The sequence below is a fragment of the Dreissena polymorpha genome, chromosome 5, assembly GCF_020536995.1.
Source record: "Dreissena polymorpha isolate Duluth1 chromosome 5, UMN_Dpol_1.0, whole genome shotgun sequence".
Lineage (NCBI taxonomy): Eukaryota > Metazoa > Mollusca > Bivalvia > Myida > Dreissenidae > Dreissena > Dreissena polymorpha.
This window is the reverse complement of record NC_068359.1, coordinates 75,547,733-75,691,911: the sequence shown is the minus strand read 5'-3', so window position 1 is coordinate 75,691,911 and position 144,179 is coordinate 75,547,733. Positions and strand designations below refer to the sequence as shown.

At 34.7% G+C, this 144,179-nt stretch overlaps 4 protein-coding genes across 6 annotated transcripts in view; 1 reads left to right on the top strand and 3 right to left on the bottom strand.

Annotated features, from left to right (window-relative positions):
* Nucleotides 1–44,446: 44,446 nt before the first annotated feature.
* Nucleotides 44,447–92,323, top strand: LOC127881850 (uncharacterized). 2 transcript variants are annotated; one of them, XM_052430001.1, is made up of 17 exons: nt 44,447–44,566; nt 78,077–78,161; nt 80,811–80,947; nt 82,110–82,204; nt 83,039–83,137; nt 84,140–84,388; nt 85,496–85,615; nt 86,030–86,083; nt 86,530–86,595; nt 86,784–86,858; nt 87,128–87,199; nt 88,159–88,221; nt 88,715–88,777; nt 89,000–89,071; nt 89,210–89,276; nt 90,514–90,607; nt 90,888–92,323. In XM_052430001.1, exons 3-11 carry the CDS (start codon nt 80,914–80,916, stop codon nt 87,140–87,142), a joined length of 807 nt encoding a protein of 268 aa, XP_052285961.1. In that variant the 5' UTR covers nt 44,447–44,566; nt 78,077–78,161; nt 80,811–80,913; the 3' UTR covers nt 87,143–87,199; nt 88,159–88,221; nt 88,715–88,777; nt 89,000–89,071; nt 89,210–89,276; nt 90,514–90,607; nt 90,888–92,323. The 2 variants fall into 2 exon arrangements, with proteins under 2 accessions (XP_052285961.1, XP_052285962.1); XM_052430002.1 differs by lacking the exon at nt 90,514–90,607.
* On the bottom strand, nt 56,180–71,731 carry LOC127881848 (uncharacterized). 2 transcript variants are annotated; one of them, XM_052429999.1, is made up of 16 exons: nt 71,053–71,731; nt 70,534–70,666; nt 68,990–69,206; nt 67,906–68,118; nt 67,223–67,291; nt 66,970–67,029; nt 66,558–66,586; nt 64,960–65,059; nt 64,768–64,848; nt 64,145–64,282; nt 63,161–63,245; nt 61,975–62,156; nt 58,989–59,159; nt 58,554–58,655; nt 57,799–57,884; nt 56,180–56,436 (listed from the first exon to the last, which is right to left on the bottom strand). In XM_052429999.1, the coding sequence occupies exons 1-16, from the start codon at nt 71,201–71,203 to the stop codon at nt 56,358–56,360; spliced, it is 1,896 nt and encodes a 631-aa protein (XP_052285959.1). In that variant the 5' UTR covers nt 71,204–71,731; the 3' UTR covers nt 56,180–56,357. The 2 variants fall into 2 exon arrangements, with proteins under 2 accessions (XP_052285959.1, XP_052285960.1); XM_052430000.1 differs by lacking the exons at nt 57,799–57,884; nt 58,554–58,655; nt 58,989–59,159.
* A 5,013-nt stretch (nt 92,324–97,336) lies between the features above and the next one.
* LOC127882437 (uncharacterized) lies at nt 97,337–141,503 on the bottom strand. The gene is made up of 28 exons (XM_052431074.1): nt 141,380–141,503; nt 140,430–140,604; nt 138,826–139,304; nt 135,735–135,980; nt 134,962–135,314; nt 134,461–134,664; nt 134,030–134,227; nt 133,661–133,797; nt 131,097–131,256; nt 129,827–129,897; nt 128,887–129,044; nt 127,351–128,556; nt 126,830–126,924; nt 125,549–126,082; nt 124,759–124,936; nt 124,280–124,464; nt 123,386–124,077; nt 121,649–123,102; nt 117,749–121,110; nt 113,787–114,101; nt 113,383–113,511; nt 111,856–112,000; nt 110,735–110,877; nt 110,037–110,119; nt 108,606–109,512; nt 107,693–107,915; nt 100,317–100,543; nt 97,337–98,619 (listed from the first exon to the last, which is right to left on the bottom strand). The coding sequence occupies exons 1-28, from the start codon at nt 141,493–141,495 to the stop codon at nt 98,324–98,326; spliced, it is 12,471 nt and encodes a 4,156-aa protein (XP_052287034.1). The 5' UTR covers nt 141,496–141,503; the 3' UTR covers nt 97,337–98,323.
* Nucleotides 141,504–143,607: 2,104 nt separating this feature from the next.
* The window catches only part of LOC127831353 (uncharacterized), a 25,417-nt gene continuing 24,845 nt past the window's right edge, over nt 143,608–144,179 (bottom strand). The window contains exon 23 of the mRNA XM_052356321.1: nt 143,608–143,754. Coding sequence (XP_052212281.1) covers nt 143,608–143,754 — 147 coding nt within the window. The remainder of the gene's footprint in view (nt 143,755–144,179) is intronic.

Sequence of the window (144,179 nt, the reverse complement as noted above, 5' to 3'; positions counted from 1 at the left end):
TACTTCCTAGACGACTGCGCTTATTTTTGTGTAAGACTAAGAGTCTCTGCACACCCGTTGAGAATACAAACTGGCTGATACACTCAAAATAACATTTTACAAATGAAGGTTATTGTTTATGTTGTAATGATTTTGATTTAGAAGATGAATACCATTTTATATGTATACGCTGCTGTTACACTGAGTAAAGAAAACAATATATAAGCCGTACGTTTTATATCAAACCATCTGTATATATATTTCACAATTACTAATTTAATGAGACAAATCAATAATTAATAACGTGCGTAAATTTATCAAAGAAGATATTGTTATAAGAAATACAATTCGTGATAATAAAAATGTTCAATTAACTTCAGTTCCGCTTTGATAAACCCTACGTGTTCTTACCATCGATTGCATTTATTTGTATTTGTATTTTAATGACTATAATTTATTATTTAATGTTATGTTGTAACGCCTAGTTACCTGACAGAGATTAATTTGTGAATCTAAGCATGAAGACAATGTACATTTGTATAAGTCTGAATAAATAAAACTGTCCGTCTGTCTGCCTGAATTACGCTCAGGACGATGTTACGAACTTTGACCATAAATTGAAGTCATTTACATAGACAGTTTTTTATGACGCTGCGGAAAAATGCAGTTTATGCATCTTGGGTTGTAATGCGTGCACAGTAGAAATAAAATTAAAGGCGACTATTTACAGTATTTACGTAATTACGAAGACTCAGATATAATGATTCGTTTTTCCTTGTTTAAAGTCTTATGAAGGTACTACACGATATGCGCCAAATGTTGAAAATATATATATCTCAAAAAGCAGGAAGTTAGCAACATGGTCCTGACATAATGCTGCCTCGTCGCGGAAGGAACTAATACACTTCGAAATACACACGGAAGTTACCAACGCGCATGGCAGGTTGCACTATTATATTAATATATTAAGACACAACATACAGTGTATAGTGCTTTCGAGCATAATTAGAGTATTAATGTATTATTCATGTAAGGGCCTCTTTCAATATTATACTTGTTAGTTTTCAACACATATTTTTTCTGATCTATAATGCTTATAAATATCCATCAGTCAATGCACTTTAATACATTGTCTATTTTAAGTTTATATTTAAAATTCAAATAATCTATCGTAACATATTGTGACCGTAATAGTGTAATTTCTAATTTTATTTTAATAACACTGGAACACAATTTCAGCAAATGTATCTATCGATTTAATAATAAATCGAAATTATGATCGTTACAATATTATTTCAATTATATACCAGTAAACACAATTAAAATGTTCATACTGTTTTATGAAAACTGTATGGGTACTCTGTGAAAAGGGGGTTTAAAGCATGTGCGTAATATGTCGTCCCAGATTAGCCTGTTAAGTCCGCACAGGCTAATTAGTGACGACACTTTCCACTAAAATTGGATTGTGGCTGAGAAGATGCTTTCTTTAAACATAAAATATAATAAAGCGAAGTGTCGTCTCTGATTAGCCTGCGCGGACTTCACAGGCTAATCTGGGACGACATTTTACGCACATGCATTAAATCTCTTTTTCACAGAGCACACTATATATATACAATAATACAGAATTCAGAAGATTGCTCAGATTTGTATTCATATCAGAAACAATGACAGCAGAAAATCAATCCAGAATAAGAAGGGTTTTGCTCGCTTTACCACAGCGGTTGTACCGCGGCGAGAACATAGTTTACCTGCTTGCCACGGATACCTCCCTTACAGGTTTCCGGTAATCACTGAAACCGTTTGTAAAACTATTTAAATTATATATTGTGTGGAAAATTAAAATAAAACGTTGCATCATTTTAACAAAAACAACGCACTTAAATCGATGGTCTTGGGCTTTTATCCCGTAAATGTACCTGAACATATATTATTTTTAACTTCGATCGATTATTTATACTCACATAATTTTAAATGACGGAGTTGATCAAAAGTCCAAGTCGTATTAAGTATAAACAAAGCAGAGAAATACATTGTATCTGTCTTAGTGACTTCTTACGCTCTAGGGGAACATATTAATTATCAGAGTTCAAATCCGAACACAAAATAAAATACACGTGTTTTATAGAAAATAATCATGAAATGACCACTAGTGAATAAATCTATACCTTTACTGGATTAATTTCGATTACTCAGTATCTCAGAGGCACACTAGAGCCTGTTTTATGTAAAAAATCGATTGTTGTGTGTGCAAAGATAACGAAAAAGGTCACTTATAAGAGACAAACGCTTGGACGCAGCATCCATAAAACTGTCGCTGACTCTTCTTAAAGTTTTTGCTATGAATTAATTTCATTCATTTTCATTTCAAATAAGAAATATATAAGTTATAAAGATTGCGAGATGACAAAAAAACAACACAAAATTAACGAAGAAATAAAAGTTAGGTCCATATTTTGCATCGTGATTAGATTGAGAAATGCAAACTTGAAACAATTAAATATCGTGATATTTCATTTGTAAAGTGCTCTGTAACAACCTGTTGTGCAATAAACCCGTTTTGCAATAAATTTATTTCAAAACAGTCGTAATGTCTTATTGCAATTTGATATTTTACAACAACCCGTTTTGCAATAAACCCGTTTTGCAATAAAATCTTCGCAAATTTATTTGCAATAAATTTATTGCAGAACTGTGGAGTGTCTTATTGCAATGTGAACTTTTTTTAACAACCCGTTTTGCAATTAACCCGTTTTGCAATCAAATCATCATTCTTGTATTAATTAATTCAGATGGATTGGAAGAGTTAAAAGGGACTTTCAAGTGCTGTATTTAAATAAAATTGTTTTAAAAATAGACAAAACTGTGAGTTTAGACTTAAAATTTAAACGCATGGAAGGTGGTGAATTTCGAGATTTAATACGAAAACACAACACAGAATGTGTATTGAAAATGATTTCAATCAATTAAGTACTAAAGTTAAGATAACGCAAAATGCAATAATGTATGGAAAAACGTGTTGAAATGTCTTATTGCAGTGTGAATTTTGTGTAACAGCCCGTTTCGCAATAAAATCATCACATATATACTAATTGTTTCATATTGATTGAAACTTTATAAAGGAAGTTTCACATGTCGTCTCTAACGTAAATATGATATGGCAAGGCTGAAAGTATATATGAAGTGATTTTCACCAATTTTGGAATTAAGTGAAGAATACCCAGAAGTGCATAATTTTATAGCAAAACGGGTTGCAGTGTTTTATTGCAATGTGCATTTTTATAACAACCCGTTTTACACTAAACTCGTTTTGCAATAAACTCATTACACATGAACTTCAAATTGATTTGTATATACAAATACATATGTACATATCTATACACATATACACACCTACAAGCGTACACATATACGTACACATAAACGTATTCACGCATACATATTCACATATACTTATATACTAGTAGTAATCATGCCATATAGTCGACCACCTATGCGAAAAATTAATTATAGATGATCTATGGGGATAAATTTGCTCGTTATTTTATACAAATCGTACTATTTAGACAAGAAATGTGACATAGTTATTGGAGCAAACAAAAAAGCCTTCAATATTTTGTACACAACATATACATACATAGGACCATAGTATTTCAACAAGACTATCATACAGACAACAAATGCGACTTAATTACTAAAGCAACAATAAAAACAATGCCATTAGTATAACGAGGACCATAACCATTCAACAAGACTAGGATATGTGGAAAAAAATGAGTAATATGTAAGTAACCAACTTTATAATTTAAACTATGGACATTAATGTGTCTCCTAATTCAAAGGCTTTATGGCAGTATGTTGCCAGCTTTTTTATAGTTGTTATATTTTTGCTTAGCATTAAACGAACATATATAATCATACTCGTGTGGATATAGAAATATTTTGCAATAAATTCTTTATAAATATGAATACATATATATAGGGCACTTCAGAACAAAATGAAATTCGTCTTCAATATCATTTTGATCGCAGAGGGTACATTTTCTCTCCTGTCTGGGCACATTATAGTGCCGACCGATTTCAATATTTTATTTGTGGGACGATAAATGTAATTTGGCAAATGTATTTCTGAATTTTGGATTATCCAACTGCCGATTTTTCATAAATTAATTTTATTTCTTTATAGACATCAAGCGACGTTGAGTCTTCTACCCCTGATCGCCATTTTCTTATATAGATATCGCGTAGTCTAGTTCTTAGCTTTGGGATAAATGTTTCTATCTTAACAGAATCCGGATACAACCATATTTCATATAAACCAGATGATTGAAGTATAGAGCGTATCTGTGAGGCCCAGTTTGTACGGGGATTGCTATCATTTATGTTATTGAACTGATCTTTTAAAATAGTATTTAAAATACAATTTTCTTGTTTAACCGAGTGAATCGTTAACAATATTTAATCATTCTGATATATCTTTTGATAAACAATAGGTATCTACCCATTTCACTATATAATGCGAGAGTATTCGTAGATGTTTTTACATTGAGAACCCATTTACAAAACGTTTCGTGTACTTTTTCTACGGTATCTGCTTGATCATAACCCCAACTTCTGAACAGTAATTTAAGACTGATAGTACATGTGCGTCAAAAAGGTTAAACATAATATTAAGCGGTACTGTGTTATTCTTAATTAAAGACATTAGCGTATATAAGGATCGCAATCATTTTCCCGCAAGTGTTTTCATAGCCAGAGCGAGCGAATGACCCACCGCAGGTAAATACAACCCCTAGGTAGTTGAACGAGTTGACGACTTCAACTTCTTTGTTATTATAAAACCATTTGCAGTTTACACCTACCCTTCCCCACTTCGATATATCATGACTTAAGTGTTTTTCGATATTTACTGTACGATTCCATTTTTGACAATATGAATGTAAATTGTTAAGAGAATTTTGTAGGCCGTCTTTAAATTCCGATAACGAGCACTGCGAACAATAATAAGAAAATAGCGATGTGGTCAATATTAATACCCGCATCTATATTTTCATGTAAATGCATCTCAATGTTATTAAGAAAGAGAGAGAAGCAGATAAGAGAGGTTATCTCCCCCTGGAATAATCCGAGGTTGCTATTAAAAAAATTGACAGTGTTCCTAAATGTTTTACACAAAGTTTTACTTCACTATACATTGACCGTAAATCGGATAGTAATTTTCAGTCAATTCCTAACTTAATCAGCTTGTACCAAAGTCTGTTTCTATCTATACAATCATATGCTTTCCGATAATCAACACAACAGCAATATATTTTGTTCTTATAAGTTATTTGTCTCTGTACTAAAGAGTGTAAAATAAACACTGGTTCTATACAACCTTAATTATGTTTGAATCCGATTTGGGCATCCGTTAAAACTGAATTTTCATTTGCCCATGACTTCAGTCGCTATAATAAGACAGAAGTGTAAGATTCGACCAAAAATTAACATACATTGAAAGTGTAATTTCATGAGTAAATGTGATAAACATACACAGAATGTATATAAACAGTGATCTTTACACTGTCATGATTAAGAGAATTTAACCCAGATATACAATAAAGTTATTGCAAAACGGGTTGCAGTGTCTTATTGTCATGTAAAAAACACAATTGAGTTGTTTGTATTCCTGTAATTAAACAAATATGTTTGAAGTGCGTGGTTTTTGTTTTTTGAGATATACAATAAAGTTATTGCAAAACGGGTTGCAGTGTCTTATTGTCATGTAAAAAACACAATTGAGTTGTTTGTATTCCTGTAATTAAACAAATATGTTTGAAGTGCGTGGTTTTTGTTTTTTGAATACAATTGCAATTATTTATTAAGTACAATCTATATTGTTTGTTGTTGTTTTCTTCTTTTAAGGTTAATTTTCATTATTTCGCTCAGCCTTGAGTTCACCGCCCACGATTCAAACGCCACAAACCTATTATGTAAAACTTACAATTGTTTTTTAAAGACCGAATTTTGTCATGTAAAAATGTAAAAATATTAAATTGGAACAATTCCAACCGTAACAATTAATGTTAATAGTTAATGACTAGTTGATGATAAGTGATGACAAAGTCGAATTATATGACAACATGAACCTAAATGCTTGCAAAAAAGGATGCATTTAAGCTAACTGATATCTATATTATTCAAGTTTATGTATAATATACATACACTAATGTACAGAACCCATCACCTTACTAATTATATGTAAATGTCTGACAATGGAGATAAGTTGATTCTGAATAGTGCCTAGGTAGTTATCACAAAACCTGGTGAGCTTAACTAAGCGTTGAGGAACCACGGATACATATATAATTATAAAATTTGAGTGCGCACAGAAACATTCAATAACAAAGTATTACATAAGAGAAAATGAAACATGTTTTGATTGGTCATTAAAATGCTATCTGAAAAAGCTGTGTGCATATTACAATCAACCTACGCAGGTCTTGCCACCAACAATTAACGAACGTGGTTTCGTCATGTTTTCAGGGGGAATACCTACTTTATTGTCGCTTGAACTGCAAAAAATTTTTCGGAACGGAACGATATCTGCATTATATGCACCGCTTGACATGATTTTTAGCTCGGCTGCTTTCGAAGAAAACCCGAGGTATTGTCATAGCAAGCTCGTCGTCCGCCGTCCGCGTCGTAAAGTACTTTTGGGAACTTATTCACTAAGGTCATTAACAAAGGACTTACCATTGGGCTGAACACTATCATGTCTATATAGAGGCACAGAGACAGGATTCAGGTTAAATATGGGAACGGTTGATTACGTTTGTGTATTACACGGTATCATTAACTTATATTAAGTGAAAAAAGATTGTATGCCATATGTGTTGATTAAACCAAAGCGTTCGGTTATTTGGTGAGGGATATCTGGTATAAACTTTTTAAGCTAGGCGTTCAATGAAAAATCCTTGATATAAATCTATGTATATACATGTGAAATCAAGAATAAAACTAGGTAACACAATAAGTAATGAAGATTTTTCCTGTTTTTTAGGATTAAGACGACGCATATCATTATCACCATTCTTATTTTTTATTTATTTGAATGACTTAGAAGAACATTATATGTTAAAATGGCTTAAAAGGAATATACATTTGTATGCTAACATTATTTTTGTTGTTATATTCAGATGACATTGTAATTATGGCAGAAACTGAGGAAGAACTAATTAAAGTTTTGTCTTTATAAGAGGAATATAATTATAGGTGAAAATTATGTGTTAACACAAATTGAACAAAAGTTATGGTTTTCAAAAAAGGTGGACAACTGAATCATTGCCAATTTAAAGAGTACACTTAAATTTTGGAAAAAAAAAACTAGGCGTGAAAATTCAAACACAGACTAATTTTGTATATGGGGAACTTGGAAAACAACCTTGATAACTAAAAGAACATTAAAGTAATACGGTCTTGCTTGAAAATTATTCAGTTAGAAGATCATAAGTATTTACGTGTATTTATAGACTCGTGTGTGAGAATTTAATAATAAACCAAATAAACATTCCTGGGCAAAATCTGTTTATAATCTGTTGCAGACCTTAGGCTTTCAGTATGCATGGCTAAACGAAGTTGTAGGGCATAAAACGTGTTTATTTCGTTGGTAAAGTCTACCTTAAATGATACATTTATCCAACATTGGATGTCAGAGCTTAATGATTCATCAAGAGCAATAAGTTACAGGAAGTTTTGCACATTCGAATTACAAACTTACTTAAAAAAATGTTAGTATAAATAAGCTTAGATCTGATCTCTATAGATTAAGGTTTTCATCCCATGGATAAGAAATCGAATCAGGCATGTTTTATTTGAACGTTCCTTATACGATGATATTAGAAAATTGTATATAAATAAATATACTGGGAGGACCATACTTGATAAAATTTATTGAGTTAATGCAATCGGACAATGCAGTGAACAACAGAAACTAAGCTATGTATGAACATAAAGCATCTAGTCAAAGAAACATGTAAAAATATTATTATGATTAATTGTATATAATTCATTACTCAAACTTGACGTCTCCATTTTTGTAGATTCGTCTTTGTTGTGTTTGATGTTATCGTTACAGCATTTTAACAACCCGTTGTGCAATAAACCCGTTTTGCAATAAATTTATTGCAAAACGGGTTGGAGTGTCTTATTGCAATTTGATATTTTACAACAACCCGTTTTGCACTAAGCTCATTTTGCAATAAGCTTGTTACACATGAACTTATTGATTCGAATTGATTTGAATCGCCGAAAAAGAAAGATTCAAAAGTCGTATTTAGGGCGTTTGAATACATATAATAAGACAGAGGTGTAAGATTCGACAAAAAATGAACAGACATTGAAAGTGATCAACTTCATGAGTAAATGTGATAAACAAACACAGAAACTATTCGTAAAGTGATCTTTACAATTTCATATTTAAGCGAATTAAACCCAGATATGAAATAATTTTATTGCAAAACGGGATGCAGTGTCTTATTGCAGTGTAAACAAATGACAACCCGTTTTGCAATAACGCATCACACATGTACTAAATAATTCCAATTGATGGGAATGTGAAATAAATACTCAAATGAGTATAATGAGTTTTTTCAAGCTAAGGCAGAGGTGTAAGATTCGACGAACAAATTAAAGGCTTTGAATGGGATATATTTTATGCGTAAATGTTACACAACATCACATAATTGGTATAGAAAGTGATTTTAACCAATTTAATACTTAATTGAAAAAAACACTGAAATGCAATAATTTCATTGCAAAACGGGTTGGAGTTTCTTATTGCAATTTGAAATTTGTATAACAACCTGTTTTTCATTAAACCCGTTTTCCAATAAAATCATCACAAATGTATTATTTAATTCAAATGGATTGGATACATAAAAGGGGCCTTTTCACGTTTTTGTAAATTGACAAAATTGGAAAAAAATGCATCAGATTCGCGAATTTTCGTTGTAATTATGATAGTTGTGAGGAAATAGTAATACTGAACATAAACCATGCTAAAACTATCAATTTTATGCATAATTCAGATTGCAATAAGATATTTCAACACGTTTTTCCAAAAATTATTGCATTTTTGCGATATCATAACTTTATTACTAAATTGTTTGAAATCACTTTCGATACACATTCTGTGATTTGTTATTTGAATACAACACTTGAAACTCCCTTTTAACACTTCCGATCCTTTTGATTTAATTAATACAAGAGTGATAATTTTATTGCAAAATGGGTTTATTGCAAAATGGGTTGTTAAAAATATTCACATTGTAATAAGACACTCCAACCCGTTTAGCAATAAATTTACTGCAAATAAATGTGCGATGATTTGATTGCAAAACGGGTTTATTGCAAAATGGGTTGTTGTAAGATATATAATTGCAATAAGACACTACAACCCGTTTTGCAATAAATATATTGCAAAACGGATTAATTGCACAACGGATTGTTACACAGCATCAATTGTTAACTAGATTCTAAATTCTGCAATCCAAAAAAGTTATTTTTTGACTAAGACCTTTTCATGTGAAGTACCCAACCAAAACACGTATTTCGTGATGCTATATTTCATATTGAAGGGGAAATCTTTGTGTCTCACCTTTATTCTAAACCAACGGATAGCCATCAATACCTGTTTCTATCCAGCTGCCACCAACGACATTGCTGCAGAAAGATTCCTTTCAGTTAAGGAATCTGTATTAGAGACATATGCACCCAGAAAATTCACAAGAACGAGCTCCATACCTTTGTAGTCTAGAATAAAAAAATGATATTGTATCTCATGCTACGTAACAAAACTGCCAGTGGTGGATGACACCACCAGCAAACAGACGTAGTCTAGCATGTTGGTGACAACATGTGGATGCATTATTGTCCTGAGTATTAAGAAGTCTGTATAATTTTGGTCTATTATTTTTATGCTTGTTAAGCTAGTGTGATCTGTAAATAAATGTATACAAACATTCATGAACATTTGAGATAAAATATCAAACATATGTTGTACATTAACATCAACATTAAATGGAAATTAAAAAAAATGACTACGTAAGTTATTGTTTAAACAACCCTTTTATATTCAAAAGCAAAGTGAAATGGCTATTAGCAACCAGTTTTAAACCAGAAAAGTCTTTCATTAACGTGCAGTCAGTTCAGCTTTTATTCGTATTACTGCTCATCAGTATCTAAGAGTTGAACATGAAGCCTTTAAAACTTGAATCTAGTAGAAAAAGGGTCTTTGATTAAAATAGATTTGTTTAGGAACTACAAGCGCGTCAAAGATTGCATCTGAACGAGAAAGCCCAGCAAGCACAAAAACGTTCATAGAACGTTATCCTAACGTCAGCCCAAACAATCTAGAAACGTAGCACTGCAACGTTCTCCTAACGTTAAAATGTATGGTTCGCTTAACGTTCCCGAAACGTTACGGAATAACGTTATCATTTAACCTAAAACGAACCTAAATCTAACTTTCATATTGAGGTTGAAAACCAACACTTTTTTATTCTTCACAAATTTATTGCATGGATGTAATTTATACAAATATATATATATATATATATATATATATATATATATATATATATATATATATATATATATATATATATATATATATATATATATAATCGCATTGTTGTTCTTGTTTGTCTTGAATCCGGATTTGTTCGGGTGTCTTCCCTGTTGTCCTGGAAGTACAAAAAATATCAGATTGACCAACTGATATTTATTTTTTAATAAAACGGCGAAAAAAGGCAAGACATACATGTACCGCATGAATAACACCAAGAAAACACACATAGGGCCCTATATGCGTCATCTTGAACATACACATATATGATACCGAATTTTCTATCATACATGGTAAGATAATCAAGCGTTACAACATCTTTAAATTTAATAATGTAATTTTTGACTGTATCAATTCATAACTAAATTTGAAATTTTTTAATCAAGTAATGACCAATCAACAACATTTTACATAATTATATATTTCAATTTTAGAATTTAATAAGATTAATTATTGAGGTTAAGATAAAATTTTGAATTTTATTTCTTTTTCAATTAACGATTAATTCGGATTATCGGTGTTCGAAATAAAGGCGTTGAAGTGTACATATTTATTTTTCACGTAAATACATGTGTTTTCAAGAGACTTTTCAACAACAAATTGCTACCAAAAAATGACCATTGAGTGAACGTTTGTATATTCAAAAGTGGTACTAAGTCTCCATGGTACGAGTTTCCCCATAATTCCGAATTTAAATATTAAGCAAGTGCATAACGATATCAATTTTAATATTACAAATTGAAATAACAATAAAAACCTACCTCAAAAACTGCTGTTTGGCGTCGATTGTATGTTTCAACTTCTCTTATTTTAAAACACAAAGGTTTACATTCAAAAACAACAAAGTTTGAAAAGCCAGTAGGTCAATGAACAAAGGAATCGAGTTGCCCGCACGCGGGAGATATGCTGTGTAATACGATAGGCCTTAAATTGAATGCATGAGTCATACCCAGTGTCACTCTGTTAGTATATACATACATGCCTCCGCAGTTTACTCAGTCTATTGCTAGCGCTCACCAAATGCACGCGCACTATCAAGTTGCCTGATAATATCTTTATAAAGGATGTATAATAAACAAATAACCATACGTGTAGTTTAATAAGTACACCATAAACAACAAGATAACAAATAAATCGCGCTTGCAAACATTGGAAGATACACAAACGAGTCAAAATGCAGATCTACTTATAAGGGTATTTTGTAAAAAAAAAACAGCAACACAAAACTCAAATTATTAATGAAAAGATATTTAATGTACATATTTATATTGTTTTTTTTATACGTTCTTAAAACGTTCTGCGAACGTTAGGAATGTAACGTTGACATTTAGTTTCCCGATAACGTTCCGACAAAAACGGGGGAAGAACGTTACAGGAACGTTACACTTTTAAAGTTCACCAATGCATCCTAGGATCGTAAAAATATACCGTTCAAATGTGACTTTCATAACATATATTTCATATAACTCAAATAAGTTGCAAAAACTGATAGTTTAATTTTTGCTAAAACGTTCTGAAAACGTTCTGGTAACGTTCGGTGTGATCATAACCTAAATAGAACTTAAGCGTAACGTTATTTTAACGTTACGTGCTAGCTGGGAGGTTAAAGAAACGTCATAATTATATAGCCGCACACGAATTTTGAGAGTGAATATTTTTGAGTCAATCTGCAAGTCGTTTCGACAGTAGGTCCAAACGCATGTTTAAGGTTTGTGGTGGTAACAACTTCGATTTTCATAAAAACGTTAAACAATTATTTGGGACATCGTGGACTATAGGTTGGGAAAAAAATATTTTGTTTCAATTTAGACCATGACTTAATAACAGCTACATTTAAGCCACAAAAGCCCTATTATATAATATGTTGAACATCCTGTACATCAATTGTCTATAAAAATTAACTCAAAGAAATTATTTTGCCAGTAATTATTATAACAGACTTGAACATTTATCTGAAACTGGTGCTCTGATGCTAATTCCCATTCTTCTTCTTCCCTCATCTGCCGGGGTTCACATGCTCTACCAAGAGGAGGAAGCCTACTCAAAGCAGGAATCTCTCACGCGGTACATCAAGTTCGTGTGTAAGATGCTGCTGGCAGGCTTCCTGAACACACAGTTTCACGCGCGATACATACTGTGTTCTCGACGTCTTGGAACTGGATGTCTTTCTATTAGCGTAAAGAATTACCAGTCAATTGCAGTGTGTTCCTTTTTTTGGAAGAAGTGGGCAATCAAAAAGCACAAATGGTTTCCAAATCATGAAACATTTTCCACTGAAAGAGATCTTTTAAATTAACATGACATAATTCACTATTAAATTATGGGAAACGCTTAAGGTTTTATATTACATCAATCTTTTTCCTTATAATTCGTAATTATTTAGGTTAATATTTAGATACGATTGGGTTTATTTTGAACACAAGGCTGGTATTTTTAGTATTTAGCATTTTTAGTAAGTGTGGTCTTGTTGAAACAAAAATTCTTCTAAGAGAGGTTGATAATAAGTAGGAATGCCAATATCGTGACCAGGCTTTGTGAGGTCATTTGCAGGTAAGTTATTAAACACTGCCAGGGAACTACATGTACTTAAGGAAGTTCCTATATCAAGTCTGAATAAACAAATATCGTAAACGTGTGAATTCTCCATTAGCACCATTGATTTTCTTGAATTCCAGACTAAGTAATTAACACGTTCCAAAGGATAATCGATATTTGCAAAACCTCCTTTTTAGAAACCACTAGCTGGAAATTCAGCCACTATTTACTTGGCAAATTTATATTACAACTTCATTACACAATCAAAAAGTTCATATTACAATTACTTTCTGCTTTAATGTTATCCTTGAGTTAAGGCCTCTTTCAAGTTTATATGCCTTTAACGTCATAAAGCAGTCTGATTGTCCGTCTAAGTATCCGAATAGCCTTTATGTCTCAGCCATGACTTTGCCAAATATTGATGGATTTTAAGATAATTTTGCACAAATACCATCATAACACAACGGTGTGCCCTTAACATCAGTCTCCCTACCTATAGAGTTATGGTCTGAGTGTGAGGTCAAATGTGTATTTGGTGTTGCCCGTCAGTCTGTCAGTCCGTCCGTCCGTCTGTCACAAACGTATTGATGCTATATCTCAGAAATTATATACGATTTTAACATAAAACGTCAAAGGTGTATACATATGTATGAATAAGGAGAAGGCGGGGGAAATCAATTCAAAGAATTTGCTTTTTACATATTTTTTTCTAAAATGTAAATCATCGTAAGAAAAATTGCAGCATATAACTCCCGTCTCTTTACTTCAAAGATCATTTGTTATTAGGAGATCCAAGGTCGAAGGTCACATATGGTTATAAACAGTAACTTTGTCAAGCATAATGGAAATTTACCAATAATGACCACTATTCGGGGACGGCGTGTTGCTTGTATAATCCAGCTCATAGCCTTAAAGTTCAAGGTCAAGCATATTGGTCAAAAGTCAAATTTGGCATTTAACAGCTTGGTATTGACATACTGACATCCTGGGCTTTATGGACAAAATGACTTGTTCAAAACATTTACTGTTTTTTGATGATTGTAAACTTAACGATTTTCTTAGGCTTCAGTGATGTATATAAATAAACTATCGTTATTGTATTGCACTTTTTATCTTGTCAACAGTGGTGAAGCTCCGTCGATAAAGTCATCAATGTGTTTAGGCCTTCAATACTTTTCGCGTATAGCATGCTCCATTGCTTTCGAACTGACATATGTACCGGTAGGACAGGCGGGCGGACCGGGGATAATAATATATCGTTTCCTCGGGTGAAACCAGTTGGGACTAATACAAGTAACATATACACACATTAATCCGAATAGGAACAATGCACGTGTGATAGATGAACGTTGTCAAGAAACACTGCACCGAATATGATTTTGTTTATTGCCAAACGGACGGACGAACTGACAGACGCCCATGGTAAATCAGGATAATTCATCTCTACTTATGGTGGGGGCTTAAAATAAGGTAGTCAACAGTAGTTATACATGTGTATGATGCATATGCCTAACTTGTCAATTGCATGCGTGTGGCCGTGTTATATTTAGATGTTAAAATTATAAGATATGTGTTTACCTATTTATATTTTTTTTTAAATATGTAAGTACATAATAAACAGTCGAATCAACATGTTAATTATCGCATATGTTCGTCCATGACACAAACAATTAAGTCCTCATACAATCCAATGATATAACCGACCGCAACTGCAAGAAAACTCAGCAGAGGCAAAATGACGCTCCTTTGCTGTCGCCTCTGGCAGCAGTTTGCACAGAGAAGATTGAGCATGAAAAACTACAACATCTCCGATTATTGGCTACCGAATAAAAATATCACGTTTTACACTGATTTAATTGAGTAAACACAATTGATTTGTTTGTATTCTTGTTATTAAACAAATATGTTTGAAGTGGGGGTTTTGTTTTTTGAATACAATTGCAATCATTTATTAAGTAACACTATATTGTTTGTTGTTGTTTTTTTTTCTTTTAAGATAAATTTTAATTATTTCGCTCAGCCTTGAGTTCACCGCCCAGGATTCAAACGCCACAAGCCTATTATGTAAAACTTAAAGAAAAAAATTAAAGACCGAATTTTGTCGTGTAAAAATGTAAAAATAACAAGTTGGAACAATTCCAACCGTAACAATTAATGTTAATTGTTAATGACTAGTTGATAATAAGTGATGAAAATGTCGAATTATATGTCAACATAAACCTAAATTCTTGCAAAAAGGATGCATTTAAGCTAACTGATATCTATATTATTCAAGTTTATGTATAATTTCATTGTCAAATAAAAGTGACTTCAGTATATCATTGACATCATACGGTATAATTTTAGTCTCTAGCGACTGAGCAACAGGTGCATAAGTGTGATCCGGTTTACCAAAGGTATAAATAGCAGTAATTGATTGCTTTTGGATGAATTTATTTAGAATGTTTGCCTTTTCAGTTATGGTGGATAAGTCGACTTGATTTAAAAGTGGATTGTTTATATTATTAGTAGATTTGTATAGAAAAGACTTTCGAATTGTCCACCAGTCCTGAGATGTTTCGTCGAATTATGTTTAGTTGTATTTGGATTTTGCACATCGGTGAGCCAATATACGTTTTCTCATTAGTTGACGTAAATGTGAATTTATGACTGAAGCAGCAAGCGGTTTGATTTTTATTTATATGTTTGGGAATTAACTGTTTGGCATTACGAGTGATAGTGTTATTAATACGATAGGTGTCAACATTAATACTTATACATGTATGCAAATTAAATATAGCCAAGTGTTCACGTAACACAGCGTAGATACTGTCCTCATATTTCCATATATTACATTTGCATACTTTCGTATTTGCCGTATTATATTTTGATAAACCACATATAGGACAGCGGTTTCACTGTTGTTGATCAAGCAAGGGGTCACCAAAACCTAATTATATCAAATTAATTTAGATACTTATATTTGGTCAAGAAAAAAACGAAGATTTTTCCGTAAAATGCGTTGGTTCATTACAAGCTTGTACTTTAGTCACCAAGAATCAAGCTTTATTACTAGTATAAATTGAAAATTATTCATATTAAAGTCACCGGTTATTTCGATATCACACTTCCGGTTGCGATTGCTTAGAGCAAGTTTCAAAGTTTTTTTTATTGGAACATCGGCAAAATGCCTTTGACCATTTACATATTCAAGTTAACAAATTATGGTCGAAGTGCATCAGTACAATACAAAGAATATACATAATTGTACACATAGATAACTATGTAAAGTGTTCAAACATCATTTACAAAAGTAAATGTATTGACAATTATGTAAGAAGAAACAAGTAGTAAATAAACAATATATTAACGATTCCATACACCATTAATATAAGAAGCAGCAAATACTTCAAATTTTTCATCACGAAGTTTCATTGCCTCAGTAATGAGTCTTGCAACATTGTTAATTACTGTAGTATTTTGACAAGATAGTATATCTTTAAATTTGACTAAGTTTGGCCAGTTAGAACGAATACAATATTTTGTTCGTAGATCTTTATAGATGGAGCAAGTAAGAAAGAAGTGATATTCCGATTCAACAGTGTTTGCGTTACATAGTTTACATTTACGTTCAACTCTGGGTATGTTATTATATCTACCAGTCTCTATTTCTAATTAATGGGCGCTAAGTCTAAATCTGGATAACTGTTGTTTATTATTTCTATTATTAATGAAATCTAAATATTTTTCATAAGCGAATTCAGTCTTAAACATTTTGTAGTATTCTAATTTCGGTTGGCTATTAATTGTATCATGCCAATTTTGTATAAACTGATCTTTTATTCTTTGATTAATTTCATAAGAATAATTACAGTTGTCATTTAAGTTATTGTAAAATATACCATGTCCTAGTTGATCTGATTGTTGTTTGTACAAATGTACAAATGTACATCACATATTTGTGTTATTATTATTATTCTCATTGTAAATATTACATTGTTCGTTATAAACCGTGTGCATCAAAGAGTTCGGGTTTTGCGTAATTTTAACCCAATAACTGAGTGCACGTTGTTTACATATTATAGAAAGAGGAAATCTGCCTAATTCACCCAAAACAGCAGCATTAGAAGTCTGTGAGCGTACACCAAGAATAGTTTTACAAAATTTGAAATTAAGTTTATCTACTTCTTTAATGTTGTAAATTCCCCATATTTCAGATCCATATAGAATAATTGGAACAACTAGGGAGTCAAATAGAGAGAGTTTTGTTTTAGTGCTAAGCTTCACTTTACTAAAAATTGACAATAAATGATTGTAAGCTTTTAAGGCTTGTTCATTATTTGCCTTAATAGCTTTAGATATATTACCAGTGTAGTGAAGTTTAAGGCCCAAGTAGCAGAATTCATCAACAATTTCGAGAGCCTGTTGATTAATAGTCCAACTGTACAAACATGTACTTTTCCTTTTTTCAAATATGCAAATTTTAGTTTTGTTTACATTTATTTTTAATCCCCATTTACAGGAGTATTGATAAATAGAATTTAATTGTAATTGTAGACTTTTTTGATTTGTAGTAAATAATGCAATATCATCAGCAAATAATAACATATAAATAGATAATAAACGAATATCTTTTTCGGTTAAATTATTAATATTAATACAATCATTTATATCATTAATGAATAAAATAAATAATAAAGGTGATAATGGTTCACCCTGTTTTACTCCTAACGTAACATCAAATAGCTCAGAATAAGACATATATTTGTGGTTTTTAACACATGATTTTACATTCTGATATATAGACTTGATCATTTTTAACATTTTACAGCTTATTCCTGCTTGTACTAATTTGACCCACAAAGCTTCATGTATAACAGTATCAAATGCTTTTTCATAATCAATAAAAACGCAATAGAGTTTTGATTTACTATTAATTATGTTCTGGATTATAGTGTGCAAGATAAAAATACAATCAATCGTGCCACGATTATCTCTAAACCCGAATTGAGATGTGTTAAACATATTGTTATTGTCGCACCAAGAATTAATTCGATTGCGCAATGTAAGTGAAAACGTCTTAGCTATAATATTTACTAATGTAATACCACGATAATTAGATGCAACATTTTTTTCTCCCTTTTTGAAAATAGGGACAATGGCGCCCTTACACCAAGATTCAGGATAAACACCTTTCTCAAATATGTAATTGAAAATTTTTACTAAATAAGGAGAAATAAACTCATTACAGTCGATAAAAAAGTCTGCAACATTGTTAGACATGTCAGCGGATTTATGTCGTTTGAGCTTTGATATTGTTTTTTGTATTTCTATAACGGTAAATGGGCGATCTAATTCCTCAATATGAAGTGTATCGTGTCTTGGTGAATTGTCATCACCACTGAACGAGTTGTCATTCGGTGTATTAGATAAGTTTTTAAAGTGATGAATTAAATCTTCAATATTTACGTCATTAGTTCCAGAAGATTTTTTAAGCTTATATTTATTTATGTATTTCCAGAATTTCTTTGGGTTAGATTTACTTAAAATTGACAATGTTTTACTTTCTTTGCTGTAAAATTTATTTTTAGCAATACGTTTAGTTTGACAATATGTCGATCTGGCTTGTAAAAACGACATTTTGTTCGCAATTGATGGATCTTGTTTGTACATGCGCTTACAGTCGTAGAACGCTGCTTTGTGCATTTTGCAATTTTGGTCGAACCATAGAGATTTGCGAATACTTCGTGATTTTGTACTATCTAAATTAAAAATACGTCCATGAATCTGAAATGAGATATCATATATAAGTTCAGATAGCTGATTTATACACGTGTTTAAATTTTCATTTTCAAGTATTATGTTATTAGTAATATTTGCAAAAATATGTGCTTTACTATTCAACAGGGTATTTAAATCTGCGGATTTACCATCCTCCCAAGATAACTTATAAATTACCACATTAGTAGCAATCGGTTCTATGTACCTACATGTAAAATTAAAATCAATTGGGCAGTGGTCTGAAAATTCAGTGAGGTCATTCACTTTAAAATTAGAGATATATGACAAAAGATTAAAATTAACTATTACATAATCTACAACACTGGCTCCTGATGAACTTCTGGCACAGTTGAAGCATGTAAAATGACCCGGTTCTAACCTACCATTTACAGGAGTCATTATTTTAGCTAGTATATGACGTATCTGCGTTTGGTAGCCGTAAGTGACCGCTTCGAACTGCAAGTGAATTTCAATCAAAATGCTTTCTGATGTGTTGGTTCAAGGCCATGTCTGCGTTGATATTGGATAAAATCGTCAGCATATAGCATTACCCCGCAGTGGGGGATCAATTTTTTCGATCTTAATGTTCGGTGCAGTGGTTTGAAAGGAAAATAAATTCACCAGTTTCAAAAGAGTCGTTAAGACACGCCTCAGAAAATGATAATGCAATAACATTGGTGAGTTCTGCAGATATACTAAAATAACGTTTAGTATGAACATTGCTAGTATACAGTTCGGTGCGGCGGACTTCATTAAATTGGACTCAATAGATCTAATCAATACAGGACCTAGGTTCAATTCGATAACTGATAATTTGTCCGCTGATGGCATTCACTTCATGCGCTTAAACCTGTACACTCATGTACCTAATAGTGTGTGCCTCGTTTGAATAACTCAACATGACGAATGTGTGAAGAACTATCTAAATATATTAGTGTAACATAACGGCAATGTTGATTATTAAAATTATAATATGAATTATAATGCCCCTATGTATGCTAATGTTAGGAGTTCTTAAAGTCCAAAGTTTTATAAATCCGTCCGAAAATATTCAAGTTTAGCCAACTACTTATTTTTTTACTCTAATATAACCGTGGCATTAAAACAAACAGTGTTGATTTTAAATTGCTGTAAACAACGTTACAATACTTTGTATTTGTAGTCTAAGATAATTATATATTTCCTTTTACGAAATAAGGCAGAGAATTAGGGTTAACGTGTTTAACGTGGTTATTATATATTTACCAATCACCTAATCCATGCAACATTTCCACGAACATGTTTGTTTCTTTAATGTATATTCATCTTTCTTCGAGATAACGTATGTTTGTATCAACTGCAAACACATGCTGTGATTTTATACATGTGTTATTCGCAGTGAGCTGTTTATGCTTGATTCAAACATGACATGTTCTGTCTTCATATATTGCGACATTACATGTAAGCGTTGTTTCCGATAGTGTGATACCTACGACGTCAAGTGCGACATTACATGTAAGCGTTGATTCCGTTAGTGTGATACCTACGACGTCAATGCGACATTACATGTAAGCGTTGTTTCCGATAGTGTGATACCTACGACGTCAAGTGCGACATTACATGTACGCGTTGTTTCCGATAGTGTGATACCTACGACGTCAAGTGCGATATTACATGTACGCGTTTTTTTCCGATAGTGTGATACCTTCGACGTAAAGTGCGACATTACATGTACGCGTTGTTTCCGATAGTGTGATACCTAGGACGTCAAGTGCGACATTACATGTACGCGTTGTTTCCGATAGTGTGATACCTACGACGTCAAGTGCGACATTACATGTACGCGTTGTTTCCGATAGTGCGATACCTACGACGTCATGTACACGTTGTTTCCGATAGTGTGATACCTACGACGTCATGTAAGCGTTGTTTCCGATAGTGTGATACCTACGTTGTTTCCGATAGTGTGATACCTACGTTGTTTCCGATAGAGTGATACCTACGTTGTTTCCGATAGTGTGATACCTACGTTGTTTCCGATAGTGTGATATCTACGTTGTTTTCGATAGTGTGATACCTACGTTTTTTCCGATAGTGTGATTCCTACGACGTCATGCAAGCGTTGTTACCGATAGTGTGATACCTAAGTTGTTTCCGATAGTGTGATACCTACGTTGTTTCCGATAGTGTGATACCTACGTTGTTTCCGATAGTGTGATACCTACGTTGTTTCCGATAGTGTGATACCTACGTTGTTTCCGATAGTGTGATACCTACGTTGTTTCCGATAGTGTGGTACCTACGTTGTTTCCGATAGTGTGATACATACGTTGTTTCGGATAGTATGATACCTACGTTGTTTTCGATAGTGTGATATCTACGTTGTTTCCGATTGTGTGATACCTACGTTGTTTTCGATAGTGTGTTACCTACGTTGTTTCCGATAGTGTGATACCTACGTTGTTTCCGCTGGTGTGATAACAACGTTGTTTCCGATAGTGTGATACTTACGTTGTTTCCGATAGTGTGATACCTACGTTGTTTCCGATAGTGTGATACCTACGTTGTTTCCGATATCGTGATACCTACGTTGTTTCCGATGTCGTGATACCTACGTTGTTTCTGATAGTGTGGTACCTACGCGTTGTTTCCGATGGTGTAATACCTACGTTGTTTCCGATAGTGTGATACCTACGTTGATTCCGATAGTGTGGTACCTATGCGTTGTTTCCGATGGTGTGATACCTACGTTGTTTCCGATAGTGTGATACCTACGTTGTTTCCGATAGTGTGATACCTACGTTGTTTCCGATAGTGTGATACCTAAGTTGTTTCCGATAGTGTGATACCTACGTTGTTCAATAGTGTGATACCTACGTTGTTTCCGATAGTGTGATACCTACGTTGTTTCCGATAGTGTGATACCTACGTTGTTTCCGATAGTGTGATACCTACGTTGTTTCCGATAGTGTGGTACCTACGTTGTTTCCGATAATGTGATACCTACGTTGTTTCCGATAGTGTGCTACCTACGTTGTTTCCGATAGTGTGATACCTACGTTGTTTTTGATAGTGTGCTACCTACGTTGTTTCCGATAGTGTGATACCTACGTTGTTTCCGATAGTGTGATACCTACGTTGTTTCCGTTAGTGTGATAATATACGTTGTTTCCGATAGTGTGATACCTACGTTGTTTCCGATAGTGTGATACCTACGTTGTTTCCGATAGTGTGATACCTACGTTGTTTCAGATAGTGTGATACCTACGTTGTTTCCGATAGTGTGGTACCTACGTTGTTTCCGGTAGTGTGATACCTACGTTGTTTCCGATAGTGTGATACCTACGTTGTTTCCGATAGTGTGATACCTACGCGTTGTTTCCGATAGTGTGATACCTACGTTGTTTCCGATAATGTGATACCTACGTTGTTTCCGATAGTGTGATACCTACGTTGTTTCCGATAGTGTGATACTTACGTTGTTTCCGATAGTGTGATACCTACGTTGTTTCCGATAGTGTGATACCTACGTTGTTTCCGCAAGTGTGATACCTACATTGTTTCCGATAGTGTGATACCTACGTTGTTTCCGATAGTGTGAAACCTACGACGTCAAGTGCGACATGCAGTATAAGAGCGACATTTAAAGTTACTGCCACTGATAATTACGTGATTGTTTTGCCAGCAAAATAAACACAAACAAATATATGTTGTAAGTTAAACGTTGTAATCTCAATGCAGTTATAAAAATATATGAATAGTTCAGATCGGGATATAAAAGACATATCCATTACGTGGATTGCTTTTGATTTAACATTATCAATTATTCGAATTACAGGAAATGCAATTGTATATAACTTATACTTATAATTACACCTGTTATGGCCACAAACACTTTAATACAGTTAGTAAATGTCAACATAAAACCGTTAGGTTACCTAAATAAAAGACAACACACCTTTATTACCAACGTTCCAGGTAAACACAAGTTCAAAAGGTAATTGAACGAGTTAACTTATACATTACAACTTATATAACTTAACATTATCATAACAACATCGAACCAGGAATTTTTTTTGGAGAAAATCGAATGAAAATTAACGACCTAAGAAATCTGTGAACATTAACTTATTGACATTGCACCTGTTGAAGAATTAAAGCCACTTGATATACATAGGATAGTGTATTATTTAATACATATGTATTTCATAACAATAGTGTGTATATCAATCTCTTTTTTTCTGTTGTATACAAAATTTGTTTGCTGAAAGTTGTTTCCTTTTTATATTAGTTATTCTTTTCAAATAAATCTTGACGTTCGAATCTTATACCCCCGTTACACCGACTTCGTTCGAAGTATGTTCTGAAAAATGTGACTAAACGGGCTCGAACTGAGAAAGAGATATAGAAAGAAAGGAGAGCAAGAACAAATGTACGTCTGGTCGGCTCAAAGCGTGAAACATAAAGAGAACTGGAAGGAACGTAGTCGATTTTATAATCGCCGTGCAGAACGTGGCTGCAACTACGTCCTAAACGTACTAAGAACGTAGTAGGAAAACGGGAAAGGACATTTTCCTGTAAAAATAAGGTTTTGAACTAAGTTACAATTTACAATTCAATCAACTACAAATGATATCAGCATTTTTTATTGCATTTGATTGTATGAGATGTGTAGTTACAATTTAAGTGACTGTCCAACCGAATTATGCAAGCTTTCAATGTATTTTCATGGTAGCCAGATCGATTCTAGCTAATGAAAGGGGCATGGCCAGCAGTTTCCTTCATGAGCCTGTCTTTCAGCTAGTTCACCTAGCTAGAGTAAGATTATACACGGTTAAATGGCTCTTCCCTGAGTTGAATGACTGCAAAGTAGCATATTTAAAGAACGTTGACGTAATCGTTTGGTCAAAATTAAGCAGCTATCGAAGAGACACACCGCATAGAACAAATATGTTGCTAAGATATTGTTAATATTTTTGTCAGTTTATTTGAAAAGGAAACTCTTGTGCATTTCGTAATAGGACAATTAAATTGCTGAAAAAGAAATTGACGTGTTGCCACCAGATGTATTATAGGGGGACATATTTGGAACCAGACGTCCCAAGCACTGGGTATGTAATCAATTGATATATACAAAATGCAATATGCAAACGATATGCACAATGTATTGAATACGTTCTTTCATTTCATTATTTATGTTTTATTTTTATTTATTTTTTTATTTTTTATTTATTTTATATTTTATTTCGTTTAAAGTTACGGTGGTTAACATGGTTACATAAACGTATGCAAAATTAAGGACACACGATAATTGAAAGCTAGTTACATAAATATGTGTATGTGTTTTTTATTGTTAATGAAGATCATGAAAGGTATAGCAACATTTCATGACATGAACGTTTCCGAAAATGATTTTTTGCAGCTTATATATAGATTAAGAACTTGTCAATATTGAATGATTTATCATGTAAACAGCAGTATAATTCAAGTGGGCATTCATGCACGATAACATGTTTGCTCAAACTTGAAAATTAAGATGTAAACGATCAACTAAAAACCACAAAATCACAAGTGTAATACAGCATGTCTGTTTCATAATGTTCCATGAAATTGATCGCATAACATATTTTCTAGCGGCTCTATGAAACAAACTTGTATGTGGCTTTAAGTTTCAATTCTTTAAAACCACATACCTAAAACAGAAATATTCGTTAGTCATATCTGTCAAGAGGAAGACAAATATGATATCCAATATCAGTTATTAAATATAACAAAATGTACTTTGTGTTTTTATAAAATGTTAAGACATACCTTTAGTTATTGTATTTCTAAATATAAATATAAAAAAGTAGTGCGTGTTGCTCGAAGTGTTTCATTTTTTCGTCGAACGATTAAATGATACAATCTCGTCAAACGCTCGTGATTTTTGTAAACGTTGTGCAAAATGACGTTAAAATAATTTGACCATCGTTTATTATCTTACTTTATCGCATGGTGCTGATGGGGAGATATTAATATAGCTCAATTTATGTTGTGCATAACGCGATGCGTTACTAAATTGCGTGCATAAACTTCTAATGATGTCTCCTGAACCATTGAACAGATTTAAACGTTACTTCACAGGAATAAGAGTTGATTAATCCCTCTTTTTAATTTGTTGAAAGGGTGTGTAACATCATCTAGAGGTCATTTAATAACTTTTGTCCAAATCATGCCCCTGAGGCAATACCCAAACGGAAAAAAATATAAGATAGGCTTTTATAGCAAAACAACGGTAAAATGCTGCTTCTCTAATCGAAAAGATTCTGATACGTAATATTAAGTGTTTCACATGCGAAAAATAAGAATAAAAAATCTCATCTTAATCGGCGAATCCCGATGTTTGGTATTTGTAATGTGATTCGTAGTTTTTACTAAATACGTACACTGCTCGTATGCTGTTCATTGGAACTTATTTCATTATTTAACAAGACATTTTCCAAGTCAACAAAATAACCTAATCAACAAGACGCCTATGGTCGCTTTCAAGTTCATAAAATATTCTAGTCAGTTAATGAATACCAATGGGACCTCTGTACGGGATGTCCCTTTACTTAAAAAATAACAATTTCTATCACTAACGCTGCCTCAAATTACTCTTAATGCCAAACATAGCATTCCGCCTGGTTTACATAGTGAAAATGCCATTCAGTGTAGTTTAATTTCTTAACAACACATTCGTGTTGATCAGGTTCATTAACATTTTGACTGATAATCTTTGAAAAATATCAAATACTGCTGTACACACACATAAACCACTAATTAATATTTATAGGTTATTAGACGTTTCACTGTACAATACGGAAATATATTTGGACGAGCACACAGTTTGACGTCATATTGGACGAGCCGTTAGGCGAGTCCAATATGACTTCAAACTGTGTGCGAGTCCAAATATATCACGTATTGTACAGTTTAAACATCTAATAAGCTTTTTATTCTATATCCCTTTCTTCAGGTCTTTGTTTCATTCTAATTTTGATTTTAAAATGCTTTAATTCCATCTATGCTATTTTCAAAACAAGCGCCCGTGTGAGTCGATTATAGTACATTCGGATGCTTTTTCTCGGTAACGGCTTTTATCCAATCTGAACGCATCGGACAGTGGGCTACACCACACCGTCTCTCTGATGTACGAAGGCGGCCGTCATATTGGATTTGGAACTACTTTTGAAAACAAGATGGCGGCCCCTCGGTTCAAACCCGACGTAAAGATGAAAAATTAAAATGTGTTTTTTGTAGCTCGTCTGTTGCAAGATTACATTCTTTAAATAATAATAAGTGTAGATCTGTGAATTCTCACAACTTAAAAAATTGTTAAAATTTAAAGATGCCATTATTGACATTGAATTAATTTTAAAGCGACTGTGTTCGTTATAGTTTGTGACTCTACGAGGATTGCTTACATAAAGTATAAAAAACATCACTCATAATCATTGTATGAGCATGGATGGCCGAGTGGTCTAAGCGGTAGACGGGTCATGGTTCGAGCCCAGTTGAGGGTTACTTTTTAAATTGTATTCTTGTTTTTTATTGGAGCTTTTAAGATCCAATGTTTACAATTACATGTTCATTTATGAATATAGCATTGAATGACAAAAATAATTTGGGGAGTTCTTTTGTTATAGTTTGATTTTGTGACATTACAAGGATTGCTAATATAGTATAACATAAACCACTGACTATGTGAGACCCGATGGCCCATTGGTTTAAGCACTTGATTTTTACTCCAAGGGTCAGTGGATCAAGTCCAGTTAAGGGAAATGTGTCAACAAAAGATCTTTCAGACCTGTGCAAATGAGCGCTAAGCATTGTGGGGAACATACTATTTTCTAGCATGGCGCTGGTCATCAAAAACACATGGAAGTGAAAATGGTAATTAATTATATAAAAAAAGACAGGCTACATCAAACCCGGTCAGCTATAATATATTCTTGGGTGCAGTTTGTGCTTCAAAAAGAGCCACTTTTCATGCCAGTCTATTGTTGGAATATTCACTGAACACGTTGCAATGACTGTTATCTTTGAAATCATAAATTTAAAACCTGCTGAATTTTTTGGACTTAAATGATTCAAAATAAAACACTGTGAACATTGCAAGGAAACTTACATGGAATGTGTGAGAGGACTATTCAGGGATGAAATGGAGTCGGAAGGATTCAACTTTTGGAGGAGGACGTCATGGTATCTTGGACATTTGGCATTTTCATATATTTATTTATCAGTAGATACTGAAAATGCTGAATGTGCTTATCGCAACATCAAAGTAAAACTGGTGAGATTTTTACAGCTTAATTATTTCTCTTGACATAATATTGTACGTTTTCCATTTAATTTATTTGCTCATTTTTTATATAATTAAAAACAATTTATTCATAACCAGAATAGTTGATGCATGTATAAATAAAAAGATACATGAACAGTGTGTTTTACTTTTTTATGTGACCACTTATAGTGGAGGAAATATTGTTTTTGCCCTATCTGTTGGTTGGTTGGTTGGTTTGTGTGTTTGTTTGCTCCAGCTTTAACATTTGCCATAACTTTTGAAATATTGAAGATAGCAACTTGATATTTGGCATGCATGTGTATCTTATAAAGCTGCATATTTTGAGTGGTGAAAGGTCAAGGTCATCCTTCAAGGTCAAAGGTAAAAAAAATAAAATCAAAGCGGCGCAGAAGGGGACATAGTGTTTCTGACAAACACGTTTCTTGTTTTTACATATGATAATTCATAAATCTCTTATTACATTGTAATTACTTTAATCCTTATTGTAGACATTATATTTGATTGGTTTAATGATAATGGGAATAATATATTCTAACAATTATTTATAACATATAAATTAACATGCAACAGGAAGCATTCCAGAAATGCCAGCGCGCTCGAAAGTGCCCTTTTCACAAAACACTTATAATCATCATCACAGTCAGCAGCAGCATTATCATATTAATCATCATCATCATTAGCAGCTGCATAATTATGTTGTATGACCAGAATTCAATACAAATACAAATACAAACACAACCACTACAACTACTACAACTGCTACTACTACTAATTAATTAACTTCTACTACAACACGAACAACAACAACAACTACTACTACTTCTTCTATTTAACTTCTACTACTATTACAGTGCTCCAGCTGGGATTTGAAAAGGGCAGGGGGTCTTTTTTGTCAAAAGGGCACTTTCGACACGAAGTATTTTGTGAAAAGGGCACTTTCGAGCGCGCGGGCATTTCTGGAATGCTTCTACTATTGGGGTTATTTACCCTCGGGACTTCGGTTAAAACCATTGCCCGAGCACACTGCTTAACATAGAACTCTGCATAAAAAGCCGAAAACGGCCATAAAATGGACAGCCCGATTTTACTGGGCTGTACCATTGGTATAAATATAAAACTTTGCAGTGTTGGTGCGGTGCCTTAATAAAAATCTATTGGTTTAAAAATATATAGCCTTTATATGAAGCGTTAAAAAGACGCAGTGCTATACAGTGAATAGGCCTAACGCGGTTAAAAAAGCGGCGTTTTAATTGGTTGATGCGTTTATACAACGATGGCGCTGATTGGCCGAAATTTCTTATTAAGGATTGCCAGTAGGTCAATCCGTTTTTAAAATAGATTTTCCCACGGCTGACTTTGTACTTTTAAGAAAAAGTAAACAATAATGGTTTATATGCAAAAATATAAATGAAAGAAAAAGAATGAGTTAATCCAAAAGAACATGGAGTTGTTTTTTAGTATACTGTACTTATTATTAATTTATATCATTCATATGATGTTGTTATTGTATGTTATTCTTTGTATTGTTTTTTAAGGAGGAGAGAGAGAAAGAATAGCCCAATTTTTATAAGTAAAGATGGTGAAAACACACATACTGTTGTATGTGGCAGCATCATTACCAGACCCACTGTTCAGTATATACTGCAATGGGTTTGTTGGAGTCTTTAGACTTTGTGATCTGTGGTTTAAAAATTGAATCCAAATAGGACTATTTTAATATATTAATTATAGAAAAAGGAATACACAGATGTGTAATATGTTTGTGTAACAAAATAATAATATTTGAGGGTTTTCCAGATCACAAAGTGGTTGAACATTGCCACAATATGTTTACATGCATAGTCAAGTACCATTTTTATGTGTATGTTTAAAGTCTAAGCTAAGCGCCAAAGAACAAGATCTAATCATAAAAGAGATATATTTATATCTAAGAACATCTATTAATAGAGATGACAGAGCCTGATTTAACAGCTCTCAAATGTAGAGTGAAGTTGCATGTGCAAATGCAACTATATGAGAAGGAAAGGAAAAAAAGAAAAAAAGACAATATATGATATCACATAGAGTGTGTAACTCTCAATTATATATTAATATTGCAATTGAGTATTGAGTTGATAAAAAAATTAATGAGTACAAGTTTATGTATGTGGCTCAATGTTGAACACTTGCAGACAGGGAATATAGCCGTAATGCTCCAACATAAGACCCTGTCTGTATGGAACTTAAAGAGGATTGGGCTATGGGAAAGAGAGATCCCCCCAGAGTGGCATTAAAACAATATTTAAAAGTGGGTTTAGTAATAAACCCTTATATGTTAAGGGCAATAACTTACGTGTCTCCAAACGGTCACCTTCATAGGGCCACATAAAAATTAAGGGTAAGACAATGTACTTTACAGTTAAAAATAAGACAGACAGCTAAATTTGTACAAGATGTACATTATTTACAATATGTACAGGACTATATGCATATATATATTTAAAATACATGTTGCCACCCTGGAGGGTTGAAAGAAGGAGAGATTTTATGGAAGTGTAGGCCGATGTGGGTGGGGGAAAAGAAGAGCCAGCAGGGGTGGTGTCACTCAGTTGTACTAAGGTAATTGTGATGATGAAGTCTACAATGGTTGTTTCCCCTGGACCAGAGGGAGTGCACGGTAAATGAAAAATAGTTTGTATACTATTGAAGGAAAATTGATAATGGTAAGATGTAAAATGGTAAAAAGACCAAATATTACCTAGATACGTTAAGATAAACCCTAAAAGCTCTAATCTATCCAATATTATTAGTATACTGATGATAACATTGGAGGAAATAATACTAAAGTACCTTATATGGTATCCAAAATGACAATTAGACAGTAAAACCGAGGCAATTTGCTATATAAAATAGCAATTTAATATAAAAATTAGGATATTTGCTATTAAAGTAGCAATTTTAACATGAGTTAATGCAATAATAATAAAATTAAGGCAATTTGCTATATAAAATAGCAGTTTTCACAAAAATAAGGAAATTGCTACACAAGATAGCAGTTATAATAATCCTTAATCTGGAATGCTTCCAGTCAGGGTTGGCATAAAACCCGGGTTTTATGGTATTGACTGGCCCGGGCTGGTAATACTGGGAAAATCCTGGTTTAACTGGGTTTTACTGGGCAATACTGGCTAATAAAGATATTGCAATATTGTATAACTTATACGATAATAATGAGTTTGTACATATTAAAAGAACATATCTATTAAAAAAAAATTAACTTTTAGTTACATTGTCAACTTCTAATTCATGTGAAAAAACATATTCATAATTCCTTCTCATTTTCAAAAAAAATGGAAATTCTTTTTCATTGTCTGTTTTGATGGGCATTTCTTGGGTATCAAAGACATTACAAAATTATACAACAGCACAACTTGCATAATGATAATAATGATTTAGTACATAACAGAAAATAACTATTAATTTTAGCAATTCTATTCTATAATTAACACATTAACTTCTACTTCATGTGGATGCATGTTAATAATTACTTTTTTTCTGCAAAAAAAAGTGCAATTCATTTTGTGTTTGTTTTGGATCGTTGGGATGGGCTTTACTGGGTAATAAAGATATTACACAATTATATAACTTATATAATTATTAGTCTCTATAAAACATATCCATTAATTATTAATAATTAGAAACTATTTGTTACATTTTAACCAACTAAATCATGCGCTTGATCCCTCATTATCAATTCTGACTTTAAGTTTAATTTCTGTTATAGTAATTCTTTTGTAATCTGCACAAACATGAAACCTAGAGATCCTATTTGGGGATTTTATGATAAAATCACAGAAGGAAATAAGGCTAAAACCAAGTGTAAAGCATGTTCTTGTGAAGTGAGTGCCAAAATTGAAAGACTAAAAACTCATCTTCAAAAATGTTCTAAGGCAGTGCAAGTGAGCAAAGCTACAGATAGTGCTACATCATAGGCTGGCAGAAAAGTAAGGATGATAAAAAACAATTACAACTGCATGTTAAATGAAGAAAAAATAGTATTGCCCATTATTGCCCACTTTCAGAGTATTGCCTGGGGCGGTAAAAACTGGGTTTTCCCAGCGGGTTTTACCGGGGCGGGTTTTTCGTTCCAACCCTGCTTCCTGTTGCATGTTAATTTATATGTAATAAATAATTGTTAGAACATAATATTATCCCATTATTATTAAACCAATCAAATATAATATATATCTCTATCTATCTATCTATACTGTCTAACTCCCCTACCATAAGGATTAAAGTAATTACAATGTAATAAGAGATTTATGAATTATCATATGTAAAAACAACAAATTTATATGATGGGACTTAAGTATAAGAAAATTTGTGAGGTTCAAACAAGAAACCTGCTGGATAATGAAACATCTCAGTCCATACACAGTTCGTGACTGCCCGGCTGGTCACTATAATGCCATTGGGACCAAAGTGGAGTTTACTATTTCTTATATTACACCGAAGAGTTTTCCCTGTACCACTGTACAGTGTTGTAGGATTGTTTATGGGTTAGAACCTAAACATATGGATTAAATCTCAAAGTTTGTCGCCCTGCAGAACATCAGCAATGTTGTAATTAATGTAATTTAAGAAATACTGGTTCTTTTCAGTTTTAATAATGTTTGTTATTTTCACTTCAGGAAACAACTAATTGGCTTTCTAAACATTTAATTAACATTTGAATATTTTTTGTATGTAATGACAACTATTGTTAAACAATAACAGACATAAATATTATATATTTTACTCCTCAGAGATATTGGTCCTTCTATATCTATATTATCGGTCAATTTAGTGCAAATTTATTGGTGTGTAACCCGAACTATATCTTCGGTGTAATATCTTCCGCCTAGAGGCGTTAGACATATCCTTCCACCAAATACACCCGAGTGACGATCGCCGATATGGCGGAATTGTCCGAGGAGTCCCGATTGGGCTTTTATCGTTATAAAACAATTGCTTAGTGCACTTGTACTCAACTGTTCAATATGGAAAAAATACAGACATTTTGGATCCAATACCGGAATATATTGGACGGTCACGTGGTACATATGAAGAATGCCGATTGGATGAATTTATTGGATATAGAATAAATATATATATATTGAACATAACTTGGTGGCCATGCATTACAAGCAAAACACGTAAGCGAGACATGGCCATCTAAACAATATCAGAAGAAAAACAACCTTTTTAGCTACGAGATAGCTACATATGTAATATGTTGCTGGAATATTTAAAATATTTTTCAGTTCTAGTAACGATATGTTACTGTGTCAAGGTCGAAACGTAAACAAGAATTGAGTCTGCCTTGATTTGTTTTATTTTTTTCACAGATGTTAACCTATTACGCCACATAAGTGACATCACACGGTGGCTCTCTTTTAAGTTAATTCAAGTTATGTCCTTGGGAAAAACATTGCCGTGCACGGGCGTTTATAGTTTCACTTTTGTGTATGTATTGAAAGATATTTTCCCCTAAAACACGTAATACCATTATTTAAGGTATATACCGACGGATTAATCTTTAATTGTTTCTTAACGTAAATAAACATACTTTTGTGTGCAAGTTTTGACACTTGGTCAAAAATCTTTTGAAATATACTTCCAGGTGTGTGATACCAAAAGGATTGAATAATACTATATGAACTTTTTACAGGATGCAAGAAAGAAGCTCGAGAGGTTACGGCCCGACATCTCGTCTTATCACGGCTATGAATGCAAGCCGCTCCTTGAAAACGACACCTCACGGCGCAGCGGCGTTGTCTCATGCAGAAAAATCTTTTTCCTCTTCATATCCCAATGGATATCATTCAAAATATAATGGAAGACAGTTCGAGAGCCACATGTTCGCGACCAATATTTCTTACGGCGACGACTACGAGCCCTCAAAACCAATAAAGTCTGGTACAACAAACGGCGACATCCTCAAGGCGAACGTCTCGGACTCCGATTACCTCATTTACGATGCTACAGGAGTCCACGGCCCCAGCGGCTTTATTCCGAGCAGGAGGAAGCGGGTATTCATACCAGAAAACCAGAAAGACGATGCCTACTGGAAAAAAAACGTCGGGATAACAACGAGGCATCGCGTCGGTCACGACAGAAGAGACACAGTCACGACATTGCGTTGAAAAGCAACTATATTGCGTTAGCGAAAAAAATCAAAGAACTCGAGTTTTCGTTGACTATTCCTCCGCTATATTCACCCAACATTTCCCCTAATCGAATTTTACCTTGCGGCCCCTCGCCTTCTGTCGCCATCTCAAAAGCCCACATAATCCCGACTACGGATCTGACATCGTCTGACTTAAATAACGAGTCTAACTATTTTGAGGGCAACCAGGGGCAACCGCTGTCTCTAGTACAGACACTCTCAAGCAACGAGTACGAGTTCAGCGCAGATTTATCAAGCGCGCCTGCACATGCTTCTAAAAATCGGAATTCATCAATAACTTTACCGTTAAAGCTCCGTCACAAATGGCACCATGACGGCTCTCATTTCCGACCCACTAACAGTGCAGCGACAAATCCATGTTCATATTCGACAGGTCTGGCACAACATCCGGAGGTCGCGCTCTCTCAGACCGAATTTTTCTTAGGTTACTACGACGACAGCAAATCGCAAGAGGCGATGGGCTCTTTATTGAGGATTTGATAAAGAGAGAAATGGTGGGGAGCGAGCGAGATGAAAAAGGAGAAGGCGATATATTAAGTTGTTCGGCAACTACAAGAGGATAGTTCACAATCATTCGTTGTTTCATGTTTAACGAATGCGGGTTTCGGAGGTTGAAAATAAATGAGACGTTACATAATGCGAACTAGGCTCGCAATACGTGTTTGAAAGGACTCTGGTTCACCGATAGTGTTACTGAGAAGGCTCGATAAGTATGCCCGACTTTCTAGGAACATGTTTGAGTGTACATAAATGAAAATGATAAATTGTAACTTGATATTCCTCATGCAAAGTTAAAATGTATTTGCAGACATACTATTTTGCAGGTTGACGTACTGTACAGATGGCGAAGAAAATTGCACAAAGATTGTTCAAGAATTAAAAAAAACATTTGATATCATTAAATTGTGTGCACTAGATTTGTAAGTGACTCTATTAACGGCTTGACATGCGATTAAAGGTCTGTACATTATATTAAGCAAAGCATTGTATTTGTGACAGTGCCTGTGTCGGCTTTTATAAAGGTTTCCCGGTTGCTACATCAACGTGTGAACACCAGCGCGTTTAAAGGATTGCCACATTGTTTATAACTGTTATTTGTATCAAAGTCCTGCTTTTGTATTTTTGAATAATGCAATTATCTCAAGTTATTAAAATACAATCTTATAATCTATGGATTATATTGAACAATCCTTAACAATGTCAGAACATTTAAATTATTGATCATTCGACTTAAACAAAATATTTTAGGAAAAACGAGTATAAACAAAATATACATTCGTATGAATGTGCTAATAAACATGTTTGATTTGCTTGATTGTATGTGTGTTGATAATCATTTATTATAGTGATTGGTCTCAAGTGGGGCTTTGATTTATGCATTTCGATGTATTTTATTTATCTCCTCATTTTAACATTTATACATATCTTCATTGCTACACGAAATACACGATTTGTTCTTACTCATATTAAGTAAAAAATCGATTAAGTCTCTTAGTGTCAGATTTCATATAAAAAGCACGTTATAATTAAATATACAAGCAAGTAAAATCAAACATTACATATAATTGCCATATCTTTCACAATGGGATTGACACGATGCAAATTCTGTCATATATTTTATTTGCTTCTTTTTTTGTTTTGTTTTTTTCAATGATAACAAATGATATTGTCATTTGCTGTTGTAATATAAACTCAGTGTAGTTTTGTCTCGACTGTGTTTGCAAATATATGTAAATTGTTGTTTTGACTCTCAAGTGTTTGCAAATGTCTTGACATTCTTTGTTGTTTTTGTTAGCAAAACTGTCTTAAAGTGAAATCTGTTTATGGAAAACGTGCGCATATTTATGTAGAAAGAAATGTACAATACATGATTATTCCGAGTTGTTATTTGTATGGCCATTTACGGATCGACATGCGGTGACATTGCTGCATCTATGATTGCGCTTTATGTAAAATGATGTCCTTCAAAGATGGAACATAAATGCATCCTTATAAAAAGTATTTTGATCTCGCTAGCATTAGTTACACCATTCATGCGGACCGATATCAATTACACCGCGTCGAAACTAAATCAAGAACTCTAAAAATGTCATCAATTCATGTTATCAGCAAAATCACCAGGGAGTGCATGTAAATATATGTTCAACCCGGCTCCTTGTTTCATAGTTTAGATGAGTCTATTTTAAACAAGCAAATCATGGCAAACATCTTATACAATACTAAAAAGGAATACACTAAGTTTTAAAGATATACATTCGATATATGACAGGCAGCAGGGAGCCTGTCTAGGGTAATGCTACCAATACATTAACAACGCTTCCTTCGAAAATACCGCAATAAGACGGTTACAAGAACGGTTCGCCTAAGGCATCGCATGAACATGTGTCAGATGGTGGTGCCAATGACTCACATTGAATCAGCAAATTTTTTCTGGACATATGAGAACAAGTAACAATAAATTAGTCAAGGAATGTACACAGTGATTTTCTCCTCCTGGACTGCGAGAATACAAATGAGCCTCACTCTGGGTAAATCAGTTTGTGTTAAGTATCGACACTTTCAGCTTTGTAACAACCCGTTGTGCAATAAACTAGTTTTGCAATAAATTTATTGCAAAACGTGTTTGGAGTGTCTTATTGCAATTTGATATTTGACAACAACCCGTTTTGCAATAAACCCGTTTTACAATAAAATCATCGCACATTTATTGGCAATATTTTTTTGCAAAACGGGTTAAAGTGTCTTATTGCAATGTGAAAACAATTTACCAACCCGTTTTGCAATAACATCATCACTCTTGTATTAATTAAATCAAATGGATTGCAAGTGTTAAAAGAGAGTTTGAAGTGTTGTATTTAAATAAAATTGTTTTAAAAATAGACAAAACTGTGAGTTTAGATTTAAATTAAAATGCATGGAAGGTGGTGAATTTCGAGATTTAATACGATAAAACAACACAGAATGTGTATCGAAAGTGATTTCAATCAATTTAGTACTAAAGTTAAGGTAACGCAAAAATGCAATAATTTATGGAAAAACGTATTGAAATGTCTTATTGCAATGTGAATTTTGTGTAACAACCCGTTTCGCCATAAAATCAATACATATATACTAATTGTTTCATATTGATTTTACACATGAACTTATTGATTCAAATTGATTTGAAACGCTCAAAAGAAATATTCAAATTTCGTATTTATTGAGTATGAATATAATAAGACAGAGGTGTAAGATTCGACAAAAAATTAACAGACATTGAAAGTGACCAATTTCATTAGTAAATGTGATAAACAAACACAGATTGTATATAAACATTGATCTTTACACTGTCATTTTTAAGCAAATTTAACCCAGAAATCCAATAATGTTATTGCAAAACGGGTTGCAGTGTCTTATTGTCATGTAAAAAAAGAAAAATAACAGCCCGTTTAGCAATAAACTCGTTTGGCACTAATTCATTACACGTGTACTTAATTGATTCCAATTGATTGGAAACTTTTCGAAGAAAGTCTCGAATGTGGTTTAAAAGGATTTTTTTTCTCAAAATAAGACAGAGGTGTAAGATTCGACCAACAAATAAAAGGCAGTTAAAGTGATCAATTTCATGAGTAAATGTGATACAACACAGAATTGGTATCGAAAGTGATTTCAACCAATGTAATACTTAATTGATGAAAACCCAGAAATGCAATAATTTTATTGCAAAACGGGATGTAGTGTCTTATTGCAGTGTAAAAAAAATAACAACCCGCTTTGCAATAAAATCATCACAAATGTATTATTTAATTAAAATGGATTGGATACATCAAATGGGCATTTTCACGTTTTGGTAAATTGACAAAATTGAAAACGAATTGATCCAGATTCGCAAATTTTCGCTGCAGTTATGATATTTGTTAGGAAATAGTAAAACTGAACATAAACCATGCTCAAAAATATCAATTATATGCATTATTCACATTGCAATAAGACATGGCAACACGTTTTTTCCATAACTTATTGCATTTTTGCGTTATCTATAACTTTAGTATTAAATTGTTTGAAATCACTTTCGATACACATTCTGTGTTGTTTTTTTATGATTAAATACAACACTTGAAACTCCCTTTGAACTCTGCCAATCCATTTGAATGAATAAATACAAAAGTGATGATTTTATTGCAAAACGGGTTTATTACAAAACGGGTTGTTATAAAATTTTCACATTGGAATAAGGAACTCCAACTCGTTTTGCAATACAATTATTGCAAATCAATGTGCGATGATTTTATTGCAAAACGGGTTTATTGCAAAACGGGTTGTTGTAAAAAATCAAATTGCAATAAGACACTCCAACCCGTTTTGCAATAAATTTATTGCAAAACGGGTTCTATTGCAAAACGGGTTATTACAGTGTTCAATACTCAGACAACATTATACTTCGATAAATTAATAAATAAATAAATAACAAAAGGTACACGATTGCAAACAAAAAAAGGAACAACACATCATAAGCACGAAAAAATGTAACAACACGTGGGTCGATGTTTTGAATCGTTAGAATGACACATGGAAACAATTCACTTTCGTGATATAACACATTAAATGTTAACATTTTACACTTTATGTCGAATTTATGAAATAGATATGCTTAAACAAATTAATTTCGAATGTTCGATTTGTAATCTTTATGTAATTTACTTCTAGATTTAAAGGTAAGACATGACCCAGAGAGCGCCCCGACGTATCATATACTGCAACGTCTAAATATCCTCATCTGCAAGATAAGCCTTTTGATTCGTTTATCTATTTAGCTCTCGAAAACGCATGAGACCAGCAGCGATATGACTTGTATGGGACCCGGCTTAGGGACATTCTCCATAGAGCTGACGTCAATTATTCGCACGCACGTCTACATATTGGGACGTGTCAATCCAGTGACCGTCTTTGGTTGAAACCTCGGGTATGAAACGCCCGGATGCCAGCGCAGCCTCGGTATGTCGCCTCGTTGGCGAAGTGTACGAAGTGTGAACGAAGGGTTGTCGATGATATGGTCCCAACTGACTGTCCGCCCTTAAATACTTCATGGGATAATGATTATGTGAAGTCATTGATAACTATATAATCCAATGAGGACAATAAAAAGTTTGCGTTTTCTACTATGAATTCATGGAAAAACGGCTACCGGAAAAACTTTGCGAAACCGAAATTTCGCAAACTTAAGTACCCTTTTTCTTGAAGATTTGCTAATTTGTGATAAAGTATAAGATAACAGTCTTACTTGTGATTAATAATTGGTTATTTTTGCTTGAAAAATGCGTTTTCTTCACTATGAACTTTATTTGCAAAGTTGGGGTCCCATGGGATTTTTGTATTTACCCATGGGATTTTTCATTATCCCATGGGATTTTTGTATTTACCCATGGGATTTTTCTCCAGCTTTTTTATGGGAGAAAAAATCCCATGGGATTTTCAAAAACACAAAACACGCTCGTTTGTGCTTAGTTATCGATTTTAAGCTTTGTTAAAGCATTTGTGCTTATTTTCGTTCAATTTTGTTTGATAGAAAAAAAATCCCATTTTTTTATGGGAAAAAAAATCCCATGGGATTTTTTTCTGATTTTTAGAGATTTATTCATGTAACCTTCAGAAACACTACATTTTAACAATTGATGAGCAATTCTCGCGATTTCAACGCGTTAAATCGTGTTTAAAAAAAAAAGAAAAAATCCCATGGAATTTTGTTTTCCCATGGGATTTTTTTTCCAATGGGATTTTTTTTAGGGTATAAGTTTCTAAAAGCTATATAATAATAATAATAATAATAATAATAATAATAATAATAATAATAATCATGCTCAAAATGATGAATTTGTACTTTTAAGCGACTAACATTTTTATTCGAGCCGATCGTCGAGTCCGAATGGTGAGTATAAGAGCAATTTACCAGTACAAATAAATCTCACTTGTGTAGAGAACGCTACCGTACTATAAAATAATCTTGATAATAAGTCATATCATTTCTCGACAGAAAATGAAAACAGTATCGATATTGATGTCAGCAATGTCCCCTGCTATGATAAATATTGACAAAATGAAAAACCTTGACAATAATTCCGTGTCGAATACGCATTAGATTTTAGCAATCAAATTCATATAACCATTGATAAGATAATATGCGAAAATGGGTCTTATGTCATATACGGCCAGCGTAGCTCCATTCCATAATGTCCGGTATTAAGTCCCGTCAAGTTTCGTGGTCGAATTATAGCATAATAATCATTTTCACATTACGCGAATCATATGAGTTTCCCTACATATATTGTGTTAAAATTTATGTTACACTAATGTGCGATGATAAATTGTTTGGATTTTTCGAAACACGCTTTCCTGTGTGAATATAAGCTAGGCATTACCGAATGCGGTTGACGGTTAACACTGATCAAATAGAATGAGATAACCGTTATGACGGAACACACAATAAATATATATATTGGGCGCTCTTGGATTTTGTGTGTTCCGTCATAAGGGTTACATCATTCTTGCATTTTCTGTGTTCCGTCATAACGGTTATGTCATTCTATTTGATATATACACACATCGGCCATCTTCATAAAGTTTCACAGTTTTTTAAAAAGACGTCATCATATTCAATGTTGCGTCAACTTCACGAACTAAGAGAATGTTTAGGTCTTTTTTAGTTTTTTATTCAACACGTAATACACAGTTGCAGTATTTCATTGTCTGGTGAATACAATTGCTCCTCTCAATATTTATATCACATATGCTGTCGATTTGATTTCATCAGAATAAGTCAGCGAACACTCAGAAAAACTCTGAAACAATGAAAATTATCGACCAAACTAGATTCATTAAAATCATGCGCGAAATCTAACAATAGGAAATCTATGTAGAGCTGTTTTATATAAAATTATGTACACTCCTAAAGAAATCAAACTAAGAAAGATAATTATAAAATCATGACATTTTACGCATACGCTTCTGACAACGATTTTTGCTTAGTACGACTATAAATCGTTTTCTATAACAGCGACTGCTTATTAAGAATGCACTGAAGATGGCACGTGGTGGGTCAACCCAGTGACAAACTCAGATTATATTGTAGTATTGTATTTGTTAATAAAATATTTCAAGTATAGGCAAGCATTGCAATTTGAAATGACCGTCGTGAAGGATATAACGACATACATGTTTTAAATCACAACGCAATTTATCATTTGGATAACATATTATATATAAACGGAGCCGAAATCCCGTTGTATTTTCGACTTTATCAAAATGTGTCCATTTTTAACTTAACTAGTAGCCTTTTAAATACCTTCGTCTGACCGTTTACATCTGAAACAGCCACCTTAACAACTTTTCGAAACCATAATTTATGAAAAATTAATAACCCTTTTTATATGTTGCTTCTTTTGTGATAAAGTATGCGATAATAATCGTTAAATAAAGACCGCTTGGCCAACAATTCACTTTTCGGTCATAAAAGTTTTTGTTTTAATATTGGGATAAAATAAAAAACAATCAGTGATTTAATTCTGATTATTGTGAAGTGAGAAATAATTATTATTTCAGCCGAAACAGTACACTCCATCTACATAACATAATTGCTGTGGTAAACAATAGTTCGAGAACATAATAAATGTCATGCGAAAAGTTAAAAAAATAATGCAACATTTGGCATTGCATATCGTTTATATCTATGTATTTCTAATAAGTGTGTACAGTGAATGTTGTAAGATTTTTGCTACAAAAAAGTGTATTACTTTAAAGATTTACAGTAATCTTTAAAAGATTAAATTCGAAAAAATTCAATAAACGATGCCAAATTCAATTGTAATACGTCTGTGTAGTATTATTCTGTCAAAGAGATTTCTGCAAAACTGCTCAAATATGTTCATCTACGTATTGTCATCATAAAACACAAATAAAAAAGGGGGGTCACCGCACTTTTACAGAGATTTTTTGTTATAACAATCCCTCTCGTCTACTTCAAATTTAATAAAATACAGCAATTAGGCAAAACCCAAGTACCGGTACATAGATTGTTAGAAATATGTATAAAAATAGACATTGTTTACAATCTAACTGGGATCACAACAGCTTACCAAAAGACATTCATAAAAGAAATATTTGTATTAGATATTTATAAACATAAGGCTATACAGTATTAAACTCGACCTTAATCTTAATAACTTGCAAGTACTTGTACTTGTACACAGATTGCGGAATGTTTTGAAGTTCGTGATTAAATGCTTTAAATTGATGAATGTCAACGACAGGACTAAAGAGTTACAGTTTAAAACAATAATGAAATTAAAGAAAGAAAAAAAGTTAAAAAAAGTTAACCCCACATGGGATCGAACCACTGACAATTGTATTATGAACCAACTCGGTCATTTCTGATGATACTGATAACATAAAGTTTGAGTTGTGATAATAGCATAATCGGTGTTGCTATAAATATATCATCGGTTAAATAAACACCCCTTAAGAGACTACAAACATTAATTAAAAAAAATACTATCCAAATAAACGTTTTTGTATAACACGTGATTTCCCAATATTTCCAAACATGTACGGATTATAACGACATCTCTTCAACTGCATATTTTGCCTTTAGAAAGACGTCATATATAATATATAGATACAAAATGATGATGGCTATCTTAATACTATGTTCAGTATATTTATATTATATTGGTGTTTTGCCTTTACAAATTATTTAGGTTTTTCGTTATTTGGAAGCAATGGCAAAGCTGTCCATATATCCTTTTAACACATGATTCAAATGTATTTGTTACAAAACAAAATAAGTTAATGAACATGCGTTTAACGGCACTGATATTGAGACACATCAGGTCTCATTCGCAGCTTTACCGTTAGTGATTTTTTTTAAACATTTCAACTTAGCATCCAGTCCTGAAGTTCTGAAAGCCTGTCTCTTTGGACTCCATAGTCAAACAGGATTTCTTCGCTAATTGCGATATCCTGTTTCGCGAAGAATAAAATGTGCGGCAACTGATTAAGCAGCACTATTCTCGGAACAACGTTTGCAGTTTTCATTGAGTGGTTTAAAAGACGACCTTTTATTCTCGTTTTCGGGTGACATCTGCACTGTCTTACGGCATCAATCCAGTAGTTTCTGCCCTGGTAATTGAACGAAAACATATAGACGTTTTCATTGTTGTCACCATACTGTTCGTACCGCAGCAACCCTTCATCATATGTGAGCAATTCTCCGTGGTAGTCACATACAACTGTGTTTCTGGGTATGTTACATTTTGCAAACACTGTGCGGCCTTTACGACTGTGCTTACTTCCTGCAATAACAACTAAGGGCCACTTCTGATCTTGAACCGATGAGAGCATTTGCTGTTCTTGTTGTCGTTGTGCGTTTCTACGAGATGCTCGGAAGTCGTTTCTTTCTTTTGTTGCCACTTTTAACTTGGAAACGCACTGTTTTTTTTAGTTTTGTATTTGACCATTGGCGTTCATAGAGAAAAGCAGTCACCGCGTTTTCCAATTCGTCTTCATTCGTAAACGTACTCTTTTGCAAATGCTCAATGCAATCATTCAGTCGAGCTTTTCTCTGCATGTTATGCATAATATCGTTGAACGATTTTAACGTTTTCTTGTCTACAGACAATTGATAATCTGGAACTCCATTGAGAGTGTCTTTCACTTGAACCGATGTTGGTAAATTACCATAGGCAGAAATTGGTTCCATATAGGTATTGATAATCTCACGAATTGTCGCATGTGTTGCTTTATTCCCGGATGTTTCATTTCCACGTGTCATTGACTTATTCACTTCACCTCGGATGGGTTCGTGTACTACATAATCCGAGGCTTCAGACACTGTTGCACATGCGACGGGTTCATTAATCTCCGAGTTAAGTTGTTCATTTAGATTCACTATAGTACTTTCGCTGTTCTTTGCGTATACAATTATATTCAGTTTCGTTAAAAAGTTGGCAACTTCGGAATATCCATTCGGAAATCTGTCTTGAAGCTCTTTAATGTCTACCAAACTTGAGCGTATCAATGCTAAATGTCTTTCGTGCTCATTTTGCACTGTCACCCGAACGTCACGTGCCTCTAGTTTGTGTTTCTTTCGCAGATGAGATGCCAAGCATACCACGCAAATTGCACACAGCGGACAAGGTCTGAAAGTACAATTTATAATTCAATCAACAGTATTTAGCATGAAGAAACTGTTATTCTCGATTATCTTTCTGTGAAGAATAAAAACATATTTGCTGAATTCTTGGGCATTTAATCGTTAAATTATTGTTGCTATAAACCGTCTGAAATAAAACAATGTTAGAAAAAGAAGTATTGTTTTAAGTTAATTCTGAATTTTAATTATGTGAGATACAGTACAGCTCACGCAAAACCAACAAATTCCGCGTCTACGCCGCGGACAGATTCTTCTCTTAACGTATTTTCGCCGCGTATTAACTCGGCATGATGCCGAGGTACTCGGCGAAATTACGCGGAGTGACGCCGCGTCGGTTTCTGCCTCGGCATCGATTCGCGGAGTCACGCCGCGTACATGCGAGTGCCTCGGCATCATGCCGAAAATACGCTGGTATGTTTACTTCTGTGCGATTGTTAACATTTCTCAATATCTGCATACATTTAATTAAATTCCCATCGGATGTTATCTGTCAAAACAATGATGTCAGTAACTGGATCTATATCAGGTTTAAGTTAACACAGTTAAATCCCGTAGATAATTTCGGAAACGAGACTTGCTTTAAACGTCGAAACGTTATTTATTTTCATAAGATTTGCTATAATGCATATGAGAACCAAACCAGCATACACAGACGACACAAAATTTAAATAATGTTGACTATTTGATGAAAATGATGGTTTATTTAAAATGATAGTATGGGCATCTAACAGTTTATAGGTGTCTATCGCAACCGTTGTTTATTTTTGGTGTTTTCACTTCATATACACTTATATTTGTTAATGCAGCATCAACATACTAAAACAAAATCCTGGAAAGAGAAAAAAATGCATTTGAATATCAACCGTTTTTTCGTTTGACAACTGATCACGCATGTAAAATGTGAACCTAAATTTAGTTCTAGTGCAGATACGTTCATACGACACAAAGACACAATTTTGTTTTACGGATCATTTCGGCTTACAGGACTGGGTGAGTCACGTAAAATATCGAATATAGAATATATTTTTATAAACAACTTGTAGCAAGATGAGTTGCCGATAATTGGTCAGTAATCACATTTAACTTACTCTTTTGACCTGTTAATTTTGTTCAGCTCTGTAGGTGGATGGTCCACGGCCGTCCACAAACTCAAATGACCATATATGGAGAAAAAGGCGGGACCAAACCAAATAGGCTTGCAATGCGCATGCCCGAGCATAAGCGCTTGTTAGCCATTTTGAATTGTTTGCGTGAAAAGAATGTGCTACATTTATTGGATATTTTAATATGATGAATATTCTAGGTAGAGACTTTGGATAGTATTATCATTATTACGTCAAAAAACTCAACAATTGTATTGACTTGTTGACACAAAGAAAAAGCTATTTCGAGGTTGTTATGACCATTGAATCGCTTAGTTTGAGTAAGTAGGTCAAAGTTTATTGATCATGACTTTCATATTGATAATGTATATCTAGACTTGAGTAAAGGAATCTTTGAGTAATATTAAAAAATCTTTCGCAATCTATAGCTTAATCATGTCTTGTTGTTATATTATAAACGTTTGTGCGTGAGCCATTTGAATATGCCCATGCCGTTTGCATTACTTTTTTAGTTGTTTCCCCTGGAAAATACTCTTCTTGCCTTCACCAATCGATAACATATTGCCGATTGTTGACTTGTTGTTGTTTTTGGGTAAAGCTGCATGCTTTTGTTAGATAATGTTTAATGTATCATTCACATTTTACATTTGATTCTGTTTAAACCATAGTTAATCGATGTTTTGGCGAATTTCGTACATGCTTAACTTTCCTTATTTCGGACGTAATTTACTTTCGGATACATGCTCCTCTTGTGTTTTTTTTGCAATGTTTTCTTATGTATGCAACTTAAAAATAGCCCATGCTAAAATGTGTTATTGAGCAAGTGACTACATATTAACAAAAAGTAAATATGATCTCATGCATCAGTAAGAATTTTACAGCCCTTCATTATTTTAAATACACCGGTCTAGGCAATAAATTCATATATTTGCTGGTTTTAATTTAAATTGATGTTATTTTTAATAGAATGGAAATAAACCTGTAATTTTGTCTTTCATTATGGTGTGTAAAATCACATTTAATGGAATCCAACCTACTCGATTTCAAATACAGTAGGCGCCGTGACCTGGACGCAGATTCTAAGCAAGATGGGCCAAAAATGGGGGTAGCTTAAGAGACTTGCCCATAACAGACACGCCTGGAGGAATCTGGTTGGCAGCCTATGTCCCAGATGGGACAACAGGTGAAGAAAAGATGAACCTACTTGATTTGATAAACATTTTTGTAAGTCATTAAAGAATCAAGCAAACATTTTGTTTCCAATAAGCAATCATGTATATATCTGAAATACAAATAAAATGTTTCAGGTTCCTTGATCCTCATCTTGGTATTTAAGGGACCTTTTAACAGATTTTGGCTTTTATTGAAGTTTGTCATTAAATGTGTTATATTTATAAATGTAAACATTAAATCTAAAAAGCTCAAGTAAAAAAGAAGAAAAAAAAGTAATCCTCATCTGGGCTCGAACCACTGACCTCTTGAGTAAAAGTATAACGCTCAGACCACTCAGCCATCCGTGCTCATACAATATTTAATACTTTCTATAATCTCGTAGTGTCACAAAATAAACTACAACAACAGTACTCCAAATTATTCAATTGTTTCGCTTTGCAACGCTTTATCATTTTCAGGTTGTTAATGTTAAGTATTACTGTTTTCTCACAAATATCAACTGCAACAAACATGTGCGAGTCTGAAACATTTTTTTTATTTTGTCAATTTACCAAAACATGCAAAGGCCCCTTAAAATACATGAAGTTATGTTTACAGTTGTCCATAACCACATATTGAAAAAGAATGTTCAAGCTCTATGTATTGGCATACAAACAAGTTAACAACGCCAATTGGACAGCCATCTTTGATAGTTACGTTAACAAAAAACAATGTGCTGAATCTGTTGGATTATTACTCTGGGCGAATGGTTCACGGCAAGCAATATAATGTTAGGTATACCTTCTATAATAAGGTGTGCGTACTTTAATCACATTAACATTTGCAATACTATGGAAGTACAAAAATGTCACAGGGCTCCCTCTGGCTCATAATTTTCTGTAGCCAAATTTACCTTTTTATGTCTTAATTCTTATTATTTTGGATATTTTATGGGTGATGCAGAAAACCTTGCAGCCAAATGATTTTTTTGTAGCCAAATTTCCTTATTAGTAGCCATTGGCTAATTTGGCGAATGGCAGAGTAAGCCCTGCATCAGAATGATAACAAACAGGTTTGTAATGGACATCATCTTGCAATTGCTATTTGTGTGAGTTGGATGGTAAAAAAATTCTGAATTTGTTATATGCAGGACATTAAGTAACTTAGCAACCCATGCATGTTGCAAGGGTGTCAATTGTCCGGATTATTTGGAAATCCCAATTTGAGTTCAGGATTGATTTTTAGATCAGTGTAAATCCAATGGTTTATTTTAAGGGGGTGAGAACAAATATTGTAATAGCTTCCTGGACATGCCGGAAAAGTGCGCTTGGTATTGATTTTTCCAGGTCTTTTTATTATGCCCCCCTTTGAAGAAGAGGGGGTATATTGCTTTGCACATGTCGGTGGGTCGGTCTGTCGGTCGGTCCGTCCACCAGGTGGTTTCTGGAGGATAACTCAAGAACGCATGGGCCTAGGATCATGAAACTTCATAGGTACATTGATCATGACTCGCAGATAACCCCTATTGATTTTGAGGTCACTAGGTCAAAGGTCAAGGTCACGGTGACCCAAAATAGTAAAATGGTTTCCGGATGATAACTCAAGAACGCTTAGGCCTAGGATCATGAAACTTGATAGGTAGATTGATCATGACTCGCAGATGCACCCTATCGATTTCAAGGTCACTAGGTCAAAGGTCAAGGTCACAGTGACCCGAAATAGTAAAATGGTTTCCGGATGATAACTCAAGAACGCTTATGCCTAGGATCATGAAACTTCATAGGTACATTGATCATGACTCACAGATGACCCCTATTAATTTTCAGGTCACTAGTTATTGTCTGATTGGTAAGCCGCTGACACAGACATGAAACGTAACTGACCAAACCTCTTGGCTACTTTCCGAAAATCTTACATACTACGAAATGTTGCATATGTCCCCCATCTTTAAATTTCCATTTTCTGCTGACAAACTAAATGCATATATTATTTCATTTTGCAAAAGACGTATCTGGATATATTTTTGGACAGTTGTTTTCGGATATGGTATGGTTAGTTGATTAACATTTATTATCAATGTTTTTTATAACATTTATATAAAATGGCAATTACACATTGAGTGTTACTGGTGGTCTGGCTAATAATATTTTGCATTTTACTCACCAGAAATAGAAACTAAAAGACTATAAAAAGAACAATAAACTATGGCTCGGGGGCTCTACCTGTAAGGGACCAACGGCCTCAGACTCCCGACTTTATTATTCGGATTTCAAATTTGGGACATTTGACACCCATGATGTTGTGTCATGTATCAAACCGTCTATATATAAATATTTATTTTATTTATAGGATATGTAGAAGATTTGGTGATGCAATCATTGGATTTCATTTTGTTGTTTGTCGACCTACTTTTAGTTTTTAGTGCTCAGCATAACTATGGCTGTCAAAACACAATCGTATTAAGATGTAAAAAATTAATAGTGCTTTAAATTATACAAGACTTTCTTTTTGTTTCAGATGTTTTTCAGTTTCACCTGAAGACGTTTCCCACCAACCATCCTGTCTTGAAAGAAATTACTTTTGAACCCGATTTTCTGGTAATACTACTTTTTAAAAATACAGTTAATATTAATGAATTATGAACATTTCATAAGGATCTCAAGGGTCACAACAGGTATATATATATAATATATATATCAAGATTTTCCATAGGCAGTTAGAGCACAGCCGGCTGGCATAGGCTTGAAAAATTAACAAAAAATTTTTTTATATCTCATGTGTAAAAAAATACTTTGCATTGCAGAGAACATTAAGATCATTTTATTTCTGTGAAAATGTTCAAAGTTGGTTTTACAAAATTATATCCTGAATGCTTTTAGGGCCTTAAATGATATATGAAAACAAGCATATTTAATAATAAAAAGGAATTGTTGAGTTTTTAATTGGTACTCTTATTAAAGATTTACATAAAGACCGTTTTTAGCTCACCTGAGCACAATGTGCTCATGGTGAGCTTTTGTGATCGTCTATTGTCCGTCATGCGTTGTGCGGCGTCAACATTTGCATTGTTTACACTCTAGAGGCCACATTTATTTCCAATCTTCGTGAAGTTTGGTCAGAAGATTGGTCTCAATGATTTCTTGGATGAGTTCGAAAATGGTTACCGTAAAACGCTGTGTATAAAGCGCATTTATGTATAGCGCGCATCAACTTTTTGAAAAAATATCAGGAAGGCAAAATTTCCGTACCATAGGCTCACTGAAAATTGTTTAATTTATATTGCCAATCTCATGTGTTATTTTATTTTTCAATAATTAATTATCTTAAAGACGATAACGATAAAGATACAACTTGTTTGTGTGTGTTTTTTTTAAATTATAATATTACGTGTAAATGTTTCGATTTAAATGAATTATGCATGAAATGCACAATTTCCACGAGGATACCATCAAGGTTTTCATCATAAGTCTCCAAAGTAACTGTCCACGATTTTATCATGGAGGAGTACACATTGCGGACCAATGAGTGTGCTTAGTATAACTAAGACACTGAAATTTTTTATTGGTATTGGCACGGGGTTATTCACACATGACTTATTCACAACCGCGCATTTTATTTACATTTCCCATCTCACACTTTCTTTTCGAGCGTCTATAATTGACAGGAGACTTTGACAACTCAAACTTCTCAACACCATTACTGACATTACCGGCGTTAAACAAACAATGGAGGTTTGAAGTCGTTTGCGGGTTTGCATGTTTTGATAATAGCCCAGCTACACAAAATTTGACAGGTGACGCAAATTGCTCGATAATCACAACCCCAATCTTGACAAGACGTATGAAAACGTGTAAACAAACACAACATCAATTTTATTAACACTTTTGAAAAGCAAGAAAAATAATAATAAATGTATCTGGAAAGACCTTGCCGGCATACGATTGTAAATCGACAAGTGCCCCTTTATAAGTTTTGTAACCCTAGTACAGTTGGGTATAATATTTTGGGAAAAAACAATAAAGTTTAAATAAAAATGGCTTCTTTGTTTTTCATTTTCTTCTTCAAATTTATTTGATTTCAATGCTCTGTATGTACCTGAAAAAGATAGAAAATATTAATGTTAACTTTATAACGTTTGTCCATCTATATTCAGATCGTAAATATAACACAATTATTAACATAGTTACAGTTAAACAACGGGGAACAGAATGATGTGAGTTACCGTAACTGGGTAACTGACAGGGAAAAATGTCTTGGCATGGCTGTAGTTGTGCATAACACGCATCAAGTTATTAAAATTAAATTTGGGGGTAAAAATGTGCGCCTTAAACACAACCTTTTACGGTACGTTTGATTGAAAAACATGGCTGCCAAGGGGCGGGGCATTTATCCTTATATGGCTATAGTAAAATATAGTAACACTCTAGAGGCCACATTCATTGTCTGCTCTTCATGAAACATGGTCAGAAGATTCATCCCAATAATATCTTTGACGAGCTTAAAAATGGTGCCGGTTGGTTGAAAAACATGGAATTTAGGAGTTGGGGCATTTTCCTTATATGGCTATAGTTAAACCTTGTTAACACTCTAGAGGCCACATTTATTGTCTGATTTTCATGAAACTTGGTCAGAAAATTTGTCACAATGATATCTTGGATTAGTTCGAAAATGGTTTTGGTTGCTTTAAAAACATGGCCTCCAGGGGGCGGGGCATTTTTCCTTATATGGTTATATACAGTCGAAACTGACCTAACGGCGCTCTGAATTTACCGGTCACCTGCAGACAACGGTCAGTCTGGAATCCCCCCGACGAAAAACACTCTATATTACACTTGAATTTAACGGCCACCTGACCATAACGGCCAACGGCCACTATATTCCATTCCGAAATTCATGTTTGACCTGAAATCAACGGTCACGCGTCAGTCGTCTCGAGTCGCGAAAATTAAAAACACAGCACATTATTTGTCCGTCTATTTTGCGTTTAAAGCGTCTGAAAGCGGTAATTGTCTATGATATTATAAAAGCGGACCGCTGCGAGTAAACAAATTATAAGGTGTTGAGAAGGTTTCTTTTTCGGGGATAATTGTGATGGTATCTTTAAAAGAAAATATATCAGAGTTTATGACTTGAAAGTAATTATCGCTAATTTAAATGACCGCTATTTCTTTGAATTAGAACGGTACAATTACACCGTACTATCGGTTTATGACACCGAATCCGCTTTTTAGACTTTTACGGACGTAACGTCAACGGAACGTGACAAGCTTTATTTACTGAATGAATGAGATGCATGAGTAAACAATTATACCAGCGTTGATAACGTCATTTTTTAATTTAACAATATGAAATTAAATCAATATAAAATTATTCTCTATTATTCAATGTACACGCGTAAGTTAATGCTGTTATTATGATTTGTTAATGCAATGAGCATTAGTTTTACACTGTATGCAAACAACTGGGTGGGGTAACAACGTAGTAATACTACCAACTGACCAACCTTCTTAAAATTGTGATCCGAATTCAACGGTCACCTGTGGACAACGGTCACTTTGATCATTTCCCTTGACTGACCGCTGAATTCAGGTTTAGTAAAACCTTGTTAACACTTTAGAAGCCACATTTATTGTCTGATCATCATGAAATTTGGTCAGAAGATTGGTCTCAATGATATCTTGGATGAGTTTGAAAATGGTTACGTTTGTTTGAAAAACATGGCTGCCAAGGGCGGGCATTTTTCCTAATATGGCTTTATATTGCTATTGTAAAATCTTGTAAACACTCTAGAAGCCACATTTATTGTCCGATCTTCATGAAACATAGTAAGAAGATTCACCCCAATAATATCTTTGACGAGTTCAAAACTGATGCCGTTTGGTTGAAAAACATGGCTGCCAGGGGGCAGAGCATTTTTCCTTCTATGGCTAAAGTAAAACCTTGTTAATATTCTAGAGGCAGAAGACGTTTTGAAAATGATACAGAGCTCCAGATAAGGTTTTGTGAAATTCTTAACGTACTACCAGATTTTAAAAAAAGAACTCTGAAATTTTATTCTTAACGTTACTACTTAGTTTTGGAAAATAATTCTTAACTTTTCTAAATGACCAAAAAATAAATAATAATGGTTATTTTCATGCAACAAATCAAAATAAACATACTAGCAACTTTATTTATACGAGTTCAATAGTGTCTATTCAGTATCATACAATTTTATTTTTCAAATACCTTCATATGCCCAAACTGTGCTTAGATCGCATGCCTTCGATGAATTTTTACATATTTCACAATTAAAACAGGTCTCCCCTTCAATCTGTTCAACGATTAGCCACGTGAATTGTCCCTTCCACTCGTTCAATGTTTTGTTTTGTTTAATTTTGGACCCGTCGTATTTTTTATAGCTTTTCCAACTTTGTCGGCAACTGAACATACAACATCGTATAAGATCTTTACTATAATGTCTTTCTTAACATTCAACTTCGGCTCACTTTGCGAACAATATGTTAAAAGCGTGGCTTTGCACGCTTTGCAGTTTTTTAGGACGCTTTCTGGGCGCCGCCATTGTTTTTGACAGATAGACTGTACACGCCGCTTTTATTGGAAAAAATGCGCTTTGTTAAACAAACTCGATAACCATTCTATATAAGCACCGAAAAGATCTTTCATGCGCAAAAAGAACTCAATCAAAATATATACGAACCGATGCAAAAATAATATATTCGTAACTTGATTTTGTAATTCTTAATGGTACGTCAAGATTCTAAAATAAATACGTAACAGACTTGAAAATAATTCGTAATTACGAAAATACGACCCTTATCTGGAGCTCTGTGATATCTTGGATGAGTTTGAAAATCGTTCAAGTTGGTGGGAAAACATGGCCACCAAGATGGCAATTTTCCTTATATGGCTATAGTAAAACCTTGTTAACACTCTAGTGGTCACATTTATTGTCTGATCTTCATGAAACTTGGTCAGAAGATTTGTCCCGATGATATCTTGGAATAGTTCGAAAATGGTTTTGGTTGCTATAAAAACATGGCCACCAGGGAGCCGGGCTTTTTTCCTTACATGGCTATATATATGGCTTTAGTAAAAGCTTGTTAACACTCTAGAGGCCACGTTTATTGTCTGATCATCATGAAACTTGTTTAGAAGATTTGTCCAAATGATATCTTGGATGAGTTCGAAAATGGTTCCAGTTGGTGGAAAAACATAGCCGCCAAGGGGGCATGGCAATAGAAGCCACTTTTATTGTCAGATCATTATGAAACTTGGTCAGAAGATTTGTCCCAATGATATCTTAGATAAGTTCGAAAATGGTTTCAGTTGCTTGAAAAACATGGTCACCTGGGGGCTGGGCATTTTTCTTTATATGGCTTCATGAATCTTCATGAAACTTGGTCAGAATTTTTGTTTAAATGATATCTTTGACAGGGTTTTTTCTCCACTTTTTGGGAAGATAGCCCATGGCTTTGGAATTGGGAATTTTATCGGTATTTGCATGAAATTGGGAAAATAAATTCATTAGCCTTTTTTTCCACACGAAAAGTCCACTGATTAGGGAAATACTAAATTTGATTTAACTCTTTATAATCATTCAAATTAAGAGAAAAAATCATATAATACTTTATTAGATGTAATTGAATTAAAATTGAGATAAAATACACATAAGACTTCTTTCTAAAAAAAAAAAATTTTTTTTTTTTTTTTTTTTTTTGGAAATTGGGAAATTTTTTCCACATTTTGGGAAAAAAGTATACTTTTTGGGATTGGGAACATAGCCGAATTTCGGCTATAAAATCGGGCCAAAAAAAACCCTGCTTTGATGTGTATGAAAATGGTTCTGGTCTGTTGAAAAATGTGGCTGCCAGGATGTTCACTAGTCGTGAAAGTTGGTGAGAATATGTGTTCTAATTACATCTTGGGCTGCACAGAAGAGGTCAGTTCCTTAGATATTGTACAGATCAATTTTTTTGGACGCACTTGACCAGATTGGAACTCGTCCTAACATAGGGTGATCACAATAGCTCATCTTGATCACTTTGTGCTAAAGTAATGTAAAAACTTAACATAAAAGAAATAAATAAATAGTAGAACGTATGAACAACTAGCATTTGATTTCTATGCAGAATTTTGACAACTTTTGAATGAACTATTAGTCAAGTCCAGCTAATGCGACTCTAATTTTCTTTTGATAAAGTTTTAATTTCCTAGAATTCCACTCATGCAAGAAAAATTGAAGATAAAAGCAGAAATGAGGCTGTGACATTTGCCTACCTGACTTTTTAACACATTGAATAAAACTATTGAATTGTTCGCAAATTTCAGAGTTCACAGTTTCAAAACCTTGCAGCCTACACGAGTTAAAAGCACTGGAACATTTGTGGGTATATCCGTGAAAAATATCATGAAAGAAACGGACATTTTTGTAATACCCACTTTCTCGATTTAAGCAGTATTCTTGTAAATTGCATGCAAAATCGTAAAAAATATCAGTTGGTGGTGTTTCTAAATGTGTATACAAGGATGCTGCTGGGTCTTTACGTCCTTCTACTGTGGTCATATGAAACCCATAACAATGACCATGATCAGCACAAAACCACAGGAATAAATTTGATGTACCAGGAGCCGAAGTATGAACTTTTGAGTACAATTTTTGACAGCGTTCAAAGTCTAATGTTGGATCATCGTGGTCAACATTCTTTTTACTAGAATTATCATTGTCTATGGTAAATTTTCGCATGTTCCTCAATTTCAATCCTTTTTTATTAAAGTAATATGCACGACCATAAACTGCTGGATTATATGTTCCTAACTGGGGAATTGCTGGTTCTGGTTCATTGCTCTCAATACTTTGTGACTGATTGATAATATGCATAATCAAAAGTTTAATATCATCCGGCAGTGTGTTGTTATTATGTAACATGGATTCACCTACAAGGTCTCTGAGCTCAGGAGCAACACGTCTCATTTCATTGAGTATAGCATTAAACCGATCAATGGACAAACTTGGTTCACAGATAAACAAACGTAATGTAGAACAGAAGGAAGGTGGTAAGAAGCTTGTAACAGATGCAGTGGTTGCTAACATTTTAATAACATAAGCAAAGGCTATCTTTTCCCCAGCAGACATACTGTTACTTAAAAATCTTTCAAATGATGGTCTAACATCAGCATCTAAAACCTGTGTAACATTTTGTATTCTGCTTTTTTTTTCTAAATCATCTAATATATCTGTATTGTTAATTTCTCTTAGCTCCAGTTTAGCCAAATAAATCAACGTGTCCCTATTTTTAATCATTTGTTGTTTATCAATATCATTCATGTTTTTCAAAAAACACCGATCCATTCTACGATGTAATGTTGGTTGTATATTAATATTATCAGCGCATTGCGAAATTTCCTCAAAAGTGGCATGTCTAAATCCTACACCAATTTTTGTTCCATCACAACAGAGCCTTTTGGGTTGAAATCCACAGACACTACATGGAATTCTAAAATCTATTTTCATATTAGAGGCCCAACTAAACCACCAATTTAAAAATACCTTTGGGTCCATAAATTTAGCTTCAGGATGTCTTAATTTGTATGATTCATTTTTCATCATGCAAAATGCAGAAAATGTTGTGCCAGATGTTGTTACCATATTAATAAACTCGTATCCTATTTCATCACCTGCAGCAGTATCTCTTGATAATACATGCAAACAATCACCCAATCCTTCATCCCAGTAGATTTTACATGGCTCTGACGCATTGCAACAATGTCTTGTATAAACATCACATTTAACAGGGGCAAAGAGTGTGTAAACAGTTAGGCACCGTTTGTTTTCATGCAAAATGATGCCATTAGGATCCCATTCCTCGTGATCATCTGTTTGTACCCAACCAATACCACATGCACATGTAGTGCCGGGAACTGTAGGAAACAAGTCAGGACCTCTAAGACATCCATCATTTGTTCGACTTAAATGAAGATCATTCCATGAATCACGCTTTAAAATATTATTTCTTAGAGTATCACTATCTTTGGATTGTGCTGAATGTCCGCTTTTACATTTAAATTGCCAAAGACCAGATTCTACATTAAAAAAGTCAGTGCTTGTATTTTCAAAGTTACCTATATCATTAGTATTAGTGTCATACTGATCAATAACCTCATCAGGTTCTGTTTGAACAGGATCATTTAAAACTTCAATGTCAACAGAAACAAATTCTTCCAACACCTCAGGATGACGTTGTAAAACAGCAATGTGTTTACAGACATTTTTGGAAAGAAGATTGTCTATTGATTTTTTGTGTCCTCTCGTGGTTCTGCATTTTCCATCCAAACAACTTAACATGTACTTATTTAATTTTTTATTAAATGTAAGATGAACAAACACTGGATGTTCGTCACCTTCCACAAGAATTGAATACTTACGTGTGTCTTGACTGCAAGAGAGTGTCACTAAATCTTTATCCTTATCATTTAAAGCAGTTTGTACAAACCGTTGAATTCGTGTTTCAGTAGAGTTACTGCCATCAACCGTCAAGTTTGACACAACCATCTGTTCTAGAAATTTGCAGTGCATACAAGTTACAGCATTTTCTTCTGTTGTATCTAAAACGAAAAACTCATCATTTGATTTGTGTGCATTTTTAATATTTATCAAAGTACTGTAGGTGTTACAACTACAACGATAATAATCTCTAGTTTCCTGTGGGTATTTGAGGACATAGACAAATGAGTTCCTCTTAAATGAGCCGTCATGCTGATCATAATCATTCATCACACAGCCTAAATTTCCTAATTCATCAAACATTTGAATAGAAAACTTCCCATGATCCAGGAGTGAGCAATAGTAATTTTGAAACAGGTTCAAAGAAGAATTTGTTGATGATTGTATTAAGGTTGCATGAGGCAATGCTTCTGTTAACTGGCCCTGTAAAAATGTACGTGTTACACTATTGGTCTTAATTGTTTTGCATCTTTTTATTTTTTTCGCTACAACATTTGTATTACATAAACTTGCCCCTGGAGTATCTGTGGTGTTGGAATTATTTAACTCTGGAAAAGCCTTAACAAAATAATTGAAAAGTGAGGCATATTCTTTTTTCATAAAAAGATATATTGAAAGATTTCTTAACGAAGTTGCCTGAGATAAATTAAAAAAGAAGTTTGAATCAAAACGTGCTGATTTTGCAAAGAATGACTCTAATCCTTTAATATCCCCTGATAAACAATTCAATATTTTTGATTGTTCCAAAAGCGTTTTGTTACCCGTTACCTTTTCAGTTAGCATATCATTTGACTTGACAAATTTACTTTCAACTTGATTTAAACGGAAGTTAACAAACAGATCAGAATTTTAAGTATGTCTGTTCCATCAATCCTTGATATATCCCACTTTCAAAATATCTGACATAAATTATTTCTTTTTCTTCAATAACACACTTAAAAATTGTACAAACAAAACATCCTTTTGTGCAGTTTTTAACAGACGAAAGTCTAGCTGCTTCTTGCTCTAAAGTAAAAAAACTCTGTTTAACACCAGTTACAATCTGTTGTTCATACATTTTATGTAATATTTGTTGTTGATATTGAGAAGCCTTTGAACATTTATCAAGATTACCTAAAAGAACTTTGAACCATTCCTCCCCATAACTTAATTCATAACCAACAGTTTTACCTTCCTCGCGCTTGCGTTTAGATGATTTAAGTTTCGTGCCAGAAAACAGGTTGGAGCCAAGTTCAGGTCTACATGTCTCAACAAAATCAAATTGAGTGCATTTTTTTACATAATAGTATGACCTAGGAGCATGACTCGGTACCAATGCTGACGCAGAAGCAACTTTATTATGGTTGGAATATTGGCTTATTATATCTGGCCATCTTTCTCCTAACAGAGATCTTCTGTGTAAAAATTCCACACAAAGATTTTGAAACTTTTCAAAATCTTTGCTACTTATGTCCTCTAAATACTTAGCATGATCCTTTGGTGTGTAAGTGAGCAAATCATCCATGATGTTGAACTCTTCATCAAATAATGGCAGCATCAGCTGTGGTCTCTGGAAAAAAGATTCAAATCAGGAGCAAATACAATATAATTTAATTGCACTGTATACCGGAAAGTGTTGTCAATTAATATCAATGAATATTAGGCAAATGCTATGATATTTTTATGAAGCATAATAGATGCTAGACGAAACACATTTGGACCTTCTGAATTATTTGTAGTCTACTTAATCTTATTTAAACTAATGTTCCGCGGTCGGAGACATATGCCCCCCCCCCCAAACGTTGCCTTGACCATGACTTTGACCTAGTAACCTGAAAATCAATAGGGGTCACCTGCCAGTCATGATCAATGTACCTATGAAGTTTCATGATCCTAGGCCTAAGCGTTCTTGAGTTATCATCCGGAAACATTTAGTGGACGGACCGACGGACGGACGGACCAACAGACCGACATGTGCAAAACAATATACCCCCTCTTCTATGAAGGGGGGCATAAAAAGTACAAAAGTTAGTCAATGTCAGGTCAAAATGAGGTCAGGGTGATGTGGATGTGTTGATAGTGCTAGGAAACATGTCATTTCGTAATAGCCTTGAATGGCAGGACACGTACCAACCGACAGGCCGATTGCTATATGCCTTGAGCATCAGTAGATTCTGCCGTTCTAAAAGTCAATGAAGCTTAACTGTGTTGTTCTAACTGAACAGTAAAATTTACGTACTAAATGCATTGGGCATAACACCAGATTTGTGGTTTCTTCCTTCACCTGATGATCCTCTAACACAGCAAGCCAATCCTCCAATGTTCGAAATATGTTCTGGTCCTTATAATGGCAGACAAAAACAAGACCTATGATTTTAAGTAAATTTGTTATGTTCATATATACATTAATTATTTTTTCCAACTATTTTTTTTAGTTTGTATATGTTGTTATACAATTGTTTTACACATGGCTATTGAATTTATTCATTAGATTCTAACTAAACAAATGAGTGTAATTTTTTTTAACTCTTGATGCAAGCAAATGATGAACAGTAGTAATTAGGCACACAAACCTGGAAGACAATATGTATTTGACCATCAACACTAGAGAAGACCGACATAAAGATATGCAGAAAATTAAGTAACACCAGTTCATACACAGTACTCAACTTACATCATAGAGATGTTTAAGTGCGTGGATTTCAAGACGATTAAAGCTCAGGACTTTGGTACAGTCTCCCCATCTACAGCATTTCTCTTGAACCACATGAGAGATGATATGTGCATCTAGCTGTCCTATTGAGTGAAAGTCTTCCTTGCAGGATGTCCATTTGCACGAATACTCCTATAACAAGCAAATTTGTAAACTGCAGATTTGGAAGCCAAAGTCAATTAACTTACAGTGTCCACATTTTTAACTTAAGTTATAATCATTCACTAAGTTTTACACAAATGTTATTTTTGTTTGAAAATGTTAATGAAAAGGCAAGGCAAAAAAAGAGATGTACTCACATAAGTCCATGAAAATAAGACTACTAATAGGTCTTGGTGTGTATTGTGGATTTCACCATGATTTGTTTTACTCTATTTTTGTTTTATTTATCTATATATTGATATTTTCCATGAGCATTTTAAACAGATACACATCTTATCAGAGCCTCCGTTAATGTAATAAAGTATATTACTGTTCTGTTCTTCTGTTAATAACTTATCTAAAACAAGAAACCGTCGGAGACGGGTGATGCTCTCCAAAGTTTTTTTTGTCACAATATTGCACTATATATTCAGATAAAAGGAAACGTCTTGAGGGGCATAACTTTGGACAAAATAATAAGATGGATGGTTTAGCAACTTAAAAATTTCAAATTTCAAAGGGCCATAACTCTGTGAACTGAGGAGCTGCGCCATGAGCGCATGATACGCCCGTCGTTCGCCAATGAAGTAGTAAGGTAATAAATAACCCTTTGAATCATTTTTTTACTTCAGTTTATTTGTATTTGAATACATGGTTTATTTTATAAGTACTAGCGCCGTCTCCTTGACATTCATACCATATCTTTTTTTGATTATATGTATGCATTTCTTTAGAGGATATGGAGTTGAAGTAAACCTGTTATAGATATTTTGACCAATAATAAAAGAGAAATGTAGATGGGTAAGTGGTAGTGTACAATCGGAATAGAAAAAAGCTCACTTTGTTCAATTTTTCAGGGATACTAAAAAAAAAAAAAAAAAAATCCATCGAAGGATATTTGAGCTACAGTAGGACATTCAATGAAATCACGAAATTTTGACGAACAAAGTCCCATAACTCTGGAACGACAATTCAGAATTCCGTCAAAAACGAAAGGGGATAAGGGTTTATCAATATTAAGATTGTGTTAAAATTTGAAGAAAATCTGTCAAAGGATATTTGACGTAGCGTACGACATTAACAGACGGACGGACGGACGGCTACGGTAGGACATTCAATGAAATCACGAAATTTTGACGAACAAAGTCCCATAACTCTGGAACGACAATTCAGAATTCCGTCAAAAACGAAAGGGGATCAGGGTTTATCAATATTAAGATTGTGTTGAAATTTGAAAAAAATCCATCGAAGGATATTTGAGCTACAGTAGGACATTCAATGAAATCACGAAATTTTGACGAACAAAGTCCCATAACTCTGGAACGACAATTCAGAATTCCGTCAAAAACGAAAGGGGATCAGGGTTTATCAATATTAAGATTGTGTTAAAATTTGAAGAAAATCTGTCAAAGGATATTTGACGTAGCGTACGACATTAACAGACGGACGGACAGACGCGGGGTAGGGGGAATTCCGTCAAAAACGAAAGGGGATCAGGGTTTATCAATATTAAGATTGTGTTGAAATTTGAAAAAAATCCATCGAAGGATATTTGAGCTACAGTAGGACATTCAATGAAATCACGAAATTTTGACGAACAAAGTCCCATAACTCTGGAACGACAATTCAGAATTCCGTCAAAAACGAAAGGGGATCAGGGTTTATCAATATTAAGATTGTGTTAAAATTTGAAGAAAATCTGTCAAAGGATATTTGACGTAGCGTACGACATTAACAGACGGACGGACAGACGCGGGGTATACCATAATACGTCCCGTCATAGAAGGGCGTATAAAAATCATCCGACCATAAACGGCTGATAATATGCACATCTCCTCTTGGTAGTGAAGCTTCCCATAAAGTTTCATTGAATTCCCGTAATAAGTTGCTGAGAAATAGCCCGGACAAGAATTGCACTATATGTACAATGGAAAAATTCAAAGGGCCATAACTCTGTGAAAAATCTTCCGACGAGAACCGGCTGATAATATGCACATCTCCTTTTGGTAGTGAAGCTTCCAATAAAGTTTCATTGAATTCCAGTCATTAGTTGCTGAAAAATAGCCTGGACAAGAATTGCACTATATAAACATGTTAATGGAAAATTTCAAAGGGCCATAACTCTGTGAAAAAACATCCGCCCAGAACCGGCTGATAATATGCACATCTCCTCTTGGTAGTGAAGCTTCCCATAAAGTTTCATTGAATTCTGGTCATTAGTTGCTGAGAAATAGCCCGGACAAAAATTGTGCACGGACGGGCGGATGGACACACAGACAGACGAAGCAGCGACTATATGCTCTCCCCCAATTTTTTTTTGGGGGGGAGCATAAAAATAGCAACAAGTAAATTTGATATATTGTATGAATATGGCATACACTTATTTTTCCAGGTTGAAATCTTATTTAGTTTCTGATATATAGCCCTAAAATGTTTGTAACAAACAGATGGATGGACTGACAGACTGACCTATGGAAAACGCCAAAACTGTATCTCTCTGCCTTTGGAGAGGATAATAATTCAACAAAAAGTAGAAATCATCAATAAAAACTTGATGCATCTAAGTTGACTTAGCATTGAGTGAGTTCATTATGTCCCTTAACTGAACAAAACAGCTACTAAACATGATTTGTTGCAATTATAAAGAAGCACTTACAGGTCCAGGGTTTCAATCACCAACATATGATAAAAATAGTTCTCAGTAACAAAGGGCACAAAAAATGCAAGAAAAAAACACTTAAAGGTTAAAATAAATATATACATGTATGGTTATTCAATAAACAATGTATAATTTGTCATAAAGTACCGGTCCTGGGTTTTTCTCAACATCATTTGAGAGCATCAACATCCGCTGGGACAGGTTAACATGTTGCTGAATACACAGCTGCATCATGATGTAATGAAGACCACCTTGTCCACACATATGACCCAGCATCATCAGTCCAAACATCTTCATCCACATGGTGGGAGGGAAATGTTCGTATGTTCCTACAGAACAAAACATGTTAATGACTTATCATTTAAAGTATAAAAGGCAAGCCTTAAAATTCTTAGAAAGCTTTAACTTCTGTATCAGGTTATATACCCATTAAAACATTCCTTACAGCCACACACCTTGAAATGAAATACATGGCATAGTAAATTTAAGTATAAATAAGAAACATATTTTATATTTGCCAATTAGAATATATCTGGTGGTTGCAAGGTAGAAATCCGTCTCTTTTGCGCTTTAAAACTTGCGCTTTGTCGAAATGGACATATACGTATAAAAATCCTTCTTTCAGTTTTAAAAGCGGTAACGTTTGAAAAATAATAAATTACTTGCTAACTAGGCTATAGATTTAATTTTATCTATGCCAATTACAATATATCTGGTGGTTACGTCTTTTTGCGCTTAAAACCTTAAAAATAATCGCGTTGTTTGAAATGGATGTATACATATAGAAATCCTTTCGGTTTTAAAATTTAGAAAAATAAATAAATTACTTGCTATCTATGCTATAGATTTGATTTTATCTATGCCAATTAGAATATATCTGGTGATTAAGGTAGAAATCCGTCTTTTTGCACTTTAAAACTTAAAAATAATCGCGTTTGTCGAATTGGACGTGTACGAATAGAAATCATTCTTTCAGTTTTAAAATTTTAAAAAATAATAAATTACTTGCTAACTAGGCTATAGATTTAATGACAATTTTGCACACTTTCAAATTGCATCTATATGTATTGATTAACATGTATTTCATTTCAAGGTGTGTGGCTTTAATGTGATATATAAAACATTGTTGAAATGCTCAGTTAAATAAAAATAAAAATAAGTAATATCCCTCAATGGGATCAAGTCACACAATAAACTTATAGACAATGCTTAATTTATTCACTTCAAACTGTTTTTCTTGACAGATATCAAAAGTTGAATCAAATTTTCTTTAATTTCATTCAAGATTACATCACTGCATTTGATTAAAAATTTGAAAAATGCTAAAATTTGCCTTCACAATGGAAACTTCTATTTTCCAAGCATCCCTTCCACTTCCTTGAGCTGACTTCGTTGAGTTCTTGATTAGCAGATGCAATCTGTAGGATTAACTTTATAAATAATTCTAAAATAAGTGATCATTACCCAAAAAATAAAAAATATTAATTTTTTTGCCTAATGAGACACTTTCACATCCATAAATGTGCCACAAACATAAAGGCCATTAACCATCCAATCAAAATATTCAGAATTAGAGGTGCTCATTATATTAACAGTAATGACAAAGTTTGTATACATGTATATATTTTCAACATACTATGTTCTGCAAAATATTCTCATGCAAACCAGGGTTGTCAATTTAATAAGCTACATTGCATGTAATAGGGGTAAGACAATTCTGAAAATAATCCTTGTTGTGTTTGTCAAATTGTGTTCGACAACTTCATTAATCACATGTTAGCTAGATTTTAGGTTGCCATAGTGTAGTGGATATGGTGGCCACCTCACAAACAGGAGGTCATTGGTTGGATCCCAAACAGTGGAAGCATGCTTAAGATCTCCCCAAAAGACACCTATTAATGATCCTACGGACATATTAGCTTGATTTAACGTATCCATGTTGAAGTGGATATGGTATCCGCCTAGCAAACATGAGGTCAGTGGTTGGATCCCCACTGTGGGAGAATTCTTTAGATCTTCCGCAAAGACATCAAGTACTAATCCTACCCAGGGAACGGACTTGAGGGCATTTCAAGCAATCTGGCTAAAACAAACAGGTTTAATTAAAATAGAAAGATTAACTAAAATGGACATACCAGTTATATAGGGCTATAACTATCATATTGAGTATGTCAACACAAAATTGTGTCATTAGTTGCTAGAAGATACAGAAAACATTATATGGGAAAGTGCATGTGTAGACCTCCTTTCTTTTGTTACTTAATTAGTACATAAAATGCTTGTCAAGCATACGCAAGGCAGGGATTTAAAGTCATACCATGGGTGAAGCTATTAGCTTAATTTTACTCTCTTTTCCAGTCTCCAGTTGCTTGATGTGGCGACTGCAGAAGTGGCTCAGCAAAGCGTCTTCGTTGGTGCAAACAACCCTGCATTCTGGACACGAAATGTGCGCCTTCTTGAAATATAAAACTTAGTGAAACATAAAAATATATTAAACATTTATTTTTCATTATTTTAACCAATAAATACCTAATAAACACGAAATTTGAGATTAACTTAGATAAGAAAACATTTAATGTAAGCAAGTTAGTTCAAATAACAATGAACAAAATTGCAATATTTTTTATCAATAAATCAATAATAATTATTTAAAAAAACAACAACCTGACAATCTCCTCACATTTATGTGACTGAACTGTCAGTCAAAAAACGTTTGTGAGCTAACAGATAGATATCTGTTATGAGAGAAGATCCAAAATATTTTTGCCATTTCTTATATCATACTGCAAGTGTCAGTTCTTCTGGCTCTGGGCATTTTCTATTTCTATCAAACCACTAAATTCAATGCATTTTATTCAGAAAAGAGTTAACAGACCATGGATGTTATCTAGCCTAAGAAGCATAATAATGCAAGGTACACTAATAAGTTACATTTCTTACCTTTTTCAGCTTCATCAATAAAGGACGACATGCGGGTGGGTTCTTCTGTCTGCAGGGTTGTGCCACTTCTTTCCTCTTCTTCTGCCAAAATATTAATTAAACATACTTGGTAACCAATATTATTTATAATGATGGAAGTAAATATATTTTTAATTTGCAGACAATTATTATATCTCTATTATGCTTTCTCACCAGGTATGTTCCACAGATATTTGAAGCCTTCACCTCCACTGCAACGGTCTGGGCAAGTTCTACAACTATACAATCCTTCGTACTGGTTGCTGTCGGACATCTGAATTATGGAAGAAATACACACATATATATTGCCAAGTTGTATGATTTTGATACAAAAGTGATTTATTCCTCTATCGTTATCACAAAAGAATCACAAACCCAACCAACAGCAGTTTTATTCCTATGCTCTCACCTTAAACTCTGCAAGGGGCTCAATTTCACATATCTTGTCAAACCAGAACAAATGTACTTCAAGTTTTCATTTAATTACATGTATATGGACTGGCAAACTATGAATAGTTTAAGAACTTAGAACTGCTTTCTGTCCAATATGCGCATAGCAAATAAGCTTGCATTGTAAATGTTAACACTACCAAAAACGCTATGCTTATTATGAGGACCATTCTTTAAACTGTCAATTAAGGGTGTTCACTGAAACATGCTGAACATTATTAAATGTTTGGAACTTTATAAGTGAAACATTCAATTATTTTAAAAAGAAAAATCACTTTAGTCAGTTCCATTTCTTAAGTGGTCTTCATGCATATGGTTTCATGCATGATGTTTCGTGCATAGTGTTTCATTTATCTGAAAGCCAACTACATTATTAGAGGTCTTGTTTTATGCATATGGTTTTATGCATGGTGTTTCATGCAAAGGGTTTGATGCATAGTGTTACACATTTGGTTTATTTGCGTGTGGTTTATACACGAGGTTTAGTATAGGTTGTTTTCATGCATCTGGTTTTGTGCATGAGGGTTTAGAGTGTGTGGTTTTGTGTATGATGTTTGAGATCGAGGTTTTAATGCCTATCACTTTGGAGTATAGTGTGCGTTCATACAAACAGTTTTCATGGTAAAAGGTTCGAACCTGATGGGTCCTGGTCAAGTTTCATAAGAGAGAAATCAGCGCTGTAGTTTGAGGTTTTGATAATAATTGTTCTGTTCAGTTTCCGATCAATTTGGAAAGATAGCCACAAGGAAAATTCATTATAACCATTCTGTACGATTCGTCCGGAAAGCTAGCCGTTACTGTGTACATAAGGGAGGGATCGTTACAAATCTTAATACCACTTAAACTTAAATTTGCAAACACAATAAGAATGTGAAACCCATTTTAACTTTTTTTTTAAATAATCAATTAACATCACACATAAAAAGGTTTATAATATTTAAAACTCATAGAAAAACAACACTTAACAATCAACACAACAACAGCAACTATTAACAGGTGTAACAAGATGGCCATGCATAATTTAGATTTGGATAACTATGTTTTGGCTTAAAACACTTTTTATTTTCACATTATCTTCAATTTTGGATTACGTTCATTTTCAATTGTTATTTTGCAGGTTTCTATATTAGAATGTGTGTTTTCGATTTTATTTCTTTGTTTTGATTTATCATTGATGCGTGACCCTGGCTGAATCTAGCTAGTGGAGAACTTCAAATTACACATACTATGAACAGTGATCCTTAGCAAATTTTGGATAGTATATATGGCCTGGCTCTCACAACTAAAGGTAACATGTAACTTCATTAACCCAGAAACTTTACCTTTCATCAACAGTCTTAGATTTCTGGAACTTACATTCAACATGCACAATTATATAAGCTTAGGCTTTCGATGCAATCGAGCTAGAATAAATGGGTTTAAACTTAACATGAACAGTTATAAACATGCTTCTGTGGAAATCTTTAACTACTGCAAATAAAGAACACATTTATGATGTGGCCCGCAGTCCACAACCGAGTTTGAATAAAGCTGGCTTACATACTTTTTTATTTATTGCAGGATCCAAAAGGTTTCAGAATGACACACAGGGCAAATGGAGTCTCATTCGGTGAAATCAATAGGGGACTTATAAATAATTCCATATCACATTCAAAAGAAGGCTTGAATAAAAGATGGCTTAAATGAAAACTGTCATATTGAGAAGTTTAACATTAGTCTCAGTAAACTGCATACCTCCTTCCGGCCTAAAATTGGTCTTAGTTGACGTTTTCGTTCCTTGCAGACAACCACCATCTGCAAAAGACACATTCTTTATAAAATGACAGAATTATAAAAAAAAATTAAAACAGTTTAACTTTAAGTAAAACTTATAATATAAAGTATAATGCTTCTTTTCTTTTTTTAACTTCACAATGTTTATGTTTTTTTCATTCTGTAAAAAAGCCATGAAAACGACTAACAATGACAATGGTATAATTGCTAATACCTTCTTCGTAATCTTGGGATGTAGTGAAGTCTTTTGAAGTGGCTTGATGACAGCAGTTGCAGCAGGAGCCTGAAATTATTCGTTTAAATACAAACTAGATGACAACCAGACATTGATTCCCACCACGGAATTTGCCCGGACAAGGACAAATCCAATAGTCAGTTAAAGATTAAATGCATCCATGCAAAAGCCATGCTATTTATTCTCAAAACTTGTAAAAACAGGACGAAGCGCCATAATTATGACAAAATCGGTTACAGCTAAAACTCCTTTTTTACCAATCTCTATCACCTCTAACGCCATTCAGCTGTGGAAATATCAGCCAAGTTCTTCCACTATTAATGAAATATTGACTTTACAAACTTGCAGATTGCCAAGCAAGAGACGTGCTTAATACCTACCACATGGGAGGGGGGAGAGCTAGTAATAAAACTTCAAGCTGAAAGAATGCTCTAAAATATTAAATGACTTGGATAATCAACAAAATGCATTAAACATTTTAATGAGTTAAGAAGAAAGAAATTTGATAAACAAGTGTGTTTAAGAACATTTTTCATAAAAGCCACAATGCTATCAACACATGACCACAATGCTGCCATTACATGGTAAGTGACAAACGTGGCCTAAACCCTTTCATAAAACAACATTTTTATTATAACTTGTTTTCATATAAACAAGCATACCATTCGAACAACATCTGCGTATGATTTGGTATTTGCATCAGACACCATGGCTGGAGTGGAAACTGGAGGCCAGACACAATCAAGAACAACAGGCTCAGCTTCAATCTGGTGGACATCAGTCACTGGCTGCATGTCGTCAAGGACCGTCTCTAAACAGCCACGAGCACCACTGGCATTAAGATGAAGGCCATCCCGGGTGAACATGTTCCTTGTCTATGATTGAATATACATGCAAGCATTTGATAAATTTTCATGTTTAGAAAAATACAAAAAATTTAAGTTGAAATTAATAAACATAATGAGTTTTTGTTTATATACAGTGTTCCAGATAAGTGTTCATGCAATACAAATAACTACATGAAATTTTTTGAAAAAACACCCATTAAAATAAATCTGTAATTTTCTCTGGTAAAATATAAATTATATGTTCACATTAAAATCACTTTATTACTAAGAGTACTTGAATACATATAAATAGACAATAGTCCCTGTCTCTGCTATCTTTTATTACTCAATTCTGAAGTTCTGACACATGCCATATTTTTTTATTGGCTGTGAATAACATTCTTAATGTTTCTTTGTTTTGTATTTATTTTAAGTAGAAACCCTTTTATCACAACAGCAAATAATTACATCATTAAGTTGAAAAAATAATTGATTATAATTTATTGAACAAGAGATTGCCAATATGCTCCCCTACCGGTGAAACTCCACCATTGTCAGTAAAAAATAATAATTTTTTTTTTATATATTTGTTGCCAAAGCAACCAGAATTTTTGACATAGGAACAAAATAAAATGACGTGCATAATCTCCATATTGCCATCTATCCATGTTTCATGAAAAAATATTAAGAATTTTTAAAGTTATTGCAGGATCCAGAAAAGTGTGACGGACCGACTGACAGACGGACGGACGGAGTGCAAACCATAAGTCCCCTCCGGTTTAACCGGTAGGGGACAATAAAGCTTTGGGAAAGAAGATACAAACAGACAAGAGCATTGCTTTGTGTCACTTTCAAAGGTGGAGCAGACATTTTTTAAATGATCTGAAAAACATAGAAACATGTTAAAGAAGTCAATTACCTTCTGGTACACCAAAAACCTAACAAACAAAACCCTACGACAGTAGTCTTGAAGTAGTGAGTTGGCTCGTTTAATCCATTTCTGCATGGCAGTCAGACGTCCTTCTGGTATCCAACAACCTTGTCTGTAATCTGCACACCGAGGAAGCACTTCGCACAAGACAACCTCGGTGTCTGGACTGACCTGATGGACCACATCACACAAGTCAGCAACATCTCTGGAAATTTTTCAATACAATCATTATCATTAATAATAATATGTAAAAATACAGTCAACAAATAAATAGTTGTTGTCACTAAGAATATACACTTCATGGCGACAACATATTATTTTCAACTAAATTGTTAAAAAATGTAGAGTAAAGTATACAAATGTGTTCTTTTTCTTTGCAGACTTACTAACCAACCAACATAGTTACATAAACAAATATGTATAATTATATTGTTAATAGTATGCGCATAAATAAAACATTTATTGCGTATAAATAAAACATTTATTGCTATTTCATGTAAAATTAATTGTAGACAGCAGGCCTTTTTCTGCCTATCTCACGCGTCCGATAGTCGGTGGACCCATTCCCAATGCTAAATATGTATATTTTTCTGACAGCAAATAATAAAAAACAGTAAAATTAACATGGATAATAGAAACAAGGGCTGTTTGTAAAACATGCATGCCCCCCCATATGGGCTGTCAGTTGTAGTGGCAGCCATTGTGTGAATACGTTTTTTGTCACGGTGACCTTGACCTTTGACCTAGTGACCTAAAAATTAATAGGGGTCATCTGCCACTCATGATAAATGTTCCTATGAAGTTTCAAGATCCTAGGCATAAGAATTCTTGAGATAGCATCCGGAAACCATTTTACTATTTAAAGTCACTGTGACCTTGATCTTTGACCTAGTGACCTGAAAATCAATAGGGGTTATTTGCCAGTCATGATCAATGTTCCTAAGAAGTTTCATGATCCTAGGCCTAAGCATTATTGAGTTATCATCCAGAAACCATTTCACTATTTCGAGTCACTGTGACCTTGACCTTTGACCTAGTGACCTGAAAATCAATAGGGGTTATTTGCCAGTCATGATCAATGTTCCTATGAAGTTTCATCATGATCCTAGGCCTAAGCATTATTGACTGATCATCCGGAAACCATTTCATTATTTCGAGTTACTGTGACCTTGACCTTTGACCTAGTGACTTAAAAATCAATAGGGGTCATCTACCAGTCATGATCAATGTACCTATAAAGTTTCATGATCCTATGCCTAAGCGTTCTTGAGTTATCATCCGGAAACTATCTGGTGGATGGACCGACATGTGCAAAACAATATACCCCCTCTACTTCGAAGGGGGGCATAAATATTGTGTAATGCTTTATTTATAAATTAGAAACTAGATCACACTTTTACAATGATTGTAAGTTGTCCATGAGGAATAAACCATGTAAAATGTTAGTATTGCAAATATATGTAGTTATGGGAAACAACTACATTAAATTAAAATAAGTTTTTTAAAATTATTGATTTATAAACTTTATGTACCGGTAAAACACCGCTTCATTCGTAAGAATGTCATTGGAGCCTAGATGAATATACAGCTGTTGAACATCCATCTCCCTCAGGTCTCTCAACAATGCATGGCGAAAACCCCGATGATCACCAGAAAATTTGGCACCTTTGAAAACAGAGTTAGCGATTATATTTTCTTAAAGAATGTCTCAGTAAATAAATCGTAAATATACAATGAATGAATACACAAGGAAAATGCATGTTTTGCCTCAGGATTAAAATGAAAAGTTTGCAAATACAATTCTCTAAAATCTGTACAAATATCCCACGCGTTAAATATACAACCATGAAAATAAGTTCAAAAACGCAATTATGGCACATCAACATAATAAGTATAACTTTACATTGATGACAAATATTGTAAGCATAAGAAGCTTAGGAATTGAAATCTTAACTGATTAAGTATCAAGAAATGAAATAATTATATCATATATAGAAACAAATGTGTAACTTTAATAACTGTTATATACCATTTCCATTACATATTCTCACCAGAGATTGGCAGGCATTTGACAGCTATATCGTCAGGAAGAATATCCTTAATCCGATGAACATTGGAGTCCCCAGCAATAAGGTTCACTTTTTTCCTGTCTTGGGCACCTGAAAAAATAAAAGGAAAACGCTTCCCGCCACAACGCTGCATCCTGTTTAGCTAAAGAAACTTCAGCGTACAGTGCGTCTAACTACAAAAAGAATACGATCAAAACTGGTCAATCACACTTCAAGAAAAATTAAGGTCACACAAGTGAAAAAGCACTAGTTTTCAATAATCAATAAGTGTTAAAATTGCTATACACTGGTCAGTGTTAAATGCAAATATCACTTTGAACACGTAAAAGCGTCAATTATTGCACTTTAAGTGGTCAATCACACTTCAAGAAAAATTAAGGTCACACAAGTGAAAAAGCACTAGTTTTCAATAATCAATAAGTGTTAAAATTGCTATACACTGGTCAGTGTTAAATGCAAATATCACTTTGAACACGTAAAAGCGTCAATTATTGCACTTTAAGTGGTCAATCACACTTCAAGAAAAATTAAGGTCACACAAGTGAAAAAGCACTAGTTTTCAATAATCAATAAGTGTTAAAATTGCTATACACTGGTCAGTGTTAAATGCAAATATCACTTTGAACACGTAAAAGCGTCAATTATTGCACTTTAAGTGGTCAATCACGCTTCAAGAAAAATTAAGGTCACACAAGTGAAAAAGCACTAGTTTTCAATAATCAATAAGTGTTAAAATTGCTATACACTGGTCAGTGTTAAATGCAAATATCACTTTGAACACGTAAAAGCGTCAATTATTGCACTTTAAGTGTCCAAATGCGCGAAGCACGTGTTTTTAACAGATCACGAAAGGGGTAATAAAACACACAGTTGAACTTGAAGTGAAAGTAAACACAAATCCTTCGTTCACGCACACTAGGTTACTAGGTCGCGAAAATTAATGCCACTTTGAATAATACACTTCACACCGTCGAAATACACCAAATCACAATAAAACGATTGCTATTGCAAGTTCAAAAACAAAACAGAAATATATTAACCGCCGAAATGACTTATTGATCTCAAAATAAGGTCACAAACGTATACGATTCCGTATCTCAACCGTTTGAAAGCACGTGGGAAATCAGAAGGGGAGATTATTCCAACGATGTTTTTTTAATTCTGCGATTGATTCTTCTCGAAAGTTATCGGTTTACGATTTCTCCATATATGGTCATACTACAATCATTCATAACGTTTATTTATAGATTTTTGTGTTGTTACATATATGGTTAGGATTACCATATAAGGTAAAGACGGCCAGGGACCAGAGTCCGTCTGGCTCAATTCCCATAATATCACTTCAAAATAAATTACTTTCACTTCGTCCCGATTTTCTGAAAAAGACTTCAGGTGATATACACATGCTCAGTGGGAATACCGCCGTGGAGGTCGTGATAAACGGAATTATCGAGTAATAGATAAAGACGTTAAAAGTGACATGGATATGGTAGTCAAAATAACATTGTTCAAATGACGCACAAATTATTATTATTTTGACAAAGTTCGCGTGTCATGTTAATCTTTAGTTCTGCTAGAAATCGCGCGAAAATAAAGATAGTTGACATTTGGAAAAGGAGACATTCATTTTATATTGGCAATCCCGAATTGTTCTACAAACAAACAAGTGAATATCAAACCATTTATTTATATGTTTTTATTTTTACACATAATATTTAGTGTTTTTCTGTCGTCTTAAAATATTATAGAAATGTACATGTACACCACGCATAAGTGGAAAAGGTTACAAACTAGAACGAACATGCGCAGACTTCATGGGCGATGGACAGTTAAAGCATCGATATAATTACATTACATCGGCATTTTGTTTAATTTCAGACTCCTTGCAGTTTTCAGATCATTATCTCTGTGCCTTATTACTCGAACTTGTTAGATTCCGATCACATGTGCTACTGAAAATAACCATCGGGATTGTGTTTTATAGCTCAAACCAGGGGCCGGTTCAATGAAAAACTACAACACCCGACTGTAGTCGCGCGACTGTGTGGTCGACCGACGCTCGTCGGCCGCCAACTGACCACTCGTCGCGTTCAAGGAGCAAGTTGCCGTGACTGTGGTCGCACGACGGTGTGGTCAGTCATTTTGCACGGGTTTTGATTGCCAACAAAGCGTCAAGCGACGAGCAGTCAAGCGACGAGCAGTCGTGGTGTGAGGGGTGAACTGCGGTCGCTCGACAGTACGTGGAACAACGCGCGGTCGACTGACGATCGTCGCTCTCCATTTAAGCCGTTTATCGTCGCAAGACGATTATTCGCTGGTACAATCATATTCACTCGACCATGGTCGCTCTCATTATACCGGGCCCAGCACAAAGTGGGCACGACCCGTCTTTTTGAGCGCTAAATGTTAGATAAGCACGTACACTTAATTATTATGGTGGTCAGTACAAAAGTTCTCCTGTGTATTACGAAACCCAAACTTTAGATATGCACGTGTCGTCTTACAAAAACAATGATTTTATAGAGGTCAGTAAACCGATCGAAGTAGCTCGCACAGTTAATTCCCGTACATGTATATGATATCGGAAACGAGACTTGCTTTAAACACTGAAAATAATTTTCATAAGAATTGCTAAACACAAATGAGAACAAAACCAATATACACAGACGACACAAAATATAAATAAGTTTGACAATTTACATTCAAACATTTACTTCCATTTTTTCCTGATTTCCAGTAAATGACTTGTAGATGTTGCATACAATCTAAAGATAAATTAAGTTGTAAATTGGCCGTTTCAAAAGAATATGACCGATACACGACGCTTTTTTTGTGCAATCAGTAAACATGTACATTTCAACAATTGTTTCAATAATTAAGGAACTAAAAGCGCGTAACGCTAACGATACAGCGTGTTTGAATTTTATTTTACTTAGAGTAAATGTCAAGGCCAAATAATTCGCGAGATGCTTCGGTAATTTGAAATTCACTACGAAACTCTGAATCGAAATTAAAAGATCCCACTGCTGTCTGCATTCCAAAGTTTTTATTTAGAAATAAATACACAAACGCCAATTATCACGCTTTTTATCCGGACAAAATAATTCATTAAATGTTGTGCAATATTTATTTGTGACTAGAATTTGTAATAGAACATGAACTGTACACGACGCGCTCACACCGCGTCAGGTGACTTACGCAAGTTGGAATACCCCTGTCCTGATAGAGCATTTATTTCATCAAATCATTAAATAAAATCTTATGCCGAAATCCATTTGATACTTAAGACAAATGTTGAATATTTGTGTAAATGAAATTTAAACTAAATGAAGCATTAGTTTCGTCATTATTTACCCGAATTTGCTTTTACAAATGGTAGACGCATAAACGGGTTATCGGGTAATGAATATGCGGTAAAGAATACGGATAATTTGGAAATATGAAGAAAATTCATATAACGAACATTTTCAATGTATTATATAGTATATGTTTTTCGGAACGTAGTTACTCTACATTTAATAAGCATTATGATGCAAAACTCGGGATCAGTTTCTATCCGAGATAAATTATAGTTCATAACATTCTTCGCCGATTGCTCGGCGTCATATCACCAATTTCCTCGGCATCATGCCGAGGCGTTTCGCGGAGTCGAGATGCGGAGTGACTCCGCGAATAAACGCGGCCACTCGGCGGCAAGATGGTTGATGCCGAGTCGACTCCGCGTACACTCGATGTCGCCAAACTCCGCGGATCGCGGAATTTGCTTTTTTTGCGTCAGCTGTACTGTACGTTGTAACCGAAATCCTTTAATTGCCAATAAAATTATCTGTACATGTGTCATCTAAAATCTATATCATTTTCAGATGAATATCTTGTTTCAAAATATGGGAAATAATTTAATAATAATCAGTACAACTAAAGTCACAAATAACAATGCACATTTTGCTCCATTGTCAAAGTAGGCACAGTATCACGGAGATTTGTAAGAATTAATTTGTTTTGGTACTCCGCGTTACATGGAATAGCGGATGACTTTTGTCCTAAAAGACGTCAGAAAACAAACATGGCTTGCACATCGGTTTGTGTATGGCTATTTATAAAAGTAAAACTTGTTTTCCGTTTTAGCGAGATCGTCTTCTTGGCAACATCAAATTCTATACGTGTCTCTCTCAAATCGCCCAACAAAGTGGTTTTAATTTGTTTGAACATAGTTATGACAACACATTTAAAGGTCAAAGTATTCATCCGCGGTCCGATGACAAATTTAATTACATGGAAATTATCCGATATATAACAGTGACCGAGTCTTCAAAAAAGGAGACATATCGGCTGTTTAAACGAACGGCTTTGGTTCGAATACCGTATCGGAAGTTTTCTTTTTTCTTTTTTTTTATTGATTATTATACGCGAATGTCATTTCTACATCATGTTTGAAATAATAGCAAAAGAAGCTAAATATAAAATCAATACGACAGACTCGGATGAAAAGACCGTTTGTTTCTGTAGTGTTCTATTGTATTTTATATTTTAAGTTGAAACATAGGAAATAAGCAAAAAGACGAACCATACATAAACAGATGTACAATTACATTTTATCGAAAACAAGATATGAACATTATCGGTCAACATTAATTATTCAAACTGAGACTCAAACCTTCGATATTAAATAAATGTGATGAAAATATTTTACCATATATGACAGCCCGCTTTCAAATAGATTAAAAAAATACTCCGTCTCATAAAATAAAACGTGCACTTTAGAGTAATGTGGATACGTTACACGAATCACGTCATCAAAATAACACTGAAGCTTCTCTAGAATATAACCACGCATTTAACCACCATTAAATTGTTGTTGAGAAAAAATAATTATCTACACACAGCTGGTCTTATTACTGATTCTTTGTCAAAAAATATAAAGTAACAAATTTACCTTTCCATAGTTTATAATATATAAAGTAAAGTAACTTTCAATAGTATATATATAAAGTAATTCTACCTTTTATTGCAAGACAACATACATGCATTATTAGATATTTGGCATTTATATTAATAGATAGAATATAGGTCATTAAATATTTCTAAACTTAGCAATACTAATAGTCTGTACTATCCCGAAGTAACAAAATTCGTTTCACAAGGTACATGCTCATTTTACTAGTATAGCAGTATGTAATTGTTTGAGGGTCATATAAAATACATGATACTAATGCTCTAAACACAAAAAGAGTTGTGTTAAGATTTTGTTTGGGTTAACCTCAACACTTTTTATAGACTGACACAAAATCGCCCGCAAAACAAACGCTGTTCCATCCCATTTATACAAAACCTTTATTTTAACACGAAACTGTGTCTTCGATTTTTATATTGTTTCCATTAATTGTATATATACTTTAAGCACGTTAAACATGTTTTATATAATTATATCCGTGAAATACTTTACGTGTTCCTGCGTTCAAATTCACTACTTTCACTTCCGAACATAAAAGCATACATTATATTTATTAAGAAGCGTTAGTGTGTTCACCAAAATCGTAGTACCATTTTAAAGGTGATAACGTTTATAGATATAAACAAAGTTACGTCATAAAATGACAAGGTTAATGCAAAAAGAATATTGTACTTTCCATCTTTCACCGCGAAAAGTAAAGATAGTCATACTTTAAAACAAAGGTAGTGTTTATATCAAAAAGACGGGTTCGTTTACAACGCCATACTTATTAATTGTATATTGACCATTGATTTGTTTAGTATCTTACACAAAATGTATAAACTTTGTAAAAATAAACTTTGTAATGCTTATTCATTCGTTAAATATCAGGAAAGGGTGAAAATTGTTCTGTGTCAAATTACTTTTATCATAAAAATGATTAAATTTCGAATGCTATAAAAAGTTTTCTACCAGAAAATAAATGAGTGTGTTTTATGTAGACATGTCAGAGTTCGTTCCGGTTTTAAGAAAACCTAATCAAAATGTTAAATTGTTTATATGGAAAACATGTTATGGCATAAAACAGTGTCGTTCTCTAAATTTTCTTCAAATAGTCAAATTTAGAAACAATTAAATCTTATATATTCCGAACAGTCAATATTGAAATCTCGAGCAAGGTGATGCAATGAAGTACATATGACCTACTGGTAAATATTGTTGAGGCTTGTTTTGATTTGTTATTGATTTGTAGCCGATCATACAGACGTACATTTCTTTACAATGAGAACACTGCGACGATTGATTAGTTTATGTCATAAGTACTAGTTTCTTTTTATGAAAATAGAATCATCAAAACTCAATAAACCAGACAAATACGTATACTTTCAAACATCATGCAATGGAAATGAGGTTCATTTTGTTAGCGTTAATACACATTCATACAGTTCTTATCAGTGTTATGCGAGTGCATTTTCAAGAGAAACCAACTGCTATCATTATATAAACAGATTGATACATACTACAGAACGTTACGAATTTCAAAGCTTATGATTTATAACGTTCGGCTTTTTCTCACATTAAATGTTCGTTACAATACTTTTTTCAAACAATCCGAAAACAATACATCACTGAGGATACCTATATTACCATATTGAATTAAGGAATTATTTCCGTTAAGACGAGAATTTTACATACTTATGCGCAGTTTTAATTTAATTGCTCACAAAAATCTGACGTCTTATAAAAGTTCGCAATTTTACTTGTTGCCAAAATATTGCAAATTATCGCATGGATAAAAAGAAATAACAATAACGGTCGACACGCACTGACACACACACACACACACGCACGCACGCACGACAGTACGAATACGCGATAGAACGTCGGCGACCATCCGATCGTCATATCGGACTGAAGCCATCGTATCACCGCATTGTCGCCATCGTTCTATCGCGTTATGGTACTGTAGTCATCGCATTATCAAATTGTCGCCATCGTACTATCGCATTGTCGCCAATGCTGTAAAAACCAAAGCTCAATCAAAGACATGTTTCTAATCTGGTGACTTTTCTTTAGGTCAGAAGAACGGAACTACCCGTCAGAGGTGATGTCTGTAAAGCCAGCTGATTCTCACATGGTCGAAATTGCTTCAGCAGAACAAGTATGCTTTTTTAAGTCAACATAGATTACTCGCCTATCATACTGAGTATGCTCGAGAAGAAAATTAAGTACAGGAAAATAGCCCAATAGTGAACATTTCGACATAGCAAATGTCTCAATCCTTTCCCTGATAAATATACTGCCCCAAAACTGTGAATTTGTTTTTGCAAATCAATGGCGAATTAAAATTGCATATGATTTATTCGTTATTCTACCGATTTCCTGGAGAATAGCAAGGATGTCTGATCCTGTTCCCTATACTCCTTTAAGCAGCCCTCTGCACCATGTTTAAATAAGAACAATACTAATATCCTTCGATTAATGTACTAAGATTATTTTTAAGTTCTCTATTATTTGTATAAGGGCACTAAAATGTTTTCCCTAATTGTTTAGACTATAAAAGACAAATATATAATGTAATGTAATGTAGCCTTTAAGAAATCTGATTTAAAGGGTCGCAAGAGACACTTAAGCAAAAACTAGATTTGTTATTTAATTCAAGCTTGTGTCCATTGGTACTAATTGACAATTGATTTTACTAGGTATATTACACATTCCAGGTTTTTTTCAGCATTTTGGGAATGGGGCCGGGGATTGGGAAAATTTGCTGCCTTTTGACAAAAATTTGGAAATTAGTGTTGTTTTGCTAACAAATGCTTCAAAATTGCGGATACAAGTGTGTCCGTGTGTCCAGTATTATATTTACTAAGGTTGATCTTATATGGATGGGAGATGAACAAAATATTGAGATTTTAAAAAGATTTTTTTTTTGAAAACCTACCATTCGAAATGTTAAGCTCCCATTAAAGAAACATATATACTTTTTCCATTTGGAATGGGCTTGTAACCGTACCCGATTTTGAATGAGAAAAAAACCCACTGCATTTATGTTATATAACTGATCAGCCATTTTTATATAAGTGTAAATCCAGATAGCATACTTGGACACTTGTGTACCTTAGTATTCTGGGATCATTTCTCTTGTTAATGTTAACAAAAATAGTCATGTATGTGCAAGAGTAACAAAAGATGATCCTTTGAGTTGACAATGTACAAGTTGACCAAGGTACTAGTTGATTGAATTTCCTTTGATAGACCATAGGAATTCACGAAAACCCATATTTAGTATCTTGGTTGCCCAGCTAAATAATGAGCTCAGTACCATGTGCTTGTAGTATCACTTTCTTTCTATAAAATCATAGATAGATAACTGAACAACAATATTGCTAACATGACACACTTACTGTGTATTCTGTCTATAAATATAAGTCACAGTTGCATAATTATCATTGGCCTTGATAAATCAATTATATTAAACAAATTATTAATCCATGTCTGCCAATATTTATAAAATGTTTAATTGCACTTAACTGTTTCAAGCTTTAAAAAGCTTGTTGCAAGGCCTGGCTCCCAACTTTTGAATTTGAGTTGCCCAGACCAAAATCTACTTGCCCCGGACTCACAGGCAACAACTGATTTCCATCCCTGATAATAAAAAATGTGTATTTTTGTTATAAAAAGGCTATTTTGAGAAGAAGTAATGTAATGTGGTATACAGTATAACCAATCGGGTTCAGGTGAAGCTGTTAACCAGGTATTCTTGCCATTCTAAATGAATAATCATTTGCGTCTAAACATTAGGTTTCCAATCTATAAAAGTAAAATTATCGAGACAGATTCAGACGTCGCCATATTAGTCTTCTCACAACACAACCAGAATTTAAAAATATGACTATGATACGCAGAAACAGATATTTTAAATGCCTTTGATAAAAGATGCTTGGGTTAATGCTGGTTTGTGGATAACATTTGTAAATCAGGTGAGAAAGCTTGGGCTGCCAATAGTAAAAAAGCAGGAAGGTTTACCCATCCCCAGTGGATGGCACAACTTTCAGATGACTTGCAATCCTTTTCTTTGTTAAATTTTTTATATTTCTCACAAAAACAAATCTTGTATAAAATTATAAAATGCCAATTAAGACATTTTTTCTTAACTATTTATTTAGTTCCAATAAGAAAACTTGATCAAGGTTTTGTTTTCAAGAACATAAAGTGTATGTTAACCAGTACATGAAAGAATTGCTTTTAAAAGGAAGCTTATAATGTTCATACGCCAAAACCCATCTTGCATAATAAGTCAAATGGTTTTATTGATCAATAAGAAACAAATAAGCTATAATTTCATGCCAGTGGGTTTTTAATCTAGGTCTGTAATACAAAGGAGACCAGTTAAGAAAAAATTACAAGAATTTTGCTGTTTGATCAGTGCGTTTTCATTTTTGTACTTATGTATAAATAACTAATGGTTGTAATTTGGTAATACCAATGTTACATATGTTTAATCCTATTTACTAAATCCGAAAAACTGATGCTATGCCTAATGTATACATTTGTTATCCCCACGTTCGGAATTCGAGCGGGGTGGATTATGTTCATCACCGCCGTCTGTCCGTCCTGGCCACTATCTCACTATTAGCACAAAAACCTTGAAACTTAAACACATGGTCAGTATGAGCATATGTGCGGCAATGCAATAATTTGGACCCCTGGGTCAAAAGTTGGGGACTTCTAGTTTAAATATATCAAAATATATGTTTGATTGTAATATTTATTCCCACTGTATTTTGTAACCTGAGAACTTTATTTTCAGAGGGATGGTCTAAGGTCTACATTGAAAGATTTGTTGTGATGTCTTCTATTCGTTGAGCACCAGTACATCGTCAGTGGCCTTCTGTAAAGTTTTGGAAGGGATCATGAGAGCCAACACTCTTCACTTCTACCTTGCTGGTAATTAAATCCATTTTGATCCATATGGACATTGATATTCATAAATTTTTACATTTCTGTACTGTACACATCTTGAGAGAATGAGCTGTGCAATAGGTGTAATGCCCCCGAAGGAGGGCATATAGTGATCGGACCATCTGTCTGCCTCTGTCACACTTTGCGTTTAGGTTTCTTGTTTAGGTTTCGAAAAATGCTCATAACTAATATGTGGCTTCAGATAGAAACTTGATATTTGGCATGCATGTGTTTCTAATGGAGCTGCACATTTTTAGTGGCGAAAGGTTAAGGTCATTTTTCCGGGTCAAAGGTCAAATATATGGATTTAAAGCGGCGCAGATGGGAGCATTGTGTTTCTGACAAACACATCTCTTGTTTTTTCTTGAAATATCAAAGGAAAGAAAGCTGTTCTATTTTTCAAGATGCCTCATATGCTCATGCTATCCCTAAACTAAAACCTATCACATAGGCCAAGTTTGGTCACTAGTGAGACATTTGTTAAAATAAGGGGCCATTCTGAAACACAGTTTTTTTTTCATCATTTTGGGAATGGGGCCGGGTCCCTTTAAATTGGGAAATATCGCGCTTTGAGTAAATTTGGGAAATTAATGTTGTTGATTTTATGCATAGAAATACTTTGAATTTGATAATAGTGATTTCAATATGATATTTTCAAAGGTTCAACTTCTGGAGCTTGACTTAGAGTTAATTAATATGTTTAAACTTATGAAAAAAAATTTTTTGGAAACCTTCAATTGGGAATTTTAAGGTCTCATTTGGGAAAAATATATGCTTTTTTTCAATTGGGAATGGGTCCCTTTACCGGACCCAAATATGAACGAAAAAAAAACACTGGAAAAACAACAATTTTCATTTGTTTTAAGGTAAATCTAGTTTTCATGAATTGATTAAGAAATATCAAACCTATTTTCTATTTTGAAAAGACGATTTGTAGCTTCCGTTTGGAGACAGATTATATTTACATCTAAAAAAACTTTATGATTTGTACCCAGATAGCACCCACATAAATGCACAAATGGTGGAGTCTAAAAGCATTTATAATTGTTAATCAATAACTAGCAATGACTACAATACATAAAATATTACTATTAATCTAGCAATATTGGTTGATTTATTTCTATATTTATTTTTATCAAATGTTCAGGTGAGCCATTCAGCAGTACACCCGCTGTCGGCAAGTCTGGTAGAGCAAACAAGAAGAAATATGTGTGTCCATATAGCTTCTCTGAACAGGTTGATGTAAGTTGAAATGTATCCATGCATTACAGTTTTTAAATGATACAAGACACCCTAGTTCATTAATGATTTATTTAAAATAGACATTATAATGCCAAAATAGACCTGTTTTCATGGGTGTCTAATGAGGTATTTTGTTGTTGTTGCTTTTAGTATATATTAGTAATAACAAACTGATTTTTGTAATTAAATGTAGGATTTCATCTATATCATTGTAGGCTTTATTTTGAAACAACATACTAAAGTAGCAATTGACTGAGCTTTTGTGTTATTAATAACAGCAAGTTGATCCAGGTTCAAGTATATTTGTATTGAGCATTTTATCAAAAGAGGAAAATAAGTCATGCTATCATGACTATCCTAAGAAAATAGTCAGTTGTGTCATACATTTCTCAATCCCCCCCCCCCCCACCAAAGAATAAAACAACACACTGGACAGGCAAAGGTTGATCGCCATTTATTTTTTCAATATTGAAGATAGCAACTTGATATTTGGCATGCATGTGTAGTTCATTGAGCTGCACATTTTTAGTTGTGAAAGGTCAAGATCAAGGTAATCCTTCCAGGTCAAAGGTCAAATATATGGCTTCAAAGCGATGCAGAACGGGGCATATTGTTTCTGACAGAAACATCTATTGTAAATGATAAACAAAGCAAGATATTGAACTGAAATAATGAGTTTTCTTTTCTTTTTTAAAACAGTCAATAAAAAAGTTTGCTCTTAACACCCTCTTGATTAAAAATAAGATCTCTTTTTAATGTAGCATTATTGGACTTATCCAAACAAATCCTGAGATTTCTTATTAGTTTATATAATGATGATTTTTTATTTCACAGATGTTAAGGAATCTTCACCCAGACAGTGAGTCCTTTGAAGACCTGATGACCAAAGACAAAGGATGGAGAGTAAGGTGTATGCGAGCCATGGGATTTGAGGTAAATACAAATGTATGAAAGTAAATAATCTGTGACTTTCCTTTCATGTTTATTATAAACTGCTATCTATATGAAATATTTGTAATAAAATAAAGAAAATTATTTTTATGCCACCTGGTATGCCCCCAGTAGGGTAGCATATAGCAGTTAAACTGTATGTCTGTCTATCTGTAACTCTTTCTGTCCATTAATCAGTCCGTGCGTCCGTCTGTCTGTCAGTAAGTCAGTCTGTCTGTCCGAAAACTTTAACATTGTTAAATATTTGAATATTGAAGATAGCAGCTTGATATTTGGCATGCATGTGTATCTCATGGAGCTGCACATTTTGAGTGGTGAAAGGTCAAGGTCAAGGTCATCCTTCATGCTCAAAGGTCAATCAATGGCTTCAAAGCGACACAGTAGTGCACTGTGATCTGACAAACACATCTCTTGTTTTAACTTACCATTGACCATTTGAAAAAAAAACAATGAAAAAAAAACAAATATGTACTTGTAGGCTTATGTCTAAGTGATATTATGAGCATCTTACAATATGCTATTTTTATAGGTGTCTAACACAACAGTTTTTTTATTTTTTGTGTTCGCTTCATATCCACCTATTTGTTAATGCAGCATCAACATACTAAAACAATATCCCGGAAAGAGAAAAATAATGCATATCAATATCAACCGTACTATCGTTTTGACAACTGACGACAGAAATGATTCACTGTGCGATGTGAATCTTAATTTAGTGATATTTGTTAATGATTTAGTGCAGATTTGTTATACGACACAAAGACACAGTTTGATCATTTCTGCTTAGAGGACTAGGACAGTATAATATATATTTTTATAAACAACTGGTAGCAAGATGAGTTGCAGATAATTGGTCCACATTTTAACTAACTCTTTTGACCTGTTGATTCTTTTCAGCTCAATTGAACAGTGAAAAATGCGCAAAATATCACTTTAAAAGTAGTGAAAGTAGTATTTTTACACACTTATAATTTTATGTTGTAGGGAACACTGACGGAGTTTGGCGGATTTTTCAAAGAAGCCATCACTGTAAGCTGTTTAAAAACACAGAGTTACATTGTGGCAGTGAAAATAATGAAAGATAGGGCTATCTCTGGGCAGAAGGTCAATAGGAATTGCTTTGCAAGCTTGCCTGGAGTGCAAGAGAAGGAGAGAATCTTCCCAATTCTTCAAAGGTGGGCACTTGGCCAAATTGATAGGAAGGGAGCCAACAAAGAGTGGGAGGAAACGAAGGTAAGGAATTTATTTATTATGATACCAATTTTTTAGCTCGACTATTATGAACTATGTGGACCCGGTGTCGGCGTGAGCGTCTTCTTGAGCGTGAGTGTTGGAATGTTAAAGTTTGCCTACCACCTCATTGACATTGCTTTCATATTTTGCATACTTCTTCACCATCATTACCCCAATCTATAAACAAAAGCAGACAACCGTATAAAGCATTTTGTAGTAAGAATTCCATTTTTATACTTAACAAATGTAAATGTTGTGTTTAGGTCCACTTTATTCCTAAAGTATCAAAGCGATTTCTTTCATACTTGCAACACTTACTAACTATAATAAGGGGACTGAGCGGACAAAGTTATGTTACTCTGACTGGCATTTTGACAGCATTATGGCCTTTTTATATTTAGAAAATTTAAAGTTTTGTGTTTGGTCTACTTCACTCCTAAAGTATCATAGCTATTGCTTTTAAAACTGGAACACTGGCTAACTATCATCAAGGGACTGTACAGGAAATGTTGCATAATTCTGGTTGACATTTTGATGGAATTATGGCCCTTTTATGACTTAGGAAATTTGAATGTTTTGTGAAATGTTATGTTTATATCCTCTTTACTTGTAAAGTAACATGGCTATTTCTTTCAAGCTTCAAAAACCTTCTCATTATCATGAGTGTACTGTATCTTGCAAGTTGACCTTGACCTTTGAATTACCATGACATATGCTAAAATTATCATAACTTCTTTATTTATATAAAAAAATTCCCTTTTTTATGATTTTTAATAAATGACCACGCACCCCACCCAAACTATTGCTATCAAACTTGAAATAAAATCTTATTAGATTGATTTATGTTTGACACATGTTCAATAAATACATTGGTAAATATACCTTCTACAACTTCTTGAAAACATAAGTGATGTTTTAATTATGGTCCTCTTCCACTTAGAATATGACTATTACCTTGACCTTATTGAATATGAACAATTTCCCCTTGATGGCTTACGTTATACTGTCAAGCACTAGAATAGACGAGCTTCTGTCTTCTGACAGCTTTTCTTGAATTATTATTTTTCATAAAATAGGATATATTTTCAAGAGACGCATTTGTTGTAGAAAACACAAGTCAAGTCCCAGACAGCCAGGGCCTCCAATGAGCAGTTAAGAAAAAGGAACCAAACCTTGGAGCAAGAAAACTCTAGATTAAAAAATCAACTTGAATTGCTGCGGAAAGAGGTAAGTCCATGAAAATTTATTTTTTATACAGTTTTTACTGATTACTCACCAATGAAGAAGTTGTTAACTTCCTTTCAATACTAACCTTGATTTTCAAATGCCAAATGTTTAACGAGACAATATTTCATATGCAAGTTGATCATGTAAAGTGTACAGATATGTGTATATAATATAATACTTCAATAAAGTATATTTCTCACGCAAAGAATTTCAAACATTTGTGACATGTTATTCGCTTAAGAGAAACCTCTTTAAAATTATAACATTAGCTAATATATGTTATATACTGTCGAGTGTAATAAGAACATGTCTTATTTCAAATGAAATATCTGCTATTGATGGGCTTTTCTATATACTCAATTTTATATGGCCAGACACGGGGTTTATATATATATACGTTTTTAATTTTTTCAGCTTGACTCAGCACTGAACAAACGGAAGGAAGATGTGTTTGAGTTTGAAACCTTGGTATGTGCGTTTTCTTCAGGTGTTCTCATACAATAAATATCACTTAATACCTTATAATAAAGAGAAAACTGCTAATATTGTCCATAAAATTTCCGCTGTTTTTTTTCTGTTAGTTGCCTTGGTTTTACAGTACAATCATATTGTCGTGACAAAATGCAGGCACTGTTTACCACGTAGGTTGAATGCTCTACTACAAATTAAAGCAACCTGCGCTTGATTCCTGTTCCAGCCTTTTATATTTAATTATTTGTTCATTTGTTTCCCATACTCTTATAGGCTAGTTGTTGGTTACTTCACAATTATGTGCTATTACCTGGTTGTTAATTTAACCTAGGGATGTGTTAGTGTGTTATCTAATTAATTATGAAATAATTATCTTAACTGAGAATGCCAAGTAAATTGCATATAAACATAGTGTTGACATATTAATTTTTATGTTTCTACAGGATCAAGACATCGTCCCTCAAATTACAACAAAAAAGAGACGCGCTGCATACAAGGTTTCATTCGAGGTGTGTCTAGAGTATCTATGTAGATAATGTAATGAGTTTATGGACATATACTTAATTTTGTTGAAGACTGTCTGTACTTAAATGTATGTTTAATATATCCCTGCTTATCTGATTTGACTGACTAATATTTATGTATATTTATATATGTTTATAACTGAGTTTTATAATCACATAATTATTTTATCCAGATGTCTTCAGAACCAGAAACAGATGACAGTTTAATTGATCCGCATTGGAAACCTTCACCTAAAAATTCTTCATCAGTAAGTCACTTTCATTTTTATTGTTAATAAAATAAGCTTTTTGTTTTTCATAAGCTATATTTTAATGTCTATCCATGGATCGCCGAACAAAAGGCATAGAAGATACTTCTAAGTGTTAACTTAGTACTTGGACTAGTGCACTTTTGAGTTACTGCTTCAAAAAGCAGCTTTCACTTTATTTTTATCAAACATCTCCATATTAATTTTAATAAAACTGTACAACATCTTGCTATGTTCTACTTATGATTCTTTTTTTCCTTCAATTTCAGAGTATGGACTGTTAGGGGGCTGGTCATTATTCAAGCTTTGATCCGTTGTTTTGTGGTGGAGAAAAACTCGAGGTATAATAAAAGTTATAGACAGTATCTATAGTGTTATATACTTGTTTGAGAACAACGAGTTCATGATGCTTTTAATAACTGTTTGTATTTCATGCAAAGGTTTTATGAAATTTGGTAATTACTATTGTCTCAATGATATTTCTGACCTCAAAACAGGGAAGTGTAGGGTCAAACAATGTCACAATGTCTTATTAAACACTATTAGTTTTATATTATAAAACTGTTTCCAGTAATTTGAAAAAATTTGGTGACCAGCAGGTGGGGACGTTTTCATAGTGAAACCGTGTGAACATTTTGAAGTCATTAGATTTTGTCTAATCAGCATAAAACTATGTAAATACATTCTTGAAATGATAACTCAGCAGAATTCAAACATAGTTCAGAATAAAAAGCATGGGAAGAAGACAACTTAGCCCAATACATGAACCACGAAAGATGCTTATTTTCTTGGTTGTTATTAGGTGACAGAGGATTTGTACCTCTTGCAAAATTATACAGTTTTAGCCTTAAGTTAATTATCTTCCTGCCATAGGCGGATGGATATTGTTTTGGCATTGTCCGTCCGTCCTTCTGTCCGCCTTTCCGTCCGTCCGGCACTTTTGTGTCCAGAGCCATGTTTTGGAAGTGCTTTGGCGGATTTCATTGAAACTTGGTATGAGTGAATATATGGATAAGAGGATGGTGCACGCCATATGGCATTGTAAGCCATCTGTTAATAGCGGAGTTATGACCCTGTGTATCGTAAAAAAAAAGCTTTTTTAGCTGAGTGTCAAATATAACACTTGTGTCCAGAAGCATATTGGAGGGTGATATCAACTATACGAATGTGCTTGTTTTATTATGAGTAAATGATGGTTGTTTCAATACACTTATGTGCTATTCATTGAAAGTACTTATCATTATATCTCACCCACTTTTTCGCATCAACAGTTTAAATGTGACAAATGCTTTTTTTCCAGATCCAGGAAGCTGAACAAAAAACAGACAGACAAAGCGGGACTGCATCCATGTCTAATTATGTGGTTAGCATTTTATGTATTGAATTCAAAATTCATGTTTGTAAAGGTTAATGTATAAAAGCAACAATACATTTTACATATTATTAATTTAATGATATAATAGAAAGATTTAGGGCTAACCCTTCCACTTACACATTTTTAACGCAAATTATCCTTGATGTTTTGAGTGTGATTTTAGAATTAGCATGTTTTGATGATTATTATTTTGGATAAATTGCATAAAATATTAACAATAGATTATACATTTGCTTTTATATTACGCTTAGTTTAGGAAGGCTTAATTTGCAAGTAGTGCGATAAAAACTTTAGAATGCAAATTTGTTTTGAGGAACCAGAACTGATGCTGATGCCAGTAAAGAAGCAAGCAATTAGTAATTGCAATGGGAAGCCGGCCCTTAAACGTTACCCAGCTCATTAAAAGTGTTCATTAAAATATAACAATCTGTAAGATTTTAGTCATGTTTACTCACTTGAATTATTGAATGTTTTAATTCAGCAAGAAGAACAGACGCTGTCTACAGCGTTACCTATGCAGAGCTCTGCATCAAAGAAAAGAAAGGTATATGCTTTTATTCAAAGCCTTAAACATTGTTTACTCTATTCTTTGCACAGGCATATTTAACTAAATTTATGTCAGAGGTGTTATGAGAAAAGTAAATGATATAAAATGGTAAAATGGATTTTTTTACGAATAACTGCTGTATGGCCAAATGCAAAGTTTGAGGCCCAAAAAGTAATTTGTGATTAAAACTTAAGAAATCAAATATTCTATTGTATTCAGGAGCCGGAAACGATGCAAGCAAAGAAGAAAGCAAGGAATGACCAGGGGAAGCCAACCACAACGCTGTCAATGGTAAGACAAATGTATTCATTCAATACAAGATGTTCAGTATGACACTTGAACTCGGGTCAATTTGTTCATTAAAACATCAATGTGTAAGATTTTATTTATTTATGCTCAATTATTACTTCAATTATTGACTTTTTTCAGAAAGTAGAACAGACGCTGTCTGCAGGACCGACTGCTTTATGGGAAATCCTCAATAAAGAAAAACAAGGTATAAGCTACTTTGTTTATCAGATCTTAAACCTGTTTTACTTACTGTTTTGATAAAGCATAGTTTTGTAAGAAAAGTTAATGGTGCATTTTTATTTTTTAAGATTATTTCCTATTTAAATACTAGTAGTAGCAGGAATTATTAAAAATCTAATTAAAATGAATATACCGTTTGTCACCAAACATTTCTTAAGTTTAGAGTTCACTCTGCATTAAAACCAACCTGCTTTAAAGGTCGCCGTACTGTAATGGATATGGTGTCCGTCTAGTGACCGGGAGGTCACGGGTTCGATCCCCACCCACTTAAGACCTCCCTTACAGACACAAAGTACTGGTTCTAGGCCCAGGAAACAGACTCGAGAGCATTTATATAAGCCTTAGGCTTCGATGCAATCGAGCTAAAATAAATAGGTTTAAACTAACCTAACCTGCTTTACGGCCAAATATGTTGGCATTTATTCACATAAAGATTTTCACAGCATTTTTTTGGTGAAATGTTTTCTTATTTTTGTTTATTTATGTATCATGTGACTTAAATTTCCAATCAATACTATTATGCTATGGTATATTTAAGGTTTTTGTTGAATAACCCACAGTAGGGAGTATAGATGTGTAGGAATTAAATTACGAGTGCGATTCTGATTGATTTAGGTCAAACTTATGGACATGAACAATATTATTCAATACTCCGCCCTTTAAAGTACAAATTTCACTATTTAGTGACGTCATTGAATTGTACAAACATATGACATCGTTTTCATTTATAAATATTTTGCAAGTGTCGCAACTTTCATTGAGAACATTAATCGTAGAAACTAAATGACATCACGTTTATTGATGCTACTGAAAAGCTGACATGCTGTAAAAGTTTTCTTAATTACGTTTCTTAAAAAATGACATTCTTTGCTGGCGAGGTTATGCCATTATCACCAAATGTACAATTTGTTTTTTCATTACATTTATATACATGCTACATGTATTACTTTTATTTTACAGCGAGTTTTAGCACATGCATTTTACGGCAATATATTCTTTAATTATTCAGAACTATTTTCGAAACATTAAGCTCCGTCTATAATTTAATGCAGAATTATCCATACTTGATTTCCTTCTTTGTCTATAGAAAACAAGTTGCGTGCCTTGTAAGAATAAATAATAACCCCAACAATAGAGTACACTACTATATTCATTACCTTTTGTATCATTTTAGTCTCTTCATGTTCTTTCTATTTTTGTAGTCATACATGAGAACAGGCGACAAGGTTTTCGCAAAAAAGAGAGGAGGCAAAGGCAACTGGGTGCCAGCTGTCATCACAGCGAAATTGAAAGGAGGTAAGATTTGCAGATTGAGCTTCTTGTTAAATATTGTTGGTAAGAAGAGGACGTGTATGTTTTAAAATTTTGGTATAACAATTTATGTGAAAGTCATAGAATTGCCATTTATATCAGAATGATTGTTTTTGTGTAACTAATTTTTAACTTTAAATCTCCTTCTTTTTCTATTGGTCAATACTATTAATGTTGTTGTTATCTAATAACAAATCTCAATATCCACATTTTGTCTTTTTGTCCAATCTCAACATAGGAATTCAAATAGAATGTGTACTTGCAGGATCCACTGTCCAGGTGAAATTTAATGACGACGGGGCGTTGATGTTTGTGCCACAACATGATATACAGCTGGTCATATAATGAAAGGCAGCCAATGGCGAAATGTATATATTTATATATAGTGTATATAGTTCAAGCAATAGTTTTTCAACATTTATTTATTAGACAATATTTGATTTTATAGTAACTGAAAACTAATTTGTTATTTTAGCTGATTATTATATATGAAATATAATATGAAATATGAAAGTGAAGCTATCCTACTCACCCCAGCGTCGGCGTGAGCGTGAGCGTTAGCGTGCTAATGTTAAAGTTTTCAAACCACCCCAAATATTGTCCATGTCCCTTGACAAATTGCTTTCATATTTTGCATACATTTTAACCAACATGACCCCAATCTATAAACAAGAGCAGACAACTGTATCAATCATTTTGTAAGAATTATAGTTCTTTTTTCACTGATGTTAAAGTTTGCGTACCACCTCAAATGTTTTCTATGTCCCTTGACATATTGCTTTCACTTTGCATACATCTTTACCAACATGACCCCAATCTATAAACAAGAGCAGACAACTGTATTAAGCATTTTGTCAGAATTATGGCAATTTTTGCACTTAGAATATGCACATTATTGATAAATCTATGTTAAAGTTTGCGTAACACCTCAAATGTTTTCTATGTCCCTTGACATATTGCTTTCATGTTTTTCATACTTCTTTACCAACATGACCCCAATCTATAAACAAGAGCAGACAACTGTATCAAGTATTTTTTAAAGAATTATTGCCCTTTTTTTACATAGAAAATTGAAAATTTGATGAAGTTTCGTGTTTAGCTATTGCTTTCATACTTGCAACACTTAAAAAAAAAATAATATTTATTTATTTCATTTTTGAAGGACCGTCCAATCATCCCACCCAAGCTACTGCTATCAAACTTGAAATAAAGTGTTATTAGTTTATTTTATGTCTTTACAAATTTTCAATAGATTGTGGAAAATATACCTGAATTTAGAATCGTTAATAAAAGACAACTTTTTTAAAACATAAGTGATCAATATGGTCCTCTTCGTCTTAAAATATGACTATATTACCTTGACCTTATTGAATATGAACAAATTCCCCATGATGGCTTACGTTATACCGTCATGCACTCAAATAGTTGAGCGCGCTGTGTTCAGACAGCTCTTGTTTTAATGATTATGGTGTCAATTCTTTTTACAATGCAAAATTAAATATATATTTATTATTGTTGTAATATTTAAAAAATATGAAGCCTATCAAACGTTTGAACTATGTCAATCAAAACAGCGGCAATTTAATTGATGTTTATAATAACTTATTATTAATTGAACATAATTTCAATAACCTCAATTAGAACTTTATTTAAAATCATGTTTCTTATTATTAATCCTTTGGTCTGGTGTATATATATATATATATATATATATATATATATATATATATATATATATATATATATATATATATATATAATATTGTTAATTGTTGTATGCATGTATATATTAGATTGTTAGGCATCTATATTTATAATATTTATTGTTCAGACTGTTCCAAATTTATTAAGTATTGTTCTTTATTTAAAGGAAAATACAAAAAGCCTTTTCATCCGAATATCAAATTCATGTCATTCTTTAAAAATGAACTTAAATTAATCTTGTATAAGGCGTTTTGTGTGTAAGATAATATATGTATGATTAATTAAAAAATTATTTTGGAAATATATATCAAATAATATTATAAAAAAATCCTGACTTACTGACCAACTTCATGTTCCCTATATTTATGTTTACCTTGCTATGAAAGTTTGTGTTCACTTTGTATTTCAATCTGTGTTTCGTCTGTACATGTATATTAAAATGTATAAAACTTACAATAATTGTCAGTTGCAATTCTATGTGGTAAATACGTGATTGTCTATTTATTTAATATTTTTATCCATATATTTTTTCGCTGTGCTGTGGTAAAAACGATAAATTAAACCATAATAGTTGTTTCCAGATAAATGTTGAAAAACTAAAATTATGATTTATTTTAAATAAAATAATGTTAGGAAATACAACTATGCACAACCTCATTGGGAATAGTTTGTATTAAAACATGTGATTGAAACAAAAGTAGTAATTTGTTGTTTTTGTTCTCATTACCAAATAACGGATTAGCTGAAAACAATGTACTTTAATAATGAATCATGCTCAATGGAGTTACTCCGAATTGAAATACATCATGTACAGTTAAATTGCAGAATTAAATCCATTCAAAATCACATACAGCTTTCAACCATTATGACGCAAATGAAGTCATTAGTGAATACATTTAGGTAACGTTGTTTGTAACTTCATATTGGATTGGGTTTTCTACAGTTGCTTATTTCCTGATAACACATACGGCTGAGCTACTACAAAAACAACACATCAATATTATCTTTTTTAAGTTTTTTAAGTTTTTAATATAACTTTTGCATGTTACAAAAGTGAAGAATAGTGGTATACGTATTGCAAAAGAGTATGTGTTTTCAATATATGATTCTTTAAATAATATTGTCCGGAAGGAATAGAAAACTATCGTATATAGGCCAGCCGTCACATACAAAATCATCGGATACGATAAACATATGGGACTGACTAAAATTTACGGTACGCACTCGTGTGCGATATGATAAACATATTCTGTGACTGTGACGAGATAACACAAATGATGACATCCGATTTGAAGATATATACAGCAATATTTTAAAAGGGAGTAATCAAGTCAGATAAAACTGCGTGACTTACCACTACCCATATGCATTATATTACATGTAATTATAACATTTTAAGCGAGACTACACGATTTTGTCAAATATTTATGATTTTTATAAAATGTGTAAAAAGTTTCAATATAAATTAAAATAAAAGTTAAGAAGAACATGTGTCAAAAAATGCCAAATAAGCCAGATATTGAATTTCTGAAATCGAAAATGTCTGTACAATAAAATTCGACAGCATGTAAATCATGCATGCACAATGTGAATCTTATTTATTTCATTTTAAATTCCAGCAAAGATATCTATTCATAAGACGCACGAACACTAACTAAAAAGACGAATGCTTCGGTTATTGAAGGAAAATATTTACGGAGTTTCTTCGTCACAATCAGCTCTGGGCGCTACTTTTTCTTTAATGCATTGTATGAAATTCGTCTTGAATGTATAATTTGTCTTGCGTATTTTTGTTTTATTGTATGATTTTTATCATTATATTGTAGTGAGCTGGGTTTTAAGTACAAAAATTGTTTACCTTTTAAATACTTGTGTGTACAGTGACATTCTGTTGGTCTGGTGTTTTAACAAACATAATAAGTAGAATATGCATATGAATCTGATAATACACAGACCCACTAACATATAAATCAAACCATGTTTGTAATTTAACATTTTTGACCAAGAATCCTGCCACTGTTCTTTCTTGTAAAGTTGACTTGAAAACGGTCTGCTCGTAAACACACTTTTATTTCAATTATCTATGTTTAACACTGAATGTTTTAAGCTTAAAATAACTCTCAGTAAAAGTTGAGAACACATATTTCGCTAATCCATGCATGTTATACGAATATCTTCATTATTTGTATTTTTATTTGTTATGTTCAGTAGAAGTCGGCATGTGATTTTTCCACTGTCCGCCATCTTGGAATGTCGACTTGTGGGTAATTTTTGCATAGCAACACACAGCGGTGTAAACATAAATCTCACCGGCGCTATATTTATTTAGGTAAGAAAGCTGCACTATTTTTAGCTGACGTAAGGTCATTATTTAGTTCATATAGTCTGTTTTAAATTGTTTTGTCATTTAAAGTCTATTTTATTATTTATAAGTGTTAAGCGTGCGAGCGTTCCATTATTGGTCACGGCAGTTATCGTGACCCGTTTTTGGTCACACTGTGACCAATATTTGGTCACAGTGATCAATTTCTGGTCACAGTGACCAATTTCTGGTCACAAATGGAACGCCGCGGCTATATAAAGTGACCAAATTTTGGTCACAAGATTCATTCTTGTCAAAACCTTAAGGCAGGCAACATCCACGCCAATTTTTTCTTAAAAAGTACTTCTTTTCGTGAGTAATTAAACTTTTAAGTAACTTATAATAACAGTAATACCTTTGTAAGCAGATAATAAAGCGAACATTTAACATATTTCATTAAACTTGAGCATTAATTAAAGTATTCAATCTATTTTGGTTATGACCGTTGGCAAGTGTTAGTGTTCCTTAAATTCGACAAAGTCCCGTTTACGAGTGTAATGTTCATTGTCAAAAATATCTTTTTTGACGCGCAGTATACCGTCGCAAGATTGAAAGTATTGTAAAACCTCAAGTAAGGTTGCATGTCATTGTGTTATTGGAAATATAACATTTTGTTGAGTTATTCGTGAAAACTGAATAAAAGTTGTTTGAAGTTGAATCGGACTTTGAGTTAAACATTAACCACCACTGATAAGGAGCGCACTAGCGGAGCGTAACACTATACAATTTAACTCATAAAAATGGTATAGTCTCGCTTTAATGCTGCTGCATGTGATATATTCCTTCATGAATGCTTGTGCCATTCTGATATGATTTTAGTTAACCGTCAACCGTATTTGTAAAACCTAGCCACGAGTTTCCATTAATCAAATCAATAATAATCACCGATATTTAAATAGAAATGAAATAAAAATAAGAAAACGTGATATGCGCCGTGTCATGCCAAAATGTGTCTTATGCCATATCCGCATGCGCACAGTCGTGTCAGGAGTTATCAAGTTCAGATATTAGACCACGAAACATGGCTTGACTTTATATATCAGTCAGCGTAGAACCTTACCAGACTGCGCGGCTGGACAAGCTAAGATAGACCAACTTTGGCCGCATATGACATAAGACCCATTTTCGCATGACGCGGGTCATCTTACCTTTATAATGTGTATACAGCTTTGAATGGAATTTGCACATAGTTTTTTGTATGGACTTATTGTTATATTAATGTGGTGCACGCTTTCAATAGCAGAGGGCATATATTAGATCAATTATACTACGGAGTTCATTTTCTGTTGCAAAATGAAATGTAATAAAGATTGTTACTCAGCGGTGTGTACAGTATGACAGCGTTATCTGTCTGCGATGCATTTATACTGGTTCTAAGCTGGCATACTCACCAATTGGACTCAACCATCTGCCCGAACAAGAAATGATTAGTTCTACTAGCATAAACCTGAAATTGTAACTTATTTTAAAAATATTCATGTTATTTATATTATTCAATTTATTATTCATAATTATAATTATTATTATCTTTATTGTTGTTTTTCGCATTAAGAAACTTATTCGGCTTACGAAATTGAAAAATCCCATTGGTAAAAAATCCCATTGGAGAAAAAATCCCATGGGATTTAAAAATCCCATTGGAGAAAAAAATCCCATGGGAATTTTTGTTTTTTTAAAACACGACTAAACGCATTAAAATATCGTAGTTGTTCATCATTTCATAAAATATGATGTTTCTGAAAGTTTCATGAATAAATCTCTCAAAATAATATTTATATATATAATTGGCATAAAACCAATATACAGTCCTTAAATAACGTTAAAATACTTGCAAACGCAAATAAAACACGTTTTTTAAAATGTTCAAAATCCCATGGGATTTTTCTCCCATTTGCAAATTATGGGAGAAAAAAATCCCATGGGAGAAAAAATCCCATGGGAAAATCGAAAATCCCATGGGAAAATGCAAAAATCCCATGGGAACCCCAACTTTGCTTATAAATTTCATAGTGAAGAAAACGCGTTTTTTGAGTGAAAATAACCAATTATTAATCAAAGATAAGACTTTTATCGCATACTATGTCTCAAAGTAGCAAATCTTAAAGAAAAAGGGTACTTAAGTTTGCGAAATTTCGGTTTCGCAAAGTTTTTCCGGTAGCCGTTGAAAAAGAGAATATACTTTTGTTTGAGTGTCACGATAGACGAAACTATGAGTGAATAACTGTTAAATATAAACAATTAAATGTTCTCTCCTCTTAATCAGTATGTTTTACTTGATATTACTCTGTGCTATAACAATTATTCAAATTCTAATCATTATGTTTACTAACTTGCACTGAGTTCCCAGCAAGTCGATCTTGGTAAAAGAAATTTAACGTTTATACATTGTAAATTTAATAGTAAATGAAGTCTTGCGTTTATATAGTTTTTTAAGCAAGAATAAGCAACTTCATCAGTATTGAAATATGTTTCGACAACACATGCTCATTATTTACTTTAACACTGTTGCAAATTTAATTAAATCAAAACAACACTTGCTCTTGCGTACAAAACAGAAAGTTAAATTTTTAAACATATAAGGGAAACCACATTACACATGCACTAAACTCCAGTGCCACTTGATAGTATACATGTTTGATAATATATAGTGCATGATTAACTTTATTCGAGAATGTGGTATATATTTTGCAGCAAGTAAAATCAAATATGAAAATAATTAATAAACAATGTGTACACCAAAGTCTGTACATGTATAAAGATCTACAAAATATAAAAAGACAAGTGTTTGTGTACATATTGGGTAAGGTCCAGAGAATGATATGTTATAGTACAGCCATAAAAGACACACAAGTGACACACACAAAGAAATCAAACACTAATTATGCCGCTAAGATGAAGAATGGATAAACACTATACTTCAAAAATGACGTTTTGCTAGAACTTCGTTACCAAAAATGATGTATATTCATCAAAAAAGCTCCGTATGTCAGAAATGCTTATGCCGAAAACACAAATAAAACGCATTCTGTCATCCAAAAAGATAAAATAAAAATATGTTGGCATATACATTTCGAACGTGTCAAGACTTTTACCGTAGTATTACTCCGTGGAATTATCCGGATAAATGCTGTGTCAAAATAATTTGAACATGTAGAATTTTCTTATTGATTAACACTGTTTTGTTGCGACACACAAACATGACAAATAATTTTAAAGCATTTGCTCAAGAAAACAAAACAATTTGTTTTTATTTTAGTGTTAATAGTAACAAAATAAACAGGCTTACATGTATTGTGTACAATATTTAAACAACTGTGAACGATATTGGGTTTATATCTTCAATCAAATCAATAGTTAAACGACAGGACGGTTTGAATTGTTATATGTTTGATATATCTTCAATCACGTGTGCTTTTATATGTATAGTACAAATTTATATTAATGTCAATAAACAATAACCGCACACTGATATTTAAATATCGTGTGAAAGTTTTATTTTTATTTTACAACGTCGTTCATGTACGCCAATAATCAATAACCACCCATGCGTATGCGAATTTCGTTTAAAAAGTATTTAATTTTACAAATATTTTATTCATGCCAGAAATCAGTTAACGCCCAGACGGCTGCTAAAGTTACGTCTGTACAGCCGTCAAGCCAGCGTCTTTCTTCATTTTTTCGATCATGTAGTCGAACTCCTCAGGTCCCAGGGGGATATTCACTTTGGGGCCTGGCTTAGGGATCTGTCCCACGGAGCTGACGCTAGAGGGTCGTAACGTCACCGCACTCGTCTCAGAGGGCTCTGCTAGCATCGTGACATCAAACCTGTGCTTGTAGACGTCAACGTGACGTGACTGTATCGGCCTAATCCGTTCAGCGTTTAAATCATTCAGCCATATCAGCGAGAACGGTTTTGGCTTCTCCTGTCCACCTAGAGACGGTGTAAATAAATGTCAATGTTTAGATAAATCGTTGTGAATCGGTAATTAAAAGAATGATTAAGAGATCAGGCGACCATCACAACCATGACTGGATGTATGCCATCACAGCCATGATTGAATGTATATCACCACAGTCATGATTGAATGTCTAATATCACAGCCACGATTAAATGTATATCATCACAGCCATAATTGAATGTATAATATCACAGCTATGATTTGATGTATGACATCACAGCCGTAATTGAATGCGTAACATCACAACCAAGATTTAAAGGATAATATCACAGACATGATTGGATGTTTAACATGACAGCCATGATTGAATGTATACCATCACAGCCATGATTGTATGTATAACATCACAGGATGTATGATAGCACAGTTATGATTAAATGCATAACATCAGACCCATGATTGAAAGTATATTATTACAGTCATGAGTGGATGTATAATATCACAGCCATGACTGTATGCATAGCACGGAAGCCATGATTGAATGTATAGCATCACAGCCATGATTGAAGGTATAACATCACATCCATGATTGAATGTATATTATCACAGCCATGATTGGATGTATAGTATCACAGCCATTATTGGATGTATGACATCACAGCCATGATTGAATGTATGACACCACAGAAATGATTAAGTGTATAACATCACAACCATGACTTGATGTAGGAAAGAACAGCAATCATTGAATGTAAATCATCACCACAATAATGATTGAATGTCTAATATCACAGCAATGATTGAATGTAAAGCATCACAGCCATAATTGCATGTATAACATCAAAGCCATGATTGAATGAATAATATCACAGTCATGATTGGATGTATGACATCACATCTATGATTGTATGAATAATATCACAGCCATGATTGGATGTATAACATCACAGCCATGATTTAATGAATAATATCACAGCCATGATTGGATGTATGACATCACAGCTATGATTGAATGAATAACATCACAGCCATGATTGGATGCATATCATCACAGCCATGACTGCATGAATAATACCACAAACATGGTTTGATGTACAACATGACAGCCATGATTAAATGTATAATAAAACAGCCATGATTGGATGCATATCATCACAACCATGATTGAATGTATAACATCACAGCCATTGTTGAATGTATAATAGCATAGGCATGCTTGGATGTAAAACATGGAAGCCATGATTGATTCTATTACATCGCAGCCATGATTGAATCTATAACATCACATCCATGATTGAATGTATATCACAGCTATGATTGGATGCAAAACATGACAACCATGATTAAGTGTATAATATCACAGCCATTATTGGATGTATGACATCACAGCCATGATTGGATGCATAATATCACAGCCATGTTTGAATGTATAATATCACAGCAATGATTGAATGTACATCATGACGGCCATAATTGAATGTTTAATATCACAGCCATGATTGGATGTATAACATCATAACCATGACTGAATGTATAACATTACAGCCGTGACTGAATGTATAACATCACAGCTGTGACTGAATGTATAACATCACAGCCGTGACGGAATGTATAACATCACAGCCATCATAGGATGTAGAACATCACAACCAATATAGAATTTATAACATTACATCCATGATTGGAAGTATAATATCATAAGCATGATTTCAAAAATACCATATGCTACCTTTAAAGGCGGAGAAGTTAGAGTGGTGTGGCGGTGGAGCTTTGCCAGGCAAGAACAACGGGTTTGCTTTTAATGGCGACCTGCCTTCAAATGAAGGATTGTGTTGCCAGTTCTTAACGTCATCATTCTCCGAGCTTACGTCATCCTTGTCGTCCATGTAGACGCCAGATGAGGTGGCCAGGCGGTTGTCGCCGATTTGCCGTCCGCTGTCCTCTATTAAACCGACCCTGATTATGGACAGCGAAAATTATGAAACCTTTGTATTCAATCTCAGTGTAAACTTCTAAAATAAGTTGTTGGACCAAAACGTTAATAAAGAAAATTATCAGAGCAATACGTTTGAATCAATTTATCAAAACGTTGAAGAAATCAATAAACTGACGCTCGCAGTATTTGTATACAGTTGATAAAAAGTTAACTAAAAATTAAAGTAAACGCTAAAACACATTTGCAAGAATTAAACAAATCATATTACCACAAATACATGCAACAACACTATATATATATATATATATATATATATATATATATATATATATATATATATATATATATATATATATATATATATATTATGTGAATATGTATGTTTAACAGCGATAACGTATATTTCGATGAGTATTGTGTGGTGTTGCATGTATTTGTTGTAAAATAATTTGTTTAATTTTTGCAAATGTGTCTTAGCGTTTACTATAATTTATAGTTAACTTTTTATCAACTGTATACAAATACTGCGAGCGTCAGCCTATTTATTTGTTCAACGTTTTGATAAATATATGTTACAAAAGGACAAGAAACCGGTTTCATTTATTGTGAGTGAAAGATCAGATAAGATATATCTGCAATTGTCAAAATAAAAGAGAGAAATATTGAAACCGCCTCAGAAACATCATATTATGTTATACAAAACTCGTGCACTTTATGTACACATTAATTTCGAATGTCAGCAATACAAGGTTGGACAAAGTCGTGCCTCAAATTAAAGAGGAATCATGTATTGAGTTCTTGCAGTTACGATTAGGCTATCGGTTAAACTCATTTTGTAATTAGTATTTACATAACTATACATACTGGCGTCTTCAATAATGCATGATATTTATTTCATAAATTAAGAATTGACTAAGGATTTCAAACAAATATTTATAATTGCCAGGTTAAATATATCATAGAACTCAATAAAAGACAACCCAGTACAGCAGAATGCGCATACACACGTGATGTATTACATTATACCATAATGCATATATACAAGTGATATCTTACACTTAAACCACAATGCATATATTCAAGTGATGTCTTACACGTATACCACAATGCACATAAGCAAGTGATGTCTTACACGTAAACCACAATACACACACACACACACAAGTGATGTCTTACACATATACCACAATGCATATATTCAAGCGATGTCTTACACATATACCACAATGCATATATTCAAGTGATGTCTTACACGTATACCACAATGCACATAAGCAAGTGATGTCTTACACGTAAACCACAATACACACACACACACACACACACACACACACACACACACACACACACACACACACACACACACACACACACACACACACACACACACACACACACACACACACACACACACACACACACACACACACACACACACACACACACACACACACACACACACACACACACACACACACACACACACACACACACACACACACACACACACACACACAAGTGATGTCTTACACATATACCACAATGCATATATACAAGCGATGTCTTACACATATACCACAATTCATATATTCAAGTGATGTCTTACACGTATACCACAATGCACATATGCAAGTGATGTCTTACACGTACACCACAATCCACATATACAAGTGATGTCTTACACGTATACCACAATGCACAAATACAAGTGATGTCTAACACGTATACCACAATGCACATACACAAGTGATGTTTTACAAGCAAACCACAATGCACATATACAAATGATGTGTGACAACCCAACCACAATGCACATATACAAGCGATGTGTTTCAAGCATACCTACCAAAATGCACATATACAAGTGATGTTTTACATTATACCACGAAGCAAATGTATAAGTGATGTCTTACACGTATTTCACAATGCACATATACAAGTGATGTCTTACAAGCATACCACAATGCAAATATACAAGTGATGTGTTACAAGCACACCACAATTCACATTTACCATTTATGTCTTACAATAATATCAACATGCGCATATTTAAGTGATGTCTGAACAGTATTGACAACAAAGTGACCAGATCTCGACATATAACATGTTATCATGTCACAAAGGTTGAACCATGTACATTCGGAGCTTTGTGCACACCATTACCATCATAGATGAATGTGACCATTTACCTGTTTGCATGCAGCGTTAAATCTGTTTGTAGTATCCGTATCCAAAGAAATCCAGGCAGAGAAATTCCCTGTTTTTATATTTCTGACTTCTTACGCTCAATGCGAACACTTTTCTCAGAATAAACATTATTTTGTTTGGTTGTAAACCATGTTTTTTATCAGTTAAATAAAAACAATCATACAACAATATACACGTAGTTCATAACCAAATTCGACCAACAAGTCTGTTCGAAAGTATGCAAACCTCCTTTATCGATAAGCACGTAAAACTCAGGTTTGGATTTGCCATCTTGAAAAATAAGCAATCCGAACAATTTGAATAATCGATAATGACGAGTTTTTACGGTAGTTGCTGTACTAATTAATAAATATGCCGAAGCTTTGCACTCGCCTGTGCATTTTATTTTTATTAACGTGTATAATTTATGTGTTAGCATATTATCGTTCATGTTATTATTGTTAATTTGCTGAAATGACGTTGCAACGTCAAATGACGTCACAAAATGTAAACAACAAACAACATTCGGGATTTATCATTATGTTTGCGTTAATATTTATTTAATTTGCTCATTAAAAAGCATGTTATAAAAAAAGATCTGACACTCGTTGTCATTTCATACCATATTTTAAAAGTCCAGGAAATTCGTAAGATAATATTCCTGAACTCGTTTGATAAAATATGGTATGATATGACAACTCGTGCCAGATCCTAATATATATATTTTATATGTATATATATATATAGAGAGAGAGAGAGAGAGAAAGAGAGAGAGAGAGAGAGAGAGAGAGAGAGAGAGAGAGAGAGAGAGAGAGAGAGAATTCATCTCTGACATTTCTGGGGGAAAATATTTGTGTCTGTGGAAAGATAACGAAACAAGTCTCTTAGTACCGATGAAATTTTGCACGCCTCATCCATAAAACTATTGCGGACTCTGCTGAAATTTATTGTTATTAGTTTATTGTACACATGTATCCAGAAAGGAATACATAAGTAACACAGATTGAAAGATTTCAAACAGAATACAAAAATCGTTACGAAACTTGGGTCGATAGTTTGCATCGTTAGAATGCCAAATGCATTTATTTGAAACAATTCACTACCGTGCTATTACAAAAACACTTGTAAAATATCAAACTTTATATCGACTTTAAGACTAAATTATCATGGCACTTATTTCGAATGTTTGATTGGAAAGTAATTTGTAATTATAATTTGAATTTAACATCTAGATCTATATGTAAGACATGACCCAGAGAGCGCCCCGACGTATCTCACACTGTCACATCTAAATATCCACATCCGCAAGATAAGCCCTCTTGATTCGTTTATCTTTTAAGCTCTGGAAACCGTCTGGGACCTGCAACGGTATGACTTGTCTGGGACCCGGCGTAGGGACATTCTCCATAGAGACGACGTCAATAATTCGCAAGCGAGTCGACAGATTGGCACGTGCCACTCCAGTGACCGTATTTTGCTTAAACCTCGGGTTTAAAACGCCCGGATACCAGCGAAGCATCGGCATGTCGCCTCCTTGGTGAAGTGTATGAAGTGGGAACGAAGGGTTGTCGATAATATGGTCCCCACTGCCCGTCATTAAATCCAGCCTGAGATAATGATTATGCGTAAGCACTGATAACTTTATAGTCCAATTAGGAAAACATCTTTGACGTTATATAATGCTAATTCATTCAAAATGACCTTCGACTTTTTTGTATCACCATAGTCGACTATATGAGCGCATAACTTATAATCAGCACGTTTAAAATAAATAAATAAAAACCAATAAATCAATAAAAACTAAACAAATACAAACGAACGAACGAGCAAACACACGAACGAATGAATGAACAGACGAACAAACAAAACACACGAATGAACGGACGAACGAACAAAACAAATGATCAAACGATTGTACGAATGAAGGAACGAACGAGTGAGCGTTCGAATGAACGAATCAAAGAACAAACAAACAGACAAACAAACAGTGGTTTTGACATAAAATGCCATAATGTACACTTATCAAAATTATTCATAGATTGCACACGCAAATATCCGATTTAGTCTTCATGTGCTTTGCACGGTTTACATAAAATAAAAACTACTGGGGACCTACTTTTATTTCGGAAATTTCTGAATTGCGTTATTTTTTATTCATTTGCATCCGTGAAGTCACTAGGTACATACAACTAAAATATATAATACCACATCTCTGCAAAAAGGCCGATAATTTATGACATAGTTGATTATTTTTAGAATTGTATATCATAGATTTTATTGATATTGCAATTTTCTAAGCAAATGCCAAAGTTCCCATAGATTTACAAGGCAGTATAGTAAATGCGTAAAACAACAAGTTAAACGAAACTCCACCCCCCCCCCCCCACACACACACCCAACCTCAAAGTTAAAAGATGCATGGACTCATTTGATTAAGTCTCAGTTCAAACAAAAACAAATGTCAATGTCAAAATACGTTATGGTGATGTGGGTGTTTTGAGAGTTTTCATAGACATCATTCATGCAAGTATCAAAGCTTTGTATCAAACGGTATTTATGTTACATGAAACGCGTCATTATGGTTTATAATTAGGATATTCTGAATTATATAAAGGCTGAATTAGTCAATACAATGGGGTTAGTGATTCTGTTCCGCAAATAAGGGGTTTCTAAGGAATGAATATTTCGGGAGATTATTGTCTGTGAATCCGGTTTTTTTTAAAGGATTAGTCTCTAACAATCAACTCTAGGATTTTGGGGTTTATACCGGATTGTGTGTATTGTATTTAAAGTTTTATTTGGTCCGTTTCGAACCAGATGCTACATTATGTGTAGACATGGAGTTTGTCGAGAAATCTTACCTAATTATCTTACCAGACTCACGAAAGTTGAGACAAATTTCGCATTAAAGCTGCAAAATCCAACTAGTTCGTTGTAACAGAAAGATTTTTCAATTTTGGTGCGGTCTTGAGTTGTGGGGATACACCATTCAATATACATGTACGCCATGTAAAACCCGCGTTTTAATAAGAGCGCGAACTTGTTGTTGCCGTTTGTCAAGTTCCACGCATGGAAAGCGTGCGTATTGCAAATAACACGCTGTAACTAAATAATGACGCGCAAAGCACTACAAGTATTACTTTATAATTTAAAACGTCAATCAGAGTTAATACATACAACGGGAGAGTATTGAACCTTGGAAACTATAGAAAACAAATCGTCAAATTACGACTAAAGTTGTCTGACAAGTACGAGTGTAAACAAATATTTGTTAGGCGGGGGTGGGGGCCGTTGAGCATTTACTAGATATTTTCAATACATAAAAATAAATTTCAAATGAACCGACAAGAAACAAAATGAAGCATATAATTTCAGGGGCAAAATATTGTTATATATATATTTGCGTGATATTAACTCGTTGATACCGATGCATTCGTAATAAGCATTATGTTGTAGAATATTTTATTGTCGCACACAGAAAGAGACAGGTACACTCACGTATAGAACTCATAAGTAAACGTAACGCGGACATGTTGCTATTACTTATTTTCCTTGGCAACAACCTTGATGATTTATGGTGCTCTACTGAATATCTTCTGGACTACTTCATTTAAATTGAGTATCAAATAAAATGAAGTAGTGCATAAGATATTCAGTAGAGATACGTTATAAAGTCCTTGCCGAGGCACACTTTTGTTTACTGAACACTGCACATCTGCCTTCGTCATAAACTCTAATTTAATTAAATTTCTAAAACAAGTATCATTTAAAAATAAATAACGGATGAAATAAAAAGGATGAATGTATATCAAACTGATCCGGCGATGTTCTCTATATTTCCAAAATATAGAAAAAAATCCAAATATTTTCCTTTTAGATTCTAGATTAAACTATACACCAAGACACAAAAAATCTGATAAATAATATTAGCAAGACAATAAACATTTAAATACACAATAGCGATTGCGGCGCAAACGCATTCTCTTAATGGGAGACCATGTCCCCATTGTCGATTAAAAACCTTTACTGGAATGCCTGTGACACCACATGCCTGCACAGGTGTATATAAGATTATCCCGATAAGATGACGCGCGTCGCTTCCTCACGTTATTATTATTTGACGCTTACCTTTGTTTTTTATAATTCTTTGCTTAATTAAACGCCAAATTTGCTTCAATATCGGCTAAAAGAGATTGCGAAATCTCACTCTTAACTTTGCTTTACAATATGGGCTAGAAGTGATAAGTAAATCTAAATATGAACCTTCATTTAATATGTACTTAACAGATTGGGTAAATCTTAAACTTTACCTTGCTTAATTGTTGGCTAAAATAAGTGATACATCATAGGTTAAATTATAGCCTAAAATTGATTGAGAAATTCCACGCTGAACGTAGCTTCAATATAAGCTAAAAATTATTGATAAATCCCATTCTTCTTTTTTTACAATATAGCCTTTGTGACCTTCAAATTCCATGCCGAATGTTTCAATATGAGGTAAAACATGATTGATAGATGTGAACCTAAACTGCTCCAATAAGGTCTAAAAGTACATTCTTAATTCCAAGGTGAGCGCAGCTTCAATACGAGTTTTAAAAAAAGATTGATAAATCTCACTTTAACATTTGACTTCAATATTCGCTACAAATGCCTGCGAAATTCCATCCTACACATAGTTTCATATCAGCTGAAAGAGACTTTCAAATCGGACGCTTATCTTTTCTTCGATATAGGCCGTACGTGACTGCAAAATTTCGCACTGAATGCTGCTTCAAAATGAGGTAAAAGAGCAAGCTAAATCTAAAATTAAACGTCGCTTCAACAATAAATAACGTCCGAAATATGCTACAACATTGTCTCAAAGTAATTGCTTAATCTTAAGCAGAAATGTTTTCTTAACATGGTCCAAATGTGTCTGTTAAATTTCATGCAGAACGTTGCTCCAACATGGGCTTAAAGCAATAGATAACTTAAAAACATACCTGCTTCTAGACAATCTGGTGTATTTCAGCTTCAAAATATATCTCCTGAAAACGTACACGATGACAATGAGGGCAATGAGAGGACAGGCGATGACAGCCAGCAGTTTGGGGATGTTGATGTTGCACTGGTAGCCATTGACCAGGTCCTCGCAGTCGTACATATTGGAACACGTGCTCCACTCACACTCGTCGATTTCTATCTGACACCAGTCGCCAATATAGCCTTTGTTTGATAAAACACAACATGAAATATGGGAAATTGTATGGCCACTTTCATCGGGGGTACATCATAGAATTCAGAAATAGTAAGCGAGACGTTTAGCAACAAAACGATATGTGGTAGTAACAGTCAATTTTAACTGAAATCTTATTCAGTTTACATCAACATGACTGTTCGGGAATAACTGACACGCCTTAATCGAAATTTATTTTTTTAGATCGGAATAAATATGTCACATTTCAAAGCATATCTATGTTATGCTTTTACTGGGTGAGGTTGTAGTGGAGATGCACCGATATCCAAGTTTATTACAACTTTCGTTCGTATAAATGTACACTTGATTTTATGCATATTGTTGATTGATCGTTATACACGTTTCAAGACTAGGTATTTCCCATGCTTATTTACTTATATTCAACGCCACGGAATATGAATTAAATATGTGGAAGTCAGCGTTTAAGCAAAATAACAATATTTAAGTCTTTAATATATTCGACACTTACGATATAAAATAGCATGTACTGGACTGACCAATCGACGGTTAGGCGTTTAAAATGGGGTCCTTCGGGGGCATACGACATACATTTATGTTAACATTATTATATCTTTATAATAATCACGTAAAATTTAAGCCGTTTGAATATATCCCATCACTTGTATGTGGTTATTAATAATAAAGTTATGCGTGCTTACCAGGTTCGCATACACATTCAAAGCCACTGAATGACAATGACCTTGCCGGATCTTCACACGCGTCATATCCAAGAGTGGGATGGTGGCACTGACCATGAATGCACGGATTCTCCATCACATATACATCGATAGTGACACCAGGCGTAAAGCTGTCACCAGCGTTCTTGGCTATGAAATCCAGAGTCATATTACCCTGTAGATCTGGGGAGTATTCAAACTCCACGTCATAGGCCTCAACGGTTCTGTAGCGTTTAGTCGTGTAATTGGCCAGAGGAACATCCGAGGTGGTAGATAACTTCTTCAGAGAGAAAGCGGCGTCCCCGAGAGCGTTGAATCTTGGAAGAGGAGCAAACACCTCGCCACCGTCGACATCCGCGAGGACAATCCGTCCGGCGTATTGGATGGATGACCGGTTGGCATTCACTAAAATCGTGTGACGTAAATAGGGTCGAACCTCAGTATGAATTGTGTCATTGGAATCGAAAAAGAATCTGTCAGTCTTATCGGGGCTTCCATGAATTACAAGTGTCAATTGTTGAGTAACCGCCACCGATTGTTGAAACGATGGCAAATCTGTCTCAGTGACTTCGACTGTGACGTAATCTTCGCCGTAGAAATCGTCTTCAATCGCCTCACACCGTAAATGCCCGTCAGTGGTCATGTTACACTGAAGGTTTTCTGGCCCTTTGATGATTTTAAAAACCAGAGTGTCGTTTTCGGGATCATCTGTTTCAACAGCAAAGTTTGCAATTTCATCTTCCTTACTATGAAATTCCCCTGAAACAATTGTTGGCGAATAATTGATGAATGCTTTTCCTATTTTAACCAGGCTGTAATGCATCGGTGATTGTAGTTCAATCGAGGCGTCTCTTCTTTTTCGCCCTGCGCTGTTTAACTTTGGACATATCTATAAAAATTAAACAATCTTCATTCGCAATGGGAAAGCATAGGGTAAAAAATGCACATTGCGTTATACACCAATAACCATAAACATGCAAATCATCTTCCGAATGCGTTCTCTTTGAAAATGAACGACTTAAGCTTTGTTTAAAAACGATTATTTGCACATAAAACTTATTTCAAGCTTATATAAATATCTAGAATAAGGTGCATTTTTACACCTATTATTTACAAGTCTATTTTGAAACGTTGCTAATTCAAATTATAAGTTTGACGGATCAAATGCGTATGCACCAATTTCAGTAATATTGAATCAACTTACTTATTGTTTTCAAGTACTAAAAATACTGTTTCATTCAAATGTTCCTTTTCTAATATTACCAAATTATTAATGCATAAACGAACGTTTTTATAAAGTTTGATGGACCAAATGTTTATGTACATATTTCATCATCATTAAATCGACTGACGTCTTGTTTGTTGAGTACTTAGAAAGACTGTTACATTTAAACTTTGATTTTCCATTATTACCATTGCTGTATACATCCCATTGGAGATATTTGCCGATAAAACTTCATTGCATCCTTCGTCAATGTGCACCCAGACTTCTTTCTCTGAAACAATATGACATAATATGTAAAAAGTTTTTTCTACAGCAGCCAAACTTCAAAATGTCAATCACAGTTGATGTGCAAAATTTCAAATAGTCGATGAACGTAGATTTCCATTTCTACAGTCAATGACAACTTCAACCGGCCAATCACAGTAACTTCCCATCTTCAACCAGTCAGTTGCTGTCCGATTTTAAATTTTCAATTTAAGTTGTTATCCAACTATAACCGGTCAATCACAGTTGTTCTCCGACTTAAACTGTCAATGTCAGTTACTGTCCAATGCCAAATGATCAATATCAGTTTTTGACCAACCCATAACCGGTCAATATCAGTTGATTTCAAACTTCAACTGATTTATGACATGTTTTACCTGTTGTTGTCCAACTTCAACTGATTTATGACAGTTGCTGTCGGTAATTGCTGAACTTCAACTGTTCTATTGCAGTTGTAGTCAGTTTTAGTTCGATTTCTACTGATTTGTGGCAGTTATTGTCAGTTATTGTTCAACTGCAACTGATCTAGGGCAGTTGTTGTCAGTAAGTGTTAAACTTCAACTAATCTATGACAGTTGTTGTCGGTTATTGTTTAATTTTTCAAGTCATTTGATCTTCATACCAGTGTTCCAGAAGACTAGGGCGGGTTGATCCTCAGGGTCATTCTCACATTCAAGCGGAACTTTCACGTAGATTATAACACTCGAGGCGTCAGCACGTGGTGACGGGGAGAGGAAGAAATTGACGTCGCAAAGCTGATGGATTCTGGAGAACAAACCGTGATTATAATGACATCTATATGAGCCTCGTAAGTTAACACGCGGTGTAATGCATGTGCGAAAAGTGTCGTCCCGAACAGCCTCTGCAGTACGCACTTTCTACAAAGGGACGACGCATACCGCCTTAACTAGATTTTAGTTTAGAAAGACTTAATTTCAAGGAAAAAACAACATAAAAGCATCGTTATAGATGAACGTGTGTGAACTGCACATGCTTATCCAATCTCCACGCAGAGTTGTCGTTCCTTGCTCTCACATACAACTCTGCGAAAGGCTCAGCCCTCCATTTTGTCTATAAAATAGATAAAACCGAACAAACGCATTCAACGTATATTTGATTGGATATTTAAGATCGCATGCATTAAATTAAGAAATATGACTTTTACATGTACGATAAATCGTGCAAAAACATGCGAGTTTTAATGCAACTCTTTGAATGTAATGTAACCGTCGTGCAAGAGATTGATGCTTATCTGGGAAACTCTACACACATGCATCAAGCCCCGTTTGCACAGAGCGCGGCTCATTAATATTATAGTAGTTATTCTTTTATAGAGTGCATTTGTATATTAACGATGATAAAATGCATATAATCATAACTGAGAAGAGGGAAGCATTTTTTTTTCGCGAACTCTACAGAGATAAACGATGTCTTATCTTGTTAAAATTACAAGTGTTTTTTATAATCAACGCTTAATAAACTTAAGTAGAACTAAATATTCATCACCATAACCATGTTAGCAATTATGGTATATTTAACTTAAATATGCGTATTAACGAGTATTGTTTTCTAACTACGTAAGCTTTAGGTATTATAAATAATTCTCTCGTTATAATGCCCGTATGTCTATTTAAGTAAAGGTTCGTTTAAAAAGCCTACCAGCTCCCAAAATAAATATACACCCAACATACATAATTACGCCAGATCAACTTTTCTGACGTTGAACGTCTAATCTGTGTCTACCTGTGGCGCAATAGCCTGGAGGTTTTCCGCAGCGTTGTTTCAATGTTGGAGATGAACGGCCTATAGTCGGCCGTGGAGGCACTGCCGTATGCTTCCTGTAAGTCCTGCTTCGTCAGTGTTCCCAACGTTATGCCACCCGTGGTTACTAACAAATCAATCCAACAATAGTACAACCGATGTCAGCGAAAACTGCGAAAGTACAATGTCAACCTGTGTTACTATGAATATTGCAAAATAGTGTTACGCCACTAGTAAATAAATTGCAAAACATAGTGACGCCAACCGCAGTTACTAACAAAAATTGCAATCAAGAGAATTATGACGCAAAACAATAGTGTGAATGATAAAGTGTTGTTTAACCTTTTTAAACAATATCTGCGTCAGCGTATTGTAATAATAGAACGCTTATTCGTGTCCTTTATATTAATACGGGCCTTGCTCTATGGAAAAAGAATTTAATGCATTTGCGGAAAGTGTCATCCCAGATTAGCCGCTTTTATGACATTTTTCGTTTAAATGAAGTCACTTCTGAGCAAAAATCCAATTAAGGCGGAAAGTGTCGTCCCTGATTAGCGTGTGCGGACTGCACAGGCTAATCTGGGACGACACTTCGAGCACATGCATTATGCCAAGTTTTCTCAGAAAACGATTCATACAGTTACAGTTAAAATCAGCACAGTATCACTATTTTATGGAGGACGTAATAATACATTACAAAGATAGAACATATAGAAGTACTAACACTCAGTAGGGACAACTTAATTGTATGTTAAGCGGAAATAATTACATTCAGCTTACAGAACTTTATAAAGTGGATGTTCGTTCTTTACATGTGACAACTATAAAATGCGACTATACAAAAGGTTCAGATTCGACAATTTTATCATGCGAAAATATGTTTACTCAGTTTCGACAACTGTTTAAGGCGGAAGTACCTACATTCAGTTTTAACAACTAAATACATCGGAAGTACATGCGCGCAGATTCGAAAACTTTACGAGGCGGATGTACACACGGTTATATTTAGCACATGTATAAGGCGGAAGAAGATACGCTCAGATTCGAAACTTTATAAAGCTGAAGAACGAACGTATATATTCGACATTGATATTATGCACATTGTAACATTACTTACGTCTAGATTTGACAACCACATAAAGCTGAATTACGTACGCTCAGATTCGACACTTTTTTGAAGCGGATGTACTTAAGTTCAGAATTGAAAACAATAAATATTGGAAGTATGTACGCTCAGTTTGGGCAACTTTAAAAAGCAAGAAGGACTAACGTTTGTATTAGACAACTTCATAAGAAGCAATAATTACTTTAAGATTTAACAGCTGCATAAATAGGAAGTTGGTACGCTCAGTTTCCTATCTTTTATAAAGCTTATGTACAATGTTGTTCAGACTTGACAACATTATAAAGCGGAGGTACTCACGTTCATATTCTGCATCTATATTGAACTATACTGAGCAGCAGTACCTACGTCCAGATTCTTCAAGTAGATAAAGTCGGAGAACTTACGTTCGATTTCAACATAAATATCTGCGGCGACGGTGTCATTTGTTTCCATCCAGGTGGAGGATCCGACAGGTCGCACCGCCCTCAGCACGGATTTACCTGCCTCCTTTTTAAGATTTACATCTTGCGAACCTGTGTGAAAACAAGTGTTGTCAAATTTTAAAATTAAAACAACAAAACGAGAATGTTTCTGCAGCACCCAAGAAAGTAATCTAATGATTTAAATGCACCAGAATGGAAAAATATGTTTTATTTAAAAAATTTACCGCTGCACCAGGGTAAACCCGAAATTGTTCGTGTGTGTTTTTTTATGCTCCGAAATATTCAGATATTAACACACTAAAGCATAACTGTATTACTTGATATATGCAACTGTTTTATTAAAGATATCACTTTTAAAAACTCACGTTTTATACACACTGATTCCTTTTTTAAGTTACTTTTCAAATTTGACAGGCCGATAGCCGACAGTGACTGGTACACGCAACGCCCTGGCTCCACCATAAAGAACGCTTTCTCTGCCTCGCTTGCAGATGTGAAGTTATCGCGTTCTTCTGCTGACATGTTCACGATATCTCTGTATTCAGATACGGTTCTATCGACGTCTTCATCACTGAAGCGCAACTTTCCGTGAACAATTGCGGAGAAACCTGTCGTGTTTATTCCAACCTTCGATGGCGGGAAAAGGTCGTTCCCATCAGCCTGCGTCCCTATCCGCCATTCTTTAATAAGAAGTAATACAAACTATACACACTAAAATAATTAACGATAACGATAATTATAAAAATAATAAAAATAATAATCATTAATAATAATAATAATAATTTTAATAGTTTAAACTATTATTAGTATTTCATTATTATTATTATTATTATTATTATTATTATTATTATTATTATTATTATTATTATTATTATTATTATTATGATTATTTGTATTATAAGTATTATTATTACTGGTAGTAGAATGCCCCCAACCTCAGAGTTAAGAGTATTTTAAGTTTTATCTGACTTTCAGTCATGCGGTCGCATTTTTGGTCGGTCCCTTTTAGGGCTGTCACGATACGCCGTGAGCGTACCGCGGTATATCGTGGTACGGCAACACTGTATCGCGGTACGTACCGCGATATTTTACAGAATATGTATCTGTGAAGAAAACAGCAAAATAACAAGTTTTACAAACTTTATTAAACTCTATAATCAGAAAACACTGGTATCATATTATGACTAGAAACTGTAAAAGAAACTGTAATAAACTTGATAGAAGTAGTCATTGTTATTGTTCGCGTCTTTTTCTAAAATGTCCGCCATGTTGTTTACAATAGCTGTGACTACGATTTGTGTAAATCGAACGCTTCAAGGGCATGTTCAAATGGTATAGTACCAGAAAGGCCGTTTACCAAAAAGGCCTTCCCAAAAAGGCCGCACCAAAAAGTCCGCATAAGTGAACCAAAAAGGTCTCATGGTATACCAGAAAGGCCATACAATATTTTGTATTATCATTGAATAGTTATGCTGAATATAATTATCATATGTGTTAAATAGTCATAACTTGTTTATTAGTCTACTTAAAAACCGTTAATTTTATAATCAAAGTCGGCAAAAATATCGCGAATTATCGCATACAGTATGAATTATTCGTAAGTCACAATATTTTTCGTTGAGTAACAGATGTTTCAGTTTTTTAATTAAAAGCCGTTAATTTTGTAATCAAAGTCGGCATAATTATCGCCAATTAACACGTAGGAATAATCCGTTTAAGAAAATTTTAATTTTCTCTGAACTCTCTGTTTGCATCTAAAAGTGTAACAAATGAGTAATGAAGGTGTTGTAAACTAACGTGTCGGCCAAATATATATAAGATTCAGAATTATTGAGAAATATATAACCCGTTCAAGTGTCAAAATTGTCTATAGTAGTTGCTTTGTTTTATTCGTTATATTGGAAAGTACACCAGACTTTATTTGACGTTTGAAATATAGTGTTTTTAAATCTTGTAAATTATACGAATTTCTTCACGAGTGTTAATTTATTGTGTGTTGATATTGTGTGAGTGTTGTGGTATGAGCATTGTTATAATCGTATAACATAGTCAATGTCGTCAAAAAGTAGCATACACAATAATTAGTGTACAACGTTATTCTTGATAACTATGTTAAACAATAAAATAAATAAATAAAATAAAATATACGCATATGGATTAGTGACTGCTAAAAAACAAATATTTAATATATTTAACATACATAATTAAGTACATAATATATCATCATATTAATTTCCTCGTAAACTATTTTTTGACAACTTTTAAAATATAAGAAGTTGAAAGAATTTGCATGTACAAAAAAACTCGCTAATCAGACCGGGTATCCAAGTGTCAAGGGTCATTCACAGTTTGCGGCATCTGTTTTGATAACGGATTAGTAGAACGCCCACATATGGTGTAAAATGACACTTATTGGCACCTATTGATAATTACTTGCGCATTTTAAAATAGTTTCTTAACTTTTAACGATATAAAACTAGCTACATTAAATTCGGAAGACTTAAACCGAAATAAATAAAAATGCTTTATTCTATGTGATATTATTAAAAAAATTAACATATTGTCTATATTATTACGCATTTCATTATCATTAAAAATATATTAAGCAAAGTTTATGTCTTTTTTATTAGCCGACTGCATTAGAATGTCAGATTTATTAAATGTTGGCCACCTTTGAAAATATAGTTTTAAATGTTCCTTTCTAATTTCTCTATATAGAGGACAAACAGGTAAAAAGTGACACTCGTTTTCTATAGCGTGTCCGTTGCAAAACTTACATTTTCTATTTTCGCGTAGTATCTTATTATAACGACCGCTTTCGATCTCTAATTTATGTGACAAGTATGAGGCGAAACAATGCACCACCTCCGAGTTCCCGGCCAAGGTCGATCAAGTGTACGGTGTTGTGCTGGAGTAATGCACATGTTTATTGTTTAAATTCTGTTGTATTTTGTCACGTTCACTGTATATTTTATGAATTTTTTGTAAATGTATTTTTGGTAATAAAGAAAATAAAAAAGTTTATACATGCTTTATGTCGTACTCCATTTTAATTTAATAGAAAATAGAATTGACATGTTTAACAATATTATTATGTAATTGAAATTTATTGAAATTATGTATATCTTGTAATAAAGAAAATAAAAAACTTCATACATGATTTATGTCGTACTCCATTTTCAATTAATTGAAATTATGTATATTTTGTAATAAAGAAAATAAAAAACTTCATACATGTTTTATGTCGTACGCCATTTGATTTAATAGAAAATAGAATTCACATGTTTAACAATATTATTATGTTATTATGTTGTATTTTGTCAGTGTGACTGTATAACGTCTGTAAATGTTTGCTTGTAACTGTATAGTTTGTTATATAAATTGTGTGATTGTGCTTGTACATTGACTGTATATATTGTGAATGTATATTTAAACATAAACAACAAATAAAGAAAAAAATTAACTTCATACCTGTTTTATGACTTATTCCATTTTGATTTATGTGTATTTGTTTGTAAACAAAATTTGAAACCTATAATAACAATAATTGCTATAAGGCCTTTTTGGATCATTTTTTGGCCTTTTTGGTACGCTTTGGGGCCTTTATGGTAAGGCCTTTTTGGTATTCGGCCTTTTTGGTATGCGGCCTTTTTGGTTTTCGGCCTTTCTGGACCTAAACCGTTCAAAATGCGGAGTCAGCGGGCCCAGTATTGAAAATCCGTAGCGTTCTGACTCTTCCTCGACTTATTCAGAATCTTAAGATAACATGATTCGGAAGTGCCATGCTTTGAACGATCGATATACTAAAGAAAGAAAATAAGGAATAGAATAAACATCTTTTGGATAATTATGAACTTATTTGCAAAGGAAATCTGTCCCTAATTCCAAAAAAGGTACGGACCCATATATCGCCGTATTTTAAACGTGAAAGTTAAACATCTACAAGTGAAAGCGCTTGCTTGACCTGGATATTAACGGATTATTTATTTAGCCCTTTTGAATCACTTCTACATTTTTCAAAACGATATCTATATCAAAATAATTATGTTATGTATTTATATCTGTGCTAACATAATAATATTAAAAAAACCGGTGCGGCAACGCCGTACCGCGGTGCGATTTTTTTCACGACATGCACCGCGATATACCGATATACCGGTGAATCGTGACAGCCCTAGTTTTTGACTCCCTTTGAAAATCAATGCGCTTCCAGACGAAAAAGATCTTTTTATCTACACATTTCATCTATATTTGAAAACACCTTTCAAGAAGTCATAACACTCACAAAACCAATTATAATAATTTTAAATTGTGTGATTTTACATACCATAGAATTCAATATCAGGCGTTCCCCCTTGCCACTGAATGCCGATCTGTGACTGTGACTCGGTCCAATATGGTTCCTCGTCATCTGCTATATTTGTTCGGTTGGCAAACAAAGGACCAGAAATAATATTTGAAACGTCTGGTGGGAAAAGGATCACTTGCACTGAACAAGCAGAAATAGACGCCAATCCGGCGCTGTTCAATGCAGACACTCTAACTTCGTAAAGTTTCTTGTGTTCAAAAGTATCATTTTGTAGGTTAAATTTCGCCTTGGTCTTTAAACCGACGTCCACATAATCCATAATGATAGCGCCGCTTTCCTTATTGATTATCTGAACATTATATTTCACGATTTGGCTCGTTTGATCTGCGCAGTCCCAGTAAGCACCGATAGTTGAGCTTGATCCAGTAAACTCTGTTGGCTGATCTTCGCTGTTTTCCGGATCGGTGCATGTAACGTTATTGCAATAAGGTGGTGATGTATCGATTTGGATTCCATTCGAGAATACAATTGTTTCTTCGCCTGCAAAATTAACTAGTTTTGCGTTAAGGTAATAGGCAGTACTGTTACATTTTTTATCACTTGTGATATTTGCACATTCCGGCGAGTTCTCAGATGATTTGAGATGAAGATTTGTAACATCAATGCTAACCATGTTGAAACCATCTAGCAAATTGTCCTCAGTACACGATTCGTTGCAAAGCATATCACAGGGCTTAATGCAAGGAAAGCAGAACGTTTTGTAAAGTTCCATCGCACGAATATTGCCTGGTGAGAGATTGTTGTCAGAAGCTCCAACCCAAAGTTCCTTGATGCCACTTTCACCATCATAGAAACCGCGTCCGTGCCGACAAGGTTTATCTTGCACATCAGGTACATAAAGGGAGCTTAATTCTGCCTCTGCGTAAAATGGCTTGTAAATGTCATCTAACGGAGGTTTGTAATTGTCCTCGGCCCATGTCAACGCAGCTAACTTCACGGCTCCGGCAAACTTGAAACCAGAAATAGAAACCACTTCTTCACCAGCAACAATTAGGGTGACATCAACTGTGTCGTCGAGATATTCAAATTTCTTTACGACGTTTATTATGAAGCTTTGTTTTGAATTAAGATCTGTGTCAGTCTTAAACCACCTTAGAGAGGAGGTGTATTTGCTCTTGGCCCAAAATACGTGGTAATAAAATTTGTTATTTCCAAGTTTATACCCCAAGAAATGAATTCCTATTCCATACTCTTGGTACTCAAGGTCTGATGTTGAACTGTTTGTGACATTGTTTGGCTTCGAGGATATGTTTGGAACAGTGGTCGTTGTTGTAATGTTCATTGTGGCGTTGAAGGTTGAGTTTCCTGCTTCTAAACCGGTGACATTTTCAAATTTATTGTAGTCGAATTCCACCTCCTCTGGTTTATTTTCGATGACAAATGGGATTACGGTTTGGTCTGTTACTATAGCTACGGTAGTTATAGTTCGGAATCCTTTCGCTGCACGAACATGAAATGAATAATTGCCATTTTGTAGATTCATTGATTCTGATATCACGCCGGATTTTGTGATTGCTGATAAGTCCGTATTATAGCCTATTCCAAGGTATGCACCCGTGCTATTAACTACAAGATATTCGTCTTTAAATTCATGCATTATTTGCTGCATTCTGTTTTCTCTGTGTACAGGGAAATACAGTTTTTGGCTTGGACATAAATAGTCCATTTCTGTTAAAGCGATTGGCAACATTCCTGAAAGTTTGTCGGTCGAGTGTTGAAATGTTTTAACATCATTCCAGATATCCGTTATTTTTACCTCGCCAATCAAAGGTTGTGTTATGTCCACTAAGATTGGAAAACTGTGCACGAGGGTAACTTGATTCGCTTCATTTGTAACCTCAACGGTGACGTAATATGCATTGTTTGCGTTCATTTGAACTTCATAAAACGCCGTCTTTGTATCATCAATCACGTCATTCTCGTCAATCAAGAAACAATTTTCAATTGTAAATGCAATCGACAGGCACGAACTGCATTCATATAGTTTAATATAAACGTTTTTTATACCTGATTCATTATCATGCACATTTTCCCACTTGATTTGCATTTCAGATGGCTTTTTAACATATATTACAGTAGAACTTTCTATGTCATTGATGTAAAGTTTACCGAACTCTGGGGGCGTTGTGTCGACCAGGACCCAATCACTCGTAATCCCCGTGCACATCCCGGCCTCGTCTTCAGCCAAAACCGTCACATAATATTTACTGTTGTGGTACAGTGTAAGTCCCAGCAGCTTGCTATACTCGTCAAGACCAACGCTGTGTAATAGGGACACATCGTACATAGTCTTGTTGGCTGTTATTATGTTGCAAACAACAGTGTCGTTGGTAATTATATCTTCGTGACTGCTAATGGCAACCTTATAATCAATAATGTCGATATCCGATTCGAAGCTGTTCCATGATATTGCCATCGAATCAACCGAGGACTGATACTTATTTACGGAAATAGACCCAGGAGTTATGTCAAGGTTGAATCCAACTCGGATACCATTCGAATAGCCTTCTGTAAAGCCACCAGCCATGCTGTATGCCCTGACCGTTACATAATACCGAACCAGCTTCGATGTCAGATTTAAATGTGAAAATGTATACGAATTGTTGAGTCCAACATCTACAAAGTAATGCACGTTTGACCTCGTTTTTTCGTACCGCCGGTCGTTTCCAATGGCGACTTCATAATGATGAATGGACTGAGTAGGGTCGCTAGACTTATCTCCGAAGTTATCCCAGTTGGCCGAAAGTTCATTTGTACTGACCTGATAGGTGAGGTCTTTATTAATACCATCTCTTACCAAACCTGGGAAAGGCGGCTGAATACGAACTGTTACACCATCTGATCTGGCTGTTTTAACACGACCGAGGAAGTCAATGGTCTGAACAGTAACAATGTATTTCATGCCGTTTTCAAGTTGAACTTCGTCATTATAAAACACTTGCCCAGCATTCGGAATGGGTTTGAAATCCAACAATGTTTCTCCAGCAAGACTTTCAATTTTCCATTTCGCTTCGTAAATTGGACATGCGTCCGAATATTTCCAGGAGCCTTCAATGAGATTGAGCATGGCCTGAAAGTCTATATCTTCGCCGGTTCCATCTCTAACCTCAAGATACGGTGTCTGACTGACAACAACTCTGTCCGAAGAAACCTCACTGTGTAATCCGGCTTTGTTGTAAATTCTGATGGTAGCATAAAAAGAATCACCTGCATTTAATTTAAAATTGTTTACAAAAAATATTCCATCGCTGTTTGCCCTGACTTGGTGGTATCTCATATAATCAGTTCCGAAAGACTTTCTTCCGATGGCGATCTCATACCTATCAACAGAAAAATTAAACTCAACTTCAGTCGCATTCCAATTGATGTCATTTATCAATTTAGGGGATTATTACAATTATGACGTCGAATAAACACAAATAAAAGACGCGTAGGAACATAACATTGTTTAAAACGTGCAACGAATATGCGCGTATCTTAAGTCAACGAAATGGAAATAAAGAGGGCATAAAATGATTACCACCTATTGTCGTCAAAACATGCCTATTGTCGTCAGATACATACCTATTGTCGTTAGATACATACTTATTGGCATCTAATACAAACCTTTTGTCGTCAAATAGATGCCTTATGTCGTCAGATACATACCTACTGCCGTCAAATAAATACCTATTGTCGTCAAAAAGCATGCAGATTGTTGCAGATAAATACCTTTTATCGTTATATACATACATAGTGTCGTAAAATACATTCATACGGTCGTCAAATGCATACCAACGGTCGTCTAATTCATACCTATTGTCATCAAATACATACATATTGACGTCAAAAATATACATACTGGCGTCAGATAAATACCTTCTGTCGTCAATTGCTGACTCGTGATCAGCAACGTTGATCAACTTTACTTCCACATATCCTCTGGGTAGTTGGCATTTCTGATGATGATCTGCCACACGTCCTTGCGTGGTACTTGTTACGACATCAAGTCGATCGGCCTCGGGGGCTGTTCTGTCTACAATAACTTCTCTTCCATACGTTGTTTTATGACAGACAACATTCGAGATGGTTATGGTAATAAAAACAACTGTAATATTACTAAAACGATCGATATGGTTATATAGATCCCGGGTGAAACTGTACGTGTCCTTGTGAACAACAGAGCAGTCTAAAATGTCAAACTCATTTTGCGCTGATCCTATGGATATTGAGGTTTCTTTCAAAATGCTTTCGTTTTCAACAATTGTTTCCCAGCTGCACGTAACGATACTTTTTCGCACGGATATAAATTGCGTACATTCAAGATCAATCATTTCAGGTGCAGTTGTATCTGCAATCACAGCAAATGATGACGCAAGTTCATGGTTACCGGCCTTATCAATCGCGTTCAATGTCACAAACACAGCTTCACCGGGAACTAATGATGCGACGCTAGTCAACGATTTCAAATCATGTGTTAATGGTTCAATGTCAGATAAACTGGGAAGCGACCCAAGACCCCATTCTAAAGATTGAATTTCCTGACTATCTGAAACATTGCAGACAATAGATATTGAATCTGTTACTGACTGATAAATCACGTTATCCCGAATGTAAATAATCGTATCATTGGTGGCTTCAACACTGAATGTAGCTTTTGGAGCAACTCTGTCAAGTGTGATTCCATCTGAGGAAGACACTATATATTCCTTGTGACATCCTGTCACTGCGCGAACTGTAATGTAGTAAGTGACGTCTTCAAACAACTCTGTATGGATTTGACATTGTCCGTGTGTATCGTTCAACATGACGAGACCATAGTTAGTGTATGTTAGAATGTCGGTTCCAAACTCAGTAGTCCCGATAGCCCAGTCATAGTTAATTATGTTACAACTTTCACTCTCGAACCCGTAGAACGAGGCTGCGATAGACGTGTGATCAGTTGTAAAAGATTCATCTTCAAAAAGGCTTCTGCCGTCAAAAACAACACCTGGAATATTCGCCTGTTGTACGAATATATATTTAGAAACACCCTTAACAGAAACTAGTCCGGCACCGTTAGATGCCTTGACGGTTACGACATACAACGTGCTAGTGGCACTGAACGGTTCCAGGACAATATTAGAAATAAACGCGGTTGTTTCTGTGCCATAATCGGTGAAAGGAAGTATCTTCTCCGTGTTGTCTTTTGTGCCGATGGCTACCTCATATTTTGAAATTCCACTCTCAGAGTCTCTTGAAGACCAACTAAGTCGAATACCATACTGATCAGTGTGTAGCACTTGGCCTTGTTCGTTAAGTTGCTCGTCATCAGCCGACAGTCCAACCTTGACCTTAAAATAAAATATATATATAGTATTTTTATATCAAACCTACTTTAACAATTATTTGAAAAATAAATCACTAATCCTTATGTATATTGTGTCGAACCTAAATAAATATTTGTAAAACAACGAGTAAATAAATGTGTCTAATGTTACATCATACTTATTAAAATAGGAATTACACACATTTTCGCAAAGAACAACGGTGTTAACCCACTTTGATTATAAATAGCGGATAACGGGGAATTATTAGTTGCAATACATTAGGGAAGTTTGTCTGTGGTATTTTTACCTTAGGAGTAGTGGGTGGGGTTGTGTCGATCATTATTCCTGCGCTTTCATGCGCCGTTGCTAACAGAGCCCCATTGAATGCTGTAACGTGCAGAGAATACGTCACACCATCCTCCATATTTAAGTTACCGAGTGAGCAGTCCATTTTACCATTGAACGAGTTCATAGGTTTTGTTTCATTATATCGTTCAGTCGTAGGCCAGTATTTATTCTTGATACCGTGGCGGTGTTCGTATACCACCGTTCTATACATGTCTATGCCGGATTCACTGTCAAGGAAATCCCACTTCAGATTTAAGTTTGATTTGTCTGCTTGGTATCTGTTACCATGCTGATTGTCAGATATTTCAGTCATGATTGGAGGAGTATGGTCCACCATAAAGCCATCGGACCTGGCTGCTGCTTCTAATTCAGCCCCATTTACCCCGTGTACCTGGAAGTACACCTCGTCTTTATGCTCCATGGAAATTGTGTGATCTTCTAACTCACTAAACGTCCCTGTTTCAAGAGTCTTTTTCAATTCGTTGTTAATGTAGACGTGAACTTTATAGTTGGTTATCCCACTCTCAGTGTCGTAATAATCCCGCCAGTGTGCGTGCTTTGACACGGTTTCTGAGCTATATTTCAATTCAGTTGTATTCCGTATTCCGTCAAGCACAATTCCAGCTATGGGGGGAGTGGTATCGACAAAAACTGGAACACCCAAAACAGTGCATATAATAATCATTTACAAGAAATATTTATGTATTTCATATGGTAACAGTGCAACATTTATGCCAGCCTGCCGATGGACCGGAGGCTTTCAAGTACAAAATAAATTGAATATCTGCATATAGCATATGGTTTAATACTTAAAATTAGTTTCACAAATAGACTTTGTGATTAAAGATACTACCTCCATCCGAGGAGCTGTTACAGGGCTTTGAATTCAAAGCGCTGTTGAAGGCAAGGACAGTCGAGAAGTAAGTGATGTTGTGCTTCAAAGTTGCTGGGACGCAGCTGGATTTTTCATAGCGGGTCAGGTTGTGGAATTTAACAATGTCGTCCAACTGAGCCTTAGTCCCGACACCCCACAAAAATCTGAATGAAAGATATGTCGATACGACATAGAAAGATCTCAATAGTTTAGAATTTAATGTTAACATTTTCTAAACATTACGATATAAAATATCAATAAGGTGTTCTTATTTTCCCTTAATTAGATATATTAATCATAATTCAAAGCCGAGTTGGTTCTAATTGTGTTAATATCTACCTGTCAATGCCAGATTCGGGGTCAAAGAAATATATCCAGCGTGCGTGTGCGCATATCTTGTTATATATGTTATAATAATGAAGAAAGGCAACGTTGGTATTTATTGTTTTCATACATACCTGTCGATGCCAGATTCAGGGTCAAAGAAATCTATCCACTGCGCGCATATCTTATGGTCATCCGCCTGGAACTGCCTGTCTCTTCGAAGCCTGTCTCCGTCCATAACGGTCCCTGGTATCGGCGGGGATCTGTCGATCAGTATCGGCTCATCCCCGTGACCCGCAGTAAACAGATCCACTGAAATGGAACGCTTTATTTTAGTATTTGACAAGATATTTGGTTGAGATTCGCTCTTGCAAAAATTGGCACAACGAATGTGTGTAAAGTGTCGTTCCCGATAAACCTGCGCAGCACGCATATGCTAGTCATGGACGACACATTCCTCTTTTATGAACTTTTATGAACTTTTATGAACTTTTCGTTTAAAGGAGGTCTCTTCTATCCAGTAGAAAATCCTCTATGCGGAAAGTGTCTGACACAGATCCGTGTTGTTGTTTTTACTTTTAAACGAAATTTCTACAAAGCATTCAAAGATGGCATGACTTAAGAACCAGTAAAATTTGCTTAAAAGCATGATATCTGAAATCTAAAATTGTGTGTCGGACAGTGAACTTTTATGATAGAAAGGGTGCGAAGTTAATTTGTGTTATCGGCCAGTGTCCAAATAACAACGTCTTTTATTACAAAATATCAGATATGTGTTATTAGGTCGTTATTGTGACAGCTACACTATTTAAACTGTTTTATTGGCCATTTCAGTGGATTTACAAACACAAGCCTAAAATTTTACGTTATCAACTCAGCTAGAACAGATTCTGTTTCGGAAGACATATCTAGTATTCAATATACCATTGTTTGTGGCGCGGATTCGAATCCATGCCGGAATTCCTTCTTGAAGACCCAGATCTTTCACAGCTACAAACGGATCCTCGCGTTCCATAGGCGCATGCAATCCATACGCCTTCAGTTGTACATCATACTTAGTCTTGCCCAGGCCGAATTCTGCGTGGGCAATTTTACTCAAGTCGTCGGTGGCATTGTAGTATATCGCTATGAGGTCAAAGTCTTCATCATAAATTATGTCCGTTACTTTGTGAAACACCGGCGGTGAGGTGTCAACGATGAACGGGGTGAAATGACAAACTGAAGTCACCAATGAGCCACCAAGTTCCGCTCCATTTAGAGCCTGTACTGTGACATAATACGGACCATCAGGCAGGTGGATGCCTTTCTGGAAACCGGAGTCGGTCCAGAATTTCGGATTCGTCAAATGGGCGTACGGATTGGTGAAAGGGACAACATCTGAGCTGCAGACGCTTTTTCCGACAGCCCAAGTGTATGCATATATACCGCTCTCGTCGTCGTGAAAACCTTTCCAATTTGCTGTAATAATAGCATAAAAGTATGTGATATGGCTGCTATACTTACACACAAGTATTATTATACACCTTATAATTTAATGCAATAAGCTTTCGCCATGCGCTCCAAGTAATCTTCAATTATAATACCTTTCTGGGCGCTTGTGCTACCCGTATAGCCCGTATTGAACAATCCGAGACTAACCGAATGGTTCAAAATCAACTCCCGATGTATCACAGCGCACATATTCATATTGGATTCGCCTATGGACTCGTCCAATATGTTACATATATGAACCTTGTTCTGAGAAAACTGGGCTTACTGCATGTGTGTAAAGTGTCATCCCAGATTAGACTGTGCAGTTCGCATATGCTAATCTGGGACGACACTTTTCGCCTAAACTTGATTTTCGGTAAGGAGGGACTTCCTTGAAACCAAAAATACCATAAAAGCGAAATGTGTCGTCCATGATTAGCCTGTGCGGACTGCACAGGCTAATCTGTGACGACACTTTATGCATATACATTAAGCCCAGTTTTTTTTCAGAAGGCTCATTTGTCAGCTGTGTACTCGTTAAAAATTAGTACCTCTCTGTACACAGCAATGATAACAAACATAATTATATTGCATTGGTATTATGCAAATCAAGTAAATATGATACATACACATATGCATGTTGTTTAATCGATATTCGCTTTAAGTTGACACGTAATATGAATATACTTAACATCGAAACTTCATTTTAATGCGTTTACATAAATACAATGTTACCGGACACATAGTGGTTCGTTAACGTGTACATCTCGTCTTGAACTGGTTGGTGACCATTGAAGACGGTCCCAGAGCCCGGCCCATCGATGATTGTCCTGGTGTTAAATAACATTTTAGCCTCGCTTTGGAAAAACCGGATTTTATGCATGTGTGAAAAGTGCCGACCCCGATTAGCCTGTGCAGTCCGCACACGCTTATTAGGGACGACACGTTCCCTAATAACTGGATTGTCACTAAGAAAATACTTCCTTTAAGCGAAAATTACCATAAAGCTGAGAGTGTAGTCCCTGAACAGCCTGTGCGAACTGCACATGATAATCTGGGACAACCCTTAACGCCATTGAATTAAGTACCGTTTCCCCAGAGCGAGACTTATTCATATGCATAAATATATTGGGATGCTCAAGAATTCATTAGTGACGTCAGTAATGTCTTGACGAAAGTTGATTTTCAATACAAATTTGATTCGTTCAGATTATTTCCAACTCCCGGAAATGTTGAATGTAATTTGCACTATTTACCTGTGGTTTTCGCGCGTTGTTACGTCAAGGCACCTTTGTGAAACGGAAGCATTGCATTCTTCAGCACGCATAAAGTCAGACTGGTTGTTCGTGATCAGGCCTGGCTCCGGCGGTGTGAAGTCTACCATCGTTCCTTCGCCTATCAAATACTCTACGTAACCCAGCACGTTAGTTACTTTGGCGTTGACGAAATACTGTGTGCCTTGTGTTAGCGGCAAATTCTCATATTCCACAGAGGTGCGATAACCGATGCCCAATCGTTCATAGTTTTTGTACGTTCCGCTTATACGTAAGTATGCATTAGCCCCCGCTACCTGATCGTGCAAATCACATGTCTCAGAGTGATCCTCATAGCTAAATGACACGCAGTTTGATCCGTGATTCATGCACAATTCTGCACAGGATTCTTTGGTCCTCAAAGGCTTAGCCGTTTTAAGGACATTTGCTATCAGCTTGCCATCCATTGGGGTCGTGAAATGCTGCAATGCGCCGGTCACACCTTGCCTTAATGGAGAGTTATCAAGGCGTGTTTCTTCCCATCCTACAAACTGGTTACCGTATTGTCCCGGGCTGAACCCAACGGCCTTGTAATGCATCTCCTTCAGTGGACTGTCTTCAACAACGATGATGAACGCAACAATTTTGGAAGGATGGGATGAAAACTTATAAGCATGCTCCACCCTGCCGTCTGGCAATGTGCTGTCGTATGTATTTAAAGAGCACAGCACAGTGGATGACAGTCCTTGGGTATTAGTAGCGCTTACAGTCCAATGCAGAGGTATACCACCGGGTAATTTTGCGGGAACCAGGAGGGTATTCCCGCCCATTTCTGTCCAGGATTGAACGTTCGTCCCACCTTTATGTGTTCCAATCGCGTACGTGAGTTTCACCTCCGATACTTCGTCTTGGGCGAACATTTCCAGTGTGAAGGCGGTGTCATAGTAGGGACGGTTATACACTTGGTTAACAATGCAGCCTTCGGGACCTGATCGGCGACGTCTCTCGTTGATTGTGGAAGGCAATACTTCCGGAGGCGATGGGTCGTCATCTCGGCTTTTCTTCGTAAAAATGTTCTTTTGAATCGAGGGTGTTTCGTATCTCCATATTGCTCGATCGAAGATCGTTTTGGTTTTAAATACGAGGCGAATCTTGACAAATCCCCTTAGTTCAAGCCGTAAAGGTGTTAGAATTAAGTCCATTTTCGCCCTTTACAATACAAACACATAATTATTGCAGTAGAGGTACTAAAACAGCTTGATTTATTGAATAAGTGCAATTTTAATTTCAATTGTGTACGTTGACATAAGATTTTAAAAAAAATCTAAAGACCAAATTAATCTAAATATTAGCTACAATTTTCTTCGATTAGGTTGTTAAAAAAAGGAAATTAACATAGAACTTGCTTAATAAACACACTTGCATATTTTACCTTACGTACATACTGGTAACTATTTGCCATAAATCAAAATACCGCATAGGTTATACACAAATCATTTAAACTGCCTACACACACTCCATTTATAAAACTATACCTACCCGACCTCTAGCGGGTATTTGGAAAACGTGAGTTCCGTTGTCATCGGGAATCTTGTTTCCAGAAGATAACCAATCAACCTTATTCCTCCTTTTATTATTCCAAGATTGACGGCCGCCTCGCCCCACACTTTCCCGCCAACCCACGGCGTGAGAGTCAGCTGCAAACCAGAAAAAAACGCTTGTAGTGCTTTTTTTCAAAATATTAAGCGAGATATCCATTGCAATATATAAAAACTTAAATAAGTTTTAATTAGCCTCTTATACCGGATTAAACCCCCGTTTCACAGAGCGCGACTCAAAATGTTAAAACTCCCGAATCCTTATCGTGGGAAAAAGTCTTTCAAGTTAGTCTTTTATTTAAGGTAAACGATAAGTTGCCTACACAGTACATGGCAATACATACAATATAAAATTTAATCTAAATGACCGGTGCTCTGGGAAAAGGAAGTTTAATGCATGTGCGTAGAGTGTCGTCCCAGATAAGCCTGTTTAATCCGCAAAGGCCAATCAGGCACGACATTTTCCGCCTCAACTTGATTTGTGCTAAGAAGTGACTCTGTAAACGAAAAAAATCGTAAAGCGGAATGAGTCGTCCCTGATTAGCCTGTGTAGGACGACCATTTACGCACTTGCATATTTTTTATATGCATTAAACCCACTTATCACAGAACACGGCTTATGATTTAAGAGGGGTCAGTGCCTTTGGGTAAGTGCTAGTATCGGGGGTTTAAACTGGAAGCGTTAAGTGTCCCAGATTAGTTGTGCACATGCTAATAAGGGACGACACTTTCGCCTTAACTTGATTTGTGCTAAGAAGAGACTTTCTTTTAACAGAAAATATCATAAAAGCGGAAAATTGTCGTCCCTGATTAGCTTGTGCGGACTGCATGTATTAAACGCCCTTTCAACAGAGCGCGGCACAAATATAAAAACCGCTGACCTGCGTTGTCATGCTCACTACGCATAGCCCCACTCTCGCCCCAAGACCTACGGAACCACCAGCGCCAACGCCTGAAATACAGTTAGTTTAGCCTCGTTCTGGAAAAACTGGGTTTAACGCATGTGCGTAAAGTGTCATCAGAGATAAGCATTTGCAGTGGGAACATGCTAATCAGGGACGGCACTTTCCTCTTTTATGGTATTTTTCGTTTAAAAGAATCTCTTAAAAACGAAACTCCAATTAAGGCGTAGAGTGTCGTCCCTTATAAGCCTATGCGGCTGCACAGGTTAATCTAGGATGACATTTTTATACGCAAATGCAATAACCCAGTTTTTTGCAGAACAATGCTTAGCTGAAGTAAGAAAAAGTTGTTTAATTAAAAGAAAGGCTACTTTCAGAATAAGATATATCGAAGCGAACGAAGCAGACGCCCGTGCCAAAATACGTGGATTTTTCATCAAAGTACAATTAACAAAATGAACATCAGTGTTTATTGCGTAGGGTATAAACGACAAAACGATAAAATGAGTATTTTAACTTGTTATTATTTTATCATCAGTATATTATAAACAGTTTAAATAATTCGTTCAAGTATTTATTACGAGATCCTATCAGCAACATGTCGAATCCGTTGTGAAAAATGCATGTAAATATGTAAAAATCAAATTGTCTTCCAAGCAAATTGTATACATGTCTTCTCAATGTTTAATATATATGTTGTCCAAATATGACCTTTGGGTACATGGGCACCCGTCGCAATATGAAAATCATTTGGCCCATGCTATTTTAAAATTGGCAAATAACGAATGAATTTATATTACGAGCAATTTATATTACGAACAAGTTGTTTGATTGCTATATTTTGCCTTTGGTCGGTGTGTGATCTTGACCTTTGAGATTTGCCGTCTCAAAATGGTTATACGTTGTAACACGATTGTTTGATTATTGAACTCGCCTTTTAAGGCGTGTAAGTATATGGTACGCGCGACACACCGTATCTACATAGTAAGCATATGCAGCAAGACATGTTCAGTTATTCGATACATCATAAAGTAACAATACGGACAAGATCGGAGGGTGCGTGAACGTATGCTCGGACGCAAGCGCAAATGTTTGGTTCGCCTGACGCAAGCGCACATGGACGTGTGGTCTGACGCAAGCACGCATGGACGGTTGGTCAGACGCACTCACATACCGCGTATCGCAAATGTCGCAACCTTATCTATTATCCGCAAGCATAATCGACAGATGTGATGCCGAAATCACTTACTAAAGGTCATGGGAACTGGTCCAACCATCATACGTATCGTTTTCCGGAAGAATACAATATCAACCGGGGGAACGGGAATATTGGCACTAACGCAGAAGTCTATTTTATTCGGAAACTCTGTCGAAGTTGTTTCGATCTTGTCTCTCTCTTCTTGCATCAGCTGAAACGATACAAGCTGCGCTCTGGAAAAACACGGCTTAATAAATGGGCGTTTAGTGTCCTACGAGATTAGCCTGGAAGTCCGCAAATGCTAATAAGGGACGACACTTTCCGCCTAGATTATATTTTAGTGAGAAGAACTTTCAGTTAGACGAAAATTACCATATGAGCGAAGAGTGTCGTCCTTGATGAGCCGAGGCCGATTGCAGAGGCTAATCTGGGACAACACTTACCGTATATTAATGCGTAAAATTTCCATTAAATTTCCACAAATTTCCTGAAATACAATTAATAATCGTGTTTATTTTTAATCTCTCAATGTTGATATTTAACAGAAACGCCACTCCCCTAAATATAAACATGAACGACTTGATGTCGCACGTCACTTTCAAGAAGAACGACTTAATATTGCAAACACCACTCACCTAAAGACCGATTTAATGTCTCAAATAACACTCACCCGAAGAAAGACTTGATGTCGCATACCACTCACCTGAAGAACGACTTGATGCCTCAAACACCACTCACCTGAAGAACGACTTGATGTTACAAACACCACTCACCTGAAGAACGAGGTGATGTCTCAAACACCACTCACCTGAAGAACGAATTGATATCGCAAACACCACTTACCCGAAGAACGACTTGATGTCTCAAACAACACTCACCTGAAGAATGACTTGATGTCTCAAACACCACTCACCCGAAGAACGACTTGATGACTCAAACACCACTCACCTGAAAAACGACTTGATGTTGCAAACACCACTCACCTGAAGAACGACTTGATGTCTCAAACACAACTCACCTGAAGAACGACTTGTTGTCTCAAACACCACTCACCTGAAGAACGACTTGATGTCTCAAACACCACTCACCTGTAGAAGGACTTGATGTCTCAAAAACCACTCACCTGAAGAACGACTTGATGTCTCAAACACCACTCACCTGAAGAACGACTTGATGTCTCAATCACCGTTCACATGAAAAACGACTTGATGTCTCAAACACCACTAACGTGAAGAAAGACTTGATGTCTCAAACACCACTCACCTGAAGAACGACTTGATGTCTCAAACACAACTCACCAGAAGAAAAACGTGTTGTATCAAACATCACTCACCTGAAGAACGACTTGATGTCTGAAACACCACTCACCTGAAGAAAGACTTGATGTCTCAAACACAACTCACCTGAAGAAACACTTGATGTCTCAAACACCACTCACCTGCAGAAAAACTTGACGCTCAAACACCACTCACCCGAAGAAAGACTTGATGTTTCAAACACCACTCATTTGAAGAATGACTTGATGTCGCATACCACTCACCTGAAGAACGACATGATGTCGCATACCACTCACCTGAAGAACGTCTTGTTGTCGCATACCACTCACCTGAAAAACGACTTGTTGTCGCAAACGCCTCTCACATGAAGAACAACATGATGTCCCAAACACTACTCACCTGAAGAACGACTTGATGTCTTAAACACAACTCAACTGAAGAACGACTTGGTGTATCAAACACCACTCACCTGATAAACGACTTGATGTCTCAAACATCACTCAAATGAAGAAAGACTTGATGTCTCAAACACCACTCACCTTAAGAACGACTTGATGTCTCAAACACCACTCACCTGAAGAACGACTTGATTTTGCACGCCACTCTCCTGAAGAACGACTTGTTGTCGTATACCACTCACCTGAAGAACGACTTGTTGTCGCATACCACTCAACTGAAGAACGACTTGTTGTCGCAAACGATTCTCGCCTAAAGAACAACATGATGTCGCAAACGCCCCTCACCTGATCAACGACTTGATGTCGCAAACGCCACTCACCTGAAGAACACCATGATGTCACAAACGCCTCTCACCTGATCAATGACATGATGTCTAACGCCTCTCACCTGAAGAACGACACGTTGTCGCAAACGCCTCTCACCTGAAGAACAACATGATGTCGCAAACGCCACTCACCTGGAGAACGACATGATGTCGCAAACGCCACTTACCTGATCAACGACATGATGTCGCAAACGCCACTCACCTGAAGAACAACATGATGTCACAAACGCCTCTCACCTGATCAATGACTTGATGTCGCAAACGCCACCCACCTGAAGAACGACATGATGTCGCAAACGCCTCTCACCTGATCAACGACATGATGTCGCAAACGCCTCTCACCTGAAGAACGACACGATGTCGCAAACGTCTCTCACCTGAAAAACGACATGTTGTCGCAAACGCAACTCACCTAAAAAGAACGACACGATGTCGCAAACGCCACTTACCTGATAAACGACTTGATGTTGCAAACGCCTCTCACCTGAAGAACGACATGATGTCGCAAACGCTACTCACCTGAAGAACGACATGATGTCGCAAACGCCACTCACCTGTTCAACGACTTGATGTCGCACATTCTCAAGTGTAAGTGTCACATTTCTATCCAGCAAGTTGAATTCGCTCAGTTGCACCATGAACAGCGGCATTGGGGTCTGTCGGATATCGATGTCTGTACAAGAGCTGGTTTCTAAAATGTTTAATACACGTCCATGTTTAATAAGTATGCGTCATGCACGATAGGTAATAATCTAATAATTCGGCAGCCATCACACATAACGACAGTTCAGAAGCCAAATTTAGCAAATCAATAAATATTAAATAACTATACTAAAACGCAAGCGCATCAAAACCATTCAATTAAATCACGAAATCAACCAAAAGTAATTCCACGCAAAAACAAAATGATTTAACAGTAATACCTCGTTTTAGTCGTTTTGCTTCTGGTATGAATGTAATGTTTTGAAGAAATTCTACTGGAGGAGAACATGCTAAAAATAGATCGTTGCACAGTTGAAATTCCGCTGTCAAAGTAACGTCACTTCCAGTTAGATTGGCTCTTCCAATGAAAAATACTTTGTATCCTAAAACGCTCCCGACTTCTATATGTTGTTCTTCGCCTGTTGCAAAAACATATTTGTGACAAAAATGGCATTTAAAGTATGCGGAAAATTTGAGCTAATCACTGTAATTCTACCTTTGAGGAAAATAGTTTTTAATTACCCTTTAACAGTAACTCTTGTTGTTTACACCATGTTTACACTATTATACTATCTAAAATACTATGGTCTTCTATAGAGATTTCGAAACACATATTCATGTGCATTGACACAAAAGCGCAAAATTAATATACCGTTTGGTTTGATAGTGAAGTTATGGCCCATGACGCTAATTTCTATTTTCAGCTCCGATGGCACAAGTGCTATGGAGGCGTGCAGCACCTCTGACTTCGGTCCAAGAGGGACAGGAATGTTGCATGACAGGCCAAGGCAGTCCTCGCGCGCGTAACACATGTGACCGAACCCTTTTGCTATTGCCCCTTTAAACATGGGGCACACTGAAACATCATAAAATATTGACCGTTATCATATTAAAAATCTGATCTGTTTGTGTGTTACTTAATGTAGATTTTGCAACGATATTTCAGACAGAGCGGCTGCCAACTAACTTACACTTTCGTTCTGTAAGCTGCCTTAAATTATTAAACGAAGAAATTCCAGATACAGAAAACTGCCATAATTTAATTAGAAAAAGGATAAAATATATTGTCAATGACAATAACATGATATATGTGTAATGCATCCAGTTTGTTACAATGGATTTATTGTATAAATAGTTTCGATAGACTACGAACGTTTGCCGTGAAGCTCTGCCATGGAGAGAGACAGTTGGCCTGGATCACCGAATTTCAAGGAACCAAGTCCATCACTGTTATCATACCCGCTTCCACCAAAGCTAAATCCTCCGGTAAAGTCAAAGTTGCCAAAGTTGAACGTCAAATTGTTCCGTTTGAGAAAGTTAATAGCCATAGTTGGTGTTATGGTCGCCGACGAATCTAAAGGCTCAGCTTTCATGGCGCATGCTAATTGTTGTATAATGTCTATAAATTTGATTCCAACTTCTGATGTTGCGTTGAGTTTGTTTATAATCCAGTCCACCGTTTTGCCATTGACATCGACGATTTCAAGGATATTCGGGACTTTTGGTCTGAAACAATTAATAAAACAATATATTACAGATCGTTACTAATAATAATATTACATTGACGTCATTACTTATCGTTATTATAAATAGTAACAAATTGACTTCACGATATTCGGGACACTGTACTAAAACAATATACAAACAGTGTAAATGGATATATATCCTGGTAATATTTAATTTATAAATGCAAGGTTATATTTGTATTAACAATATTGACGTTGTCACTAGTAAATCTTAACACTGAAAACCACCACAATATAAACACATGTCGAAATGCATATAGATACGAAACAATAAAAATATCAAACTATTGTAGTCTGTATTAACATGATAACATAATATTTAAAATAGTTTTATAAATATAACTATTTGGCTTCTTAATCCATTCAAAATCTTACCACAAGGTGTTTTTTATTCACTTACTTGCTTCCAAAGAGAGCTTGTTTGAACAGCTCCGTGAACAGTTTGGTTTGAGCCTTTAGACTTTGTTTAAAACTGTCTCCAAATGACATAGGGTCATACAGTGATTGGTCGTCAGGCCTGTATTTTAAATCCTCATCACTAATCACATCATCCGCGTCGGGTTGACGACGTGCTATGGGCGTCTCCTCCTTAACGGGATCTTTACCGTCATTCAATTCACCAGATTCGAATGTCTGCCCTATGTACCTATTTTAAAGGGAAATTTAGAAGAGATATATCGAAATAATTTCCTATTTTTCATTAATTTAAGTTATGAGTTGCAAAAAATAATAGCGGTGATATGTGAAAAGGGGGTTTAATGCATGTACGTAAAGAGTCGTCCCAGATTAGCCTCTGCACAGGCTAATCAGGGACGACACTTTCCGCCTCAACTGGATTTTTGCTAAGAAGAGACGTTATTGAAACGAAAAATATCACAAAAGCGGAAAGTGTGGTTCCTGATTAACATCTGCGGACTACACAGGCTAATCTCGGACGACACTTTACGCACATTCATTAAACCCCCTTTATTAATATTAATAAATATATATTAATTGAAATAGTGATCACGCGGACAGAATCTCACGCTTGCAAAGGTTAGCGATTGAGAACATGTACATAATGACACTTAACAAACAACTAATACAAATTGTCTCGCGCCGATGTAAGTGACACTTTTGTGTTTAAGAAGTATGTAATCAAATGAAAGAATCAGACAGAATATAAAATAAACGACATCTACATAATATTTGTTTAACTTTTACATTTCCAAATGTGATTTCCAATCAAACGTCAAAATAACACAACACAATGTCAAAACAAAAACTATTAAATTAACTTTACAAACGTTTCTACGAATTATGAATGTTAACATTTTAATGATTATTGCATAAGGTTTGTATAAACAACTAAGTGCTAAATAATAAAAAAAACTGCATTTAATTGTATCGTATGTATTGCCATGTTCTGTATAGGCATTAATCATTTATCTTAAATATAAGACCAGAGGTCAAGATGTTCTCCCACGATATAATGATTCTGGAGTTTTAATATAAGAGCGCTCTGTGAAAAGGTGGTTTATTGCATGTGCGAAAAATGTCGTCCCAAATTAGCCTGTACAAGCCGCACAGGCTTATCAGGAACGACTCTTCCCGCTTTCATGATAGTGTTCGTTTAAAAAAAGTCTCTTCATTGCAAAATCAAGTTGAGGCGAAAAGTGTCGTCTCTGATTAGCCTGTGCGGACTGCACTGGCTAATCTGGGACGACGCTTTACGCACATGAATTTAACCCCCTTTTCATAGAGCACGGCTCATTAGTATTCGTAGGACATTAATTTTGTTTGATTTTGCGGGTTTACCGATCCACGAATTTAACACCAACACATCGGAACACATCGGACAATGACCGACGCAAATTCCCTTTTCCCTCCACAATCAGGAATCTACGAATTCACGAATAAGTATTTTGTAAACCACGAAATGTGATGCCAACAAGCATTAATGATTTCACAGTACTTACTATAACACTTTGATTAAGCTTGACCTCTACAATGCGAATTGCGGTCAGCAAAGCAAACTTTTCGCGAAGATACGATTATCAAAATATGTATTTGGGCCTTGGTGCACGTATTCTAGAATATATGTATTAGCACTGCTTTTAAGTAGTTTTCTTTAAAAGACTAGAAATTTGTGTCCGCATGAAACGGACGCCCCAGCTCTATTTAACTTGACATGGAAAAGATATAAATTTTTCCAAACATAATGAAAATAGTTCATACAGCATGCAAGTACCAATCTTGTGTTATTGTTGCTACATAAAAATCCCATTTTACATATGTAACATTGACCTTTAAGCAAGCACCATAGTTGGTGCTTACACTATGTTGTATTAAAATAATAGAACATTTTGCTCATGCACTATAAAGAAATTTACCTGAAGGTCACATGAACATTACCTATCACTGATACGATATGGGGACTATAAACAAACTTCACGTGTCCACCGTTAACTTGAACTTGAAGAGACCGACCTGCTTGGTTCACGCGGAAATCGTCCAGATATAATTTTTATTTGTATAATCTATTTCAAAATCCAATAATACAACACAAAGGTGTGGATACTATATTAAAGAATATACACACACTCAATGTGTTTACTGTGCCATTTACTTTTATGTGAGCGACGTGATTGTTGCACGAAAGAAGTACCTTCACTATATTAATATTAGAAAAATGCAAAAAAAAATGCCCACTGTGACCTTGACATTATTGTTGAACGCGGCAAGTCGTCTTAAGATCATGATCATGTGTACTTTATTTATTTTGAAATCGTATAATGCACGACAAAGTCATGAGCAGGACACATACAGTGATCTTGAGCTTGAAGAGAGCGACATGGTTTTGCAAACGATACGTCATATATATGTGATGGTAATTTATGCCAATTTTCAGAAATCCGTTATTTACATTAAAGTTATTAGCCGGAAACGAATTGTTAAACACAAACAAACACACATACAAAAAAAAACACACACAAACGCACGCACACACATAGTGTTTACATTGCATGCCATCCCGCAATTATCATGGCGGTGACATAAAAATTATTGAGTTTTCATGGAAAAGGCACTTATCAAGAAATCGCTCATGTTCACGAATAAATTTGAACGAAATGGTTTACAGGATTTGCGAAGAAAGAACAGCAATATTACATTTCTTTTGTAATACTAACGAACTACAACTAAATAATAAGCATAAGCCTCGATCTGAGAAAACGGTTATAATTGTATGTGCCAATCGTTCCAGATTCGCCAGGGCAGTCCTCACAGGCACTCAGGTACGACACTTTCCGCTTGCATGGATTTTTTGTTTAAAGCAACTCTCCTTATAGCGAAAATTCAGTAAAGGCGGAAGGTAAGTGTCGTCCCTGCGTAGCCCGTGCGAACTGCACAAGTTAAACCGGGACGACTCTTTACTAACATGCATTGCGCCCCGTTTTCCTAGAGCGAGTCTTAAATATTATTTTTAATGATTTAATGATGTTGATGTTTACCTAAACTCGTGATCGTTACATTCCTGGATCCATTTTGGAATCGGCACCAAGCGATCAAGGAAAGGTGACGGATCAGTGTAGTCATAATCCGCATCAAGCAGAATGGCTTCCTGAGCCTTTCTTACTGAGACGTGGATGGAATTCTTATCTCTAGAGTCGCTGGTAGACATCCAGCCACTTTGTTCGGGATTCGTAGCTTCTCCAATGGTAATGTCAAGGAGTTTGTCTGTATTGGGGTCCTGCGGGGTACCAACGGTTTCATTCACATTAATAGTCAGCTTTCTTTCTTTACAAACTCTTGCCGTGGTTGCTTCACCGATCTTTTCGCCAGCTTTTACGGTTTTCTCGTCCAACTCTTCAACTGCGTCGATGTTTTCTATGACTATTTCAAGCGGTACAAACTCCGGATCGTTTGGGTTGATGACCACCTTCTTTTCGTCGCTGTAAATCTTTAATCGACCGTTCACCGGCATAACAATCTGCAATTATATATGAGCCTCGCTGTGTGAAAAGGGGTTTAAATGCACGCGCGTAAAGTTTCGTCTCAGAATAGCCTAAGCGGTCCGCGCAGGCTAATCAAGTACGACACTTTCCGTCTAATCTGGATTTTTGCTTAGAAGAGACTTTCTTTAAACGAAAAATATCATAAAACGGAAAGTGTCATCTCTGATTAGCCTCTGCGGACTGCGTAGGCTATTCTGTGACTACACTTTACATACATGCATTAAACCCTATTTTCACAGAGCTGGCTCATATAAAATCAATGTCGAATGAAAAGGCTGTAAAGAACTCGCGGCGCACAGTTTCATTCTCAAGGGAGATGAGCAACTATATATATTCAGAATGTATCATATAATTTTGCCAAGCTCTCACTCATCAAGTATACTTTCATTCGATACATAGATGGTGACTTCACTACGTTATTGTCACCTCTATACTAAGACGCATCACATTCTCCTAGTTTGGGGAATTATGCTTCCGCCAAAGTAGTTCTGCGTAGGAATAAAAATGTTAATAATGAAAGAAAACTCGCTTTTTGTTGTGTGTTTAAAACGGAATTTTGTTTAAAGAAATGTTATTAAATTACGTTTAAATGTGATTTTGAATCTCTTTTAAGACTGATAGCGATTATCAGAAGCACGATTACCTGACCTTCTTTCGCTTTCACTTTTCACTCGTAAAAGAAGTGCTACCCACAATTCCTTTCGCGTTAGTACACAGGTCAGTAAGACCGGTGTGTACACAATGGTATACTTTAAAAATTGATAATGCATTCAGTTGTCAGGTACAACATAAAAACTGTGTTCACTCCTCTGCTTTTCTCGACTAACGATTAGTTTTCATCAAATTAGTAAACGCCATTCGATCTCTCTGACCACAATACCAATTGTACACATGATTCGTTCTTATTTTGCGATAACCATGCCCGACGTCTTCAGTGTGTTTCACACAAACAAACTACACATGCAATTAAACAAACGATGGCAAATTTATCAGACTTGGCGGGGTTAAAAAATATTGAATGAAAATGTTAAAGGAGAAGACAATCATTCTAGTGATATTGCCACAAAAAATGCGCTGCAACCATATAGGCGTTGACTTACCGTTTGTCCCACTCCTAGAATGATATCTACCCCAGTTGTCCCGTACGCCTTGTTAGCTGTGGAGGGCCACAAGCCCGAGGGACATTCTCCAAACGCATCGCGGCGCTTTGTTGGGAAGTTGCGGTCGAATTTCGGTCCAAACACCGTTTGCACCAATGATCTTCCGATCTCGATTCTTAATACAAATATGTTTTTATGATATCTTGATATATTTAGTAAAACCGGGTAAACGTCTTTTTTCTTTGTGTATAACTTGATAAATCGTCAACAATTGTATTACCGGTAGTTGTAATTTTTAGGTAAAACTTATAAAATACATATCACGTAAAACAAAGAAGACCTTGATTTTTTGTATTTCGGTGATTATTAACCTGGCTGTTTTCGGAGAAAACCCGAGCTATTGTCATAGCCAGCTTGTCCGACGTCCGCCGTCCGCCGTGCTAAAACCTTAACATTGACTCTAAAATCAAAGTGATTCCACCTACAACTTTGAAACTTCATATGTACATGTGTAGTTGCACCTTGATGAGTTCTACATGCCATACCCATTTTTGGGTCACTAGGTCAAAGGTCACTGTGACCTCTAATATAAAACTTTAACAAAAACCTTAACATTGCCTCTAAAATCAATGTGCTTCCACCTACAACTTTGAAACTTCATATGTACATGCACATTGATGAGTTCTACACGTCACACCCATTTTGGGTTACTAGGTCAAATGTCAAGGTCACTGTGATCTCTAAAAAAATATTCTGACAAGCTTTCGCAGACGAGCGTGGCGCCCGTTATGCGGTGCTCTTGTTTTAATTATTATCAACTACAACTGGCACTAAAGTTGTATTTAAAAAATACATATTTACATAAACCAATAACGATCTTAAATAAATACCAATTATCTAGGGCCTAAAAAACGATTCAAAGAGAGAATACGAAGACCTGTTCCACTTACGCCTCTTTTACTTTCTGGTAACCCCATTTGATGCTTTTGATGCCATCCATGATGGATTTGAAGTGTTCGACAAATGGTTTCACAAAGTCAATCAGAGGTTGTAGAGGCGCAAACATGTGGTCCCATTTTCCTTGAAGGTTATTCAAAAGATCGTGCGTTGTGTTTTTCTGAAATGTGAATAACTTTGTTAATTATAATTTAAAGACGGTTTTTTCCGTGATCCGAAAACGGGTAAATGGCATGCATCATTTCCAAAATAAATTATACTTAAGTCAAATTATTTAGCAAACAAAACATGCACAAACAATAAAACGGAATGAAATCCGTTATAATTAAATCTTAAGACAAATAACTTTCATTTTATTGTTTTACTGATAGATATGGAGAAGGATGGTTTTTGTAACACTTGCCACGGTTGAAAAGCCATCGCTGATTGCCGTAGTGGCTTTGACCTCTATTGCATGTGCACCATCTTTATTCGAGTCTATTAGCTTCGTGAACACATCTTTAAGGCGAGCGATTATTATTGGTATCTTCTTCGTTGTGTCGATCCATTCTACAACTCTCCCTAAAATGATCATTTAAGCTCTTTTTGGATTCCATGTTAACGGTTCTCTTACAAAATGTGGAACTGAAATGAGCCTAGCTTTGTGAAAACGAGAAAATTGTTCTGGGAAAATTGGGCGCAATTCAGTTCGCACATGCTAATCAGGGACGAAACTTTCCGCTTATACGGACTTTGTCGATAAAAGATAGTCACTCTCTCAACAACAAAAAAAAAACAGTTTAGGCGGAAAGTGTCGTCCCAGATTAGCCTGTTAGGACTGCACATAATTATCTTGGCCAACACTTGACGCACATGCATTACGCAAATTTTCACAGAACGAGGCTCACACTTGTAAAGAGACCGCACATATTCAAACAGTATTGAAAAGAAAGAACCCGCACAGAAAAGAAAAAGTTTGAAGTTTTACTCACAATATTACTCACAAACCTATTATCTTCGGGCGTTTATAACTTTTATAACGTTTATAAAAAATAATACGACTTAAAAGCAAAGGCACAAATAAAATAAACCTTTAAAGCGAAACATGTGTTAACAAGACACTTTCTCCAAAAAATGTTCCTAAAGTTGCATTACTCTTATACCATAAATCGTTATATTTCATGGGACATTTATGTTTGTTTATTTCTTGGGTTGAATAATCCACGAATTAATTACAAACAAATAACAAACGCAAATCCATTTTTTCTAAAATCAGTGTGCACGAAAAGGACATTTAAAAGAAATCATGCCGACAAATATAAATGATTTAAAGTATTTAAAGTAAAAATAAAAATATCGATTTACGCAGAAGATAAAAACACTAAATACCTTTTAAAAACAGACACGCCTCGACCACTTTGTTTTTCACATCGATAATTGCCATGGTAATTGCCACTTTTATGCTATACAGAAAACAAGTGATTAAAAATTATTAAGTGACCAATCAAACAAATCGTTTTCTATGATACACAAACAATGACATCGATTGCTATATCGACGGACATAAATGAGCCTTTCTCTGAGAAAACCGTGCATTTGCGTAAAGCGTCGTCCGATATGAGCATGTGCAGTCCGCACAGGCTAATTAGGGACGACAATTTCCGCTTTTACAGAATATTCCGTTAAAAGAAAGTCTAGTCTTAGCGAAAATCAAGTTAAGGTGGAACTTGTCGTCGCTGATAAGCCTGTGCAAACCGCCCAGGCAAATCTGGTACGACATTTAAGGCACATGCATTCACCGTTTTCCAAAAGCGAGGCTTATATTTAAGTTATTCTTCATTATAATTCTCAACTGTCAAAGATTAAATAGTTTCACAGTGGTGAAACCGTAGAATTTTTTATTTAAAACATTTATTAGCTTTGGTCAATATTGATAGCGCACTTTGGATATACCGTTTAAAAACATTTAATTTCTCATAGTTTACTTAAGTTTTCGATGCAGCGGTAAGGCTGTTGCAACGGTAAGACTGTTGTGTTGAACTCTAATAGAGCTATATAGTCGCCAGTAAAGTTTAAGCGTGTAGCATTAGAAAACAGCGCAAAATGCAACGTACAAAGGTTTCATAATCCACAAGTCTGGTATATAGAAGTTCTTGATATTAACACCATACTTGATGAATTGAATTTTTGTATTGAAAACAATATTTATAAAATTAATCGTATGGTACTTATCAAAACGTCCTTACTCTGTTATCGCCCTGGACATCACTGTGATTGCCTGCGTGGGATTCTTGAAGAGTTTCCCGATACTCCCCACGATTGTGTTGACGGCATCCATGATCTTCTTAGTTGTGTAGGGCAATGCAATCGTAACAGCATCAACAACGTCCTACAAACACGGAATGATACAATATTTATTTCAATGCACTCAATTTATGAGAGCCGCTGTAGGAAAACGGGGTTCAATGCATGCGTTAAGTGTCGCCCCAAATTAGTATGTGCAGTCCGCACAGGTTGAGCACGGACGACACTTTCTACTTAACTGGGTTTCCATTTCAAAGAAACTGTCACAACTCGAAAAAAAATCATAACAGCGGAAAGTGGCGTCCTTAATGAGCCCCTGGGGATTTTAAAGGCAAATGTAGGACGACACGACACTCTACGCACATGCATTAAACAACTTTTTTTCATAGCGCGACTCAACTACTTCAATGATAGTATAATTTACATGAACAGTAGTAATCACTTTATGTCAATGATTATTCTGCAAGCTAATTTATAGTTAATTAAGGATCAAATTAATACATTTAAACG

What these genes read in the sequence shown, in the direction of transcription:
- LOC127881848 (XM_052429999.1), bottom strand. Translation starts at nt 71,203, where the DNA reads ATGCAGCGTTGTGGCGGGAAGCGTTTTCCTTTTATTTTTTCAGGTGCC. An exon ending in GGTTTTTGGTGTACCAGAAG is followed by an intron (nt 68,119 to 68,989) that starts GTAATTGACTTC and finishes ATTCAATCATAG; the next exon opens with ACAAGGAACATGTTCACCCG. An exon ending in TATTGATGAAGCTGAAAAAG is followed by an intron (nt 64,283 to 64,767) that starts GTAAGAAATGTA and finishes TTATATTTCAAG; the next exon opens with AAGGCGCACATTTCGTGTCC.
- LOC127881850 (XM_052430002.1), top strand. Translation starts at nt 80,914, where the DNA reads ATGAGAGCCAACACTCTTCACTTCTACCTTGCTG. An exon ending in TCTTCACTTCTACCTTGCTG is followed by an intron (nt 80,948 to 82,109) that starts GTAATTAAATCC and finishes TCAAATGTTCAG; the next exon opens with GTGAGCCATTCAGCAGTACA. An exon ending in TGCGAGCCATGGGATTTGAG is followed by an intron (nt 83,138 to 84,139) that starts GTAAATACAAAT and finishes TTTATGTTGTAG; the next exon opens with GGAACACTGACGGAGTTTGG.
- LOC127882437 (XM_052431074.1), bottom strand. Translation starts at nt 141,495, where the DNA reads ATGTTTGCGCCTCTACAACCTCTGATTGACTTTGTGAAACCATTTGTC. An exon ending in AGCAAAACGACTAAAACGAG is followed by an intron (nt 133,798 to 134,029) that starts GTATTACTGTTA and finishes TAAACATTTTAG; the next exon opens with AAACCAGCTCTTGTACAGAC. An exon ending in CCTGAATCTGGCATCGACAG is followed by an intron (nt 124,465 to 124,758) that starts GTATGTATGAAA and finishes TCTTTCATTCAG; the next exon opens with ATTTTTGTGGGGTGTCGGGA.